The sequence below is a fragment of the Erinaceus europaeus genome, chromosome 20 (genome assembly GCF_950295315.1).
Source record: "Erinaceus europaeus chromosome 20, mEriEur2.1, whole genome shotgun sequence".
Taxonomy (NCBI): domain Eukaryota; kingdom Metazoa; phylum Chordata; class Mammalia; order Eulipotyphla; family Erinaceidae; genus Erinaceus; species Erinaceus europaeus.
Window position 1 is genome coordinate 5,330,591 of NC_080181.1, and position 144,179 is coordinate 5,474,769.

Genomic DNA, 144,179 nt, shown 5'->3' on the forward strand with positions numbered 1-144,179 from the left:
CTCGGTTTGTTTTCCCATCATTTAAGTAAAATATCAGCATTTCTAAATAAGCATTCAGTTTTCTCCATAGACTACATTCAGTAGCATAATCAACCTTTTCAGAGTCCTAATATATATCTTCAGAACTATAGAATCAAGCTTTCCTAACTAAAATAAAATTTCTAAAATACCTAGCATAGAATGATATGTATGATTAGTATGAATAGCTTCTCCACAAATAAAAATGAATATGTTCAATAATAAGAGTGAGGCTTGAGATATATGCATCCTATTTTTCTTGGAGAAATTAAAAAAAAAAACTCCTTCAAATATTAGTCATCATCAATCCATGGAAAGAACTATAGTGCATTGAGTCTTCAGTTAAAAACTTCTAGAAGGTATACAACAAAAACAAAAGTCAATACTTACAAGTTTTCATCCCCTTGTTAATATAATAGCTCATATGAAAAACAAGGTGACCTCTAGAGAGCCTGTCATTTACAATTATATAAACTCTTTTATGACTGATCTATTACAAACCCATGCTTCTGGAATATAGACAATAGATGATGGGCCTGTGGGCAGAGACAGACATGTGAGAGGTAGGTAACAGAAACATGGGGGGTGTAGATAAGCATGAACTTACAAATATGTCTACTTTTTACGAACCACTTGTTTTTACCTTGAAAAAATCATTCACACGATATACCGCAAGAGTTATGAATCAACTTACATAAAAATAAGTAGAAATGCATGTTGAAGGAAGAAGAGTATTTACACTGTAAACATTTCTTTCAAGTACTAAGTAAACCTTATATAATATGGACATGCAAAGTGGATATTCAGACCTAGCATAGCCTCTAAGTTGAGTTTTCAATTATATCTGTTATATATATGAAGGATATATAATTACATATATATATATTATATATAGTATAATATATAATATATTATATATATTGTATATATATAATTTTTCCTTTACTGGGGAGATTATTGGCTTACAGTCAACAGTAAAATACAGTAATTTGTGTATGTGTACCATTCCTCAGTTTTCCACATAACACAAGTCCCCCACTTAGGTCCTCCTCTGCCATCATGTTCCACAGTGATGGTTATATTAGCCACATAAACTTCTAGTACTCTGACTTGTATGTTCTGCATCTTCAGTGTTATAGCCTCAAAATTTCTAATATAAAAGAACCACCATTATTGAATATAATGACCCCTAAACAGCTAAGCAGCTATTCCTGTGACACATCTTCAAATTCTCCTTTATACAGGAAGGTAAATAGCTCACCAGCAAGGGGATCTGCCTTGCTCTATGCATGTGTACTAGCTGGGCTCGAGCCACCACTCTACCACCTGGGAGTACTACAGCACTGACCTCTCTCACTCTCTCTCTCTCTTTACCTGGAACAGTGAAGTCCCAATAACATAAAAGCAAAACACATTTTCCTTTATCATGGATAATCTCTTCATTATATAAACATACTTACATCTTTCATAGCCTAAAATTAAGAAACAAAGCAAAAATTTCCTGAGTCTTGGTTCCTGTTCATGGTATTATTTCCTCTATTTCCTTTTTAGTCTGAGAAGTAGAACGAAGGGACCTCACTATAGTTGCTAGATGTGACCAGTGCGGTGACTGGTACACAATAGGCGTCTTCATATAATTAACAAAGCAACGTCTGAAACAGATGGCCTCTTCTCTGGCTGTACTTAATCACCACCTACTGCTTAAATACATACATCTTTATCTTTATCTGAGTGAAACTTCCGGAGTTTCTCCAAAGAGGTATTTTGGAATGGTTGGAAGTTCTGGCTCTGGGACAGACTGAATTTGAATCTTCATTCCACCTCTCTCTTGTTCTAGAACTTGGACAGCCAAGTTCAAACTGTAATGGTGTCTTACTGTACTTGACCACTTCCTTTAGAGAGTGGACACTGTGTGTGGACCCTGTGGCTCCTGTCTATTCAGTGCTTAGACCACAGGGACTTGCTGTTAGGTGCCGTCATCATCCTTCAGCTTCATTTGTAATGCAACACTGAGGTTGCTAACACTATTCCTGGCATTTAGCATCAAAATTCAGAGTAGATGAGTGTAGGGAAGAATCTTCGAATTCTCCTTCATAAGGAAAGACAAGACATCTCACTTGGGGAAGATGCCCACTTTGCCATTCACACAACCAAGTCTGAGCTTCTAGTAAATCATGTGGAAGTACTACAGGACTGGAGGAAGCTTCAGTATTGTGGCGTCCCTCCTGTTGTCTCTATCGGAAGGGAAAAAATAAAGTCATCCAGTTATGATGACAGCCCATATGTGGCAGAGAGAGAGTGCACATGAATATCTCTGTAGTCCTGAATTTCAGGCTTAAAGTCTTATCAAATTAAAATAAAAATATGGAGGCCAACAGATGCCTCACCTTGTAGTAGAACCGTACACAAGGGCATGGGTTCAAGCCCTGGGCCAGCACATGAGAGCAGCTGCAAGGGAGGTAGGGCAGCACTGAAGTTGTCTTGCCTTCTCTTTTTTTTTTCTCTCTCTCCCTATTTAGCTCTCTTTATCTAGAAGGAAGAAAGAAAAAAGGCCACCAGGTGAACTGGAGTCATGCAGACCCTGAGCCCCTACTATAATCCTGATAGAGAAACAATAAAACATAAATTGAAATGGCCGATCTTCAGCAATTTTAAGTAGACCAGACATTGAAATTTTTTTTTTTTGCAGCTTGCCTACAGATAAAAATCAGGAAATTTTTATTTGAGCTAGGAAATACTTCAGCAGAACATGGAAAAAACAGCCTCAGTCAAGATGAAAGACTGCCTCCCATGACTCACAGGCTATGACAGATCCATATGACGTAAGTTCTGTAGACATGCTTTGCAATCATGAAGTGGTTAGAATCAGTTTTGTTTTTAAATAGAACATCACTCATAATTTCTAAGACCATGTTAATGAATTGGAACCTCATATGTAAAGATGTGTGTGCGTGCGCGCGCGTGCGTGTGTGTGTGTGTGTGTGTGTGTGTGTACGCTCACCCTAGCCCCTGAGGCCTTTCATATGTGTTTGCCTATATGCATATGTGTATACACATATGTAATCCTTTTTGTTGTTATTGTTTTATTGGGAGGGTAATGGTAGACAGACTGTTGTTGGCACATGGGTACAATTTTTCATCTTGCCATGATAGGTGTCTACAAAACACTGTCACCCCCAGCGTAGGTCCTTTTCCAACCTCATGTACCAGGGCCTAAATGCACCCTTCCCCTCTCTCTCTCTCTCTGTCTCTGTCTCTCTCTCTCTCTCCTTGTCCTTCCCTGACACCCCAGAGGCCTTTGCTTTGGTGCAATACCCCAAACTTGTCCAAGTTTCTCCTTTCTGTTCTTGTTTCATAATCTTTGTCCATGAGTGAGATTATCTTATATTCATCCTTCTCTTTCTGACTTATCCAAGTTAACATGATTCCTTCAAGTTCCTCTGCCCCTCTGTAATTTATTCTATCATCCAGAAATCTGAATCTCGAGCTCAAACTTTCTATTAGAGTTCTGCTCTAATGTCCCTTCCTCAGAGATCTTCCCCGAGTATCCTCTAAAATAGAACTGCTATTTGTGTCTACCCCTCAGCACTGCTCACTGCTCTTCACAGCTCTAGAGGGGAAGAGAAACAAATACAGGTTTTGTGAGTACAGGAACTTTTAAGTTTTGTACCCCCACTATATCTCTAGCACCTACATAGCATTTGGCATATAAAAGTGCTCACTATATATTTTCTTGGTAAAGAATTGCTTTATGGTTGTTGAAATGTAAGAGAATTAAACATTATATTAAATCCAGATGTCTCCTCTCACAGAACATGGAGATTTTAATGTAATATTCTTTTTATTGCTTTAATCATACTTTCCTGTTTAGAAATAGTTTATAAGTGATTCAAACTATCTTCCAAATACCCACATTTAAAGTGTTTTATAAGAATCTAGCACAATACAACTTAAATAAGATGGAAATCTTAATATTTTGAAGTCATAGTTAAGAAAAAATGGAGCATGTGATTTTTAAAAGTTGTCATATTGTGTTTGCAATTTCCTCTTGGTTTTCTTTTTTATTATTTTTTAAATCTTTATTTGCTGGATAGAGACAGTCAGAAATTTAGAGGGAAAGGCGTGATAGAGAGGGAGAGAGAGAGACACCTACAGCACTGCTTCACCACTTGTGAAGCTTTTCCCCTGCAGGTGGGGGCCAGGGACTCAAACCTGGGTCCTTGTGCACTACATGTAACATGTGTGCTCAACCAGGTGTGCCACTACCTGGCCCTTTCTCTTGGTTTTCATTGTGAAGCAACATCTGAATGAAAATGACCATATGAACAAGCAACTGAGAAACCAGCTGATGCTTAATGTTTATATGCCACTCAGCCAAGCAATAAAGTGCTAAGAAATTACAAGTTGCCAATGTAATCCAGTAGCAAAAGCTACAGTTTGAGGAAGACTAAACAGGGTTGAATGCTTCTAACAACAGCCTCAGTCTTCTCACTTTTATTGCACTTTGTGCTGCCCTGTTTTGCTTACTGTGTCATCAACCCTGAGAGAGGAGGACTTGTGATGATAGCAGTGGGAATAAAATCAAAAGCAACACCCACAGCAGGCCAGTACAAGGTTTGCCAGGGTAGGTCCATGTGAACATGGTAACTTTTTTTCCAGAATTACCCATTAGTACTCTGGCAGGTCCTGAGACAGTCTTATGCTGTCTATGTTTTAAATCAAAACTACTTGTTGCTTCACTTTGAAATCTGCCACTGCAGGACTTCCAGACTTGAGCCATTGCAGTCAGCTTTGCCAAAAACTGTTTAACATACCTTCAAACAGAAAAGTTTACTATTTGAACTCACAAAATGAGCAAATTGAATGGTAGGTAAGTGGCTTTTTATTTGGTTTGTACATACTGCTTCAAACCTGGGAGTTTTCCCACCACAAACAAAACTGTGACCTTCTACAGTCACATTGTTACACTTTCACAGTGGGCTCCACGGAGAGACTCCAGCCTATTTTCATGTCTTCATGGGCATGCCATTATGGCACAGATCCAGCTCAGCCTTCCATAATTCTTGCAGCAGTGAGTGTCAGATGACCTCTTCTGACATGTCATCCATCTCCTGAGACATGGGTTGAATCTGGACTCCTTCCCAGACCGGCTGCGCAGTGATGGTCCAGTGGCAGAGCCTGACAGCAAGGCAGCCACCGTGAGGAGCCTTAAGGGCCATGCAAGAAGGGATTTGGCCCGAACTGCAGCCTGGCAGGAGGGAGAGGACTCAAGAGAGGACATGTCCACTCCACTGAGGGATTTTAGAGCTAGAGAATAGTGATGCTCCGGAAAGAATGACAGCTGGGGCCTCTGAACAGGATTCTGTGGTTAACAAACTCTGCCCGGAATTAGCCCCACAGTGGCATTCGCCTGCACCTGGGATTTGACACCTTGCTGTCTTTCCTCCTCGCAATAACCTCCAGGAAAGAGCCTGGGGAGTGGGGGTAAGCGGCAGGCTAGGAGAGCCACTCTGCCACCCGCAGGCCCAGCTGGTCTCCTAGGCGCCTGGTCCCACCCCCCGCCTCCGATTGGTCATCGTGATCACGCCCCGCCCACATACCCGGCCCTCCTCCCGAAGCCCCGCCTCTCGCGGGGCGCCCTGGTTTCCGTCGCGAAGGACGCGGCGTCGGTTGGTTGCCAAGATGGCGGCGGCGTCCGCGGGCTCGCTGCCACCGCCTGAATCCTTGCTGAGCGAGGTCGCCGCCGCCGCCGCCCCTGCTGTCGCTAGCGCCGTTGCGCGGGACCCGAAGCAGTCGCGGCCAAGCCCGCGGCGCCAGTGACGCGGGACCCGAGGGACGGCGTGCGGGGAGGGGCCGAGGCGGCGGCCATGCGGGAGGCGGCGCGGAGGTGAAGGATGCTGGCCGGGAAGCCCGGGGCCCGCAGCGCGGCCGCCGAACTGGCCGCCGAACTGGCCGCCGAGCCCTCGGACGCCCGCGACAGGGCCCTGCTCGCCCCTCTACTGAGTCGCGGGCCCGCGTACCTGTATCCTCCCGGCGGGGCGGGGCGGGGCGGGGCGCGGGGCCTCCCCGGGTCGCCGCCGTCACCTGCCTGCAGCTGCGGTGGCCGCGGCTCCTGCTCCCCGCGTGGGCCCGGCCACCGTGCTGCCATCTGAAGCCGTCAGCTTCTTGCTTCACTGACCGCGAGTCTGAAAACACCTCCGCCTTCTGCGCTGTGAGGACAGGGGTCCCCGCCTGCTCTCAGCGCTGCGGCCGCGTGCACGGAGCCGTGGACAGCGTCTTGCTCCCGCACAGGGGCGGCTTTGCGGGCGGCCGGGACGCGGGGTCGCTGGCTGCCCGCACCCCCCCCCCCCCGGCATTGCTGGGCCGTGCGCTCGCTCGCCGGGCCACCTCGGGCTTCTCCCCAGGCGTCGTCCAGTCGGTTGTGCTGTCGTAGCGGACGGGTTTTGCTTTCATTCCTTCAGAGGTCAGAAGACCTGGCAAGCCACGATGGGGCTGCGGAATGACACCCGTTCTTGCCTTTCCAATTTAATTCCGTTTCTTGTCCTTTTTGTCTCCTGCCTCTAGGATGTTGCAGTTTTAACGGCAAGTCAATAATTTTAAGTTCCTGATGTTGGACAGATATTGCCGTACAGGCATAAGATTTTGAAACTTACATAAGTGCATTTCTAGAACCTATACCTATGATTTTTTATACATATGAATTTACATAACCCTTTTAGAAACCAGTTCGTGTATTAGACAGTAGAACCTTGTGTGTGTGTGTGTGTGTGCGCGCGCGCGCGCCTTTTATCCTGATATATCTACCAGGAGTCTTCTCTAAGGAATCATTTAGCAAGTTTTTATTAAGTCGTTACTATATTTTTAAGCGTAGAGGCATTGGTTATGTACTCATGAAGGTGCCAAGAAATCCAGTGGGGGTAGAAGAGGGCTTATAGGAAAAGAACTACTTTAGAGGGCCTAAAAGGAAGATGAGAGCGATTGTGTTAACAGAGTTGTGTGCTTTGTTAACCTTATTTTTATTATTATTATTCCCTTTTGTCTTTTTTATTGTTATTTGATGTTGTCATTGTTGGCTAGGACAGAGAGAAATAGAGAGAGGAGGGGAAGACAGAGAGGGGGAGAGAAAGACAGACACCTGCAGACCTGCTTCACCACTTGTGAAACGACTCCCCTGCAGGTGGGGAGCCGGGGCTCGAACCGGGGTCCTTACTCTGGTACTTTCGCTTTGCACCAAGTGTTAAAAGTATCTTAATGAAGCTGAAATTGGGTTCATGTAGGGACATGTTGGAAAAGGCAATAGACAAAACAGACCAGATCTTAAGATACTTTGTATATTAGACATTTGGACATTACCATGAAGCTGCTAAGATTGAGAAATCCAGTCATGTTTGCATTTAGCTAGTTTTGTTAAACTTCCTTAGGAATCAAAAGCTAGTTGGCTCTTTCTCTGAGTTCGTGATCTGAAAGTAATGTTTCTCAGCTAAATAAGTTACATCTTCAGTTTTGACATGTCACTTTTTTTTTTGCCTCCAGCGTTATTTCTGGGGCTGGGTGCCTGCACCACAAATGTTCCTGGAGGTCATTTTGTTGCCCTTGTTGTTGTTGCCATTTCTGTCGTTGTTAGATAGGACAGAGAGCAATTGAGAGAGGAGGGCAAGACGGAGAGAAAGACAGACACCTGCAGACCTGCTTCACTCCTTGTAAAGCAACCACCCTGCAGGTGGGACCCCCCTGCAAGTGGGGAGCCTGGGGCTGATTCTTGTGCTTAACACCATGTGTGCTTAACCCGCTGGGCTACTGCCTGGCCCCCCACAATTTTTTTTTTTGTAAATCAGAACACTGATCAGCTCTTGTTTAAAGTGATGCAGGGGACTGAACCTGGGACTTGGGAGCCTGGGGCATGAGAGTCTCTTTTCATAACCACTATGCTATCTACCCACCCGTCAGAATTCTTCTTATATGTAAAAATTTGCTGGTCACATACTAGCACTAATGTGTGCACGTTTGAGTTGTTTATAAGAAATCATTACATCATTAGTAAGAGGCTGTAATTTTATCAAACAATAGTGACGATCATCCACTAAAGACATAAATCATCCTTAACTTTAATATATTAGAGATATGAAAATCCACCTAGAGAAAAATTTAGAAGAAGAACGCCAAATATTACTGCAGCAACAGAAAGTCTCTCGAAATCGAGCACGTAAATATTTCGTGGAGTCAAACAGGAGGAGAAAGTAAGTATTTTTTTGTTTGTTTGTTTAGCACTCAGTTCGTAGCCCCATCGATGAGCTTCCCTCCGCCCTGCAAAATAAGTATAATTTTTTCAGAAACATAGAAATTCAGAGTCATTATAAGTTAATGATCTCTCTACTTTGCAACACTTTATGAGCCTAAGGCATGGCAGTGCTTTATAAAACACTGATCAAGGATTGTGTGTAAATTTTGTTTCTCTGTCTAATTTATAGTGGTATATTTTTCTGGTCCCATGGACTATGACCATAGTACTCTTTTTCTGTAGCACCTATTACAATGTCAAGACCTTAAAATAATTGAAATGTGTTGTCCTATCTTCTAGTACCATTTAAGATAAATTAAGATTATCTATTAGTATTTAGTCTCTAATGTAATGTAATTTGATTTTAATTTATTATTTACTTCCATTCATGATGCCTTCTTTTATTTAATCAGATGTGGAGGAAATTATCAGTGATAGATATGTGAATTAAATTTTTTTATAGGGAGTTGGGCGGTAACGCAGTGGGTTAAGCGCACCTGGCACAAAGCACAAGCCCCCGGCTCCCTACCTGCAGGGGAGTCTCTTCACAATCGGTGAAGCAGGTCTGCAGGTGTCTTTCTTTCTCTCCCCATCTCTCTTCCCCTCCTCTCTCCATTTCTCTCTGTCCTATCCAGCAACGACGACATCAATAAAACAACAAGGGCAACGAAAGGGAATAAATATATTTTAAGTAATAATAATAAATAACTTTTATAAATGGTTCCCACCTTTAAAAATTTTTTTCTAGGGGGCCAGGAGGGGTGGCACACTTGGTTAAACGCACATAGTACCAGGTACAAGGAGCAGCGCAAGAATCCTCATTAGAGCCCCTGCCTCCCCACCTGCAAGAGAAGCTTTATAAGTGGTGAAGCAGGTCTGCAGGTCTGTTTTTCTCTCCCTCTATCTTCCCTTCCCTTCTCAATTTCTCTCTATCCTATCAAATGAAAAAAAAATTTATACTGTAAACGAAGTAGAAATATAAAAACCGCTTAATGTTTAATATTTTTCAGGATTTATTACATGGACTAGATTTTTTTAGACAGAGAATTATGCCGCTGTTGTTTTTGCTATCTTGTTTATATTTCTATAATAAGTGAATAGCAAAAACTCCCTAGAGTTTATTAGCTACATCATTGGGCATATGTTAAAAATCCCGCTTAGGGAATATGAAATTGTTGACTCATAATTTTTCTGGCCTTTTATTTCTGTTTAGATTTTCTCTTTGAGCATATTTTTAATTTTTATTTATTTTGTTTTATTTGCCACCAGGGTTGGGACACCCTGCCTACTTGATTTCACCATTCCTAGTGGTCTCTTTTTCCTCTTTTCTTTTTGTAGATACAGAGCAAAAGAGAAGGAGAGATACCACACATTACCCCATAGCTTTTCCTCCTTCGCCTCCTTTTCCTTCTCCTTTTTGTCCTTCTCTTCTTTCTCTCTCTTTTTTAAAATTGATTTATCTCTCTTTTAAAATCTTTATTTACTAGGTAGAGACAGCCAGAACTCAAGAGGGTAGTGGACGATGGAAAGGAAAGAAGAAAGTGAGATGCCTGCAGCACTGCTTTACCACTCACAAAGCTTTCCCCCTGCAAGTGGGGACCTGGGGCTCAAACCCAGGTCTTTGCACATTGTAACATATATGCTCAGATATGCTGCCATCTGACCCCTAGATTAACTGTTTAATTTATTGGTGTTACTGAAATTATTTAATGAAACTTATTTTTGTTTTGCATTTCTGTGTTTCTGTTCTCCTGCCTGTTGGCTCTCAAAGCACAAGGACAGGCCTAAGGATCCCAGTTTGAGCCCCTGGCTCCCCACCGCCAGAGGAGGGGGGGGTCACTTCACAGGCAGTGAAGCAGGTCTGCAGGTGTCTTTCTCTCCCCTCTCTGCTTTCCCTCCTCCCTCGATTTCTCTCTGTCCTATCCAACAACAACAGCAGTGACAACAGTAATAATGACAACAACAAGGGCAACAAAAATGGAAAAAGATAACCTCCAGGAGCAGTGGATTTGTAGTGTAGGCACTGAGCCCAGCAATAACCCTGGAGACAGGAAAAAAAAAAAAAAAAAGACTTTCATGCCTGAGGCAACAGACATTCCAGCTTCAATCCCTGACACCATCATAAGCCAGAGATCATCAGTGCTCTGGTTAAAAGGATAATAATAGCACAACAAAATTCTAGGAGGTAGAATATTTTCCAATTAAATTTTAGTATATATATTCCACAGCAAAGTCATGAACTTACTAACCTGTCTACTGAGATTCTTGCACAGAGGAGACGGCAATTTCATCACCACAAAGACTCCCACGTTGCCCTTATATAGCACATTCACTTCCCTCCTACATCCACCTTCGGAAAATCATGAATCTGCACGTTTCTGCATTTTTCTTCATTTCTAGAGTGTTGTGTGAACAGAATACTACTAAATGTAACTGCCTTTCCCCCCCACTGGGCACTGTCCTCTGGAATCCAGACTGTGTGCATCAATAGTTCATGCCTTTTTGCTGCTGAGTTTTATCCCAGAGTTTGCTTAGCTTCTCTCCCTTTGAAGGGCATCTAAGTCATTTCCAGTTTGTGCCTCCTGTGACTAGAACTGCTGTAGATATGGGTGTATAGGGTTTGTGTGAACATTAGTTTTTAAGTTAGCTGGGATGAATAGCCAGTACATTGCTGGGTCATGTGGTAGATGCATGTTTAGTGCTTTAAGAAATTGCCAAGCTGTTTATCAGAGTCACAGTAGCCACCAGCAGTGTTCCACAGCCTCACAAGTCTTGTTGCCATTGGTGCTTTTGTATTTTAAATATTTTCTTTGGTCTTAGTTTTCTTTTTTTTTCTTTTTTTTTAATATTTATTTATTTTCCCTTTTGTTGCCCTTGTTGTTTTATTGTTGTAGTTATTGTTGTTGTTATTGATGTCGTTGTGTTAGATAGAACAGAGAAATGGAGAGAGGAGGGGAAGACAGAGAGGGGGAGAGAAAGATAGACACCTGCAGACCTGCTTCACCGCCTGTGAAGCGACTCCCCTGCAGGTGGGGAGCTGAGGGCTCGAACCGGGATCCTTACTCCGGTCCTTGTGCTTTGCGCCACCTGAGCTATCACCTGACTCCCCACCATGAATTGTTTTTACACCATTGTCAAAAGTCCACTGAACACTTAAAAGTACTCAAAATGGGTCTATTGCTGGGTTCTGTGGTTCTGCTAATTTTTTTAAAGGCAGATTCATTTTCTTAATCCTTATTTTATTTTTATTATTGCATAGAGACAGAAATTGATAGGGGAGGGGGAGATAGACAGAGAAGACACCTGCAGCCCTGTTTCACCACTCATGAAGCTTTCCCCCAGCAGGTGGGGACCAGGGGCTTGAACCTGGGCCCTTACACACTGTAATGTGTGCACTTGACCATGTGCGCCACCGCCTGACCCCTGTTCTGCTAATTTAGGTATCTATTGCCTATGCATCCATTAATACTACATGAATGCAGTTTTGATTATGAAGCTATATAAAATCTAAAAGCAGGGAGTCGGGCGGTAGCGCAGCAGGTTAAGCGCACCTGGTGCAAAGCACAAGGACCAGCGTAAGGATCCCGGTTCGAGCCGCGGCTCCCCACCTGCAGGGGAGTCACTTCATAGGCGGTGAAGCAGGTCTACAGGTGTCTATCCTTCTCTCCCCCTCTCTGTCTTCCCCTCCTCTCTCCATTTCTCTCTGTCCTGTCCAAAAACAATGACATCAATAGCCATGATAATGATAACCACAACAATGATAAAAACAACCAGGGCAACAAAAGGGAAAAAATGGCCTCCAGGAGCAGTGGATTCATGGTGTAGGCACCGAGACCCAGCAATAACCCTGGGGGCAAAAAGAAATAATAAAATAAAATAAAAATCTACAAGCAATATAAACTGCTTTCTTCTACTTTATTCTTCTTTTTCTGTTAACTACTTTGCTTTTGCATATTAAATTTAGAATAATCTTGGTTATATCTGCAGAAAGTGCTGTGAGATTTTTATAGGAACTGAATGATAACTATATTGACCTCTGTTATATGTTGAGTCTCCCACTGGACTTACTGAGTTTTTAATTTCAGTTGTAAAATTCCTATTGTTTATTTTGTATATCTTCTATTTAATTTTATTTTTATTATTTTTAAAGGTCATTTATTTATTTCTATGACAGAGATCAAAGCAGTACTTAGCTCTGCCTTTTATTTTTTTTTTTTTTGCTTCCAGGGTTATTGCTTGGACAATTATTACAATCCACTGCTCCTGGAGGCTATTTTTTTCCCCTTTTGTTGCCCTTGTTTTATCATTGTTGTGGTTATTATTATTGTTGTTGTTGTTGTTGGATAGGATATAGAGAAATGGAGAGAGTAGGAGAAGGTAGAGATTGGGAGAGAAAGACAGACACCTGCAGACCTGCTTCACTGCTGGTGAAGCGGCCCCTCTGCAGGTGGGGAGCCAGAGGCTCAAACTGGGATCCTTAAGCCTGTCCTTGTGCTCCACACCATATGCTCTTAACCCGCTGTGCTCCCACCCATCCCCCAGCTCTGCCTTTTATAGACGCTAGCATTGAGTTTGGGCCCTCTGGAGCCTCAGGCATGCAGATCCACTGCGCTATCTTCACAGCTCCAGTGTTGTTACTGACTTTTTTCTGTTTCTTTATTTATTTCATATGAGATAAAAGTTTTGCATGAGGAAAGGAAAAGACAGAGAGAGAAGCCAGAGTATCACTCCTTTAGATGCAGTGCTAGAGATCTAACCTAGAGCTTCAGGTGTGAAAGTCTTGAGCTCTGCAGCTGAACAGCTTCTCTAGCCACATAGTCTCTGAATCTGTGTGCCTTTCATTTGCAAACATGCTCACAAGCTCATTAAAGCTTTCTTTTTCTTTTTCTTTTTCTTTTTCTTTTTCTTTTTCTTTTTCTTTTTCTTTTTTCTTTACCATAGCTACTTTAATATCTTTGTCCGTTCTGACATCCCCTCATTGTTGGGCATCTGTGCATTGTCTTATTTTTAATATTAAAGTGTAATATATATATATATATTTTTTCTTTTCCACCAGGGTTATCGCTGGGGTTCAGGCCTCAGTGCAGCATTAGGAATTCACAGCTCCCGATGACCATTTTTTTTCTTTCTATTTTATTAGACAAAACAACTAGAAATTGAGAGGGGAGGAAGAGAGAGAGAGACTTGGTTCCCTGCTTGTATAGCTTCACCCCTGCAGATGAGTAATGGGGGCTAGAATTATACTTGTTGATCTGTGTACTCAACCAAGCACACCACAGCCCAGCCCCATTTTTTTTTAATTCAGTTTGAGATCTTCCTAGTTTTTGAAATGACACGTGATTTTTCTACTGACACAGACTTTTCATATTTATAAGGTTGTGATTTAACCTTTTGGCTTTACAAACTCTCTGGCCTGGCCATAAGAGGCAGGAGATAACGCTGCCTTATTACTGACAGATGGAGGTGGAAGTTTAGGTTTACCACCCAGCCTCTTGGCACCAACTTGGAGAAGGAGCTTCCTATTACAGCAGGATAGTAATAGACGTTCCAGGCCCTCACCCACAACCAGAGAGAAAGAGAGAAAGGACTTTACTCTGGATTATAGCAACTATTATCAGGGGAAGGAAAGAATAGATCATTATCTTTTAAAAATTTTTTTATTTATAAAATGGGAATATTGACAATACTATAGAATAAGAGGGGTACATTTCCATGCAGTGCCCATCCCAAAGCCCCATATCCAATCCCCTTCCTCGATAGCTTCCCTATTCTTTATCCCTCTGGGAGTATGGATCCAGGATCCTTATGGGGTACAGAAGGTGGAAGGTCTGACCTCAGTAATTGCTTCTCCTATGAATATGGGCATTGGCAGGTTGATCCATATTCCCAGCCTGTCTCCCAGCATGTGTCTTGGAACCCCGCCTCCCCAGATCCCTGCCCCACTAGGGAAAGAGAGAGATCATTATCTTTACAACTCCAGACTCTCCGGGTCACGGGGCCTATCTAAGCTTTACTATCCTGGAATCCCACCTTATACAAACATTTTTAACTTGGCTGTAAACACCTATAATCAGAGGATCTGAATTGTACAGAAACATGAATTATTTGTAGAGAATTGTCTTCCAAATTCAACTTTGCCTTTTATTTTTTTTTAATTTTTTTAAATATTTATTTCCTTTTGTTGCCCTTGTTGTTTTATTGTTGTAGTGATTGATGTCTTTGTTGTAGGATAGGACAGAGAGAAGTGGAGAGGTGGGGGAAGACAGAGAAGGGGAGAAAGATAGACACATGCAGACCTGCTTCACCACTTGTGAAGTGACCCCCCTACAGATGGGGAGCCAGGGGCTCGAACAGGGATCCTTATGCCGGTCCTTGCACTTTGCACCACATGCGCTACCGCCCGACTCCCTCAACTTTGCCTTTTAAATTGAATGCTTAGTCCATTTACATTTAATAATTATTGAAACTGATTTAGGTCTACCATTTAACTGTTTTCTTATTCTATGATTTGCTCTGTCTTTTCTTCCTCTGCTTTCCTTTCAGTTAGTAAAAACACTTTTTAATTTCACTTTTTTATTAATTTCTCTAGAGTTTATAGTATTCAGTCTTAACCAGTTAGAATTTTTTGTTGTGTATCATTATTTTTTTTTTCTTTGCCTCAATGGTTATTGCTGGGGCTTTGGTGCCGGGACTATGAATCAGCTGCTCCTGGAGGCTATTTTTTCCATTTTTTATTAGGTAGGACAGAGAGAAATGGAGAGAGGAGGGGAAGACAGAGGGGGAGAGAAAGACAGACACCTGCAGACCTGCTTCACCACCTGTGAAGCAACTCCCCTCAGACAGGGAGCCGGGGGCTCGAACTGTGTGGCTTAACCCAGTGCACTACTGTCCAGCCCCCCTCCCTTTTTTAAATTGGAGAATTAATGCTTACAGTAGATACAGCTGTTGGTAAATGTATAAAATTTCTCGGTTTTCTGTGGTCCAGGAGGTGGCACAATGGATATAAAGTGTTGGACTCTCAGGCATGAGGTCCTGAGTTCAATCCACGGTAGCACATTTACCAGAGTGATATCTGGTTCTTTCTCTCTCATAAATAAATAAATAAATAAATAAATATTAAAATATGTATATTTTTAAAATTCTCAGTTTTGTGCAGAACACTCTCACCTTCAACCTAGGTCCTTCTCAACCACCATGAACCAGGACCTGAAAGCTCCCCGCCTACCACCCCACCACAATCCTTTACTTGGTGCAATACACCTACCCAGCCTAAGGTCTTCTTTGTGTTTCCCCAACCATGTCTTCAGTGTGGTGGAACTGTGCTCCAACCTGGGTTGTGCACATGGCAAAGCAGTGCACTATCCACAAGAGCTATTTGACCAGTCCTATACAATGAATATTTTGTAAGGAGTTTTCAGTCATTCCTTATCCATTGGAATATTTTCATGGTCGCCTTGACAATACCAGTAAAAAGGTGATTATTGATTCTGATTATTTTGTTTTGCAATATCAAACACAAATAACGGCCTTGTTGCTTTGTGTTTGTTAAGGTGCATAACTGTTGAACATCTATTTTTTTTTTTTATTTAAGAAAGGATTAATTAACAAAACCATAGGGTAGATGGGGTACAATTCCACACAATTCCCACCACCCAATCTCCATATCCCACCCCCTCCCCTGATAGCTTTCCCATTCTCTATCCCTCTGGGAGCATGGACCCAGGGTCATTGTGGGTTGCAGAAGGTAGAAGGTCTGGCTTCTGTAATTGCTTCCCCGCTGAACATGGGCGTTGACTGGTCGGTCCATACTCCCAGTCTGCCTCTCTCTTTCCCTAGTAGGGTGGGGCTCTGGGGAAGCAGAGCTCCAGGACACATTGGTGGGGTCCCCTTCAGTCTAGGGAAGCCTGGCCGGCATCCTGATGACATCTGGAACCTGGTGACTGAAAAGAGAGTTAACATACGAAGCCAAACAAATTGTTGAGCAATCATGGACCCAAAGCTTGGAATAGAGGAGAGGAAGTGTTAGGGGGATACTCACTGCAAACTCTACTTCACTTCTGCTTTCAGGCATATATTTTGCAGTAGTTTACGGATACGTGTGAACATAAGCTCTCTCTCACAGAAACTGGTGTATATCTAGGTTATGGGACTTTGTCAGAAAGTGAACCACCTGAGATGAAATTAGAGTGTACTATGAAAGGAAAGGTCTCACCCGAGTAATGAAGTTGAAGGGTTGTCATTCCACACGTGAAGTCTCTGGACACAGTCTGAAGTGAAGCATGTTGAGGTGGCAATCGTGTTGGTGAACATCTATTTTTAAAGACTTTGATACGGATTGCATTAAATCTGTATATTGCTCTGGGAAGGATGGCCATTTTTGCAATATTAATTCTTCCTTTCTGAGAGTATGGGATATCTTCCCTTTTTTTTTTTTTTCCTGCTTGCCATTTATTTGTGCCTGCTTTTGTTTCCTTTAATAAACACATAATGAGAGTTCTTTTCCACAATCCACTTGCATTCTAAGGTGACTACTTGAAAATATCCCTACCAGAGACCATCTTTTTACCTTTTGTGTTATCTAACATGTAATTAAATTGTATAAACATACATAGCCATTTTTCACAGAGGGGAAAAGTGATTATTTGAAACAGTTTAAGCTAGTGATCAAAAGTGCCTAGGAACAATCAGAAATAACTAAAAAAGAAATTAAAAAAAACAGGGATGGTCAAGAGTATAGATAGATGTTTATTTCCAGTCTTCCACATTATCAAGGTAAGTGGAAAAATGAATATTTGTATAAGTTGTGTAGGTTTTTTTTTTTTTTTCACACGATAACCAATGTTTAAGTACTTGGTCTAAGAAAAGAGAAAATATATAGTATGTTCCTATCCACCCCATAACCTGGAAGGCTGTTATTTTCCTTCAGTGAGTTTGTTCTTTGTATTACAAAATTTAGTGTAATAGTTTAGAAAATATTTTTTCCACAGCATGGCTTGGCTTATGAGAATACGTGTGTAGACTTCTTAGAAATTAGAGAGAGCAGCATTTAAAAACTTTTCTTAGTTACATGATAGTAATATTCTGAAATTACCACTTAAAAAAAAAAGTTAATCTATGAGAGAAGTACCTTTTTCATTAAAAAAATTTTTTGACTCATAAATAAGTAAGCTTTTGAAACATGAAGCCACCTATTTTGAAACTACTATTTTGAAACTTTTCTGCAGTGAGATTTTTAGAATTTATTTTATTTTAGAATTTATTTTATAGAATTTATTGTACTATATAATTTGTGTTTTAAATATAGAGCTTTTGAAGAGAAACTAAAAGAACAAGAAGAAAGAGAACAGAAAATCAGAGAACAAATACTTCAACAAAGAAAACAGAAGTTTGAAGAAGTTACTGAAAAATTCCAGCGTGCCCATATCCCCCTGTCACAGCGGAGGAGAGCAGGTGCCTTAATCGCTAGAACGTTAGGAGAGCAAAAATTAAAGTTAGGATCACACCTGACCTGGCTACACAGTGACAGTGGGATGATGAATTTAGTAGACCGGGGTCTGGCGGTAGTGCAGCGGCTTGAATGCACACGGCGTGAAGCGCAAGGACTGGTGTAAGGATCCCGGTTCAAGCCCCCAGCTCCCCACCTGCAGGGAGGCCACTTCCCAAGCGGTGAAGCAGGTCTGCAGGTGTCTGTCTCTCCCCCTCTGTCTCCCCTCTTCTCTCCTTTTCCCTCTGTCATTAAGACATCAATAACAACAATAATAATAACCACAATAATGATCAAACAACAAGGCAACAAAGGGGGGGATAACCTCCAGGAGCGGTGGATTCATGGTGCCCCGGCAGTAATCCTGGAGGGAAAAAAATAAAAATAAATAAATTTAGTATACCATTAATTTTGACATTTTACTCAGTTTTTTTTAATTTACATTTGTTAAAACAGCAAAATGAAGTTAATACTAGGAATCAAAACCAGGCCCTCATAGCTGCCATACTTGCACATGGTGCTATCTGAACCACCGCCAGCCACTATTTTTTTTTTTAACAAAGTGGGAGAGAGCAATCAAGAGGAACAGAAAGAGGATAGGGAGACAAAATGAGGGACACCTGTTGCACTGTTCCTCCACTTGGGAGGCTTGCCCCCTGCAGGTAGGGACTGAAGGCTTGAGCTGGGCCTTGTACATGGTAACAAGTGCTCTCCGCCAGGTAAGGCACCACCCTGCCTCATGAATCATTTATTTTTATTTTACATGCACATATGAGAGAGAACCCAAAACACAAAAAATAAATATCTTAAAAAAAGAAACATTAAGAAACAAAAATTCATTAAGAAAAAAAAAAGTATATATATTTGTTATGAAGTTACTAACAAAATTAGGTGTATGGGCTTCTAAAACCTAAACTTCACTAGCAACTAGTAATTCTTTTTCTGTTGAAGATCTTCCAGATAAGTCCACAGACAATTTCACATTGTTTTTCTTTTCCTTTTCTAAAAAATATTTATTTATTAGGTAGAGACAGAAATTGAGAGGGGAAGAGATAGAGAGGGAAAGAGACTGAGAAACACCTGAAGCCCTGCTTCACCACTTGTGAAGCTTTCCTCCTTCAGGTGGGGACCAGGGGCTTGAACCTGAGTCCCTCCACACTGTAGTGTGTGTACATAACCAGGTGTGCCACCACATGACCCCGATTATTGTTGTTTTTTACAGTTGCATAGCATATTGTATGCCTTTTTTTCCCCCCAAGACTCTTGATTTTTTTTTAACCTAAATGTTTGGGTAGTTATCACCCTCTTAGGGGCAAATAATACTCAACAGTGGTTACTTCTTTCAGGTATTTTTTAAATATTTATTTATTCCCTTTTGTTGCCCTTGTTTTATTGCTGTAGTTATTATTGTTGTTGTTACTGTTGTCGTCGTTGTTATATAGGTCAGAGAGAAATGGAGAGAGGAGGGGAGATAGAGAGGGGGAGAGAAAGATAGACACCTGCAGACCTGCTTCACCGCCTGTGAAGCGACTCCCCTGCAGGTGGAGAGCCAGGGGCTCGAACCGGGATCCTTATGCCTGTTCTTGCGCTTCATGCCATTTGCACTTAACCCACTGCACTACAGCCTGACTCTCTTCTTTCAGGTATTTAATACAACATACAACTACCTTCTTTTTTGCCTTCTTATATTTCTTGGTTACTTTTTTTTTTCCTGCCTTAATTGACAGCTACTTCTCAAAACTCACATAGTTTTTCACTGTTCTACCTATACAGGAAATGCTAATGTAAATTAAGGTGTTTTTTTTTTTACCTTGTCTGTGCACCACTATTTATCAACTACATGTCTACTATTAGTGACTCTTTAAAAAATGCTAATTTATTTGTGTACAAGAGAGAGCACAGAATACCACTCCAGCATGTACTTTGAAGCTATCGCTCTAGCCACTACTCCACCTTCAAGACTGCTTATTAATTCTTCATACACACAGTAATTTTTATTTTATAGCTTGGTCCCTTTGAGTTTCAGAAAATATTTCTGCTTGACTTTCTACTTCGTTGAATCAACAGAAGCCCAAGATCAAAACAAAAATAAGAATCTAATAGTTGATTGTTTCACATAGCTAGATATTCACTAACAAAGCAGGCCCAAACATTTTATGTTTACAGAAAGCTTTACAAAGTTTCAGCGCTCTGTTCTGTTAGATGCTCAGACTGCATTTTGTGTAAAGGGTCTACAGGCAAACATAACCACATTCCAAAGACAGAATTCTGTGAGATCGGGCAGTCAGAAATGACCTTCTGTTAATTGCTGAACAACACTGATCAAGCCTCAGATGTCATCCTTTGGATCCTATTTCTTATAATCTGTTCATGCAATGGAAGAGAGTGATTAAAATCTGCTCAGAAGGCATCAGAAAGATAGCTTATCACACCAGGGCCTGTGCTGTGCTGTGTGTACTGTCCAGGTTTGCGCCCTAGCACCACATAGGACATGCTACAGTACCAGGGGAAACTCCAGTTCTGTGGTGTTTTCCTCTTTTTGTCTCTTCCTATGAAAACTTGACCTGGAAGCAGTGAAATTACTCATGAATGAGGCCCAAGGTTGACTAAAATAATAATAATGGTAATAGTAGTAGTATATATTTATACATGTGTAGAGAGATCCCCCCCACCCTGGACAAATACAGTCCACTTATCTTGAATCTCTGAAATTCAGATAAAGAAAAAATTATTTTTAACATTGATCAAACTGTTCAACAACCTACTCACCGAAAAAAGAAAAAAAAAACATTTTGGACATGAGCATGCTAATTAGAAAATGGCTGTCAAATGTAAAATATTAATTCCCCAATAAAAAAGAAAGTCGGTCACCATCTAAAGCTTGCAGTATCTCTGTCAAGAAGATTGGTTCTTTACCATACTGTCCAGTAACCCATATCTGCCTTCCTCACAGAACTGCATTGTGCCACCACTCCTTTTTCTGTGGAACAGACTATGTCTGTAAATCAAGTTTAGATGACTTTTTTTTAAAGATTTTTTTATTTACGAAAAAGACAGGAGGAGAGAGAGAGAGAGAGAAAGAACCAAACATCACTCTGGTACATGTACTACCAGAGATCGAACTCAGGACCTCATGCTTGAGAGTCCAATGCTTTATCCACTGCGCCACCTCCCAGACCACAAGTTTAGATAACTTGATACATACTAATACATGAATTTCGCTTAAATAGTCTAACATAAATGCAAATATTTTAATGGCCTAGAAGTCTGATGATAAATTTTTTAAGACTGATTTTATATTAGGTGGGAAGCTTCACCCAGGACAGAGAAGTCAAGTCAGGCCACCACTCTGATACATGTTGCCAGAGCTCAGAGCCTCAGCCTCGGGCTTAAGTCCTGTGCTGTCCAGCTGAGCTCCTTTCCCCCAGCCTCAATGGAACAGGTTCTTGAACAGAGAAAGAATGGGAGACTGTTTGGAGGCATCAATGGAGAGCTAGAAGACCACCTACCCCAACTTCAGGCATTTTTGGTTGGTTGGTTGGTTGGTTTGTTTTTATACTTTATGATGAGGACAAAATAATGGCTTCTCTTGAGAGAACTGCTAAGGAAGTGATATCCTTAAAATATAATTGTGTTTGAATTCAAACAAAAAGGTGTAAAAATATTTAGATAAGCAGGAGTAGTAGGGAATGTTCATTGTAAACGGTACATTAAGCACAGAGAAAGATGAGTGTGCGTATGACATAGGGCGCTGGATAGGCTACTCATCTTCTCCTGTGCCTCATTTTCTTCAGTTGCAAAGTGCAGATTCAAATAGCATCCGCCTCATAGGCTGCAGTGAGTATTACATTAATTCTTATCAAGTGCTAAAAATAAATTCTATAATATGTGTTCTGTCTGAAATTTATGTGAGACAGTGTTAACTTCATTTCATAAAGCAGTAGGCATTCAATGTTAGCTGGCATTTTTGTTATTTTCCCCTTTTTCTCATAAGAATAGTTCTAACTTTGTGAAGCTATGAGATAAATATAGAGAAGTTTTTGAGCCAAGGTGAAGAGCATGGATATTTCTTTTTATTTTTTTCTTATCTCCAGGCTGTCACTGGGGGCTTCATGCCTGCACAATTCCATCCCTCCCAGTGAACTTCTGGTGTTTTTCCCCTTTTAGATAGAGTGTGAAAGGCAGAAAGAAGATGGGGCAGGGAGAAAGACACAACCACATTATTCTACCACTTATGAAGGTTCCCCTTCCTGTGAGGCTCCCATGTAGTGACTGAGGTCTTGAACCCCGTTCCTCAAACATGGTAAAGTATGTGCTCTACCCTGTAAGCCACCTCTTAGTCCCTAAGCCTGGATGTAAAGTTATTATTTTTTATTTTATTTATTTGATAGAGACAGCCAGAAGTTGAGAGGGGAGGGGGACATAAAGAGGGACGAGAGACAGAAAGACACCTGCAGACCTGCTTCACCACTTGTGAAGCTTTCCCCCTCCAGGTGGGGACTGGAGGCTTGAATCTGGGTCCTTGCACATTGTAACGTGCACTCAGATACATGCACCACAACCTAGCCCCCTACAGTTAAATTTTTCAAGATAAGTATTCTTAAGTACTTTGTGATTAGCATGTCAAGGTAACAGATTGATTCTTTTTTTTAATGGTTTGTTCATCATATAAATATATATATATGTTTTTTCCCTTTTGTGGCCCTTGTTGTTTTTCGTTGTTGTTGTTGTTGTTGTTATTGATGTCATCATTGTCAGATAGGACAGAGAGAAATAGAGAGGAGGGGAAAACAGTGGGTGAGAGAAAGACACCTGCAGACCTGCTTCACCGATTGTGAAGTACCTGCCCCCCCGCAGGTGGGGAGCCAGGGGCTTGAACCAGTATCCTTCCACCGGTCCTTGCGCTTTGTGCCACCTGCACTTAACTAACCACTTTGCTACTGCCCGACTCCCAGATTGATTCTTTTTGGGGATTTGATCACCCAAGTTTGAAATATTGAGACGGAGGTTGTTTAGTACATAAAATTTTGGACTCTTAAATAGGAGCTCCTGGAAGTCGGGCTGTAGCGCAGCGGGTTAAGCGCAGGTGGCGCTAAGCACAAGGACCGGCATAAGGATCCCAGTTCGAACCCCGGCTCCCCACCTGCAGGGGAGTCGCTTCACAGGCGGTGAAGCAGGTCTGCAGGTGTCTATCTTTCTCTCCTCCTCTCTGTCTTCCCCTCCTCTCTCCATTTCTCTCTGTCCTATCCAACAACGACAACAACAATAATAACTACAACAATAAAACAACAAGGGCAACAAAAGGGAATAAATAAATTAAATTAAATTTAAAAAAAAATAGGAGCTCCTGAGTCATTCTCCCCTCTTTCACTAGCAAATTAATCTTTAATCATAAATAAATAAATTTAGAATATCTACAGTGGTATAAATATATATATTTAATATTTTTATTAGTGATTTACAAAATTACAGAATAATAGAGGTACCATTCCTCACTGTTCCCACAACCAGAGTTCTATATCCCCATTCCCTCCACTGAAACTCAGTGTTTCTCCCAAGGTCACAAATAGGGGTGTGTGTGTGTGTGTGTCCCATTTTTTTCTCTATGGCCCTGCCCTCTCTTCCATTTTAAGTCACAGCTATACCTATTACTACTTTCCAATGTCTTTCCTTTTTTCCTCTCTGGGTCCTGATGGAATTGGGTTTCAGAGGCCTCTAGCCATCTTCCCCTAACATTTCTCCCCCTCTGGGGACCAAAATTCTTTTTGTAATCAGACTTCTGTAATTGCTTCTCCACTGGACGTGGACATTGGCAGGCCGATCCATACTCCCAGCCTGTTTCTGTCTTTCCCTAGTGAGACAGAGCACTTGAGAAGTGAGGTTCAGGACACATTGGTGAGGTTGTCCACCTATGGATTTCAGGATGGAATTATGCATAGCAGCATTTGCAATTTGGTGTCTAAGAGGCAGTAAGTTATGAGGCAGGACAAGATGCTTAATAAATAGGAACCAGAAGGTAGGAATAGAGCAGGTGAGAATCAGGATTTTAGAGTGGTAAGAAGCTAGGATGCCAAGGCTGGGTAGTGGCACACCTGGTTGAGTGCACAGATTACAGTGGTCAAGGACCAAGATTTGAGCTGCAGGTGTCTCTCTGTCTCTCTCTTTCTCTATCACCCCTGCCCCTTCGATTTTCTGTCTCTATCCAATAAATAAATAAAGATAATAAAAATGAAAAAAAAAAAGCTAGGAAGTCTTTTTAGGTGTGTTTCTTGGAGCCCATGATTTTAGTGATTTTTGCCTGAGCTTAATAGTTTACATGGAGGTGGACTAAAATATTAATGTTAACATTTTATCATCAATCAATTAAAAAAAAAAAAATATATATATATATATGTGAAAACACCATTGAGACAGAAGTGATTCTGTACTATTTGACCTTTCTTTTTTTTTTTTTACCTTTCTTTATATCCCCTTAGTTTTCCAAAAACCAATTCCCCCATTAGAAGAGGCTCTCAAACAAATTCAGGAATCCAGCTTAAAGTCAGAAGTAAACCTTCTCTCTTCCCACAGACCCACAGTAAACTGGAGGTAAGTGATTTATGATGATCCTGTGTAATATAATAATGCATACATTGTATTTGTGCAGCTTTCCAGTTACTATGTTTGTAGACCTTTTCACCTGTTACTCCTCACCTTTAAGAATTCACTATTTTTTTTACATATTGTGTTTTAGATCAGTTGATAATAGAATAGTATGCAGATTGCTTCCAGTATAAAACAAAATTCTAAAATGTTGCTTTTATCAAGAAAATGATGTTTGGGAGTTGGGGGGTAGTGCAACGGCTTAAGCGCACGTGCCACAAAGCACAAGGACTGGAGTAAGGATCCCGGTTCGAACCCCCAGCTCGAGCCCCCGGCTCCCCACCTGCAGGGGAGTCGCTTCACAGGCAGTGAAGCAGGTCTGCAGGTGTCTGTCTTTCTCTCCCCCTCTCTGTCTTCCCCTCCTCTCTCCATCTCTCTCTGTCCTATCCAACAACAACAACATCAATAATAACTACTACAACAACAATGAAAAACAACAAGAGCAACAAAAAAGGGAAAATAAATAAATTTTTTTTTTCCTCCTCCAGGGTTATTGCTGGGCTCGGTGCCTGCACCATGAATCCACTGCTCCTGGAGGCCATTTTCCCCCCTTTTGTTGCCCTTGTTGTAGCTTCGTTGTGGTTATTATTATTGCCCTTGTTGATTCAATTCGTTGTTAGATAGGACAGAGAGAAATGGAGAGAGGAGGGGAAGACAGAGAAGGGGAGAGAAAGATAGACACCTGCAGACCTGCTTCACCGCCTGTGAAGCGACTCCCCTGCAGGTGGGGAGCCGGGGGCTCGAACCGGGATCCTTACGCCGGTCCCTGCGCTTTGCGCCACATGCGCTTAACCCACTGCGCCACCGCCCGACCCCCTAAATAAATTTTTAAAAAATAATGTTTATGTTGAATATTTTTATATGGACAATCATGAAATTGATTTTAAAATACTAACAGTGGATTTTATTCTTTATTGAGATTAAAAACTTTTGTTTGCAGTCATGTAAATCTATATAAAAGGAGTAGCTATATAATGGAAATAGAGTTGACCAGTGAGCTTGCAGAATGTTTAGGCAAAAAAATTCCATGTTTGAGGTTCCCAGGTTGCAGGGCCAGACCTTGACACCAACACAAAAAAGAGGTGAACAGAGCTCTGGTTAAAAAAAAAAAAAGGAAGGAAGGAAGGAAAGGAAAAAAGGAAAGAAAAGAAGAGAAAAGAAAATAAGAAGAAATGTGATTTTCCAATGAAAATCTTTTCTGGCTCTCTTGGAAAAGCTAGGTAGTCTCCTGGTTCTTCTCCAGATTCACTTGAATATATCATCTATAAACAGTATGATGGATCCATCAAAGGACACACTGACGTCTGCATTCATCATTTACTTCACCTGCATGACTACTGAAGCCACTCCCTGCACAGTACTAGCCCAGGCATTGGAAATACGATACAGAGAAGTGTAGCACAGTAAAAGACAGATCCGCATGGGCAAAGTAAACGAGAGTAATGGTACAGAAGTACAGAATAATACATAAGGACTGACTAATAATATTAAATATTTATTTACATAGAGGCACTTACAATTTGAGAGTAATTTATGTTTTTTATTTTTTTTTTTTTTTAGATTTTATTTTTTGATTCATGAGAAATGATAGGAGCGAGAGAAAGAACCAGACATCACTCTGGTACATGTACTGCTGGGGACTGAACTTAGGACCTCATGCTTGAGAGTCTAATGCCTTATCCACTGTGCCATCTCCCGGACTACGAGTAATTTATGTTTTAACATGACATATTTAGAATTGGTGGCTAGTAGATCTCTTAGAACTATTAGCTGATATCTCTGTTAGCTAGTGACTATTAACTAAGAGTTGAGAACAGTTAAATTCATCTTTTCAGGTTTTGTAATAGTCCAGAAAAAAAAACCTTATGGTATAGAAAGCAACTTTTATTCTCACTACCGGGGTTATTGCTAAAGGTTCTGTGACTACATGATCCCACCAATCCTGTCAGACTATTCTTTTTTTTTTTTTTAAAGATAGAAAGTGAGGAAAAAAAAGACACAGAGAAGGAGAAATATTGCAACAGTGCTCCAATGATCATAGCCACCACCCCATGCAGGTGCTCTCATATGGGTAAAATATATGGTAAAATATATGTTCCACCAGGCTTGGCCCTGGAATAGAAGACTCATGTACAGCACTTTGAGGAAAATCAGCTAATTGTGGGCCTGGTACGTAGAATTTTTCTAAGCTAAGAGATGAGCATGTGCAGAGTGATCAGCAATACAGGAAGTCCTGTGTTAGAGTTTGGGTGAATTGGGACCCAGTGCTAGCATGCCTGTTAGGCCACACACATTGCCATGCTAGGAAAGGAAGCTTCATGAGCAGTGGAGCAGTGCTGCAGGTGTCTTTCTTCTTCTCTTCCTCTCCTCCTTTCTTCTCAGTTTTGCTCTGTCTCTATCCAGAATGAATTAAATATATTTTTTTAAATAAAAAAGGAAAAATAAAGAAAAAAGAAGTAGCCACTGGGAAGCTGGTAAAATCATGCAGGCAGGCACTGAGCTCCGGTAATAACTCTGGTGGCTAAACCAAAGAATATGGATGAATCGTAGAATACAAAATACCGATAACTTGGCTAGATAGACTCTAGGCAAATAATGACCTGTAAATTGGCAAGCCTGGTAAAGTGGTACTTTAGTTCATGAAGATGACTTCTTAACTTTGGAGATAGAATGAGCATGATTTGGCAGCCATTTAAGAACTGGAAAGATAACTCTGAAGATCAGTCTGGTCAGTAAATGGGTGATAGAACCATTTATCAAGATTAGGACTATTAAGGAAGAATAGGGATGGAGGGGGGGGAATACTGGGAAGGACAGTAAGTTGTGCATTTATTTGCGACATTATGGGATAGTGTCAAGTCTTACTTCTCATGCTTGGGCCAGGAACAAGATAAGAGTGTTAGACAGATAAAGCTAAGGCTATAGTTCAGTACCCACATGTGGTTGCCCTGGCTGTCTTCAGCCAAGCAAACTTCCTTGACAGTATTCCATACTCAGCTTCTGTTAGGGGACAGAAAGCAGTACATGCCAACGGGAGACATTCTTTTATAGGAAGAATCCTCATGACAGCCCACAGTACAGTCACAGACTGGTCTTTGCTCTTCCTCTCTTCCTCTCTTCCCACAAGAGACTGTGTAGCAGTCGGAAATTGGGATCACAATGGGTGGGCGTAGAGCCACCCTGGGGCAAAAACCTCATCTTCTGCTAATGATTTCTGTAAATAGCTTGCTGGTCCCTGCAGGACACATGGCCAGTTTCAAGAGTTGTCACATTCACAGTCATCCAAAGCTTTCTACCAGATGTCTGTAATTTATTTATTCACTCCTTTTAGTCCAGATGTGGTCCATCAGTGGTGAGCTTGTTTTATCATAAGTACTGTGCTAGTAACATTGTTCATATCCTACCAATGATTCTGGAGAAGAGACTTGAAAATCAGCCCATGTATTACAGCAGAGCAAAGGACTTTTAAGGGAGAAGCAGACAGGAGGGACTAGAGAAACTGTTGGAGACCTAGAGCAGGATGCTGGAAAAAGAATCAAGTTGGTAGTGGGAGTGGTATGTGGGCATCTATTACAGAGACATAAGAAACCGTATCTGTGTGTCAGCAGTTATCCCACAAAGCATTACCCCCACCCCAAAATGAAATTTAAAAAAAGATAGTCCAAGGTTAAATTGGTCAACAGAATGGATCTTAATAACTTTTTATTCACACAGATACAGTAAGATCACGCAGACTATATTAATAAAATTGCAAAGAGACTATGGATAGAATAAGCAAAGAAGGTTATATAACTCAAGAAATCCAACATACAATGGTCAAACAAGAAAAAAAAAAAAAATCAGGGCACAAGGCGCACATTACCATGCACTGAAACCCAGTTTCAAAGCCTCTGTCCCCAATGCAGAGGGACAGGTGTCGTGAGTAGTCTATCAGTACTGCAGGTGCCTCCTTCTCTATCTCTTTCCCTCTTCCCCCTTTCCATTCCCTCCTCTTTCAAAAAAAAATAAATAAATAAAAGGAGAGGGTGGGAGAGAGAGTGGGAGAGAAAGGAAGTGCTTATAGAAGACTTAGGGAAAAAGCAAGAACTGGAAACCAGGAAAGCATGATATAGAAGAACCAAGAGAATTAAAGTCAAGAAAGACTTTATCGTTTTGTCCCATCATTTTATAGATTTATTGCTAACAAAAGCTGGCGTTAAAGAGGTGAAAACCCAAGAGCAGTGGGCTGTGGTGCAAATGGAAGTTAATGGTGAGAGCATATGATTTTAGAGTAGTTACAGAAACTATAAAGAGAAGATGACAACTATAGGAGATTTTGATATAGAATTTTTTTGAGGTAGTGTTGAATAGTGACATAATAGTGCTTTCAGTGTGCATTATTGAAACAGTGTTTGAGCACACTATCTTTTTTAAATATTTATTTATTCCCTTTTGTCGCCCTTGTTTTATTGTTTTATTATTGTTGTTATTGATGATGTTGTTGGATACGACAGAGAGAAATGGAGAGAGGAGTGGGAGAGAAAGATAAGATACCTGCAGACCTGCTTCACTGCCTGTGAAGTGACTCCCCTGCAGGTGGGGAGCTGGGGGCTGGAACCAGGATCCTTACTCCAGTCCTTGCACTTTGCGCCATATGCGCTTAACCCGCTGTGCTACCTGACTCCCCTGTACACACTATCTTAAGTTTACCCGTGAAATTCCAGTTCTGTCTTTCAGTATACAGTTGTCTGAAAGAATTAGATAGGTTAAATTTAGGAGCAGCAGAGTAGCTCACTTGGAGAGTGTGTTGCTTTACCATGCGTGATGCTCCCAGGCTCAAGCTTGGCTCCCACTACCTTGAAGGAAGCTTCAGTGCTATGGTCTCTTTCACTTTCTCTCTAATTCTCTATTAAAAAAAAAAATCAGGGAGTCCAGCGGTAGCACAACAGGTTAAGCACAAGGTGCAAAGCGCAGGGACCAGCGTAAGGATCCCAGTTTGAGCCCCGGCTCCCCACCTGCAGGGGAGTCGCTTCACAAGCAGTGAAGCAGGTCTGCAGGTGTCTGTCTTTCTCTCCCCCCACCCGTCTTCCTCCCTCTTCTCTCCATTTCTCTCTGTCCTATCCAACAACAACCACAACAACAATAAAAAATCAATTTAGATTAATATGCCAAACTATGTATGTTTATTGTTATCTTCTGAGTTATCAGATATCCCCAGCTTATAAAACTCTTTTTTACTGTGAATGAAAGAATAGATTTCTGTTTAATAGTATACAATTCCTTTTAGTCTTATAAGAATTAAAGTGTCAGAACATTTTTTTACTTCCCTGTCAGTAAGCAAACAGTTATCAGAATACCAAGTCTGTGACAGAACCACTAAATAACATGAATAATAGTTGTTGTATGGGGAATTATTTCATTATAAATTATATACATAGATTTCATGTTATTAGTGTAACATACTATTACTGTGGTTTCATGACATCTGTGTTATATACAAAAGTTATTTGAAAAATATGGAGTGATTTACCAACAAAACCTTAAATTTCTCTCCATAGATAACTATTAAATATTGAAAGTACTTCATAAAATATGAAATGCTATACAAATGTAAGGTCATAGAATATTAAGGATCAGTTGTTAGATTAATAGAATTATTTACACATAGTATTATCCAATTAAGCTACAAATATTGGTAAGTAATTATCTTATTAAAAATACATTTTCTGCTAAGCATATAACCAAGATGTATTGAATGAAGCACTGTCAAGAAATAGGGAGCCTCCAAAGAAGTGGAGATATATCAGTACTCGTAAAAAATTGTTCTGCGTCTGGGGAGATGGCTTGGTGGTGGAGTACACACCTCACTTTCATGAGTCCCTGGGTTCAATCCCCAGCACCATATTTAAAGTTATTCTCATGGAAAATACTAGTGGCAAAACTACCTGGAGATGGTAGTAATGCATTAATTTCAAGAGAGCACTCAGAATGTCAGTCTCAAGAAAAAGCACAGATGATGTGCATGTGAAAATAGAAGCTACTTTAGGTAATAAAGAGCTAGAAGAGTACTAGTAATGACTAACATTAACAATAACCAACTTTCCATCACAGCCAAATTCTTCTCACAGAGATAATATACTTGACTCTTCTGGTAGATGTAAGGTAAACTAAGTTATATCTTCTACCATGTTACATTTTTGTGATTTAAATTTTTTAGATATCTATCTCCAATATCCATGTATTTGTGGTGAGACAATGGTTCTCAACTACATGCTGCCTGCCCTGTGAAATCTGGCCAGAGCTGGGCAGTGGTTTAATTCACCCCTTTGCCCTTCATAGAAATGTTAAACCATACTGTTGTCTAGCCTGCATTCGTCATCTCTATGACTGTCAGACTTCTGAGATGTGAAGAAATGAGAAAATAGGAACCTGCATGCATAAGCTATACACATTTTCCAGCCCATGTGAAGGGACACTGGTTGACCAGAAGATGCATGTGTCTTAGAGACAAGAAAAAAAAAAAATCATATAAGCCATAAGCCTAAAAACAGTCCAGTAAACCAAAAAAAAAAAAAAAAAAAAAAAAAACTTAATGAGGCTGTCTCTCTACCTGCCTATCCAAATGCTTTTCCCCTTGTGCAGATCCATTCCTGCTTGTCGAGCTGTCTCTACACCTGATCCTTACTCACCTCATCAGCTGCCTCCTTCACGGGTCCCATTGATACCCCACCATTCCCAGATTCTTCCTAGCTATCCAACTCTCTCTCCCTCTTGCCAGCCTTATATCCTTCCTGGCCGTCTGTCTGCCCCCTCTACTCGTCCAAAGATTCTTCTACCAGCTCCATTACTGTCCAGCCCAGTCAAATATCTGCCTCATCCACCAACCCCAGTTATTGCCAACGCTTCTGGCAGTTTCCCTCGCTTCCCAACCCCAATTCTTTCTGGCCCACCTGGCCATATACCACACCCACCTCAGAGTTCTCCAGTCATCCCTGAGCCTGATTCACAGAGCAAGTTATTTTACAAAACTTTCAAGCCCAGATATTTTCTTCCAACACAGCGTTCTACCCCTACCGCTGTGACACCAGCCCTTGTTCGCCGCTCCCTTCCAGCTCGGCTGGTTAGGTCCCCAAGCCCTGTGAAAGCTTTCCCGGCTTTGAAGCCTTCCTGCATATCTAGTCATCCCCCTCATCAGCCAGACCCCTTTCCTCCTTGTATTGCTCCATTGCCTGAACATTTCACTAGCTTGCACCCCTTTCAGCCAGTTCAGCAATCTGTTCCACAAAAAAACACATTGTCAAATCTGTCCCAGGCCTTTATGGACTGTGTGCCTGGCTCTGAGCCCTCCTATCCTCTTCCCTGTCATTCCCCACCCTCGTCTTTGTCTTCAACACCTTCTTCTACACCCTCTTCTTCACCTCCCGTACGGTTTTCTTCCTCTTCATCCAGTCTTTCTTCCCCACCACCTTCCTCTTCTGCAGTTCCCTCAGCACTTCCATCCATCCCTCTTTTTTCCTCTCCATTACACCCATCTCCCTCACCATGTTTCCCGCTGACTTTTTTAGATTTTCCTTCTCCAGTTCCTCCTGTTTCTTCTTCCTTTATGATTTCTTCTTCCTTTCCCCCTGTGTTACACTCCCCCTCTCTTTCTACTTCTCCACCTCCTCTTATCCCTATCCATCCCTTCAGTCCTCCTCACTGGGGGAAGAAAGTAGAGAAGAGAAGAGAAGAGAAGCAAGTGGAATAGAGAAGAAAAAGTTGAGAGACGACATCATTAAAGGTAAATAAGTCAAGTTTACTAGATATTTTGTAGATTTATCAATACTTTGGGAAGGGTGATTGACGGGGAAGGAATTTATAAGAACAGGAGAGCTTGAAGGACAAGAAAGAAAAAATGTAACTCAGTGTTAAGGATTTGTGTTACATACCTTCTTGCTCTCCTGATATCCCTGTAGTCACAAAAGAATAGTCAGAATCTAATACTCACTGACCTTAACTAGTCCAGTTTGTCCAAATAAAGATATATATGGGTATTGGAGATAGGTATATGTTACATGTGGCTACGTGTCACCTTCCAAAACATTTTTATTTTCATTGATTGGATAATCAAATTCAAAGGAATTGGGGGAAATATCCTTAGAATTCATACTACTGGCCTAGTACAGTAGCAGTCAGTAATTTGATTCATCTAGCACTATGCCACCATTGTCAGAATCTTCTTGGTTTGTTGCCTTTCATTGTGTACATGTAATGTAATGAAAAATGATGTGAATTTGCAGAAGATGGAGAATTGTAATAGAAGATGGTGTCTTCCACTGATAGTTTTTGGTGGCACTTTACACACTAAAAGTGGACTCCACATAAAGGTATGCCTTCCGTGGCATGAAAACCATGCAAATATTTGTGCTATAACTGAAAAAAAAAAAATGTGCATACTCTCCTCCATGGAGCAAAAGCCAAATCTGCAAACCTAAGAAACTAGGATGGAAATTCCTACTTGCCCTGACAAGCAGTTTTTTATGCTTTCTATCTGCTTGAGTCTTCACCTCCATGAGGGGTATAGGAATACTTAGCAACCATGGCATTAACTCAGTTATGCAGTTTGTTCTTATCCAGATAGAAATTCTTTTAAACAATTGAGGATTAATTCTTCACTTATACAGGAGCTCCTTATATATCCGTCCTAGCCTGTAGAGAAATAGGACTTAATAGTCAAAGTCATGAATGACTGAATGAATGCAGAGTGACACTATAATACCTCTATTTTTATGAATTCCCATTCTAATGTATTTATATATTTCTCCAATATCCTTATATGTGATTATCTGGACACACACGCGCTAAAAGTATGCATCATTTGTTTGTTTATAGAAAGAAGTTAACTACTGAAATGCACTAAGTCTTCTTTATGTGTGATTCACAGAGCTATAGATAACGCCTTGGCTTTATCATTGTCAAAAAGCAATCAAAATCATCAGAAATATTTCTTGTCCAAAATGGGTTATGGTAAAGAAATAAAGGAAAACAGCAGCACAAGCTTGGCTACCAACAAAGATGCATTCCAGCTTAAACTGGAGGAAACTCAGAAACTCCTGGAGGATCAACATCTAAGCAGTTTGCAAGTATGAAACTATCGAGATCTTCATATCTCAGAATAATTGTTCCATTTTTGTAGTATTCTCTACTAAGAAGCTATGTCCTTTTAGTCAAGGTAGTGAAAGAGAATGTAAATGAATTCATGAAAATTCATCACAGATACTTGAGAAATGTATATATGTGAATATATATTTAATTTTTCCACACTTTTGTTTTTCTCTTGGCTTCCTCATTTTTTTAATATTTGTTTATTTATTATTGGATAGAGATGGAGATAAATTGAGAGGGAAGGGAGAGATAGAGAGGGAACAAAATAGAGCGACACCTGCAGCCCTGCTTCACCACTTGTGAAGCTTTCCCCCTGCAGGTGGGGACCAGGGGTTTGAACCTGGGTCCTTGTGCAGAGTATGTGTGCAGTTAACCAGGTGCACCACTGCCTGGACCCTCCACATTACTCTTTTTTCTCATTTCTCTTTTATTTAGACAATAGGTTTTAGAATTTGGGGTTGTTTTTTTTTCTTTCATTGGCGAAATTAATGGTTTAGAGTAAACAGGAAATACAGTTGTTGACACGTGTAAAAATTTCTCAGTTCTCTGCAAAAAACTGCTAACCCCCCCCCCCCCACACACACACACACACACTTAGGTCCTTCTCAGCCACTGTGCTCCAGGACCTCAAAGCCACCTCCCCCACAGATTCCTTTACTTTGGTGCAATTCACCAAACCCAGTCCAAGTTCTGCTTTGTACTTCCACTTCTGTTCTTATTTCTCAACTTCTGTCTGTGAGTGAGATCATCCCATATTCATCCTTCTCTTCTCTTCTGGTTTATCTCACTTAACATGATTCCTTCAAACTCCATCCAAAATGAGGTGATTTTTTTTTATGAGTATGAAAGCCATTTCAAGCTACAGTAATTTAGGTGTCATTGTAAGAGTGTGGAATATAACCAAAGGGACAGTAATAATGAAGTAATGACGTATCTGCACATTAGGTTTTTAGTGACACTGTAGTTCAATTAGCTAGAGACTTGCTTCTGTTCTCTTTCTGGTAGGACCTTTATGCTGTTATATTCTCACAAAGAGTATGACTATCAGCTAATTTCCCAGAGATGTTTATATTTCATAATTAATTACATACCTTGTGAAATTCTTAGTAGATTGATTAAATTTACAACCTTGGCCTGATTCATCCAAGTGCTAACCAACAGTGGCAAAACTAAAAAAGCAAAGCAGGAGAGTTCTTCAGACCAGGATAAGATGTCTACCTCCCTAAACAGCTGTAACAATAGAGAATTTTAACCAATAGCCAGTACAAGATAGGATAAAATGGGAAGTATATGAAGTAAACCCTGTCATGACATGAGCTTTTTGCCTGGATATATTTTCAAACAAGCCAGAAGAAAACCCACAGGCAACTTAATTGCCTATCAGAAAAAGTAACTCCTAACAAATGCTGATATGCATCTACACAGCATAATGTTCACAGTGCCCCCACCCCAATTATCAGGAAACTAACATGAGGTTGCAGAGCTTCGAGGAGACTTTATCAAGTCTAGTGAGGATTTCTGGAAAAAAGAACCACTTGTTTCAGAATTCACTGTTTCAGAAGTCTGTGTATTACAAAACCATCAAGAAACTCCATGGTCTGAATGAGTGGCAATAAAAACTTTTTCTAAGCTGTAACCATTGCTAATTGAATTGAACAGTAACTTTAGATGCATATTTTTTTTTCAATTTCTTTATTGGGGAATTAATGTTTTACATTCGACAGTAAATACAATAGTTTGTACATGCATAACATTTCCCAGTTTTCCATATAATAATACAACCCCCACTAGGTCCTCTGTCATCCTTGGATCTGTAATCTCCACACCCACCCACCCCAGAGTCTTTTACTTTGGTGCAATACACCAATTCCAGTTCAGGTTCTACTTGTGTTTTCTTTTCTGTAGATGGCAGATTTTTGATAAACATTCTTTAGTATAGTCTTTGTTAGCTCTTTTTCACTCAGAGACTGTCCCAGGGATATAGAATATTTATATCCCTACACTATTTAGTCATCTCACTCTCTTCTAGCATACCAGGGGAAATTAATCCCAATAACAGTAGTATGCTTAATCATGAGTTTTGGGATTTTAAATGTCTATAAGATATAATTCGATTTTCTTTTCTTTTTTTTTCCAGAAATTTTGTGATGAAGTTAAGCAGATAACCAATTCTGAAACCCTTTCAAGTGTAGACAGTCTTGAAGCTGGGGAACATGAACAGGTATATTTAACACTTAATCAGGCAACTTCTACACCAATCCTGGAGAGTTCTTTTTCCCTCAACTCAAAAAATCTGCAATCAACTAATGTAAACTGCTTTGATGAAGATAAGTTGTCAGCATATAAAACTCAGCATATAAGTAATTGGCTTATACATTTAGATGAATCAAATACTCAAACTGGCATTCCTTCCTCGAATAATTTAAGTAAACTTAGTGTTCTTCCTTTGCATGAATATTGTAATAGTAAGGAACAAGATTCATCTGCTCCAATTATGGAAAGATCTACAAATACTACTGAGAATTCGGTGAGCTTCACATACAGTCCACCTGTACTTGTAGAAGGAGACACAAATAAAAAGGCCTTCAAAACTGGCACCATGAGGACAACTGACTCCTCTTCTGGAACATTCCAAAAGGAGAGACCATTAGTTACTGAGAGCCCAGCATTTAAGTTCAGTAAAGCCTGGACCACTCCAAATTCTATAACCCAGAAACTGGCTACATTTTCAGACCAAGAGAAGCCATCTTCACTTGCTCATGAAAATAGAGCTACTTCATTTACTACTCCATGTGTAGCTGTGGCAACACCGTTAGCTTTCCCATCAAATGCACAGTCAGCCAGGCCTTTTCCAAAGAACAGTAGGTACATAAAAGGAGCTCACCCAGTACAGTGTTGTGGAAAGTTAGGAGAATCAAAAGATCTTAAGGATGAAAAGATACAATATCTGAATTGTAGTGATCAGGAGTTGTCTTTGTTTTCAGATAATGGTCAAGCTGCCTATATACCTCACAATTCTGATTTAAAAGATAAAAAGCAGAAAACAGCTGAAATATTCACAGCATCTAATGTAATTTCTGATTGTGATGTAGTCGGTCAGCACAAGAAAATGAAACATAATATTCATGAGAGAAATAGTGTGAGGTTTCTTAAAAGTATTTTAAAGAAAGAATCTAAATATGAGCATGATTGTTTTACAGCACTAGTTATAAGCCAAGGCTTTAAGCTAGGAAATAAAAAAGCAGCAACTATTAGAGATAGTATTGAATTAACAAAAGAAAGAGGGAAAGGTACAGAAATACCAAAGACTGTTAAAAAACTGAGATGGTTTGATGAAACTGGAGAAAGAGAAAATAATGCTGCAGATAATGAATCACTGAAGACTAGAATAGAAGCATCTCAACAGGGCTCTCAGCCATTTTCTATTCCAGCCAGAAGTGACACTATCAGCAGCACACTTAATGTGCCTGCGTGTGCTGTCTCTTCTGAGAGGGAGACACTCAGGGATGAATGTGCCTCTGAAAATGTCTCTGCTTTAGGAGGATGTGGAACAGACCATGTGCCTTTGAACTGTTTCATGCCTTCAGGTTATAACTCTGCTAAACAAGCCTGGTCAGCCTCAAAGAAAGAGGAAGTTAAATCCCCTTTACATAAAGGTGATTCTAAAACTCAAAAAACTAATCCACAAAGAGCCAGAGCAAAAATAATTAGATCAAGATCTGCTAAAGTCCCATCAGGCCATATATATACAAACAGAAAAGGCACTGTTATTCGACCACAGTCTGCAAGCAAAGTCAACACCTTTTTACAAGCTCAGGGTAAACTAATTGTACCTCACCCTCCTCTTAAATCTCCACTGAATATTAGGAATGGTAAAAATACTCAAGTGTCTCAGTGTCAGTCAGCAATGCCTGAACATTTTCAAAACATTATTACACATAACTGTTTTAATTCAAAACATGTGCTTCCAAGAGAACATAAATTGGATCAGTGGAGTCAAGAAAATAATCTTCCATCCTCCAGTGTTCATGCTAACTTAATCACTGTGATACCCTCTCTATCATATTATTCTCCTGAGTGCCAAACCTTAGCAAAAACAGATCACTCCAGTGACACCCAAATGGTTGATCAAGATGGAACATCACATTACACTCAAAGATGTTCAAATTATGAAGAAAGGAATGACTCTGTGACTTATGGAACTACTAACGAAGCCGATGCCTTGTGGAAAAGACAGCCTAACACCCTAGGTCAGAATGAGAAGTCTGCTGGTAAGAATGAATTTATATATTTTATAGATAAAGTGTGCAACTTAAGATTGTGGGGAATTTTCTTAATGAAGTATGTCACTGTGCACCTTATAGATATGGTGTATTAATATATGAATAAATTATCTCCCTTAATATTGTAAATGTGTCTCTGTGATAGCTGGAGCTATAAGAGAATGAACTAACTGTTGCTTAACTAAAATGGGAAACTTTTTGTCCATTCCATTTTTTTTTACCATGACTTTTTTGTTTGGAAAGGAGACAAAAGAGAAAATAGACTCGAATTCTTTTTTAAAAACATCAAACTATAATTTACAAAATATATATATATTCTACTTATGAAGATGATACAAAGTGCACATATGTCAATGATGTGTATACACTCAGAATGTAGTTGCCTAAAACAAGAAATCAAGCACTATTAGTACTGAAAGTGTCCTTCATTAACCACGTTAATAAACATCCAGCATCTTCCACCAATGTTAACTATTCTTAACTTCATATTAATGGAATAAAACATGTATCTTTATGACTGACTTCTTTTGCATATATTATGGTGTGTGATTAACTTACTTTATTTTTCTTTACAATGGTATTTCATTGGGTGAAAAATACAGTTTTACTTTATACAAACATAGTACTAAAGGACATTTGAGATATTTCAGCTTCTGACTATGAAGCTGCTATGAATTCTCTTTGCCAAGACTTAGTAACATGTCTTTTATTTTGATCACTCTGGTGTGTGTGGTTGTAGCTGATTTTTTTGAAGACTTTATTTATTTATTCATGAGAATTGTTAGGAGAAAGAGAAAGAACCAGACATCATTCTGGTACATGTGTTGCCAGGGAATGAACTCAGGACCTTATGCTTGAGAGTCCAATGCTTTATCTGCTGTGTCACCACAGCTGATTATTTTAATAAGAATTTTTCTGAGGACTGATGAGACAGAGAGATTTTCAGATGCTTATTAGCTATGTAACAATCATCCTTTATGAAAACTGTTCAGTTATACACCTAAAATGCAACATATACATCTGTTTCCACAGGGCTAACAATTGAAAAGTGTCATTCAAAACTCTATAATTTTGCATTATAACAACACTGTGGGGATATATATACATATATATATATTAATAATAAACATAAACTCTGTATCCCATCCCCTACCCTGATAGCTTTCCTATTCTTTAGTCCTCTGGGAGTATGGACCCAGGGTCATTGTGGGATGCAGAAGGTGGAAGGTCTGGCTTCTGTAATTGCTTCCCCGCTGAACATGGACGTTGACAGGTGGATCCATACTCCCAGCCTGCCTCTCTTTTTCCCTAGTGGTTAAGGGCTCTGGGGGAATCGGAGCTCCAGGACACACTGGTGGGGTTGTCTGTCCAGGGAAGTCTGGTCGGCATTATGATAGCATCTGGAACCTGGTGGCTGAAAAGAGAGTTAACATACAAAGCCAAACAAATTGTTGACCAATCATGGACCTAAGGGCTGAAATAGTGCAGTTGAAGAGTTGAGGGGTCCTCTATTTTGTAGATAGCTAGTAGGCATATTTTAGTTATATTCCAAAGGGCCTGTGGCTATACTAGTTTGTTTTTTTTTTTTCCCCTGAGCCTGAAATATGATATGCATGTAGATCCAAGTTATTGTCTGGGAAGATGATGTCATGGCTGGAAAAAGGACAAGAAAGCTGGATCAGGGAAGAGAGAAGCTCCCTAATATGGGAAAGGGGTATAAGTATTGTCGACTACAAACCCCATCAATTTGATGTGACCTGGGGCCCACAATCAGCTTAGGAGCCTATGTTACCTCTGCATCCCTGTAGCTCTGAGCTCACATTCTGTGGTCATGAGTAGAAACATTCCAAGCTGTCTCAATGTCGACCCATCTTCCTCAGGTGTAGCATAGAGTATGTTGTCCATCATCCCTTCGGAGGATGGGACATTCTCTACCATTGTTGATCCAAGTTGAGGGCAAGGTCCTTTGGGGGCCCACAAAGGGGTCTGTTGTGTTGTTCCTGATAGAGATGACTGATAATAATGGAGAGAGGGATTTATTTGAGGTTTAGGCCCATCATGTCTGTTTGGGAATCTCAGGACTCCCCGATTAGGGCCCCAGCTGATGGGGTGGCCTGATAATGACTAAAGTGTCATCATTAAAGTATGCCAGTCTCTTGCCCTTATTCAACTTTTGCAGTTCTTGCTTTGATAAGGTTAGCTTTGGAGTGAGTGAGAGAACTGTAATAGGAAGTAGGTGAGGTGGGTATCTAAGTCTAAGTAGACACTATTTCATTATGAACTTTATACTGACTCACTGCAGACTATTGTGCACTTTGCTTTCAGGTATATATTTTGCCCTAATTTATGGATACATGTGAACATATGCTCTATCTTACTGGTCTATATCTAGGTTTTGGGATTTTATTAGGAAGTGAACCTCCTGGAATGGAATTAGAGAATACTATGAAAGGAAAGGTCTCACCTGAGTAATGAGAGTGAAGGGTTGATATTCCATGCCTGACGTCTCTGGACACAGTCTGAAGTGAAGCATGCTGAGGTGGTACTCCTTGCGTTGATTATGTTGGGATCGGCGGATGCATTATCATTTAAGCATGCAGGAAAGTGAGCCCCACCCTAGAGGTTCCAGGACTAGGGGATATAGACTCTATAGAGGAAGCGAGAGGTTCCTGCTGTCTTAGAGTTTAAGAAAACAATAGATAGTTATTGCTATAATCACATTATTTGGTGATTGGGTTAACTTTGAAATATCCCTTTGTTAGGATTTGCTGTATCATACACAACATCACCATAATTTATGTCCTTTGACATTACTTGTATATAGCTGTGCCACTGGTTGCTTCTGCCCTCCCTGGTCTAAACTTTTAAGAGAGTCAACATAGCAAAGACTCAGCCTATGTATTAAAAAGACTCAGTCTGTGCTTTAAAAAGTTTGAGACATCAGTTTTTCCCCTCTCATATTAAATAGTGATTTATATGACTACAAATTAATAGGAGTGTACGTAAACACCATTCCCACCATCAAAAGACTGTGTCCCATCCCATTTGCCCCCTCCATTCACGCCCCCCCTCCCCGCCCTGTGAAGCTAAACATCCACCCTCACCCTCAACCCAGGGCTTTACTTTGGTGCCCTACTCCAAACAATGTGTTTTAGTTTTGCCTAGCTTTGTGACACATAGGTGAAATTCATTTCACCTGTTTTCTGATATTACTTTTTCCAGCCAAGTTTTTTGATGTATTGTTAATGATTTATTCATCAGTTTTCCATACTAGTTGTTTTATCGTATTCCATTATATGCACATATAAAAAAAAATTCAACCATTGAATATTTGGGTTGCTTTTGCTTCTTGCTTTCATGAGCAGTGTTCCTTAGTTATCCATATACTGAAGCACGCATTGCTCGCTCATGGGTTATGTGTGTTTTCAACTTTACTCGATAATGTGCTTCTGCAATGATTTTGAAAGTCCCCTTTACTATATGCTTCTCAGCACTGCCAGCCTTGTGATGCTTTCAGTCTGATGAGTGAGCTCTGTCTAACTGCAGCAATTTGCATTGCCCTGATTACTGTGAGTTGAATTTTTTTTTTAATGTATGTTTGTAGATGGTTTGCATTTTCTCTTCTATGAAATTTCTACTCTGGGCCTTTTGCTTCTTTTGTTGTTTGTTTTTAGATTTGAGTATTGTTGCTGTTGATAGGAGTTTTTATACTCTAGGATTCTGAGTCAGTAATATGAGTTGCAGTTTTCTCTGCCAGTTTGTGATTTGTAGCTCCACCCTCCTGATGGATAAATTTTATTTTAATGTGATTTTTTTCTTTACAGATTATTTGCACATATTTAGTCTGTTTTTAACAGCTCATGGAAGAGAAGTATTATCTTGACAATTGTTCTTAAAAAGAAAAAATCTAAACCAAAGAAAATTATTACAAAGTTGATGTAACTTGTCAGTAATAACAAAATCTTTAGATGTCTAGCTTAATTTGGGGGGGGCTGTACATTTTAAGTTGGAAGCAAACTTTAGTTACCTCCAGAACTCTAAAATAAGGGGTTAATCGTGATGATAAGAGTGTCTAGGTATTTTGAAGCTTAAATATGTGAAATTAAAGAGAAAATTGAATTAAACAATAGCATAGAAATTATAGAAATGTCTTCAGCATATCATTAGAAAACATTTGAGCTAAGCCACCATCAGTGCTTTGAATGTATGTTACACAAAACTGAAAGTCTAAACAAAGAACAGTAAAGAACAAGAGTAAGTATTCCATGAACTGAAGGAGCATGAAAGTGTGAGTAGACTTATAGACAATCTAGAAGGGAAAGCTTGAATTCATCAGTCAAGTAGCCAAGGAAATTTAAAGCTCTTCATTAAAGGTAAGGTAGAGGCCTTACAAGATGTGGTAGAATACAACTGTAGGCATAGAAAACAATAATGAAACTTTACTGTTACCCAAATAATCTTAATAAAAACCAAAACATTTAGCATACTCTCATTGGTGCCACTAAACATAATACAATGGGTTTTTTTGTTTGTTTGTTTTTATCAGAGCACTGATCAACTCTGGCTTATGATGGTGTGGGGGATTGAACGTGGGACTTCAGATCCTCAGGCACAAGAGTCTCTTTGCATAATCATTATGCTATCTACCCCCACAATATTTTGTTGTTGTTTTTTAACTCTAGGTTATGACTTGTTAGTGGATCATGAGTTTTTTTTTAATATTTATTTTATTTATTTATTCCCTTTTGTTGCCCTTGTTGTTTTATTGTTGTAGTATTATTGTTGTTGTCGTTGTTGGATAGGACAGAGAGAAATGGAGAGAGGAGGGGAAGACAGAGAGGAGGAGAGAAAGATAGACACCTGCAGACCTGCTTCACCGCCTGTGAAGCGACTCCCCTGCAGGTGGGGAGCCGGGGTTCGAACCGGGATCCTTATGCGGTCCTTGTGCTTTGCACCACCTGCGCTTAACCCACGCTACAGCCCGACTCCCAGATCATGAGTTTTTTAAAAAATGTTTTTACTGGGAGGATTAAGTTTACAGTAGATACAGTTGTTGATAACATGTAAAATTTCTCAATTTCCTGCAAAACACTCTCACCCCCATCCTAGGTCCTCCTCCACCATCATGTACCACAACCTAAAAGCCCCACCACCAACCCCAGTCCTTTACTTTGGTGCAATACACCAACCCTTAGCCCACATTCTACTTTGTGTTTCCTCTTCCTGTTCTTATTTCTCAGCTTTTGTCCATGAATGAGATTATCCTATATTCATCCTTCTCTTTCTGGCTTATTTCACTTAATATGACTCCTTCAAACTCCATCCAGAATGAAGTGAAGAAGGTCTATTCATCATTCATTTTTTTTCCTTCATTATTATTTGATAGAGACAGCCAGATATTGAGAGGGAAGAGAGAGATAGAGAGGAAGAGAGACAGAGAGATCCCTGCAGACTTACTTCAACACTCATATAGCTTTCCCCCTGCAGGTGTGGACTGTGGGCTTGAACCCAGGTCCTTGTGCATTATATATTGTGCTGCTGTGAACATAGATAGGTATACACAGATCTTTTGGGATGGGTGTGTTTGGTTCCTTATGACGTATTCCCAGGAGAGAAATTGTTGACTTATATGGTAGGTCTGTTTCTAGCCTGAGAGTTCTTCAGACTGCTCTCCACAGGGGTTGGACCATGAAATGTTTTAAATTATTTTTCTCACCAGCGTTATTACTGGGGCTTGGTATCTACATATTTACATGTGATAATAAGCTAATATATCAAGGTATAACATGCATTTAGGTTGAGGTTTATTACATTTTTTTTTCAGTAACTTAAAGAAGTTCTGTTGTTTTACAAATATGTACTGCCAGTGCTACAGTATGGCAAAGAATTGAGAGTAATGAAACCAGGAAGTATGAATTCAGCCTTTTTTCTCCTGGTATTTGAAATATTAATGTTGTCTCATGCATGATTTTGCAAGAATGTGTCTTAGTCATACAAAAGCTTAGAAAATGAATATATATGCCATATCTGCTGCCCTTACCTTCAGTAAGCACCACGGGTACAGTAGAAGCCCTACACATCTGGGCATCTTTCCCCATTTTGTGAGGACTCATCCGGATACTGTTAGATATCCATAAATCCATCTCCCAGGCCGAACACGGAAGCCAGTTCATTACAGGAGTGAATGAGCACTAATGCTGACCCCTCCACTCAGTCTCTGCTCTTCCTCTGACACAGCTTTGTTCATGTGTGCAGAATGTGACCATGCACGTCGCAAGCAGAAAAGGCTGCCAGTTAGTCATGCTTTGCCATGAGGAAGCTTTATCTCTAGCTCATAGAAATCAATTCTAATATGCCCATTCCTTCACAGCACTGCATATCTCCTGGTTTTCTTTATATATATAATTTTATTTACTCCCTTTTGTTGCCCTTGTTTTTTATTGTTGTAGTTATTGTTATTGTTGTTATTGATGTTGTTGTTAGATAGGACAGAGAGAAGTGGAGAGAGGAGGGGAAGACAGAGAGGGGGAGAGGAAGATAGACACCTTGCAGACCTGCTTTATCGCTTGTGACGTGACTCCCCTGCAGGTGGGGAGCCAGGGGCTGGAACCGGGATCCTTACCCCAGTCCTTGTGCTTTGCGCCACCTGCGTTTAACCCGCACTACCACCCGACTCCCATCTCCTGGTTTTCTAACTCTAAAATACAAACCCCTCAGGGGAAGATTCTGTTATATCCATTACTGTAACTGAGCCACAGAGAACAGAGGTAAGAGAAACTATATGGAAGTTTAAAAGTTAAAATTTATGGAAGCTATATGGAAGTTTAAAGGAATAAAACTTAAAAAGAGTTTTTTGGGCAGGGATATGAATTCAAGGATAGCATAATGGTTATGCAAAGAGACTGTCATGCTTGAGGCTCCAAAGTCCCAGGTTCAATCCCCCGCGCCACCATAAGCCAGAGCTGGTCAGTGCTCTGGTGTTTCTCTCTCTCTCTCTCTCTCCATCTCTCTCAAGATTAAATAAAATATTTTTAAAAAAAAAAAGTTTTCTGAGATACTTGAAGTTAACTGTAATCTTGTGGTATCTACTCATTTTGTGTAAATATTGACATTGTAATGGCATTTGTTTAAGATTCTACTGTTACAAGAAGAAAACGAATTATTGAAAATAAGCAGAGAAGTCTTTTAGAGAAGAAAAGGCAAAACCCTGGGGCTCTAGGACAGAAACACAGTGAGCAAATGATGGTAAGTGCAGTGTTAGTAAAAGTTTCTACAAAGTAGCAGACAACATCTTGGGGAGCAATGTCCTTGACACACCTGTGCTTTTGATGTGAGCTGCGCTCGATAGAAATATAACAAAGCCACTTTGAAGCTTCCCAGAAATTTTTATATTTGGATCTTGTTTTACTTATTTGCAACATTCTAATTAGTATTAAGAAATTGCAGTTAGGAGTCGGGGGGTAGCACAGTGGGTTAAGGGCACATGGTGCAAAGCAAAAGGGCTGGCTTAAGGATCCTGGTTAGAGCTCCCGGCTTCCCACCTGCAGGGGAGTCGCTTCACTGGCAGTGAAGCAGGTCTGCAGGTGTCTGTCTTTCTCTACCCCTCTCTGTCTTCCCCTCCTCTCTCCATTTCTCTCTGTCCTATCCAACAATGACAACAGCAATAACAACAATAATAAACAACAAGGGCAACAAAAGGGAAAATAATTAAAAATTAAAAAAAAAAAAAAGAAATGCAGTTAAGGGGCCAGGCAGTATTACACCCACTAGAGCATGCATGTTAGAATACACAAGGATCCAGGTTCGAGCCCCCATCCTAGTCTACAGAGAATACACTTCACAGTGGTGAAGCACTGTTGTAGTATCTCTCTCTATCCCAGTCTCCCCCTTTCTCCTCAATTTCTTTCTGTCTCTGTCATATATGTTTGGGGAATAAAGCAAGTTAGCCACACCTGTTATTTAAATATACATTAAAGTAGCTGGGGACTGGGCAGTGGCACACCCCCTTGAGTGCACGTGTTACCATATTCAAGGACCTGGGTTCAAGCCCTCTGTCTCAACCTGCAGGGGAGAAGCTTCAAAAGCAGTGAAGCAAGGCTGCAGTTGTCTCTTCTCTCTCCTCTCCCAATTTCTCTTTGTCCTATCCAATAAAAGAAGGGAAGAAGGGGAAGAAAACAGTCAACTGGAGCAGTGAATGTGGCATTCATAACCCCAGTGACAAAAAAAAAAAAAATGACATAAAGAGGAACCAGGTGTGCCAGGGACCAGCGTAAGGATCCTGGTTCGAGCCCCCAGCTCCCCACCTGCAGGGGGGTCTCTTCACAAGTGGTGAGGCAAGTCTGTAGGTGTCTGTCTTTCCCCCTCTCCATCTTCTTGTCCTCTTGATTTCTCTCTGTTCTATCCAACAACAATGACAGAAATAATAACAGCGATAAACAACAAGGGCAACAAAAGGGGAAAAGTGGCCTCCAGGAGCAGTGGATTCGTAGTGCATGCACCAAGCCCCAGCAATAACCCTGGAGGCAAAAAAAGTTTTAAGAATCAATATATAGGAACCTGGATGATGGTGCAACACATTGCCATGTTCTTGCCCCCACTCCCCACCTGCAGAGGGGGTGCTTCACAAGCAGTAAAGCAGGTCTACAGCTGCCTCTCTCTCCCTTTCTATCTTTCCTTTGCCTTTCACTCGCTCTCTGTCTTATCTAATAAAATAGAAATAATGAAAAAAAGGTCCAGGTGGTGGTGTTAAGTGCACATAGTATTATGTGCAAGGACCCAGGTTGGAGCCCCCATACCCCACCTGCATCAGGGACACTTTACAAGTAGTGAAACAGGTATGCAGGTATCTTAACTTTCTCCCTCTCTGTCTTCGCCGCCCATCTTAATTTCTCTGTCCTGTTCAATAAAATAGAAAGAGGAGGAAGAGAAATGGCTGTGAGGAGTGGTGGATTCAGAATGCAGGCACTGAGCCCCAGTGATAACCTTAGTAGCAATAAAAAACAACGAAAAGAAAAAAAAAGATGAAAAATGGCTGCCGGGTTATTGCATCAAAGCAAAAAGCTCTAGGGAAGGAGAGGGAGAGGGGGTGAAAGAGAAGTGTGGGACCCTGGTACATAATGAAATGGTACTCATATCAATGGCTACACTGTAAAGCAGTAACCTCTTCAATAAAAAAAAGGAAGGAAGGAAGGAGAGATTGGGGGCGTGGGGAGATGGTTGCTGGCAGCAGTGGATTGGTAGTGCTAGCAGTGAGCCTCAGCAATAACCTGGTTGGCAATTTTTAAAAATCAGTATATAAATCATCAATAAATGTGGAATCATTCTGATTTTATTTTCTGTTTACAGAATTTTGGACAAAGCATCCGGCCAAGCTCAGGTAGGCCAAAACAAAGTACGTGGGTAACTTCTGATACTGAAGAATGTCTGCTTTAAGCATTTTCCTCTGACCTTTGTTCCCAGTGACTTTTGTATACTCTGTACTAATTTCCCCAAATGTTTTCTCAAATGTTACTAGTTAAGGCAACATTGAGGTCTGGATTCTCCTCATCCTATACATTCAAACGTTGCCACTTTGAATAATTCTGATACAAAATATCAATAATATATCGCTCCTCATCAAATGTTTTCCCACCGTATCAATATGTTTTCACTAAATTTCTAGAATTAAAATTGCAGTTCCTGGCACCAATTCAATATTTGTTAAATGAAACTATATACTAAATGAATACTTATCAAAGGAAATAAGTGTTATAGGATCACCTCTAACATCTGCTTGTATGTCAAGCAAAAAAGATATTGATTAGTTTTGATTTGTACATCTCTTACTAATATGTTTATTTGTTTTATCTGTATGCTTATTTGGGGTCACATTCTCTTTTCCCTGGAGATACTGGAGATTATGTTTCTGATTTCTGAAGATCTTTACATATCAAGTGTCTTAATCACTTCATTACTTCCATTTCTCCACTTATTTCTACTTTTACACATAAGACTGAATTTTTATTTTTATTTTCTCTTTTATCCATTTGGCTGTTTCCTAGACAGTTGGTTATGTTCAGCTAATCATCTAATTTTACAGTCTTCTTAAATTCCTTTTCTCTTAATCTTTTACTTATAACTTAGCCTAATAGCTTTTATAAAGGCAATGCACTTTATCTACTTTTTTGTACTACCAATGAGTAACAAAAGCACAATACAAAAGACGATCTAGACTTTTTTTCCCCTTTAATTCAAGTAAAGAATTATTATCACATTATTTCTATCATTCTGAATATTGCTTAATTTGCAGCAGGAAAATAGATGCAAAGAACTAGATAAGTCAAATGCAAACTAACAGAAGTCATACTGGGTTTCTATTTGTGAACTCAATAGATATTTGTCAATTAAGTATAGAGAAGGACTACTCCCAAACCCCCCCCAAAAAAAAAAAAGACAAAGAAGGATGAAAGAATTAATGTAAAGTTTCTGTAGTTTCAGAGAGTACTTCTGAATTTCTGATGGCTGAAGACCTAGTGAAAGGTTCAGTGGCTGAGGAGGAAATTCTGACTGTCATAAAGAGCAAGCAGCTACAGAAACCAAATCTGGCTTCAAATAAGACACAGCAAGTGAACATCTGTTCACTGTCAGCCGAAGAGGAGAAGATTCTACAGTCCCTTAATCGTCTCAACGAGAGGCTATACCGTAAGTTTGGGGGAAAAAAACAAAAAACTAATACAAGTGTTTATATTTTGTACTTTCAATTTTAATTTAAATATTGGAAATGAGATTATAATTAAAAAAAAACATTTAAATAGACCACACAGTTTGAGTATATCATATTTATGACATATATGATGGTGCTTATTTCTATTACAGTCTTAACTGTATTTGGAAAATATATGACTAGATTTTCATTATAATAATATAACAAACTATGGAGCCGGGTGGTGGTGCACCTGGTTGAGTGCACATGTTCCAATGCTCAAGGGCCCAGGTTCGAGCCCCCGGTCCCCACCTGCAGGGGGAAAGCTGCGCAAGTGGTGAAGCAGTGCTGCAGGTGTCTCTCTGTCTCTCTCCCTAGCACCCCCTTCCCTCTTGATTTTTGGCTGTCTCTATCCAGTAAATAAATATTTAAAAATTAATATATATATAAAACAAACTATATCTCTGTATTGACCATTTATTGATAACAGTGATGAATTCTGGATTACATACTTAAAAAATATATGAAAGATAGCAATGATCTGGTAAAACAAATACTTTTAAAACCAACAACTGAATAAAGAAAAGAACCGCAGGGAGTCAGGCAGTAGCGCAGTGGTTAAGTGCACATGGCGCAAAGCGCAAGGATTCCGGTTCGAGCCCCCAGCTCCCCACCTACAGGGGAGTCGCTTCACAAGTGGTGAAGTAGGTCTGCAGATGTGTCTCTTTCTCTCCCCCTCTCTGTCTTCCCCTTCTCTCTCCATTTCTCTCTATCTAACAACGACAACGTAAGTAGCAACAATAATAACTATAATAACAATAAAAAACAACAAGGGCAACAAAAGGGAAAATAAATAAATATATATATAAAAAAGAAATGAACCACAAAAGATCAGTGCTAGAGTGAGCTTTTGTCCTGAAGATATTTACCACAGAGTAAAATTGTTTTTGTGGTCTCAAAAAAAAAAAAAAAGAGAAGAGACAAAGCTCAGGACCCACTCAACAGAAGTATTGCCAGAAGATCCCCCCACCGTAAAGCTGACAGCCCAGTGAGCTGCCCCCTGTATGGACACACAGAGAGAAGGGAGAGAAGGCTGAATAGCTTACTCCCCCTATTCTGTTCAATATACAGGCTTGATTTTGTTAATATCAGACACCTCTTAAAATCTAAATAACCTACTTCAACAGATGCAAATTTGTCTGAGAGGGTGAATTTGAACAGAAATTTAATATATATCTAAGAATGAATGCAGTAAAGTGTTTCAAAGAGAAACCATTAGAATTACAGTACCTTGAAGAGTACATAAGTTGGGAGCGATGTTAAAGTATAGCAGGATTGGGGGCCTGGTGGTAGCGCAGCGGGTTAAGTGCACATGGACAGGCATAAGTATCTAGGTTCCAGCCCCCGGCTCCCCTCCTGCAGGGAGGTCGGCTTCACAGGCAGTGAAGCAGGTCTGCAGGTGTCTTATCTTTCTCTCCTCTCTGTCTTCCCCTCTTCTCTTAGTTTCTATCTGTCCTATCAAACAACAGCAACAACAACAAGAAGAATAACAACAGGGCAACAAAATGAGAAAAGAGCCTCCAGTGGACTCATAATGCAGTCACCAAGCCCCAGCAGTAACCCTGGAGGCAAAAACAAAAAGTATAGCAGGATTATTGAATTGAATTGGTAAGGATTTTAGCACAAGTAATATATATTCACTTTTTTTAATGTTTCATTTATTTTATTTTTGAGAGAGATGCAGAGAGAGAGACAGAGAGAGTAACACCAGAGCACTGCTCATCTGTGGCTTATGGTGGTGCGGGGGATTGAACCTGGGATTTAGGAGCCTCAGGGATGAGAGTCTGTTTGCATAACCATTATGCTAGCTCCCCTGCCCCTTTTTTAAAGCTTTCTTTTATATTTATGTATTAACTTTAGATGTTATTAAATGAAGTGTATTTGTGGATATTACTAGGTTAACAAATATAGGACTAGAAATAGTATGCAGTTTCCAAGCTGTTAGAGAATTGGCATACCAAATAAATAAAAATCAGTCTGGAAAAAGGCAAGGGAAATAAACATAGAAGAGGTAGGACCAACAGAATTACTATAAGGCAGAATATGCAAAGTATTTAATACTACATCTGAAAGATAGAAGTTGGGCCATAGAGACAGCTCACCAGCTAGGGTGCATGTTTCGCCATGCTTGCTGCCCCAGTTCAAATGCTGGCATCATGTGAGCCATACTGTGTACATCAGCGCCCCTGTGTTTCTCCACTGTCCCCCTCCCCCATCTCAGAATGAAAGAAGTGGCCCTGGAGTGGTAGGAAAAGTATAGTCTGATGCTCTGGCTCTGGCTCTGGCCATGCAATGATATTACTACACTAAGAGCAACAACAATCATATCAGCTATATTACATTTTTAGAGAAATGTTTGTAACACAACTATATTGCATGATAAATATTCATATTAACTATATTCCATTTACAACACAACTTTATTCCATTTAAACATTTGTAGAGATAGTATGCTGCTTTGCTATACGTGTGACCCAGGTGCAAGCCTGGCCCATACATACCACAATAAAGGGAGCTTTGGTGGCGTGGCCTCTTTCAGGGTCTGTCTCTCTATTTCTCCTTGCCTCTAGCATACACACACACACACACACAAAATACATATATATATATATGTATATATGCTATACATATATATGTATATATATATATATGCTGTACATAAAAAAGACTGAAAATGTAAACCAGTTTAATGAGCATATCACTAGAATCTCAGTGTGAGAAATTGGAGCCTTTCTCACTTGGAAAAGAAGCTTGCTGATCTCATGAAGAGTTGGATTTAAGCATGGACTTTCTTACTTAGAGTGAAAAAGCATTCCTACATCACACCGACAGGGTTATGAGGAATTTCTGGTTTCTCTTTATATAAACTGCTTATTCCATATTGGTATAATTGGGCCTCAAATAGCTTTTGTTTTTTTCCAGAGCACTGCTCAGCTCTGACTTTTGATGAGGTAGGAGATTGACCAAATAGAAAGAATTTTTAAAAAGTCAACTTGTTCTTCTATCAGATGTCATATATAAATTCAGTTGCATGATGATTAAAAATTAAATGTGAAAAAGCCATAAATTTTTAAAGGTAATATAAAAATTCTCTTATTTATATTACTATTGCTATTGCCACCAGGGTTATCATTGCATGAGGAATCCACCACTTCCCAATTGTCCTTTTTTTTCCCCAGTATTTATTTTTTATTCATTCATTCATTCATTCATTTCATTTGATAGGACAGATAGAAATAGAGAGGAGAAGGGGAGAGAGAGACCTGCAGTACTGCTTTGCCATTTGTGAAGCTTCCCTCCTGCAAGTGGGGTCCAGGAACTTGAGCTGGGTCCTTGCACATATTAATGTGTGTGCTCTACACTAAAAGTTTAGGGGAAATCTAACTTGAGGGTAAGGAAGTGTTTTATAGTATTTATTTATTTATTCATGAGAAAGATAGGTGGAGAGAAAGAACCAGCCATCACTCTGGTACATGTGCTGCCAGGGACTGAACTCAGGACCTCAAGCTTGAGAGTCCAACACTTTATCTCTGTGCCACCTCCTGGACCACAGGAAGTATTCAAGTAGACCACAAAAAACATACTCCATAGAAGAGGAAAAAAATAACTTTGAGTATATTAAAATTGCAAAAGTCTTTACTAGAGAGGCCACAAAATGAGAGCTAATATAATACACATACTAAAGCATTCTATTCAAAATATATTAATCTACTTAAAAAATATAAATCAGTAAGAGAAAAAGGAAACTCACTATAACAATGGGGAGGCAAGTCTTGGACAGAAAGTTCACAGCAAAGTGAATGCAGATGACGATAAATGCGTGTAGATTTTTTTTTTAGCTTCATCGGTAGCATGGCACTAACTGGAAGACAATGAGCAGTGGACCGTACGCTTTCCAGTAGGCATGAACTTGAAGCCTAGTAATGCAGGGATTGGTAAGATGGGCAGCAGTAGGGACAGTCAGTCTTCACTGCTGCTGGGAGTGTAAACTGGTGCAGCCATTTCAGGAAATGAGCAGGAAAGTGTGCTGATCCCAGCAACTTCACTAGTTTACTGTAGGAAAAGTATTCGTGTGTGCAGTGGGGACAGGGGTGTACAAGTACACAGAAATCATTATTCTTTGTGTCTTTTTATCGTTTTTAATAATTTTATGGGGGGAGTTAATGGTTTACAGTACAGTTGTTGATTTCTCACCTCCCCATAATAGGTGTCTGCGAAGCACTCTCATTTCACCATCACTATTATTTATAAAAGCAAAATAATAATAATAATAGTAACAATAATAATGCCTAAGCATGGCAAAGTTAAGTGACAGTAACATTCAGCAAGGAAAAATTAACAGACCATAACTTCATACCATTTTAATAGATTAAATAATGTATCATTTTGAACAAATTAAGGCATCACAGGGGATTAAAGACAATGCAGTTCAATTTATGTGGAGTTCAAAACCAGATAAAACTAAACATTGTTTGGAGACTAATGTGTTAAAATGACAGAGTGGTCAGAAAGGTTTGCGTGTGTCAGGTAGGAGGTGGGTGGTGTTTAAGCATGCATCTTAGATGCATGAGACCGTGGTATTGATGCCTGCCATCACACACCACATATGCTGGCCAAAATTGCTCTCCCCCCACCACCACCACCATAAATAAATCTTTAACAAATAGATAACATTACAAAGAAACAGAGTCACTATGGTGAGTTCCTCCATGTGCAAGGGAAGGCATTCCAACCTACAGGGCAGTGTGGCGGTGAGGTAGGGTGTTCTAGGAATCTTCTATAGTACTGGTACCACTCAGATGTGTTAGACAGGCACTCACTTTGTTATTATTAATTAAAATATACACGTTTCTGTGTTTATTTTATATTGCATTAATTGAAAAATCAAAATTTTAAAGTAGTATGTTAATAGGAGACAGAGCAATTCAACCTCAAAAGCAATACATAATTAAAATTATAACTTGAATATGTGAAAAAATGTGCAGATGAAAGACAGGTGTTTTTTTTTTCCTATTTGATTTGCCCCTCTCCCCCAAAATCAACTGCTACATAGAAAACATTTTACCTGATCTTTGACCCAGACAGTCCTTATCATATGGACAAAAGTTCAAAAATGGAAGAGGAATTTTGCCAAAATTGGAAAATGCTGCCCCTCCCCAACTCCCCACCTGCGGGGGGGGTCTTCACAAGCAGTGAAGCAAGTTTTGCAGGTGTCTCTCTCTTTCCCTCTACATCTCCCCCTCCTCTTGCAATTTCTCTCTATCCTACCAAATAAAGAAACATTAAAAAGGAAAAAAATGGCCAGTAGGAGGGAGCAGTGGATTCATCATGTAGGCACTGAGCTCTAGAGAGAAACCTGGCAGCAATGCAAAATATAAAAGACAGAGGGGGAGAGAAAGACACCTGCAGACCTTCTTCACCGCTTGTGAAATGACTCCCCTGCAGGTGGGGAGCCGGGGGCTCGAACTGGAATCCTTACGCCGGTCCTTGCGCTTTGTGCCACGTGCACTTAACCCGCTGCGCTACTGCCCGACTCCCTACTTTTATTTTTTAAAAAAGAGAAAAAGGCAAAGAAAAACCAACATTTAAATAAAATTGTTCTAAACTATAAGGTATTTCTCGTTAGTTTTATGACTCTATACAAATATGTTTTATTTTATATGAGATAAAGAATTTCATATGAATGTGAGAGAGAGAAGCCAGAGCACCACTTGGTACATGTGGCCCCAGGGGTAGAATCAGGGCCCTCTCTCAGGCTGAAGCCCTCCACTCCACCAGCCGAGCCATTTCCCCTAACAACATCATTTTAATGTAACTGTTGTAATCTAAAGTACCATTTTCTTTTTATTTTTTTTAATTATTTTGTTTATTCTAATGAAAGAGAGTGAGAGACTGGAGCACTGGCCATCTCTGCCTTATTATGGTGCCGGGTACTGAACCTGGGACCTCTAAACTTGAGACATAGAAATCTGGTGAGCTGCTCTCCTGTTATCTCCTCAGCCCCTGATTTCTAGTTTCTGACCTAATGTACTTGTAAGGACTATGTCTGGATTCATAGCAGCCTTCTAATCAATTTCTAATATGTTGACTCATTAAAAATTAACTTTTTTCTTTTCTTTCAGTTTTGTTGGGTAGGACAGAGAGAAATTGAGAAGGGAAGGGGAGATAAGAGGGAGAAGGACTGGTACCTGCAAACTTGCTTCACCACTCATAAAACTCCCCCTTTGCAGGTGGGGAGCAGAGCTTGGAATCCAGGGCCTTGCACATGGCAATGTGTGCACTTAACTGGGTTTGCTACTTCCCAGCCCCTGAATTAAAGTATTTTAAAAATATGTGTTCGGGACCAGGCGGTGGCACACCTGGCTAAGCACTCAATTACAGTACGCAATGACTCAGGTTCGGCCCCCGGCTCCCCACCTGCAGAGGAGTTGCTTCACAAGAGGTGAAGCAGGTCTGCAAGTGTCCGTCTTTCTCTCCTCCTCTCTCCATTTCTCTCTGCCCTATCCAATAGCAATGACATCAATAATAACTATAACAATAAAACAACAAGGACAACAAAACAAAAAGGGAATAAATAAATATTTTTTAAAATAAAATAAAAAAATATGTGTTCATCTTACCAGAGAGAGGAAGATCAGCACACTATCTGCTCTGGCTTACGTGGTGTAGGGGATCTGAGGCCTGTGTGTACAAGGCCTGCATTTTGCCTTCTGAGCCATCACCCTGGCTGCAGCATTTAATATTCTATTTGTTGGGAGTTCTTTCTCAGTATACGTAACTAAACTTTTTATCCCATGATGTAATTGTTGCAGATGTACAAGAAACCATTTGCAAAAATCCATCCATCAAAAATACCTTGCAAATAATACCACTTACGGTAAGTACTTAAAGAAATTTTTTCTTGTTTCAGGAAACTTTGTGATTATGTGTATGAATCCTATACTGATGATGATAGTTTGGGGTTTTTTTTTTTTATTTGATTGCTTGTTTGTTTGCTTTTGAGGTTGGTATTCATAGTGTCTCTTCCCCAACCAATTTCAAAATTCAAAATTATTTTGTCAGAAGTAATCAAATATCCTTACATTTTAAAAATTTCTAACAATTTCATATGAAGAGTATTTTATCAATCCTAAAATCAAAAACATATTAATTCACTTCAAGTAAATTTAGATATGTTGGCAAATTGGAAATTGATTAAAAATTAACAATTATGGGAGTTGGGCTGTAGCGCAGCAGGTTAAGCACAAGGACCGGCATAAGGATCCCGGTTCGAGCCCCCGGCTCCCCACCTGCAGGGGAGTCGCTTCACAGGCGGTGAAGCAGGTCTGCAGGTGTCTGTCTTTCTCTCCCCCTCTCTGTCTTCCCCTCCTCTCTCCATTTATCTCTGTCCTATCCAACAACAACTACAAGGGCAAAAAAGGGGAATAAATAAATAAATATTAAAAAAAAATAACAGTTGTAAAATCCCATATTGGATGTCACAGCACCACATGGGAAATACTATTGCAATGGAAGAAGCTTATTTAGTTTGTGTTGTTTTTATTTTATTTATTTTTCCTTGACAGTAGATTCTGGTAAAGTGTGTGTGTGTGTGTGTGTGTGTGTGTGTGTGTGTGTGTGTGATTTATACATGCAAAACAGTCACTGCCCTTGGAAAATTTTAGTACAACAAAAAGACACACATATAGGGAGTATGACCGATGAGTTAAAAACAAAGTAAGAACACATAGTCTGAGGAAATCACAGAGGGAAGAAATTCTGATCTGGCTGGAGGTGGTGAGAGACATTCAGGTGCCTAAGAATCTAGTTCCTGATTCTAGGTATAGTGTTGTGAGTTTTAAACACAACCTTCAACAATGTCATTGACTCTTATTATAATTTTTCATGACAACTTTTTACATACTAGTTTGGTTTTTCAGTCAATTTTTCATGTCTGCCAAAACAGCAATTTAAGTACTTTTTAGTGATATTTTTCTGTGTCTACACAGTGATAATTTCTGTCATTTATAACATTTATCATTCTTGTTTTACTTCATACCCATAGTGACCAAGATCACTATTGTATACTCTTCAACTCAACTTGAAAACAGTGTACTAACCTCAGAAAACCTACAGCTCATAGCACATGAGTAGTGAACTTTACTGCTTGGTAGAGAAGGCTAGCCAGGAGGGGTTGAGCTCCTGGTACAATGTGCAAGGACCCAAGTTCAAGCCCTCGCTTCCCACCTGCAGGGGCAAAGCTTTGTGAGTGGTGAAGCAGGACTTCAAGTGCCTCTCTGTCTTTCTGTCTCCCTCTCAATTTCTGGCTGTCTCTATCCAATAAATAAATAAATGAATAAAGATAGCGAAAAAAAAAAAAAGAGAGAGAGAGAGGAGAGAGAGAGCGAAGGCTAACCAGGAAATGCCTATGCTGTGCACGTTGGTGCAGTCTCATACTGCTGGACGATCTGACCTCTGAGCAAAAGTGAATGGTGTGTATGAAGGTCCACTTGGTAGGCTTGCAGTTGTTTTCATATTAGTGGGAGCCGAGAGGTATCTCATGGGGCAAGCCCTGTTCCTTACCAGGTACCTGACTCAGGGTTGAGCCCTGGCATAACATGGGAACAGTGTTTCCAGACACCTTATTTGAACTTCACTAACATAAGTCAGAAAGTTTCCATTTACTTTCATGGAAGATAGTTTAAAATCCCAGAATTATTAACTGCCTGTTTGAACAACTAGTATGGAAATCATACTGATCCTCTTCCTTACCACAACTGCCATACTTTGTAGCAAGGGAAGTGGCTTAGCTTAGCAGGTGGAGCACAGGACTTGCATGCATGAGGCCTCTGGTTTAACTCCCAGCACTGCATATGCCAAACCAGTTACCCACACTCTTTCTCATAAAACAAATCTTTTCTTGTCTTTACAAAATCAATTTAATTAATTTGAATAATTACCCTACTAATTTTTAGTCAGCATATGTTGTTAATCTATCAGTAGGTAGTAGCTCCAAGTGCCTCCTATAGAAAACAGACTTACTAAATTTTGGTTACTTACATAACAGATTATGATAAAAAGCACATTTAACCAATAGCAACGAGTGATGATGAGTGTGGTACTTTTTATATAAAGTGGTAGTATGTTGAGATTGATGTTTCAGTAACATTTGAGAACTTGAAGTATGTATTTAGTACTATTAAAATATGCCATCTCTGAGGAAATCTATCTGCTAAATTCTATGAATACTACAGTAAGAATTTTCTGAACTTATATTACAGAACAGGCAACCAAGGGCCGGTCTATCTCCTGGTGTTGGATCCAGATTGCAGAGAAAATACTGATGAAGTGTAACAGTAACTATTAAAGGGCATCACTATTTTTGAAAAATCTGTAAATATAGCATATATTTGCATATTTTTAATAACGTAAAACACTATAGAATAAAGGTAGTAACATGGGTAATGGAGATAAATTCACTTGTTTTTGTTTATGCTATCAGATACTTTATTATGTATTTTCTTGATAAATACATTTTTATGAGTGGAAATATTTCATTGTTTTTAATGAGCATGCTACTGCAAATAAATTGTATTAAAAAATAAAACAGAATATTTTGTTATTCAAATTATGTATTAACTATAGTTGTGAATCTTTGTTTTTCTGAAATTCCTAATAAATTCTATTAAATTTTTGTACAGTAATACACAAAATTTATGATTTTGTAATTTTTGTAATCTTCAGCTTTAAGACTTTTAAGGACATTTATATTTTGAAGATGCTACCAAAGGTCTTGTTCTCTGTTCTGCATTTTCAGACATTCAAGTCACCACTTTACCCTGTGCTCAGAGAAGCACAGCCAAACTCACAGGGAACTGACTGGAAACAGGAAGCTGCACCCCCACTGCACTGCTTGAGTTGCCTGGCCAGGATGTTCTAATAGGAATATCTACTGGGAAAGCCATATTTACATTAGAAGGTTGCTTTCTAAACCAAAAGTTGTGGATTATTAAAATGTATTTAATGCATTCTTTTATTTTCTTTCATCTAGTTCTACTTCATGCTTTCATCAGTTCTCAACCAATCTGTTTTGGGCTGAACTTCTCACTTCCGATATTTCTGACATGTGAGTACAAGGAGCAGAATGAAGTTCTGTCGTATAAAGATCCCATTTTAAAAGATTTCAGTTTTCCCTTCAGCTACTGGAGACACTTCATTCCTAAACCTGACCTATAAGAGCCCTCATCTTCTGTGGCTTCCCTCTTTTTCAGCACTGACTGCCTTCTCCCACCATGCCACTTATTCTGACATCAGATACAACCTGCTACGCCAGGCCTCTGCCTGAGTGTATACAGCCTCCTCGGTGTGGAAGATACACCATTTCACTCTGCTTAGACCTATTTTGCCTGAGGAACTTGACTCATTCATCTAGATTTTGCTCAGGTTGAGTATTTCCTTATTTTTCCTAGTAGCCCTCTCTACTTCCTCCTTTATATAAATGATACTCCTTATACCTCAAAAAATAATTATGTGTGTGTATATATATATATATATATATATCTTCTTGTAGATCAAAGCTCATGAAAGGTAGAAGTTATTCATTCATTCCAGTACCCTTAGGAACTCAAATAGGTACACAATCTATAAAGGTAAAACGTTCAATTATTTACTTTATGAAATCATGTATTGTTATATGTATTAAGGATACTATAGAATAAAACACTATTCCCATCATGGAACTAAAATTGTAGTGGTAAATGCAAATGTTAGGACATGAGAATATGCTATCAGACCATTGGCAAGTCTAGTGAATGGAAGCCAGAACATGGTAAGGTGACAGGCTGTGATGGAAGTACTTATTTTAGTTTGATAGGACACAGAGAGGGAAGGGGGAGAGAGAGAGAGAGAAAGAGAGAGAGAGCTGCTAAGGAAAGAATGGTTAGCCTGACTCGTAGGCAGCTGTAAACAAGGCTAGACTAGTAAGAATGTGGCTAAAGAAGGGGTCTCAAAAAGATATGGAAGCACCCTAAATACCCACTGAAAGATGAGTAGTAGATGAAAAAGTTTTGGGGCCATACACTCAATGGAATTAGGGCAATTAAAAAAGGCATCCTTTCCTTTGCAGCAAAAATGGATGGAACTAGAAGTAATTGTACTTAGTAAAGTAAGTAAGGAAATAAAAGGCAATGCAGGGGTTTTATCATCTGTGGCCTACAGAGAGTAGAAACACATGAACTTACAAAAAAAAAAATGTAGCCAATCTGTCTCTTAAGGCCTTGGGAGAACATTAATGGTTATTCTTGGAGTTATGGGGGAATAGAACTTAAGTGTTGTGAGATGTGGAACTATACCTATATTATCTTATGATCTTTTAAATCACTTAAATAACTAATAATATATATGAAAAGAAAATGAGGGAGTCAGGCAGTAGCGCAGCGGGTTAAGCACACATGGCGCAAAGCGTGATGACCGGCGTAAGGATCCCAGTTCGAGCCCCCGGCTCCCCACCTACAGGGGAGTCGCTTCACAGGCGGTGAAGCAGGTCTGCAGGTGTCTGTCTTTCTCTCCTCCTCTGTCTTCCCCTCCTCTCTCCATTTCTCTCTGTCCCATCCAATAACAATGACATCAATAACTACAACAATAAAAAATGGGGGGCAACAAAAGGGAAAATAAATAAATATCAGAAAAGAAAATGAGGGGCCAGGTGGTAGTGCGCCTGGTTGAGCGCACATGTTACAATGTACAAGGACCCAGGATTGAGCCCCCTGCCCCACCTACAGCAGGGGGCAGGTGGTTGGGGAGCTTTGTGAGTGGTGAAGCAGTGTTGCAGGTGTCTCTCTGTCTCCTTCTCTATCAGTCCCGTATCTCCAAACTCAGTCACCTAACTCAAGTTGGACATGCTAAGATCGACCCAGTCTGGAAAAGAGAAATTTCCCATGAGTGGTCATCCCACTTCCGGTTATCTTGTCCATCTCCAAAACTCTCTCCCTTTACACTGTCTGAACTGGAAGACGCTTTGAAGAGGGTTAAACCGGGAACAGCTGCTGGCTATGATAACATCACCCCAGAACTCATTCTTAACCTGGGTCCCGCGGCAAAGAAGTGGCTCACTTCATTCCTGTCCCACATCTTGGAATCTGAGTCTATGCCCAAAGTTTGGCGTCGTGCGAAGATTATAGCGGTTTTGAAACCAAAGAAAGACCCAACACTGGCCGCCAGCTATAGACCAATTTCTCTCCTCTCCGTGTGTTACAAACTCCTTGAGAGGCTGCTTCTGTCACGTATTTCTCCTCTTACAGAGAAATTCCTATCACCCGCCCAAGCTGGTTTCCGCCCAGGAAGATCTACCTGCGAACAAGCCCTGGCCCTCTCAACTTACATTGAAAATGGATTCCAGAAGAATTTAAAGACAGGTGCTGTCTTTGTTGATCTCACAGCAGCCTATGACACACACGGTCTGGCACCGTGGTCTCCTAGTCAAGATCTCAAGATGCCTGCCTCCATGGGTGGCCAACACTATATCGTTTCTTCTCCAAAACAGAAGATTCCGGGTGCATCTGGGTGACAAGTCTAGCAGATGGAGACTTGTCTCAAGTGGCCTCCCCCAGGGCTCTGTTCTGGCTCCTACGCTATTTAATATTTACATCAATGACCTCCCAGAAACTTCTTCACGGAAGTTCATCTACGCCGATGACATCTGCTGTGCAACTCAGGCATCCAAGTTCGACATCCTCGAGGAAACACTCACAAAAGACACTCACGAAAGACATGTCTCTGATATCTGATTACTGTAAAAAATGGCGACTAATCCCTAGCACTGCAAAAACGGTATCATCTGTTTTCCATCTACACCATGCCTCGGCCTCGCGTGAGCTTAATGTGCAGCTTGGCGGTACGAGAATCCGGCATGAAGCCCAGCCAGTCTATCTTGGCGTTACTCTCGATTGCACTCTGTCATTTCACGAACATCTCGTAAAAACTGCAGCAAAGGTGGGTGCGAGGAATAACATCATTGCAAGACTGGCCAGCTCCTCATGGGGCACAAGCGCTTCCACACTACGATCATCATCTCTGGCATTATGCTATTCCACTGCAGAATACTGTGCCCCAGTATGGTTCTGTAGCCCCCATGTCTACTTGGTCGATTCCAAATTATATTCCTCCATGAGGATAATTTCTAGAACCATCCGTTCCACCCCGGTTCCATGGCTGCCAGTTCTTAGCAACATCGCCCCGCCAGATATTCGTCGGGATGCGGCATCATCTAAGTTCATTTCCCACGTCTACGCTCAACCGGACCTGCCAATATACGCAGATATCTTCGCCCACCCTGTCCAACGCTTGACATCTCGTCACCCAATCTGGTCCCCTATGCCTACACTGAACTTCTCTGTTCCAGACTCTTGGAAACAGAGTTGGCAGTCAGCTGAGGTAAAGAACAAACACCTCATCACAGACCCCTGCAAGCGTCAACCCGGCTTTGACCTAGCACGTTATGATCGGGCCCTCCTCAATCGCTATCGAACAGGCCATGGCCGGTGCGCCGCTATGTTCCATCGCTGGGGAGCCAGAGACGACCCGAACTGCCCCTGCGGCTACAGACAGACTATGACCCACATAGTCAACGACTGCCACCTCTCCAGATTTCAAAGGAGGTCTCGAAACTTTACATCAGGCTCAACCTGACGCTGTTGACTGGCTACGAAAGAAGGGCAAACGCTAGAAGAAGAAGAAGCCCCTTTCAAGTTCTGGCTGTCTATTCAGTAAATAAATAATGATAATTTAAAATATTAAGTAAACACATAAATAGGACCAAGAATGAGATCATGGAAGGTCTCTAGGCTATAGGAAGGGTTTGGGGTTTCAATCTAGAGTGATTCTCTTTGCAGGGTTTAGAGCAAGAGAAGGACATGAAATTTTTTTTTTTTTTGCCTCCAGGTTTGCCACTGGGGCTTGGTGCCAGCACTACAAATCCACTGCTCCTGGCAACATTTTATTTTCCATTTTACTGGATAGGACAGAGAGAAATGGAGAGGGGAGAGGAAGACAGAGCGGGGGAGAGAGAGATACCTGCAGACCTGCTTCACCGCTTCTGAGGTGACCGCCTTGCAGGTGGGGAGCCGCAGGCTCGAACCGGGATCTTTGAGTGGTTCTTTTCACTTCATACTATGTGCACTTAACCAAGTGAACCACCTCCTGGCCCCAGATATGAAGTTTTTAGAAGGCCTGTTACTGTGTCTGGAGAATAAAAGCTACACTTAAGGGAGGGAAGTGGCAAGCAGAATGCAGATCTCTTGCCATAACAGTAACCTAAGTGAGTGTTTATAGCTAGGGTCAGCTTAATAATGGTGGTAGCAACAGAGCGTTCAGATACAGAATGTGTTTTGAAATGCTTGTTTCTAATGGATTGGGTATAAAGTATAGGAGGAAGGGAAAACAGTTCAAAGTGGTCTTGTATCTAGGTTTGGAGCTGTGTCTACAGAGGAAGGGACAAGGCCTCCTGCTTCCCTTCTTCCAAGCCAGATGCAGACCTAAGGTGTGTCACTGTAAGCTACAGGCAGACCTGACTCTTTATATATAATGTGTGTGTATGTATATGTATATATACATTTTATATATATATATACCCTTTTGTTGCTCTTGTTTTATTGTTGTAGTTATTGTTGTTGTTGTTGGATAGGACAGAGAGAAATGGAGAGAGAGGAGGGGAAGACAGAGAGAGAGAGAGAAAGATACCTGCAGACCTGCTTCACCGCCTGTGAAGCGACTCCCCTGCAGGTGGGGAGCCAGGGGCTCAAACCAGAGTCCTTAAGCCAGTCCTTGTGCTTTGTGCCATGTGCGCTTAACCCACTGGGCTGCCGCCCGACTCCCGGCCTGACTCTTAAGTAGGGATGTTACAGAAACCTGGCTCCCTGACAATATTCCAGGCAGAGGATTTCTATGTAAGCATGAAAAAAAAGTCAGTCTCATCTAAGCCACTGTCTAAACAGCCTATCTTAAATCCTAGCTAATTCATTAAAGTGCAGGATGCTAAATAGCTGTAACCATTCTTAAAAAGCAGAAGAACCTTGACTCAAATTTTGGTTCAGATATGGAGACTGAGGAGCACACACACTCCAGAAAGGTTTGAGATACCTGTATTTGTGGGGAGAGCACGTCAGCCTTCCCCAGCAAGTATAATAGCTTGAGAACGTAAGTGAGAACAAGGAAAAGAGACTTGTTGGAGGGACTGGAGGGAGGATGGTCTGACTGAGGCATGGGTGAGAGTGCCTTCACACAGGTTTGACTTTCCTGGTTCAAGTCTCCTCTTGGAACCAAAGGGGAAAGCACTCAGGCTATCAACTTGCTCAGATGTAGAGCAGAGTAAAGGGTGAGGCACAAAAGATGTCAGCAATGAATGTCACAAAATGAATTAAGATTCTGTTCTTGAAAGGATTTGTTTATTGCATGAGAGAGAGAGAGAGAAGCCAGAACATCACACTGGCACATGGGAATCAAACAGGGAGCCCCAGACGTGTTAGTCAGTGCTCTACCCATCCCCTGGATTCCGATTCTTGTTTTTTGGTGTTTTTTTTAAGTATTTATTTTATTTATTTATTCCCTTTTGTTGCCCTTGTTGTTTTATTGTTGTAGTTATTACTGTTGTTGTCATTGTTGGATAGGACAGAGAGAAATGGAGAGAGGAGGAGGAGAGAAAAATAGACACCTGCAGACCTGCTTCACCGCCTGTGAAGCGACTCCCCTGCAGGGAGCCGGGGTTCGAACCAGGATCCTTATGCTGATCCTTGTGCTTTGCGCCACCTGCGCTTAACCCACTGCGCTACAGCCCGACTCCCCCGATTCTTGTTTTATACAACACCAGTATATGATCAACAGGCCTGGAGAGAGCTTACCAGTCTTGTGTTATCGTGTGTGCAATCCAAGTTTAAGCCCCGGCACCATGTGAGAGTACTATGATACTGGGGACAACTCTAGAGCTGTGTTCTTTCTCTCTGCCCCACCTTGTCCCCCCTCAGCCTTTTTGTGTCTATTTGAATAAAACACTTGGCCCAGAAACGATGAAATGGTGTGTGTGGAGACTCTTCCTCTGCAAAATAATGATGATGATGATGATAGTGGTGGTGATCCAAAAGAGAAAAAAGATGTTTATGGAGCCAGGTTGTTGTGTGGGTACTGGGGATGGAGGTGAAGTCTCTAGTGCAAGGCAGAGTTAGCCTGACAGAATAGCACTGTGGGTGGATGGCAGATCTGTAGGGACAGAAGCACAGAGATTTGGAGAGACGGCAGTAGAAATATGAAGACATTCTCCCTGGCACCTTTCGTGCTGTTAAATGAGGAACCGACTCATCAGTTGAGTAAGGAGAGTACAGAGGGTCAGAGGGCATGAGACGAGAGAGATATGCAAACGTCATCTCACAGCACTTAAGAAAGAACTGTCATAGAGACACTTGAGGTTTTGCTCATAAACTTAAAAGTTGGCTGTCCACCATAGCTGCCTTTATGGTGTCCCCTGCCAGTTCATTGGAGTAATGGTTGAATTTCACAGGGTCATGTTTTTACCAAGTGATTTTTACCACGCCTGGCTTCCCCCGAAAGCAGCCTGAGACTTACAGACTATTCTTACAGTGACAAGGAGGCAAGCAGGAGGCAGGGAAAGTGGAGAAGCCAGCGTGAGGATAAGATCATGTTTGTAGTCTTTTGCTGTTTTGTTTGTTTGTAGTCTTCATAACCACTGAAGTATATGTTTGGTCTGGGGGCAGGGGACTGAGTTGCCAGGGTATACTGGGTGAACTGTCTTAAGTGGATATTGAAAGTACCAGAAGTGATAACAATCAGGCTCAGATCATCAGATTTCCTGCAAGCTTTGACTTGCCTACCCACCCTTTCTTTACACAGCTGGATGCTTCACACAGCGAGGAGATAAACTCTCTAGTCCTTACTGGCACTCCTCACTGGTGCCAGAGAGATTCTGACCCCCTGTCCCATGTGTGTTAGTCCTCCAAGTCTCTCCTCCCATAGATTCAATTTCCCAGAGCCTCCTGTATTTGGCAATCTGTTATTCCTGTAATAAATTCCTTAGTTCCCTAATTCTTTGCTTCCTGACGAGTACAGTCTGATGGAGGAGACACAGTGGTGAGCAGGCACTTGTAAACCAGCATCAAAAGTGCTAACTTCACCAGCTGTAGCAACACCTGGAAGGTGAAGGACATACTGGCATCACAAGTGGCTCCAGACTCAGCCAGATGAAGACTGTTTAAGACAAAGAATGGAGTTAGGTTCTTCCAGGCCTGGAGGAGCCAAGAGCCAAGGTGAAGCTGGAGAGGGAAGTTGCACATCTAACCTCTCATCAGTAGTTTCACAGGAATTTTCACAGGTTCACCCCAGAATTTCCTTTCACTTGTACAACACTGCATAGATGGCCTGGTGTGTCAAGCCCAACATCAGTGACACCTGAAGAGCACTCACTCTCCCAAGTGGAAGAAGACCTCCAGCTACCTGCCCTTAGTTCCCACGGCATCTAGAGTGGCTGCAGAGGTAAGAACTCTGTGTGGCAGATGTTGAGGAGACTTTGAGCCTCCCACAGAGGGACGCATTACTTCATCTTCACCCAGGTTCTTAAGGTCACATGCCTTCATTTGCTCACAGCATATGACTTATTAAAATGAAAAAAAAAAAAAAACCTGTATTGCTGCCTTGGGGGTAGAAGAAAGGTAATTGAAAGAAAGAGTTCGTATTTCAAGAAATGATCTGATTTTGCAATAAAGACCTTTATCCTGTAATAATAGCTGACATTTACTGAAAGCTTGTGCTATGCCAAGTCTTGTGCAAAGCTCTTTGTAGGGTCTCATCTATACCACCTGGCAGTTGGATGAGGCAGGTACTATTGTTGTATCCACACTTCACACGAGGAAGCTGAGGTGTGATGAAGTTGGACAACATGCCTGCATCAATGTGATTCATAGGAAATATATCTGGTCATCAGATGCCAGAATATATTTTTCATGCATATTTGTTCTTCATCTATAGATCCTGCCTCAGACTTCCCAAAAGCCTTGGAATTTCCTAATACTGGCAACTGCTAATAGTGTCTCTTGGTGCATTAGCACACATGTGTAATGTTATGTTCTATCTTGTTATGTTTGGGGAAATGCCAGAGGAATGGGGCATTATGAATGAATCACTAGGGGGGCCTGGCAGGAGCGTACTTGGTTAAGCACACAAGTTATAAGCCCAAGGACCTAGGTTGAAATCCCCAGTCCCCCTACCTGTAGAGGGAAAGTCACAAGCAATGAAAACACTGCTACAGGTCTCTCTTGCTCTCGCTCTCCCCTTTGCCCGCCCTCCCTCTCTATTTTCCCTTTCCCCCTTGATTTCTGTCTGTAATTTTATGATTTTTATTTAAAAATGGAGAAAATAGGGCGTTCAGCCCTGACTTTGAGTGTGTATGTGTGAGAGAAAGAGACAGACAGAGAGACAGAGAGAAAGAGAGAGGCCAAGCTTGAGTTCAGTCACCAATAACCAGTGAAGGAATCATGCCTATGCAATGAAGCCTCCATAAAAGCCCCAGAATGAGGTATTTGCGAGAGCTTCTGGGTTTGGAAACTGGGTGTTTCCATGTGCCAACCTGTAGGACCCCAGGCCCCATGAGAGTAGAAGTTTCTTCTTTCAAAGTCTTACCAAGTGTTTCCTTTTTATCTGGTTGTTGATTTGAGTTCTTTGTAATCATTCAGTGGCCTAGTGAGTAAACTGATGTCCTGAGCCCTGTGGGTAGCTTGAGCAAATTATCCAAATGTGATGAGAGTCTCTGGAAGCTCTAGTTATAACCTGGACTTATGGCTGGCATCTGAGTGAAGGTGACCCTGTGGGATCATGCTCTGAGCCTATAGAGTCTGATGCTGTCTCCAGGTGGATCACATCACAAGTGAGTTGAATTCTCAGACACCGTGATGGTGATGGGAGAGTTGCTTTTTTGATGTACTGAAGCCCCCACACACTCACATTTGAATTGGATCCAGGAATCCAAACACCCCAGCAGGAAATATTTTTCCTTTATTTTATTTATTTATTTATGAGAGCTATAGAAGGAAAGAGAGACAGAACCAGAAATCACTCTGGTACATGCACTGCTGGGGATCTAACTCAGGACCTTATGCTTGAGAGTCCAATGCTTTATTCACTGCACCACCTCCCAGACCACACAGGGCATATTTTCAAAAAAGAAATATCCCACTTACATTCCCAACACATGAAGAAAGAGGCAACTAGGAACTAAACCAAAGCATCATTGACTTTAGCCCACCCTTTGCCCCTGTAATGCACAACCAGGTGTCTTTTACAGAGCAGAACTGTCTGAATGATTATTTATTTGATCACATCTACAAGATTCAAAGCAAGTTAAAGTATTATCTTTTTCAGGTATATCTAAAGTGAATATAAAATAGAACTGCTTTGTAAAGATTTATTTATTTGGGGGCTGTGTAGTGGTGTACCTGGTTGAGCACACACATTATTACCATGTATAAGTTCCTGAGTTCAAGACCCCACCTCAGGGTAGAAACTTTGTATTGCAGGTATATGTCCTTCTGTCTCCATCTCTGTCATCTCCTCCTCTCTCAATTTGTCTGTCCAATAAATAATAAATTTTTAAGGTTTTTTTTTTTGCCTGCACTATAAGTCCACTACTCCTAAAGGCTACTTTTTTTTCCTTTTTGTTGCCCTTGCTGTTTTATCATTTTTGTGGTTATTATTATCATTGTTATTGATGTCGTTAGATAGGACAGAGAGAAATGGAGAGAGGAGGGGAAGACAGAGGGGGAGAAAAAGACAGACATCTGCAGACCTGCTTCACTGCTTGTGAAGTGACCCCCTGCAGGTGGGGAGCCGAGGCCTCAAACCAGGATCCTTGCGCCTAGCGCCATGTCTGCTTAACCCGCTGTGCTACCGCCTGACCCCCTAACATTTATTTCTTCATGAAAGTGAGGAAGACAGAGGGAACAAGAGCACTGAGCTGACGCATGCATGCTAGGGATTGTACTCAAAGACCTTGTGCCTGCAAGTCCAGTGCTTTGTCTGCTGTACCACCTCAGGACTGCTGTGACAGAATTGTTTACGTCTTTATTTAATTTATGATTAATAGTGGCTTAGAGTATTGTAAGACTATGGAGTAGTTCCATAGCACACCCACCACCAAAGTTGTATGTCCCTGCCTACCCTCCCCATCATGACCACCACAGTTCTCACAGTCTCAGAGACAGTGTACTTGTTTTTGTTGTTGCTGTTTATTGCAAATTCATGTGTTCCATGTAACAACTTTTATAAACAAAAACACTTATCACTTGAATAGAGTTTCGTTTTTTTTAATTATTTATTTTCCCTTTTGTTGTCCTTGTTGTCTTATTGTTGTAATTATTATTGTTGTTAATGTCGTCGTTGTTGGATAGGACAGAGAAATGGAGAGAGGAGGGGGAGACAGAGAGGGGGAGAGAAAGACAGACACCTGCAGACCTGCTTCACCGCCTGTGAAGCGACTCCCTTGCAGGTGGGGAGCCAGGGGCTCAAACCAGGATTAGTTCCTTACACTGGTTCTTGCGCTTTGCGCCATGTGCGTTTAACCCACTGCGCTACTGCCCAATCCCCGAGTTTTGTTTTGTTTTTAGCTCAGCTTGCACCTCCTGTATGTGCAATCTCACCATCCCAGGCTGCTTTTCCAGGTAGATAGAGGGAGGGGGAGGAATATCACAGTTTCTCTAGTGCTGTAGCACCATGCATGTGGTGCCAGGGTTCGAACCTGGTACACGAGTACAGCAAGACACAGGCCCTGCCTGCTGAGCTGTCTCACCAGCTCTGGAGAATTGTGTGATTAATTACACAGTTACTCAGGGCATGCTGAAATTAGACTCCATTCTTTTAGTTTGTGTAGACCACAGGCCATATGTGCTCAGTAGCCTGTCTTCTGAGTGTTAAATTCAGGGATGGGGAGTGGAGGGGTAGGGGTCATTACCTGCTAGCCAAATGGCAAACAAAACCATTCTTTTAAGCTACTTGGTCAAGTAAACATTGCTAAAGGGATGGTAGATCAAGGTGGATACTTAATCTCAGCCATATGTTGGAGAAGAGCTAAACTTGACCCCAACAGAATGGACTGGAGAAAGCATCTACCTGCACCTTACTTGGGGAAGGCATGGCGGCAAGACTTGAGCTGTGATTAGGCTCGCCAGGCAGAAGCATGAACAATATTCCAAAAAGAGAAGAGCGAGTTCAAGGCAACCACAAAGACCTCAACATGTCTGCCTCTCAAATTCTGGGTTGGGCATTGGCAGGCTAGGAGGCTGGGAAGGGAAAGCCAGAGCATAGGAAACTGCCTAGCGTCAGCACAGCTGTCCTGCAGAATCAGAGATGTCTTCCTCCCGCATACAGACCTAACTTGGTGTATACCACATAGTTGGTGCTCAGTAACATTAACTGTCCAAAAATAGTTGAGGGTTCCATATTTTTTCCATTTTCTTTTATTGAATAGGACAAAGAGAAATTGAGAGAGATTGGGAAGACAGAAAAGAGGATGGAGTCAGGCTGTAGCACAGGGGAGTCACTTCACAGGTGGTGAAGCAGGTCTGCAGGTGTCTGTCTTTCTCTTCCCCTCTGTCTTCCGCTCCTCTCTCCATTTCTCTCTGTCCTATCCAACAATGACGACATCAATAATAACTGCAACAAAAAAGCAACAATGGCAACAAAAGGGAATAAATAAATAAATATTTTTTTAAAGGAGGAAAAATAAACACCTGCAGCCCTGCTTCACCACTTGTGAAGCGACCCCACTGCACGTGGGCAGCCAGCACTCGAACTGGAATCCTTACACAGGTCCTTGCGCTTCTTACTGTGTGTGCTTAACCACCCAGCCCCATATTGTCCAAAAATATTTGTAAGTGTTAGTAATAATCAGTTTTAAGACCAGGTCACTTTGTATGGAGCGGTCTGGGCTGAGATAAATAAACAATATACTGCCCTCTAGTGTTCTTAAAACAATGGCCTTCTCTATCAAAGTCAAGACCAGAAGGCTCTCTCTATTTTCAAACCATGCTGGCTGTTTCCATGTCATTGCTGCAGTGAAAACGGGTGGGTGGCGATGTCTACACAAGATAGTGCTTTTGTTTCCTTCAGATAAATATCCAGTGGCATTGCTGGATTGTAAGGTACTTCTGTTTTCCCATGGTGTTTTTCCAGGATTTACTTTATGATAGAGTTTTAGCACCATTCGAGCATACACACAGCTGAGGGATGCAGAAGTTCTTTGCTCTGCACTCTGGGTTCCATCTCCAGCTGCAGCAGTTCCATTTTCAGGTTTTTATTGTTTGTTGGTTGGTTGGTTTTTATTGCCACCAGGGTTATTGCTGGGGCTCAGTGCCTGCACAATGAATCCACTATTCCTGCTAGCCTCCCCCCCCATAGGACAGAGAAAAGAGGGGAAGAGAGAGAGAGAGAAGAGAGAGAGACTTGCAGTACTTGCTTCACTGCTCATGCAGGTGGGTGAAGAGGGCTTGAACCCAGGCCCTTGCTCATGATAACGTGCTTCCCAGGTGTGCCACCATCTGACCCCCCATTTTCAGTGTTTTAAAGAACTTGAAAGTTGCTCGGGCACTAACCAGACTAATTATACGGACAATTTCACAATATATACATATATCAAATCATTGGTTTGTACACATAAAGCTACTACAGTGCCAACATGCCAATTATATCTCAGGTTTTTGTTCTTGTTTTGCTTTGGTTTTGACTGGGGCTTCACTGCCTCAGGTCAAAACAAAATCTTTTTTTTTTTTCAGATAAAAGGAATAGACAGAGGGATGGGGGGGGGATACATAACACCAAAACTTCTTCTAGTCTGGTAGAGACTAGACCCTGGGTTGTGCTCATGACAAAGCAGTCACACTGTCCAGACAACATTTCAATTTTTAAGGTTCTGATTAGAGGCCAGGTAGTAGCACACCTGGTGAGCACATATTGTAACCCAGTTACAATTTATCAGTAGTATTTTTAATTTTTGTCATAATTGTGAATGGTGTCTTTTTATCTAGTAAAATATTTATCTGTTAATGACAACGATAGGAGAAGAGACAGAAAGAACCAGATATCACTCTGGTACGTGTGCTGGTGAGGTTTGAACTTGAAACCTCATGCTTGAGAGCCCAATACTTTGTCTACTGCGACACCTCCCACACCACTTTATTTATTTATTTATTTATTTATTTATTTATTATCGCTACCAGGGCTATTGCTGTAGCTCAGTGCCTGCATGATGAATCCACCACTCACAAAGGACTTTTTTTTTATATCAGACAGAAAGAAATTAAGAGGGGAGGGTGAGATAGAAAGACAAGACACCTGCAGCACTGCCTAGCCTATCATGAAGCTTCCCCCCTGCAGGTGGGGATTTGTCTTAGTAAATATTTCTATCTCTTGCTTTTTCCTGGTGTACCTTTGTGTGCAGTGTCCTTCCTACCTTGAGGCAAATGACCACTCTGGCATTTTCTGTGCCAGGGACTGAAGCTGGGGCCCACAATTGCAAGTCTTTGTAAATCTTTATCTCAACCTACAAGGCTTTAGATAATGATTCCCTGGGGGACCTGGGTGTGTCCCCAGTGAGGAGTTTCTTGGCCTGAAGGCAATGCCTACTAAGTGATTCAGTTTAGAGCTGTCAGCTGCTACCTTTCCCGGTAGCTGGTGGGAGACTACTAGTCCAAAGGGAGGGGCTCTGCAGTTTCACAACCTTGAAATGCCCTTTACAGGTTGAAGAAACTCTTTTATGTCTGCGTTGCCATGAGCTCAACACAGGTTTGAGTCCAGTCCCCAGTGCACTGGGGGAAACTTTAGTGCTATATTGTCTTTCTCTGTCTCTCTGTCTCTCTGTCTCTCTCTCTCTCTCTCTCTCTATATATATATATATATATATGTAATATATATACATACATAGGTGTGTATGTATGTAAATATATCTGATTTGTACTGAAAAAGCCTAGAGCAGTACAAACCAAGCATGTCAAAAAAGAAAAAGGGAGGGAGTGGGAAGAGGAGAAGAAATTTTCTTGTATTCTTAGTTTTATCAAATATCCCTACTCTGGTGAAAGAAAGAAAGAAAGAAAGAAAGAAAGAAAGAAAGAAAGAAAGAAAGAAAGAAAGAAAGAAAGAAAGGCAGTTGCCCAACTACATGGCATGGGCAGTCTGGGTCTGCATGGGGAGAGGGAGTAAACCCAGGGTCGCATACCACAGAGCAGCCTTCTCAGCCACTCTTTCCCCATTTAATATAGATAAGAGAGGGATGGAGAAGAATGAGGGAGACACACCATAGCTCCACTATCCATGTGGCACCCCAGGTGCCAGGGTTCAAACCTAATGTTTTTCTTCCTTTATTTTTTTGCCTCTGGGGTTATTGCTGCAGCTTAGCTCTAGTGCCTGCACTAGGAATCCACTTTTCCTAGAGGCCGTTTTTCCCATTTTTGTTGCCCTTTTTGTTGTTGTTGGATAGGACAGAAAGAAATGGAGAGAGGAGGGGAATACAGAAATGGGGAAAGAAAGATAGACACCTGCAGACCTGCTTCACTCTTATGAATCGACCCCCTGCAGGTGGGGAGCCAGGGACTAGAACCAGGATCCTAACACCAGTCCTTGTGCTTTGCGCCATATGCGCTTAATCCACCGCACTACCACCCAGCCCCGTTTATCTTTTTGTTTTTTTTTTAAGATTTTATTTATTTATGAAAAAGATCGAAGGAGAGAGGAAGAACCAGACATCACTCTGGCACATGTGCTGCCGGGGATCAAACTTGGGACCTCAAGCTTGTGAGTCTAAAGCTTTATCACTGCACCACCTCCTGGACCACATTTTTAAAAAATATTTATTTATTTCCTTTTGTTGCCCTTGTTTTCTTGTTGTAGTTATTTTTGTTGTTGTTACTGATGTCGTCGTTCTTGAATAGAACAGAGAGAAATGGAGAGAGGGGGAGAGGCAGACAGACACTTGGAGACCTGATTCACTGCTTGTGATGCAACCCTCCTGCAAGTGGGGAGCCACGGCTCGAACGGGGATCCTCACACCGGTCCTTGCGCTTTGCGCCACATGCGCTTAACCCACTGCGCTACTGCCTGACTCACCCCTGTTTTTCTTTTTTATAAATGCATTTATTGAGGGAGCCAGGTGGTGGCTCACCTGACTGTACATGTTACAATAAATACATTTAATGAAAAAATAAAAGAACCAGAGCACCACTCTGGCATATGCAATGCCAGGAATAAAACTCAAGATCTCACACTTGCAAGGCCAGTGTTCTGCTGCTGTGTAACTTCTTTATCAGATGTTTGCTTTATATATCTTTCTGCTTCACATGACAAATTCCAAGAACCTATGATGACTTTTAAGCAGTGGACTCTCCCATTGCCACTTCAGACCTTGGAGTTCCTTGGCCACCAGCTTTATAATCCTCTAACCCTCAAAAGTTTGGTGCTATCTTCTTCCCGCCCCCCTTTTTTTGCCCTTGTTGTTGTAGCCTTGTTGTGGTTATTGTTGTTGTTGATGCCGTTCGTTGTTGGATAGGACAGAGAGAGGAGGGGAAGACAGAGAGGGCGAGAGAAAGACAGACACCTGCAGACCTGCTTCATCACCTGTGAAGCGACTCCCTGCAGGTGGGGAGCTGGGGGCCTTGAACTGGGATCCTTACGCTGGTCCCTGCGCTTTGTGCCACGTGCACTTAATCTGCTGCGCTACCGCCTGACTCCCCTGTCTTCTTCTTGGTGTCTTGGTCCTTTTTTTTTTTCCCCTTTAGTCACTGTGATTCAGTACAGGTATTACAAATCTACCACTGCTGGCAACCATTTTTTTTCCTTTCCTCCCTGCAGGTGGGTATGAGAAGGTGGGTTTGAAGCCAGGTCCTTGCAGGAGTCCTTGTGATTAGGCCTATGTGGTCTTAACAGGGTGTGCCACTGCCTGGCCCCGGTCCTTATATTCTCTGCATTTCGTCCCTCTTCACTTAAACTGAGTTAAGAAGGGGCAGAAGTGAAGCATTTGTTGAGCTGTTCTCCATCCCTGTACCACTCTGAGTCTTCTGAATTGGAGATTTCTGAAGCAAAGATAAAAAAGGTAGAGTTTAATACATGTTTCTGATGCTTAGAATTACCCCTCTTCTTCATTGGTCATTTCTTTTTTGGGGGGGTGGGGGGACTAATGGTTTACAGTGCAGTTGTTGGGACATGGGTATAGCTTCTCATTCTCCATGACAGATGTCTGTAAAACACGCTGACTCCCAGAGCAGGTCCTTTTCCATCATCATGTACCAGGACCGGGAATCCCCCTCCCCCAGCCCTTTACCGTGCCCTCCTTCTCCAGCATCCTTTGCCTTGGTGCAGTACAACATGTCCATCATTTCTGACCCATCCCATGGTCTCAGCTTATTTATTTTTTGCTTTATCTTTGTTCCATTTTTTTATTTGTGATTAATAGTGGGTTACAAGATTTTTTTAATACAATTTTTATTTATAAAAGGAAACACTGACAAAACCATAGGATAAGAGGGTTACAACTCCACACAGTTCCCACCACCAGAACCCTGTATCCCATCTCTTCCCCTGATAGCTTTCCTATTCTTTATCCCTCTTGAGAGTATGGACCCAAGGTCATTGTGAGCTGCAGAAGGTGGAAGGTCTGGCTTATTTAATTGCTTCCCCACTGAACATGGGTGTTGGCAGGTTGATCCATACTCCCAGCCTTTCCCTAGTGGGGTAGGGATCTGGGGAAGTGGAGCTCTAAGTCAAGTTGGCATCACAGTAGCATCTGGAGCCTGGTGGCTGAAAGAAGAGTTAACATATAAAGCCAAATGAATTGTTGACTAATCATGAACCTAAAGGCTAGAATATTGCAGATGAAGATTTGGAAGGTCTCCATTTTATAGATAGTAGGCCTATTTTAGTTATATTCCAAAGGACCCATAACTGTACTAGTGTTTTTTGTTTTGTTTTGTTTTTTCTGCGCCTGACATCTGATATGCAGGTGGATTCAAGTTATTGTCTGGGGAGATAATGTCATGGCTGGAAAAAGGAATAGAAAGCTGGATCAGGGAAGAGAGTAGCTCCCATCGATTTGATCTGATGTGGGGCTCATATTCAGCTTAGGAGTCTATGTGACCTCTGCATCGGTCTCAGTTTATTAGTCAGACTCTTCAGGGAGCCACCTCATTAGAATTGAACATGTGATATCGTGAAACTGTGGCTTTTTCACACTGACCTTCAATAGTCACTGTAGGGAGTCGGGTGGTAGTGCATCGGGTTAAGGATCCCGGTTCCAGCCCCCCAGCTCCCCACCTGCAGGGGAGTCGCTTCACATGCGGTGAAGCAGGTCTGCAGGTGTCTTTCTCTCCCCCTCTCTGTCTTCCCTTCTTCTCTCCATCTCTCTCTGCTCTAACAATGATGACACCAATAACAACAACAATAACAACCACAACAACAATAAAAAAACAAGGACAACAAAAGGGAAAATAAATAAATAAACATTTAAAAATATATAGTCACTGTAATCTTAATCAGAACACTAAAAAATCTGCTTGTGGAACCTGAAAATCTAATCTGAAAAATGTATGTGAAAGAGAGCTGGGAAGTGGTGCACCAGGTTTTTTGTACACATAGTACAAAGTACAAGGGCCAGATCCTGGGTTGAGCCCCCGGCTCTCCACCTGCAGTGGGCGTCGCTTCAAAAGCAGTGAAGCAGGTCTACAAGTGTCTGTCTTTCTCTCTCCCTCTCTATCTTCCCCACCTCTCTCAATTTGTCTCTGTCCTATCCAACAACAATGGGAAAAAAGATGGCCACCAGGAGCAGTGGATTTGTAGTTACAATCACTGAGCCCCATCAATAACCCTGGAGGCAAAAAAAAAAAATGTATGTGAGAGAAGAAAAGAACAGTCCAGATACACCTGTGTAAAAAGAACAATTTAGAGGTACCTATGTTATCAAGTCCCAAGATTAAGACTTAATATATGCTGCTAAACATTGGTTTGGAGTACTGTCAGTTGAGGAGAAGAAAGGACTCAAATATAGACCTGTGCAAGACTTAAGAGGTGAGTCAGTGGTAAAGCACACTGGTTTGGTTTGGTTTTCATCATTGCTGGGACTTCACTGCTCCAGGCTAACTTTTTGTTTTTCCTGATAGAAAGACAAGGACAGAGAGACAAGGAGAGATAACACATAATCACAAGTTTCTTTCATTTTGGTGGGGACCAGGCTTGAATCTGGGTTGTGTTCTTGACAAAACAAACACACTATCCAAGTAAACTATAAATGGATGCAATTTTTTTTTACATGCATGAGATTGTTGGCTTAATCTTAGGTTTAAACCACATAAAAACAAGAAAGACCCAAGAATAGGAAAGCCATCAGGGGAGGGGATGGGATACGGAGTTCTGGTGGTGGGAATTGTGTGGAGTTGTACCCTCTCATCCTATGGTTTGGTCAGTGTTTCCTTTTTATAAATAAAAAATTAAAAAAAAAAAAAAAGAAGAAAGACCCTAAAAGGGAATATCATAAATCATTGCTTCAGTCCTCCTCTCTTTGATTAAAAATAATAATAGGATCAGGGAGACATCATAATGGTTATATAAGAGTCTCATGCCTGAGGTTGCTGAAGTCCCAGGTTTAAACCATGGCACCCAGCTTAAGCCAGAGTGAGCTAAAAATAAATAAATAAATAGAAGTTGAAAGAAAGTTCACCTAGCAGAGTGCACACTTTACCATGCTCAGGAACCTGGGCTCAAGCTGCCATTGCTATATGGGGCCACCAAACAAAGGGGAAGATTCCCACGTAGAGGAGTGCTACCCTGGTGTCTCTCCTCCTCTCCCCTTTCCCTCTCCTCTGTCTCTCACCCTCTAAAAAATGAAAAAAGGAAAGATGAAAAAAGGAAAGAAAATAAAGGAAAAGAAAAAAAAAAGAGCTCTCTGGAGTGGTGGGATTATGCAGGCATGGAGCCCCATCAAATCTCCAGCAGAAAAAAAAATAGCCAAAAGATAATACGTGACCCCAGATTCAGTCCCCAGTACTGCCATATGCCTGAACTGAGCAGTGTCTGATCCTTTTCTCCTAAAAATAAATATTTTAAAAAGAAATAACCCATGGTGTGTGGGAGTGTTGGGGAGGCGGGGAGAAGCCTGATTTATGACAAACAGAACAGAGGGAAAAAGAGAGCCTGGCAGCTCTCAGAGGGGCATAGCATAGCCGCTCTGATCACAAGAGACAGCCTGCGTCAGACAGTAGACGGGCCAGCGGCCTCTACTGCTGGAATTTCAGCGTGCAGCCATTCTCTACTCCCACCAGGCTGCTCCCAGTGACTGAGCAGGAGGGGTGTACTGGAAATGATGTCCTTCCCAGTGAGGGAGTGTTTGGTGTGTAGTCTGCTCCCAGGCGACTCACTGGCCTAGGCAAGACTTCTCAGAGTCACTGCTTCATTCCCCATCTCCTTTCTCAGATGCCAAGACTTTCCCAGCTGGCCCCCGCTCCCATGCCAGTGTGTGCTTCATGGTTGTTTCCTCCTCCAATTCCGTAGTGGCATCTGCTTCCCAGAGGAGTGAACTGAGTAACCAGTACTGGGAATGAGCCAAGCAAGTGGAGTATAGGGCAGAGACTGATCACAGGCCAGGAGACCCCCGTTCAGAGGAGAATGCTGTCCACAGGTCGTCTCGGGCACAATGTGGTAGCTCGCCTGCTGGATGCATGCATCATCACATACAACTCCCTGGGAAAACGGCCTGGCCAATAATGATCCAGCCTCTTAGGAAATAGGAGGGCCAGTGTCTCAAGAACAACGGCTAGTTATTGCTCAGTGACTTGCAGCCCCCCAACCCCTGAGAGATGATGAGAAAAAAACATGATGTGCAGGCAGCTAAAGGCTGTGTGCTGGGGCGGCAGGATTTCTGACAGAGGGATCTTTGTCTCCCGCAGAGGAAGAGAGGACGTCTCTGTGGAGCAACCACAGGACATAGAGTGGGCAGAGGCCTCAGAGCACTCTGAGAAGGCAGGTCAGCTTCACAAGGTCAAAGCTCTGAAACCTGGGATAGTGACTTTGGATGGATGTCCCCACGCATTTGGGCTCAGCAAAGTCCCCAGCCCTGCACCTGCTCCCGACAATATCCTGAGCTGCAGGCAGCTGTCGGTGATAGAGTGGATCAAGCAGACCACCTCTTTAACCAGACTTATCATCCTGTTGGCCACTTTAACATAGATAAAAATTTTAATTTTTTTATTATCTTTATTTATGGGATAGAGACAGACAGACACTGAAAGGGTAGAGGAGATAGAGAGGGAGAGAGAGAGAGAGAGAGAGACACCTGCAGCACTGCTTCACCACTTGCAAATGTCCCCCCTGCAGGTGGGGACCCAGGGCTTGAACTGTAACGTGCGCTCAACCAGGTGCAGCACCGCCTGGATAAAACTTAAATCGAAAGTAATCATGAAAGGGTGGGTTAGCACAGTGGTCGTGCAGGAAGACTTTTTTTAATTGCCACCGGGGTTGTCACTGCTCCTGGCGGACTTTTTCCTTTTGAAAAAGCTTTTCTTTTATTTCCTAGGACAGAAAGCAATTGAAAGAGGAGAGGGAAGTAGAGAGAGACAAAGAGACTCTTGAAGCGCTGCTTCAGCACTCTTAAAATAGGTGGGACCTGGGGGCTTGAACCTGGGTCCTTGTGCGTATGTGCGCTCACCCGGAAGTGCCACTACCTGGCCACAAAAAAAGACATTCATGCCTGAAGCTCCAGAATTGCAGATTCAGTCCCCCATAGCACCATAAACCAGAGCTGAGCAGTGCTCTAGTGTGTGTGTGTGTGTGGGGAGAAGTAATTGTGATAAATATAGGTGTGATTGCAGCAGTTGGACAACTGTGTGGAGTATGTAGCTTTCTTAGAAATCAACCAAAGGTGTCCACCATGTGAATAAGCAGGTGATTTATGAGAGGATGAAAAATGTGAATAGCATAGACATGTTTTCTTTCGGAATTAAATGATATTTTTTATTTATAAAATGGAGATATTGATAAGACCATAGAATAAGAGGGGTAAAAAGGCATGGTGTCATGCTAATATCTTTTTATTATTATTATTGGATAGAGACAGAGAAATTGATGGGAGGGGGGAAGAAACGGAAAGAGACTGAGAGACAACCCTGCTTCACCACTCATGAAGCTGTCCCCCTGCAGGTGGGGACCTGTGGCTTGAACCCAAGGCCTAGTGAACTGTAGTGTGTGTGCTCAACCAGATATGCCACCGCCCGGCCCCCCTAAGTGATATTTTAAATGAGGCCACTTCTAGGTATATATATATATATATATATCTATACAAGATATATGTGTATATATGTGCACAGTGTACAGTGATATTCATAATAGTTAAAAAGAGCTGATGACCTGGGGGTAGATAGCTTATTGGTTATGCAAAGAGACTCTCATGCCTGAGGCTCCCAAGTCAACTGCCCCCTCCCCTGCTGCCCCACAGCACCATAAGCCAAAGCTAAGCATTGCTCTAGTAAAAAAAAAAAAAAAAAAAATGATGAGTTCAAATGTCCATCTGCTAAGGAATGGGTACATAAAAAGCAGTATATATTGTTAAGTGTGATAAACCAGAAAGGGAAGGATGAGTATGAGATGATCTCATTCATGGGCAGAACATAAAAAACAAGAACAGAAAGGGGAAATACAAAGTGAAATATGGACTGGATCTGGTGTATTGCACCAAGGCAAAGGACTCTGGGGAGGAAGGGCAGAGAAAGGACTGGGGGAGGGGGCTGGGCTCCTGGTACATGTTGCTAGAAAGGGCCTAGGCTGGGGGTGAGAGTGTTCTGCAGTCACCTGTCATAGTGAGATGAGAAAGTGTACTCATGTGCCAACAACTGTGCTGGACACCATTAAACCGCCAATAAAAAGAGTGGTATATCCACATAATGGATAAACACACAACAACAATAAAAGGAAAGTCCTGAAATATGCAACAGTAGGGGTGGATCTTGAAAACCTTGTCCCAAGTGAAGAAAGCTGATTACAAAAGTGCCACATTACAGGGTTGCATTTATGTGAACTGTGCAGAATAGATAAATCCACAGAGAAAGCAAACAGCTTAGTGGATGCCAGAAGCTGGGGCTGGGGATTGGTAAGGAATGACTGCTAATGGTTATGGAATTTTTGTGGGGTTATCAAAGTTATCTAAAGTTAGGTATTAGTGGTAGCACAACTCTATGAATACATCAAAGCCCACTTAACTGCATACTATATAAGTGCAAATGTTACAGTATGTGAATTATATATCTCAATAAAACCATTGTAAAGAAAAAAAATGAAGCCACGAGGAGTTGGGCAGTAGCACTGGACCAGAGTAAGGATCCTGGTTCAAGCCCCCGGCTCCCCACCTGCAGGGAAGTCGCATCACAAGCGGTGAAGCAGGTCTGCAGGTGTCTGTCTTTCTCTCCCCCTCTCTGCCTTCCCTTCCTCTCTCCATTTCTCTCTCTCCTGTCCAACAATGACAACAATAATAACTACAACAATAAAACAACAAGGGCAACAAAAGGGAATAAATAAATATAAAAAAATGAAGCCATAAAAATTGCAAACACTTCCCCCCCCCAAAAAAAAAATGAGACGTATAGAACAGAAGAAATGTGAGGTTAATTAAATTAGAAAAGCCCAAAGAAATCAGGTGTGCATGTGTCGCAGTTAAATAGGCGAATGCTGAGTTACAGAGAGGTCGACTGGTGGGGCCACACATTGCAGTTTCCATATTAGAGTGGAGCACAGCAAGGGTGAGGTCACACTCCTTTTTATGTGTCACTTCTATAAACAAAGTATTTCATTTTACATGCCAGTTACCACAAAAAAAAAATATTCAGATAGCATGATAGGTTTCCTTTTTTTTTTGTCTTTTCTTTTTCTTTTTTTTTTTTTTTTACATTTTTAAGGGTTTATAGTTAGAATAAACATGTTCCACAGACTCTAGTTCATCAACACAGAAAAGTAGAATTGTTTTCTCCTTGGCTTGAGAAAAAAAAGAAGAAGAAATGGGTTTATTTTTAAAAAGCAAACTATTAAAACCACAGGCTCAGCAAGTAGATGCCACTTTCCTAGGAGAGTCTAGCCGATCTGCCCCAGCACTAAGTATTCTGTTGTGTGTCTCTAGGTCGCTTGCCGAATGTGTGTGTTACCTGAAATGAGCTAGGTTTTCAAGTGGCTTATTGCCAAGTGGATTGGAAAGGCAAAAATATCATCAAAGACCCTGAGATGCTATCAGAACATTACAAGAAAAGACTTGGAAAGTATGCATGGCTAGGAAGCCAAGAGGACCTTTAATCCAATGAATGTGGAGCCAAAAGTATTTTAAAGGGGAGAGAATGAAATCAGCCTCTTCCATAAAACCATCTCCTCGTTTTCCAGTTTATTTCCACGACAAACAAGCTAGAAGTTACATGGGATTTAATTGGCAAGGTTAGTTTTGAATCATTTGATCATATTTATAAGTCAAATATAAACAAAAGGTGGAGATTTCCACACAGAAACATCTGCTAAAGTATGTCTCCTGCATGGTGCTTTCACTGACATATTTTCAGTGAAATGTTTTTTTTTGTTGTTTTTTTATCTTTATTTATTTATTGGATAAACACAGTCAACAATTGAGAGGGAAGGGGGTAATAGAGGGAGAGACAGAGAGATACCTGCAGCACTCCTTCACCACTCGTGAAGCTTTCTCCCTACAGGTAGGGACCGGGGACTAGAACCTGGGTCTTTGTGCACTGTAACGTGCGCTCAACCAAATGCACCACCACCGAGCCCTGCGAAATAAGTTTTAAAATAGTTTGTGTTCCTGGAGCTCCGCGCCCTCAGCGTCCTACCCAACAGGGGAAAGAGAGAGACAGGCTGGGAGTATGAATTGACCTGTCAGTGCCCATGTTCAGCGGGGAAGCAATTGCAGAAGCCAGACCTTCCACTTTCTGCATCTCACAATGACCCTGGGTCCACACTCCCAGAGGGATAAAGAATAGGAAAGTTACCAGGCGAGGGGATGGGATACGGAGCTTTAGCGGTGGGAATTGTACCCCTCTTATCCTATGGTCTTGTCAGTGTTTCCATTTTATAAATAAGTAAAATCAAATAAAATGGTTCATGTAACTTAATCTGTCAGTTTGGGTACATACCTAAATAAACATCAGATAAAATGCAAACACTTTATTTAAAGGCTTTTAAGAAAATGACAGAAATGACCAAGGAAAGATGTTACTAAGCAGTAGAATGCATGGCTTGCATCCATGAGGCCTTGGGCTCAATCTTCAGCACCACATAAAAACAAAGGCAAATATAGAACATCATAAATAATTGATTTTAGGGAGCTGGGTGGTAGTGCAGCGCGTTAAGCTCACGTGGCACAAAGCGCAAGGACCGGGTGTAAAGATCCTGATTCGAGCCCCTGGCTCCCCACCTGCAGGGGAGTTGCTTCACAAGCAGTGAAGCAGGTCTGAAAGTGTCTATCTTTCTCTCCCCCTCTCTGTCTTCCCCTCCTCTCTCAATTTCTCTCTGTCCTATCCAACAACAACAACAACAGCAGCTATGACAATAATAACAACAACAATAAGCAGAACAACAAGGGCAATAAAATGGGAAAAATAGCCTCCGGGAGCAGTGGATTCATAGTGCAGGCACTGAGCCCCAGCAATAACCCTGAAGGCAAAAAAAAAAATTTATTTTATTTTATTTAAAATATTTTAATGAGAGACATACAAAGAGAAAGACTGGTACTGCTCACCTCTGGCTTATGGTAGTGCTGTGGATTGAACCTAGGACCTCAGAGCCTCAGGCATGAAAAGTGTTTTACATAAGCATTATGCTATCTCCCCAGCCTGTTTTTTTTAAAGATTTATATTTTAATAAGAGAGAGACTGACCCCAAACATTACTCTTTCACATGTGATGCTGGGGATCAAACTCTGGACCTCATGTCTAAGAATCCAAGGCTTTATCCACTTCCTGGGCTGCAAATAAAACAATTTTAAAACATTAAACCAAGGGATTATTTCACTATTTTGATTCCAAGAGTTATTGCTGGGGCTTGGTATGTGACACTTAAAAATGTGTGTTTTTGGGTCAGCATGATAGCTCACCTGTTAGTGTGTTACTGACTAGTGTGTCACACATATGACTCAGGTTGGAACCTGATCTCCACAGTCCTGAGGGAAGCGTTAGTGCTATGATGCCTTTTTCTCTCTCTTTGTCTTCTTCTCTCCCCCACCCCCACCCCAACCTGAAAAAAAAATCAACCCAGAGTGGTGAAAAAACAATGGTATAGGAATTGACCCTTGAAGGACTCCTGAAAGCATTCAAAATTTTGTCTTAAACTTAAGAAGCCTAGATGTGAACTAATTTCACTCCTTGTGCAGTTAACTTCTCAGTCGCATGAATTTCTGTCCTCCCCAGGGTGCAGGAACAATTGATTGCTCCCAAGACCACAGAAAACAGCAAGATCTAAAGAACCAAAAACTAAAATTTCATGAAGCCAGAATGAACAACAAATTAAATACAACAGATGCTCAAGCCACAGTCAGGAGCCAAGGAGAATGCACAAACTCAGCATCCTGTAGAGCAAAAGATCACTGAATCACAAGCAAGGTCCTAGTCTTATGCTTTCTTTTGTTTTGCTTGTAGAAACTGGTCAGGCTGTGGAGCATGGGCTGACAGCCAAATTTTAAGGTCCAGAGTTGAAACTGACTCCACTCTCTCAAATGTAGAGTGGAGTTGGTATTTTCCACGAGGGGTAGCCCTTTGGGAAGTTGAAACACATTCCAGGATATAGTTGAGGTAAAAGCATATGCACCCCCGCCCAGCAAGAGCTCATCTAAATACACATAAGTACTTGAACTAAGCTGGGCTCAAGGCAGTCAAATGCTTTTCCACTCTGTGCCTAGTTCCTACCTCAAAGGAGAAGAGTGGGGGGTGGGGGGTCAGGCTTTCAGCTGACCGGGTGAAGCAAGGAAGTGGTGGAAATGGGAAAGAAAACCATGGACAGGGAGTCGGGCGGTAGTGCAGCAGGTTAAGCACAGGTGGCACAAAGTGCAAGGACCGGTATAAGAATCCCGGATCGAGCCCCCAGCTCCCCACCTGCAGGGGAGTCGCTTCACAGGCGGTGAAGCAGGTCTGCAGGTGTCTGTCTTTCTCTCCCCCTCTCTGTCTTCCCCTCCTCTCTCCATTTCTCTGTCAACAATGACATCAATAACAACAATAATAATAACTATAGCAATAAAAAAACAAGGGCAACAAAAGAGAATAAATAAATAAAATATTTAAAAAAAAACATGGACAAGATTCACTTTGTGAGAGTTTCTTAGCATCTGTAAATACCACAGAGATGAAAGATCCAGCCTCTAGTTCTTGCTGTCTTTGTTGTTCCTATGGGAAGACAGAGCATAGACATTAGGGAAGGTGAGGAGTGTTTCCCTTAGTAACTGCTCCATCAGTCTGCTTTGTTCTTTCAGGAATTCCTGCTTGTCTATGAGAGCATTCTGTAATGATCTGTGGAAAAATGTTCGTTTTAATCACTAGCTGGAAAAATCAGTACATATTTTAAAATGTGAGCTATTATTTTGATGTTACACCATTGTCACTGTGATCAACGAGGCGCTATCAAGCTGGCTCCTGGCCAGGCTCTTCAGCAGCCTGCTGGTCCTCTAGGTGCTGCCTGCTCCTGGGGTGATCACATGGAGAGATCATGGTTTGCGTCCCAGTGTGGAGTAAGGGCAAGGCTACATCCAGAAAACATCACTAGATGGATGCCCTCTCAGAAATCAGTTCTGGCTGCCTAAGATGTGTCTTCTGGTAATTACCTTCTGAGGCCCCAAGAAACAGTTTCCCACAGGTCTAGGCTCTGGGCGTGTGTATAGGTTGGAGAACAGCAGAGCAGACAATGACATGGGATGCTCCTTAAGCTCAGTCTCCATAATGGTGGCACAGGGAGCGTGCTCAGGAGGCAGAGTGATGAAACCACCTGCGTCAGTATGGGACTGCATAGGGAATAGGCCCGCCTGGCAACAAACAACCTTGCTGTCAGCTGACCCAGGTCAGCAGATGTCTTTCACCCCTAAGCAGAGTCTGGAAATGGCCCTGGATAACTCAACTAGGGATGGGAAATTTGGATGGAGGAGAGAAGCTATAAGACATTTTATGAGAGATGTAGACAATGTTGTTTGCAGAATTCAGAGTTAAAGGAAGCATAGAGGGAGTCGGGCGGTAGCTCAGTGGGTTAAGCGCACATGGTGCAAAGCACGAGGACTGGCATAAGGATCCCGGTTCGAGCCCCCGGCTCCCCACCTGCAGGGGAGTCGCTTCACAGGCGGTGAAGCATGTCTGCAGGTGTCTATCTTTCTCTCCCCCTCTCTGTCTTCCCCTCCTCTCTCCATTTCTCTCTGTCCTATCCAACAATGATGACATCAACAATAATAACCACAACAATAAAAACAAGGGCAACAAAAAAGGAAATAAATGAATATTTTTAAAAAGGAAGCATAGAGTCTGAGGCGATAGGTAGGAAAGAGTGAGAGCCAGAGAGAAACACATGAGGAAAACTCCCCTCTGAATCCACCTCATATATATATATATTTAAATTTATCTATTATTGGATAGAGACAAACTGAGAGGGGAGGAGGTAGAGAGAGAAAGAAACAGAGAAACACCTGCAGACCTGCTTCACCAGTCATATTTTCCTCCTGCAGGTGGGAACCAAGGACTTGTTACCGCCTGGCCTCCAGCCCATATCTAATTCATGGGAACATTTTCACAAGTCACCATAGCCCTCAAAGAAAGCACCACCAGAAAAAGGTGCTTCTTAAGCTAGCAAACTTTTTATTTTTATTATTATTATTATTTTAACTTTTAAAAAAATATTTGCTTATTCCTTTTTGTTGCCCTTGTTGTTTTATTGTTGTAGTTATTATTGTTATTGATGTTGTCGTTGTTGGATAGGACAGAGAGAAATGGAGAGAGGAGGGGAAGACAGGGGGAGGGAAAGACAGACACCTGCAGACCTGCTTCACTACCTGTGAAGTGACTCCCCTGCAGGTGGGGAACCGGGGGCTGGAACCGGGACCCTTATGCTGGTCCTTGAGCTTTGCGTCATGTGCGCTTATCCTGCTGCACTACCACAAGCTCTCAAGAGAAAAGGTGCTTCTTCCAAGCAGATTTGGGTTTACTGAGCAATTGGATCGAACGTTTCAGTATAATCTAGTCAGTTCTTAAGTATGTTTATAAACAGTGGGGTTGTTAAATGGCTTTATCCAGGATATATTACTAGTGTTTTGTCAGAAGTTTCAGTCATTCAACAAACCTTTACAGAGCACACTCTATGTGCAAGTTGCTGTCTTGAGTACCAAGCACAAAGTAGTGAAAATAGATAACAAGTCTGGAGAATTTGTCACCCAGGATCTGCAGAGAGACCTGCCAGATGGAAGACCTGCTTCCCCTGCAGTCCCTGGTCTCCAGCACACAAAGGAGCCTCCTCTGGGGCCTTGACGGGATGGTGCTAGCTGGACAAAGCTTGTGCTTCTTCAGAGACACAGGACCAGTGCCCTCACAGGTAATTCCCTCGGTTGGCCTCCTCCCCTGGCAGAGTTGGTGATGTGGCAGACCAATTAGAGAAGGAAACTGGGATACTTAGCTCTATAACATTTCACGAACTGTGTTTCAACAATGTAAACCAAACCCAGGATTTCGCAATAAGAAGCATTTTTATAGAAACCAAACAAGACCAACATGAGTTGTACTCGGCCATTAGGAAGCAAAGGAACCGGTTTTCCTGACAGCCCTAAAAGGCTTTAAATTAATGCCAAAGCCAGGAGTCCTGTCACCAGAGAGACACATTCCAGCCCCTCCTGGTATAGATCTTCAGATGGCCTTAACCCTACTCCTCCCACCCCCACCCCTTTATGCTTCCCCTTCCAGAAACAAAAGGCAGTAAGGTTTAACCCTTCCCTGCACACAGGCTGGACCACAGGCTGCTGCACTGCCAAACCCAGTCAGAGTTAGCAAATGTCATGACAGTGTTCAGTCAGTGCAGGCCAGGAGATGATAGAAGAACATACGCACTTTTCCTCAAATATTTGCACCAATGCACAAAGAAACTGAGGCTTAAAGAAGGTCACATCCAAGTGGTCAGTAAGTGGCAGGGTCAAGTGCAGCTCTGCTTAGCTCTACAATTGACGTTAAGCACAGCACAACACTAACTATAAATCAAATATATAAACTGGTACTTTATTCATTTTATTTTATATGTATATATATTTCCCTTTTTATGGCCCTTGTTGTAGTTATTGTTGTTGTTGTTACTGATGTCATTGTTAGGACAGAGAGGAATGGAGAGAGGAGGGAAGACGGGGAGAGACAGACACCTGCAGACCTGCTGCACCACCTGTGAAGCAACTCCTCTGAAGGTGGGGGCTGGGGACTGAAACCAGGATCCTTAGGCGGGTCCTTTGGCTTTGTGCCACGTGCAGTTAACCCGCTGTGCTACCGCCCGACTCCCATAAACTGGTATTTTAAAATAGGCTTCTTAAATCAGTTTTTCTTTTTTATATATTTATTTATTCTCTTTTGTTGCCCTTGTTGTTTAATTGTTGTAGTTATTGTTGTTGATGTTGTCGTTGTTGGGTAGGACAGAGAGAAATGGAGAGAGAAGGGGGAGACAGAGGGGGAGAGAAAGACACCTGCAGACCTGCTTCACCGCCTGTGAAGCGACTCCCCTGCAGGTGGGGAGCTGGGAACCGGGATCCTTATACCAGTCCTTGTGCTTTGCACCACCTGTGCTTAACCCACTGCGCTAATGCCCAACTCCCTTTTTTAAAATATTTATTTATTTATTTATTTCCTTTTTGTTGCCCTTGTTTTTTTTTATTGTTGTTGTAGTTATCATTGTTGACGTCGTCGTTGTTGGATAGGACAGAGAGAAATGGAGAGAGATAGGGAAGACAGGTGGGGAGAAAGACAGACACCTACAGACCTGCTTCACTGCCTGTGAAGCGACTCTGAAGGTGGGGAAAGGCAGGGACGCTTGAACCAGGATCCTTACGCCAGTCCTTGCGCTTTGCGCCACATATGCTTAACCTGCTGAGTTACTGCCCGACTCCCCAGTTTTTCTTTTTTAAAAATAAAGACAAAGAGGGAGTCGAGTGGTAGCACAGCGGGGTAAGCGCATGTGGTGCAAAGCTCAAGGTTCCTGGTTCGAGCCCCCGGCTCCCCACCTGCAGGGGAGTCGCTTCACAGGCGGTGAAGCAGGTCTGCAGGTGTCTTTCTATCCCCCTCTCTGTCTTCCCCTCCTCTCTCCATTTCTCTCTGTCCTATTTAACAATGAGGACATTAATAACAACAATAACTACAACAACAATAAAAAGGGCAACAAAAGGGAAAATAAATTTAAAAAAATTAAAAAGAGAGAGAGGGAAAGAGGAAGAGAAAAGAGACAGATGCAGCACTGCTCCATCTCTTTTGAAAGTGGGGACCTGAGACTTAAACCCAAGTCCTCAGGCATGGCAGTGTATTTACACCACAGGGGGTGCTACCAACTCAGCCCTCTCACATGGTACTAAATTAAACATCTCTAGGCAAGTAATGGTGTGTGGCTTGATTTAATATCTACAATAGTCAGCTTGGTCAAATGGTTCATCTTTTTTCACATGTGATATATGATAGTTGATGAGTAAAGTCAGAATCATTGATTTATTTTCTCATCATTTTGGAATTTTCTTCCATGTGCCAGCCACCAGAAATCAATACTGAGCAGAATCCTAACTCTCTGATCTTGGATTTGCTAACTAGGAAGAGAAACAGACTTCGTTACAGAGGCACACAGCTCTCATATCTGAGAGGGACAAGTCCAGTGTTGCAACAGTAGAAACAGGAAAACCCTATCTATGCAGTCAGGGCAGTCCCTCCAGGAAAGCAACTTCAAATCTGAAACTAAGAGATACAGGAAGCAGATAAACCTGTGTACGGTAAAAGGGAGGCTTGTGCTCCAGGCAGAGGATACACCAATATTAAAGGCCCTGAACAAGAAAACAAGCTTGGCTCTTTCCAAAATTAGATCAATGATCTCTGAGTAGAAAACCCAGGAAGAAGACAGACTGGTAAAGAAGCCTATTGACCATCGAGATTCTAGATTTTTGCCGTAAGTGCAATGGAGGTCCACTAAGGGACTCTCTATAGGATAGTTTTAGACTTCTGTCATTTCAAGAGATTCAGTCTAGCTGGTATGTACGGAATGGATGTAAGGGGAGCAGAGGTGAAGGAGGAGAACACGTAGGAAACTTAATTTACAGTCATCCAAGGCAAAGCACAGTGGTGTTTGAGACTCAAGTAGGAATGAGAAACCTGAGGGAGGTGGGCAGAGTGTATATACATTTGGAAGATAAGACCCTAGTGCTGGATTTGCTGTGAGAGAGGATAAAAGAGGAGAGGGACAAGGTGGAGCAAGTCCCAGGTTTCCGAATTGAGCAACTGAGTAAACAGAAGTGTAGAATCTCTGGAAAATAAGTAAAAAGGGCAAATAGTGTGTACTTTCTGATGGAAGATAGTATGTTCTGACTCTCTTACAGTTCCTAAATGCACACTGTCATATTTAAAATAAAAGGTTGCTACAACATTAAAGATGACAAAAAATAAAATAAAATAAACAGCCCTGATTTATGATCAAGAAGTAAACAAGCAAAAGAAGCAGACTCCAAAACAACCCTGTGATTAACATACCTAGAGATTCAAAAATAACTCAGATGACCCTTTAAATAAAGAAACTCTGTACTAGGGGCCAGGCAGTGGCACACCTGGTTAAGCATACAGATTATACAGTGCACAGGGTCCCAGGTTCAAGCCCCTGGTCCCTGCCTGTAGGAGGAAAGCTTCACAAGTGGTGAAGGCTGCAGGTGTCTCTCTGTCTTCCTCTCCCTCTCTATCTTCCCCACTCTTCTCAATTTCTTTCTGTCTCTGCCCACTAATAAATAAAAATAAAAAAGAAACCCTGTACTGAAATGAATGGAAAAATGAAGAAACTGAATAGAATAATTAAACATGATTAAAATGAATGTTCTAGAACTGAAAAAAAAATCTGAAATTGAGAAATAATCAGAAAAAAATTAGTGAATTCAAAGTCAAATCAGAAGAGAATGGAGAAGCTAAAGCACAGGAAACAAACTGCCAGAAAGACAGAACACGGGCACGGAACACAGACGGCACGTGGTGACTGTTCTCACTGTTTGCTTTTTGCCATTAGGGCTATTGTTGGGGCTTGGTGCCTACACTGCGAATCCACTGCTCCCAGCAGCCATTTTTCCCTTTTTTTTTTTCCTTCATTTATTTATTTATTTATTTTACTTTACAGGACAGAGAGAAATTGAGAGGGGAGGGGAGATAGAGAGGGAGAGAGAAAGACACCTGCAGACCTGCTTCATTGCTTATGAAACGACAATTACAACAATTAAAAAAAGGGAATAAATAACAACAATTTAAAAAAAGAAATAATGTAAGTTGGAAGATTCAATATTATTTCCCCTGTTAATCTCCCTAATTTTTTTTTTTTTTGCTTCCAGGGTTATTGCTGGGACTCAGTGCCTATTCTACAAATCTACTGCTCCTGGAGGCTATTTTTTCTTCCCCTTTTGTTGCCCTTACTGTTTATCATTGTTGTTATTGCTGTCATTGTTGTTGGATAGGACAGAGAGAAATGGAGAGAGGAGGGGAAGACGGGGAGAGAAAGACAGACACCTGCAGACCTGCTTCACCATTTGTGAAGCAGCCCCCCTGCAAGTGGGGAGCTGGGGGCTCGAACCAGTATCCTTACTCTGGTCCTTGAGTTTTGTGCCATGTGCACTTTACTGGTTTCACTACCGCCTGGCCCCCTCCTAATTTTCTTTTTATATAGTAAATGTAATTCCATTCAAACTCCTATATTTTTTGTTTGTTTTTCTGATGGAAAATTACAATCAAAAACATGCATAGAAACAAAGAGTATAAGGGGCAGGGCTGTAGCGCATAGTGCAAAGCGCAAGGATCCCGGTTCAAGCCCTGGGCTCCTCTACAAGAGAGGTCACTTTCACCTCTCTATCTTCCTGCACCTCTTTCAATTTCTTTCTATCCTATCAAAAAAAAAAAAAAAAAAGCCACCAGGAACAGTGGATTCATGGTGCTGGCACCAAACCCCAGCAATAACCCTGGAAAAAAAAAGAAGAAAAAGTATACAGACTAGGAAATCTTGAAGAAAAAAAGATGGGCACCAAAGTCAATAGGTTAGTAAATTTTTTTTAAATATTTATTTTATTTATTTATTCCCTTTTGTTGCCCTTGTTGTTTTATTGTTGTAGTTATTGTTGTCCTTGTTGTTGGATAGGACAGAGAGAAATGGAGAGAGGAGGGGAAGACAGAGAGGGGGAGAGAAAGATAGACACCTGCAGACCTGCTTCACCGCCTGTGAAGCGACTCCCCTGCAGGTGGGGAGCCGGGGCTCAAACCGGGATCTTTATGCCGGTCCTTGTGCTTTGCGCCACCTGCGCTTAACCCGCTGTACTACAGTCCGACTCCCAATAAATCTTTTTATAAAGCTCCAATAATTAATACAATATGGTATTCCTGCTGAGAGAACCTAAAATGCAAATACAATAGAATAGTGAGCCAAGAAACAATCACCTGTTTTTGTTTGTTTTGTAAATGCAACAGTAATTCAGTGGGTTGGAAATGGTCTTATCACAATATACTAGTGAGTTTAAAACTTTATGGGGGAAAATTTAATTAAGCTTTTAATTTTATTTTGTTGTAAGAGAGAAATACAGCCAAACACTATTTTTAAAGTTTTTTTTTATATTTATTTTCCCTTTTGTTGCTTGTTTTATTGACGTAGTTACTATTGTTGTTATTGATGTCGTTGTAGTTGGATAGGACAGAGAGAAATGGAGAAGAGAGGAAGACAGAGAGGGGGAGAGCAAGATAGACACCTGCAGACCTGCTTCACCACCTGCGAAGCCACTCCCCTGCAGGTGGGGAGCCAGAGGCTCCAACCAGGATCCTCAAGTAGGTCCTTGTGCTTTGCACCACGTGCGCTTAACCCGCTGCTCTAGCACCCAACTCCCCCAAACACTATTTTTATATGCTGCTGCTTCTACCTCCCCAGCTACTGAAACAAATATTTTATATTTATGTTTTATAATTTTACCCAGAATACCACTGAGTTCTGGCTTATGGTGGTGCTGGGGACTGACTTCAAAGCCTCAGGTAAGGAAGTCTTTTTGTGTTAATTATGCTATGACCACAGCCCCAACAAGCTTTTGGTTTTGGTTTTTTTTTTTTTTTTTTTAATATTTTGAGATATCTCAAGGACATAATGTGAAAACTTTTTCATGAGTTTCTGTTGGCAAAAAAAAAGTGGCATTTAAAATAACAGATTTCATTAAAATAACAAAATTCTGAATATTAAAGCTACAAGCAAGCTATGAAAAGGAAAATCTGACTGCATAAAATACATGCTGTATTAAAACACCTTAAACATATAAGACTGATGTACCTTTCTTCTGATGTAGAAAACAGTTGAGTAGACACTATACTGAAAAAAGAAATATATATATGTATATATCCAAGCGACCAATAAGCCTACAGAAAGTTGCTCAACCACTCTAGTTACCAAAGGCATGCGACTTTAAGATAGTATGAGAAGCTAATTCATCCTTGTCAAATGCTGACATAAAAAGATTGACGACACTATGCGTTGGTACGAATATAGAGCAATCTCGTCGTGCATTGCTGGATGAGGATAAAAACTGATCTCCTCTGGAAAACGTGTAGGCAGTGTGCAGTAAAACGAGACATAGCCTATGACTGAGAAATTGCAGTCTTGAATATATTTCCAAAAAGGAGTATGTTCATAAATTCGTCAAAAGTCGTGCATAATATGTTTTCATGCTACAGAACACTGAACAATGGACATTGTGTTTTTCCCTTTCTCCTACTGACTAAGGAATAATGGGAAAAAGGAAAAGGACTTAGCAAAGACCTGGGAAACTCCCCGTCCCATTTGTGACAAAATAGAGCAATCAAACTTACACACAGAGATGGAAAAGGTTAACTGTCAATAAGAAATTAAGAGATTTGTGTCTATTACACAGCACGGTGCTAGTCTTCAAATGTAACAAAGAAGGCAGATGATAAAAGAGAAAAGTTTCCCAAGTTATCACGTAGACATTTGTCTTCCAAAGTAGATAAACCTGATAAATTCGGACTGACTTTAGGAACTGCCTGAGTCATCAAGGCTAACTGTGGGTCCAAGATGGCAGCGCAGAGCCCCGGGGGCCTGCTGCGCGGTCAGCAGCCTGGAGGTGGGGGCTGGGAGTCGCCGCGACACGCTGCCAGGGGCCCGGGTTTCCGGAACCTGGAGCGCGTGCGCGAGCCCGTCCCTCCCCCCCCCGCCTCCCCTTGGCCCTCCCCCCCCGCCGCCAGAGGCCCCGCCCCCGCCAGAGGCCCCGCCCCCCGCGTCTGGCGCCGTGTTTCCAAGGCAACTGTCCCTCAGGTCCCCGCGGGGCGCGATGGCGGCTGGGGGGTTCGGGGACGCGGGTGCCTACGACTTTAGGTTCTTGCCTCAGAAAACCTTCCCGTCTCTGAGCGCCCCGGAGACCACCAGCCGGCTCCGCCAGTGGTGAGGGGCCGGGCGGGGGGCGGGCTCCGAGGAAGCCCTGCTGTGCGCCCCTGGGCTGGGCTGCGAGGGTGTTTGCCCGGGGGAGCTGGGCCGAGGGAGGCCGGCCTGCGGGGTGGGGGCGCCCGGGGCCGGCTGTGTGCGCCCGCCGACCGCCGTGTCCCCCGCACCCCAGGTCCATGCTGGGCAGAATCCGCGCGCAGGCCTTCAGCTTTGACCAGACGTTTCAGGCCTACAGGAAGGATGAGTTCCTGCTGGTGGGTATGGGCCGAGGGCTCCCCGGGTCTCCCCCATTCCGGGTTCAGAAGCAGAGAGAAAAGCGGCCGAAACCGCAGCGCCGCCGCCGCGACTCACCGACTCACTTCCAGGCCGTGGGGCCCGGGCTCGAACCCCGAGCTATTTCCCCGGCCGGTTTTAGATTCCTGTGAACACATTGTTCCTTTGTAAAGTGTCTCTTGGAGTTTGAGACTCTTACGAGGTGTCAGCTGACAAATTGTATATATATATTTTTTGCTTTGACAAGAGCAAACATCTTTTCCTTTTCCCACTTAGCTCACCAGCATCCTGCTTTAGAAAAGTTTCCAGTTGGGAGTCGGGCTGTAGCGCAGCGGGTTAAGTGCAGGTGGCGCAAAGCACAAGGACCTACTTAAGGATCCCTGTTCGAACCCCGGCTCCCCACCTGCAGGGGAGTCGCTTCACAGGTGGTGAAGCAGGTCTGCAGGTGTCTGTCTTTCTCTCCTCCTCTCTGTCCTCCCCTTCTCTCTCCATGTCTCTCTGTCCTATCCAACAACAACAACAACAACAATAATAACTACAATAAAACAACAAGGGCAACAAAAGGGAATAAATAAAATAAATATTTTTTTTAAAAAAAGAAAGAAAAGTTTCCAGTTTTGAAAAGTCAGCCTCTCTCCAGAAAACTCAAGTCTTTTGTCAATAGGCACAACTCATTTTTTAAAAAAATACTATTATTCACTGTTACCAGCTACGTGATTTATGAAGATTAGCTCCAAATTTCTTTGGGTTTCTTTTCCCTCAAAATCACATCTACCTTGTGCAAACAAGCGGTGGCAACTATTCAAAATAAGGAATTCCAAAACAAAATGTAAGCAAAAGCAGCTAAGTATTTAGCTGCCTGAGGTTTAACTACTTTTGAAAAGGGCAGAGATTCACTTGAAAGTACAAGTTCTGCCTTCAGTAAAATCCAATTGCTTTAGCAGCCAGTGAGGTGAGAGTCAGCCATGGAGCTCAAGGCTGCAGGCGGGAGATCCAAAGTGCATCCCTACTACCACATATGCCACAGTGATGATCTGATTTCCTCATTAAATACACAGACGCCTTACTTTTACAAAGTTTTTTTTTATTTAAAATGTTAGTTTGAATGTTGGCCTGCCACTTCTCTCCCCCCACCACCTGACTTCAGTATGTGGTGAATGTAGCAAGCACTTCCTCAGGGCCTGCCGTGTGCTAGGAATTTCCTCACTTGCTGGGAAAATGAGGAACAAGACAGACAAGAGCCTGCCTTTCAGGAATCTTCCAGGACCCTGGCAATACTTCAGAATAAATAAAGAAAAGGAAAAAAAAGATCAGGTCACATAGTGCTAAGTGCAGTGAAGAAGAAAGGGAGAAGCATTATGATTTTCATGGAAAATGGAGCCCAGGGCCTCAGACATGCAAAACCTGTGCTCTGCTGCAGAGTTACGTCGCTGGCCCCTGTTAGACCTGAATACGCCAAATCATCAACCGTGTGTATGCATCCCCTCCCCACAGCGACTAGCTAAGTGCCACGACCTGGGAGGCTTAGAACAACAGAAATGTGTTGTCTTACAATTCTAGAGTCTACAGAGACAGAGGTCAAGGTGTGAGCATAGTGCTGCACCCTCTGAAATGTGTGAAGGAGACCCCTGCCTTCCAGCAGAAAGCCAGCACTGCTTGGGTCATGACTGCCGAGAGCTGACCTTTCTACCTCCTTACAGTCACCTTAACTGCCTCACCTACATTATCTGTAGCTTTTTTTTTTTCTTTTCATTTAACCCTTTTTTTAAAACCTTTTAAATTATTTATTTATTTATTTTGGACAGAGAAGTTGAGAGGGAAAGGTGAAATAGGGAGAGAGAAAGACACTTACAGCACTGTTTTACCACTTGTGAAGCAGGTGAGGACCAGGGGCTTGAACCAGGGTCTTTGGGCACTGTACTGTGTGTGCTCAACCACATGTGCCACCACCCACACAGCCCCTAATTTAATTTTTTTTTAATATTTTATTTTCCTTTTTTGTTGCCCTTGTTGTTTTTATCATTGTTGTGGTTATTATTATTGTTGTCATCACGTCATTGTTGTTGGATAGTACAGAGAGAAATAGAGAGAGGAGGGGAAATAGAGGAGGAGAGAAAGACAGACATCTGCAGACCTGCTTCACCAATTGTGAAGCGACCCTCCTGCAGGTGGGGAGTCAGGGGCTTGAACCGGGATCCTTAAATTGGTCCTTGAGTTTCGCGCCATGTGTACTTAACCCGCTGTGCTACAGCCCGACCCCCCCCCCTTTTTTTTTAATAGGACTGAGAGGAATTGAGAGGGAAGGTGGAGATGGAAAGGAAGAAAGACACCTGCAGCCCTGATTCACTGCTCCTGAAGTCTTTCCCCTATAGGTGGGGAGTAGGGGGTTGAACCTGGGTCCTTGTGCATGATAGCATGTGCACTCAACTGGGTGCACCTCCACCTGGTCCCTATCTATATTGTCTTTCATCTTCTTTCTACTTTGTTCTACTTCTTTCTGCTTTCTTTTTTTTTAAAGGTTATTTATTTATTTATTTTCCCTTTTGTTGCCCTTGTTGTTTTTTTTATTGCTGTTGTCATTGATGTCGGCGTTGTTGGATAGGACAGAGAGAAATGGAGAGAGGAGGAGAAGACAGAGGAGGAGAGAAAGTCAGACACCTGCAGACCTGCTTCACCGCCTGTGAAGCGACTCCCCTGCAGGTGGGGAGCCAGGGGCTCGAACTGGGATTCTTAAGCTAGTCCTTGCACTTCGTGCCACATGCGCTTAACTTCTTTCTGCTTTCTTCTTCAGCAAAGCACCAGCTTATGGTGCTCTGGCACGTGGTGGTGCTGGAGACTGAGCATGGGAGCTCTAGACATGGAAGTCTTGTATGGCCACTATTCTCCCCAGCCTTTATCTGTTTCTTCTAGAAACAGACAAGGAAACATCTGCTGTGATCCTGCTGAGAACTGTTCAAAAGATAAGGACCTCTGATTTTAACATATAGACATTTACAGTTTTAGAAACTAGACATGTAAAAAGTGCTATATGAAACAATGAAACACTTGCTAGAATGGAGAATAGATCAAGTGTCCTAAACATAGGGAAATGGGTCACCCAGTGGAGGGGCACTGATATCAGGAAATTTTTCTTATTTCTTCTCTTTTATGACACCTGCAGACCTGCTTCATGCTCATGAAGCGGCCCCCTTGCAGGTGGGGAGCCACTGGCTAGAACCAGGATCCTTATGGCAGTCCTTGCACTTTGCACCACGTGCGCTTAACCCGCTGTACTACTGTCCAGCCCCCAAATATTTTATTTCTTTATTTTTAAATATTAATTTGTTCCCTTTTGTTGCCCTTGTTGTTTTATTCTTGTACTTACTATTGTTGTCATCATTGTTGGATAGGACAGAGAGAAATGGAGAGGTGGGGAAGACAGAGGGGGAGAGAAAGACAGACACCTGCAGACCTGCTTCACCACCTGTGAAGTGACTTCCCTGCAGGTGGGGGCCGGGGGCTGGAACCAAGATCCTTTCACTGGTCCTTGCACTTTGTGCCACCTGCGCTTAACCCGCTGTGCTCCCGCCCGACTCCCCCCTTTTTTTTCTTTTTGGCTCCAGGATTATCATTGGGGCTCAGTTCCTGCACTACAAATCCACTGCTCTGGGAGGCCATTTTTTCCCCTTTTGTTGTCCTTGTTGTTTATCATTGTTGTTATTATTATTATTATTGTCACTGTTGTTAGATAGAACAGAGAGAAATCGAGAGAGAAGGGGAAGACAGGGGGAGAGAAAGATAGACACCTGCAGAACTGCTTCACTGCTTGTGAAGCGACCCCCTCCCCCCTGCAGGCGGGTAGCCGGGGGCTCGAACCTGGATACTAAATCCAGTCCTTGCGCTTTGTGCCATGTGCGCTTAACCCGTTGTGCTACCGCCCAGCCCCGAGGAAGTTTTTCATAAACTGAATCTGGAAGCAGTGAGACCAAAATGGAAACAGCTTTTCTCCATCAGAATATGGTGATATCCTGAATGAAAACTGTCACAGCAGGAAGCCTGGAAGGATATGAAGAGGAAGGATTGATGAGATCCTGAGAGTAGTTAGTACAAGAGGGATGATAAGAAGTAGGGCCAGATTTCTGATGTAACTGGCCAGAATGGCAGGTAACACCATTAAATGTGTAGAAAATGCAAGCGAATCAACAAGGTTAAAAAAGTGCACACAGGGAGTCGGGCTGTAGCGCAGCGGGTTAAGCACAGGTGGCACAAAGCACAATGACTGGCATAAGGATCCCGGTTCCAGCCCTGGCTCCCCACCTGCAGGGGCGTCACTTTACAGCCAGTGAAGCAGGTCTGCAGGTGTCTGTCTTTCTCTCCTCTTCTCTTGTCTTCCCCTCCTCTCTCCATTTCTCTCTGTTCTATCCAACAATGATGACAATAATAACTACAACAATAAAAACAGCAAGGGCAACAAAAGGGAATAAATAAATATTAAAAATAAATAAATAAACAAACATTAAAAAAATTTTTTAAAGTGCACATAGTACAAAGATCAATGACCTGGGTTCCAGCCCCCAGCTCCCCAACTGCAGGAGGTGAAACAGGTCTGCAGGTGTCTCTCTTTCTCTCTTCCTATCTCCCTTCCCCCCCTTTTCCCTCCCCCTCCCTTGTTTCACTCCCTCTCCCCTCTCAGTTTCTCTCTTTCCGATCCAATAAAAAGGAAAAGATGGCCCCTGGAGCAGTGGAGTTGTCGCGCCAGCACCGAGCCCCACCCTCTCCACGGGCCAGGGATGATGAAGAGAATCTTCCACACAGACTGCAGGGAAACACCGTAACTCACAGAGCTTCCCTGAAGGTCTGCTCTACGTTTCTGCTCACATCTCGTCATCACATTTCATGGAGATTAGCATGCACAGGCTTGTAATCAAGCATCTTTGCCTTACTACACATAGCATTAAGATTCCTTAAAACAGTGGAAGGGGCTCATTGGAACAGGATCCAGCAGTCTGCCAGAGAGATGCTACAGTTAAATACTTGCTTTTTTGTATACGTTATCTAACAGATATTTTAAATTATCTCCAAAATACTATATTTAGAAGTTTGTGGAGGAGAGAAGTTTGAGGAGGAGAGAAAGACACCTGCAGACCTGCTTCACTGCTTGTGAAGCGACTTCCCTGCAGGTGGGGAGTGGGGGGCTCACTGGTCCTTGTGCTTTGCACCACCTGCGCTTAACCCGTTGTGCTATCGCCCGACTCCCTGACCATTGACTCTTTAGTGCTGGTTACACTGAATTTCTTTTTCCTCCCTTCATTGTAGTGTCCCTCCCTTTTTCAGTCTGATAACCTTTAAACTTGCCATTTTCTCCATCTTAAAAAAAAACAAAACAGTCTTTCAACCATAAGCCAGAGCTGATCAGTGCTCTGGAAAGCAAATGAACAACAACAACAAAAAGTCCTTCTATGCTAGAGCTAGCTCACAGTGCTAAATCTTCAGAGATCTTCCTTCTATGCTAGAGCTAGCTCACAGTGCTAAATCTTCAGAAATCTTCATTTGCTGATTATTAATCTATTGGAAGCTGGAAGCTCACCATGAAAATCATCAAACTCCTAATTCAAGACTTCCCCTTCAGTGGCATGGGGTAGGAGGGTGTCAGTTAAGCATCGATCAGCTAACCCTTTAATCCAAGTATTCACCTTTCAGACGTAGACCAAAGTGTCCCTTGTGAATTACGTTTTTCATTAGATACAGTCTGCATATTGAGCACTTTATGATGCTCATGGCAGGTTACTTAATGTCTCCTCCTTTAGCCTGTCAACTCCAGAGCAGGGATTGTGTCCACTTGGTATTTAGAATTAAACAGTCAAATGTACTTTTCTTCAGTAATGGCAGCAGGAATCAGATATACAAGAGGAAATGGGGGGTTGGGCAGTAGTGCATTGGGCTGTGGTATGAAGTGCAAAGAATGGAGTAGGGATTCCACTTTGAGCCCCTGGCTCCCCACCTGCGGGGATGGGGGTCTCTTCACAAGCGGTGAAGCAGGTCTGCAGGTGTCTGTCTTTCTCTCCCCCTCTCTGTCTTCCCTTCCTCTCTACATTTTTCTCTGTCCTATCCAACAACAATAACATCAACAACAGCAACAGTAGTAATACCACAGCGATAAAACAAGGGCAACAAAAGGGGGAAAAAGTAGCCTCCAGGAGCGATGGATTCGTGGTGCAGGCACCGAGCCCCAGCAATAACACTGGAGGCAAATAATAATAATAAACAATTTAATAAAAAAGAGTAAATGGTAGATAGAGAAATGAATAGATTGTTTTTTCAAGAAGCTATGTAGGAGTGATTACTTCAAAGGAATGTTAAAGTGAGATGGCTTTGTATTGCAGAAAATTAAAAAGTAGTGAACAATTCATGGAATCAACAATCCCTCTCTACTCCAGGCTAATCCTTCCCCCAGCCCTCTCAACTTCCTTCCCACAAGCCTATAACCACCATTTTGAAGTCACTATTGTTAATGGCTTGGTATGTATTCTTCCATACTTCTCTTTATGTTCATGTAAATAAAGAGAGGGTTTAGTTTGTTTTATTATACATCACTCTTAAGCCACTCTTTTCTACTCAAAATATTTATGGTTTTCCCTCAGAGTTAATACAGCAGATGTATACTAAGTAACAGCTCTATGTCAAGGCCTGTTCTATGCCCTCGGGATATAGTGATAGTAAGGGAAGAAAAACAAGCCCCCTGTTTTTTTTTTTTCTTTTAAGATTTATTTATTTTTACGAAAGAAAAAGAGAGAAAGGAAGTCAGCCAAAACACTACTCTGGCATAATGTGGTTCTGGGAATCAAACCCAGGGCCTCACACACGAAAGCCTTACGCTTTATGTGTTGAACCACCTCACTGGTCATGGCCCTCATTCTTCTGTAGCTCCTGGCAACCTTTTTATTTTCTCCTTTTCTTTATTTTTTTTTATTTGGTGGAGACAGAGAAATTGAGGTGGAAGGAGATAGAGAGAGAGAGAGAGAGAGAGAGACACCCTCAACACCACTTCACAACTCATGAAGCTTCCCCCCTGCAGGTTGGGACCAGAAGCTTCAGCCCACATCCTTGCATATGGTAACGTGTATTCTACAAAGTGAACCAACACCTGGCCTCTCTTCTATAACTACAGATCATTCAGTGAAGATATCTTGTAACATATTCAGTCATTCTTCTCTTGATGGAAGCAGTGAGGCTGTTTGCAGGTTCTGAGGTGACAAACTGCACTCTTAAAAAGTGTCCTTATGCATAAATCTTATCTACTGTTGGTTTCATTTCTGTAGGATACACACCTCAACATGGAATTTTCTGGATCAAAAGAAATGCATGTTTTTAATATTTAAGATAATATCCAGTTACTGCCCCAAAGGCTTGTAAAGATTCACACTTTTAGAAGCACATGAGAGTGCTTGTTTTCTGATAACATTGCCAGAAGTTTCTAATCTTAAAATTTTGTCAGTATATTGAGTAAAATTGCTCTTATATTTATTTTTTATCTCTCACTGCTCTTTTTAAAAATTTAATTTACGGGAGTCAGCCGGTAGCACATCTGGTTAAGCACACGTGGCACAAAGCTCAAGGACCAGAGTAAGGATCCCGGTTCGAGCCCCCAGCTCCCCACCTGCAGGGGAGTCACTTCACAGGCGGTGAAGCAGGTCTGCAGGTGTCTATCTTTCTCTCCCCCTCTCTGTCTTCCCCTCCTCTCTCCATTTCTCTCTGTCCTATCCAACAATGACGGCATCAATAACTACAACAATAAAACAACAAGGGCAACAAAAGGGAAAATAAACAAATATTAAAAGAAATTTAATTTACTTTGGGGGGCTGGGTGGTGGTGCACCTGATTGAGCGTACATGTTCGAGCCCCTGGTCCTCACCTTCAGGAGGAAAGCTTCACGAGTGGTGAAGTGGGGCTGCAGGTGTCTCTCTGTCTTTCCCTCTTGATTTCTGACTGTCTCTATCAAATAAAGATGATTTTAAAAAGAAACATAAAATTGAATTTACTTTTTTTTAATTTTTATTTTATTTATTTTATTTATTCCCTTTTGTTGCCCTTGTTGTTTTTTATTGTTGTAGCTATTATTGTTGTTGTTGTTGTTGGATAGGACAGAGAGAAATGGAGAGAGGAGGGGAGGACAGAGAGGGGGAGAGAAAGACAGACACCTGCAGACCTGCTTCACCGCCTGTGAAGCGACTCCCCAGCAGGTGGGGAGCCGGGGCTCGAACCGGGATCCTTCTGCCGGTCCTTGTGCTTTGCGCCACCTGCGCTTAACCCGCTGCGCTACAGCCCGACTCCCCTGAATTTACTTTTTAAAAGATTTATTCACTGGGCAAGGGAAATAACATAATGGTTATGTAAAGAAACCCTCATACCTGAGATTCTCAGGTCCCAGGTTCAATCCATCTTACCACCATTAGCCAGAGCTGAAGAGTGCTCTACTAAAATAAATAAATAAGATTTGTTTGTTCACTTTACAGGAGACAGAGACCAGAGCACCACTCCAGTGTGTGTGGTGCCAAGGGTCAAATCAAGGCCTCATATGTTTAAGTCCCGTGTGCTGCCCAGGGCTGCCTCCCTGGTACCATCTCTCCCTGCGCTCCCCAGTCTGAATTGAATGATATTTTACAGGTTAATTGTTAATGTTGTTGGTAACAAAGTATCTAACTTACTCCCTTCAAATTTGCATTTTTAGGCTTTTTTCAAAGATCCAAATGTCATTTCCAATTTGAAGTTACTTTCAGATTCTCCTGGACAGTGGATTACATTAGGTAAATGAAATTTAGTTTGGTATTTTCAAATGATTATATTACTGTTATAACACATTTTGCCTCAGGAACTTTTTCATTACTAAACTACAAGTTGTGGGAGCCAGGTGGTGGCGCACATAGGTGAGCACACATGCTACAGTGCATAAGGATCTCAATTCAGGCTCCCACTCCCCACCTGCAGGGGGAATCCTGAGGGGTGTAGCAGTGCTGCAGATGTCTCTCTTTCTAGCTCTCTCTACTTCTACCCTATCAATTTCTGTTTGTGGTGCTGGGAACTGAACCTCGGAGCTCAGAGCCTCAGGCATTTGTCTTTTACATAATCATTATGCTTATCTCTGTGCAGTAAATAAAATTTTTTTTAATGTTTATTTATTCCCTTTTGTTGCCCTTGTTGTTTTATTGTTGTAGTGATTGTTGTAGTTACTATTGCTGTTATTGATGTCGTTGTTGTTAGATAGGGCAGAGGGAATTGCAGAGAGGAGGAGAAGACAGAGAGGGGGAGAGAAAGACAGACACCTGCAGACCTGCTTCTCCGCCTGTGAAGCGACTCCCCTGCAGGTGGGGAGCCGGGGGGCTCGAACCGGGATCCTTCCACTGGTCCTTGCACTTTGCACCACGTGCACTTAACCCGCTGCGCTATTGTCCGATTCCCTAAACAAAAAAATTTTAAAGTAAAAGAAAAATTTTGAATAACCCATTTGTTTGATGGCTTCAAAGTCAAATGTGACTGGTCTTGCCAGGGCTGCCCTGCAGTCGTCTCTAGTGAGCCCACTGCCACTCTCTTGATTCAGCCACAAGAGCAGCTTTCCCCTCTTAATTCATTTGGGAACGTTTACTGTGCACCTTCTATGCAAGGAACATTAAGATGAGTTAGAGCAAACTTGCACTAAAGAAACTCACTGGGGGGCTGGGTAGTGGCACATCTGGTAGAGCACACATATTACGATGTGCAAGGACCCTGGTTCCAGCCCTTAGCCCCCAGCTGTAGGAGAGAAGCTTCACAAGTGATAAGCAGGTCTACAGGTGTCTCTCTCTCCTTCTCTATCTCCCCCTTCCCTCTCAATTTCTTCCAGTTTCTATTCAATATATATATATTTTTAAATTGTAAGAGAAAAGAAAAAAAGAAGGAAGGTGGAAAGGGAAAAGAAACTCCTTGATATGTAGATAACACCTGTGTCATAATGGTCACTGCTGGTACCACAGGAACAAGAAGAGGGATGTGACCTGAACTCTGCTCAGGTGAACAGGCCTGATAAGATTCTACTGGTGCAGGCGTGCTTGGATGAAATCTCAAGGCAGAAACATAGATTGTTTTTAAATTATTTTATTTATTATTGGTAGAAACAGATATTGAGAGGGGAGGGGAGAAAGAGACAGAGAGACACTTGCAGCCCTGATTCTGAAGCTTTCTCCTTGCTGTAGGGACCAAGGGCCTGAATCTGGGTTCTTGAGAGCTTTGATGTGTATTAACCAGATGCACCACCTCCTGGCCCCTGAGACACAGATTTCTAACAGAGGAAGCAGCCACTGGGGAATACCCTATAAATATAGCGCAATAGTCCATCCTTATCTGCCAGGACCCCCATGGATGCCCGGAGTCACAGGCTACTGAAACCTATGCATACTGTGTTTTTTCCCTATAATTACTTATCTATGGTAAAATTTAATTTATAAATTTGTCGCAGTAAGAAATAAACAATATGGTAGCGCAGCAGGTTAAGTGCAAGGACCAGCGTGAAGATCCCGGTTCGAGCCCCTGGCTCCCTACCTGCAGGGGATTCGCTTCACAGGTGGTGAAGCAGGTCTTTCTCTCCCCCTCTCTGTCTTCCCCTCCTCTCTCCATTTCTTTCTTTCCTATCCAACAACAACATCAAAAACAACAATAACTACAACAATAAAAAACAAGGGTAACAAAAGGGAATAAATAAATAAATATAAAAAATTTAAAAAGAAATAAACAATAGATAAAAATAAGATGCAGAAATATACTATAATAAGATTCATAAGAATTTGACCTTATGCTTGAGGTATTTTAAGTAATATTTTCAAAACTATGGTTAAGGGGGCTGCTCCCATGTACACTGTGGAGGAAAGAATCTTAAATTTCCAAAGGAGAATTTTATATGCATAATATTTCACAGTATGTTGAAACACAGCCAGAAGTCCATAAAGAGAATTACCTAACATTTTAAAGATTTGTTTGCTTATTTCCTTTTTTGTGAGAGAGAGAAAGGACAGCTGGAGCGCCACTGCAGTGCATGTGCTGCCGGGGGTTAGTTTCAGCACCTCATGCTAGAGAACCCAGTACTTCACCCGCCTCCTGGGTCACAGGTTACCCAACATTCAAACACCTAGTAGCATTCAAACCTCTTAAGCAAATCTCAAGTCAATGGATAAATCAGAGAGTTAGTAGAAAACTAGTTTGAAAATAAAAACATGAATTAAAATTTTAGATTGAGAATGCTTTGCTATAGAACAAACCACTCTGTTTAGAATGACCACCTAGATGGTGACGTGATTTGGGCTCAAGAAAATGCAACCTGGTTTCAGATTAGATGGGGTAGTTTTGGTAAATTCTTACACAGAGTTTTCATAGACTTCCAGTAGCCTTAAATGTAAAAACAGAAAGATGAACTAACCCAGAACAAGGTTGCAAACAGTTCATGATGTTAGATGTAGTAGGTCAGATTTTGTTACTGTTGGCTGAAGGCCACTGCACAATTTACAGAGCAAAAAGCCAGTACAGTCTGACCTTCAGACTGCTTCTAAAGTTAAACGGAGCATCTGAGCAAATGCATTTACCAGTTCAGAGTCTTCAGGAAGACACACTCAGTGCCATAGATCTCAGTGTTTAGAAAGCATGCTTACAGTAATTGCACTCAGTTCATGTACATGGAATATGTAGTCTACTCCAATCCACGTATACACTTCCAAAAATAGCACAGCCTTTGATTTATCTATTTATTTATTTACTTATTTATTTATTGCCTCCAGGGTTATTTATTGCTGGAGCTCAGTGCCTGCACTACAAATCCACTGCTCCTGGAGGCCGTTTTTCCCATTTTGTTGCCCTTGTAGCACAGCCTTGTTTTTCTAATTTTTGAAAAGGATATTGAGAGAGGTGCAATCCCTGGTGCTGCATATACAAGAGTGGTCTTCTGGCTTCTCTCTCTCTCTCTTTTATTTTATTTTATTTTATTTTTTGGTTTATATTAATTTATTTATCTTTTAATGTTTTCATATATATATTTATTTTCCCTTTTGTTGTCCTTGTTGTTTTTTATTGTCTGTGTTATTGTTGTTGTTATTGATGTCTTTGTTGTTAGATAGGACAGAGAGAAATGGAGAGAGAAGGGGAAGACAGAGAGGGGGAGAGAAAGACAGACACCTACAGACCTGTTTCACTGCTTGGAAAGCAACTCCTCTGCAGGTGGGGAGCCGGGGGCTCGAACCAGGATCCTTCCGCTAGACCTTGCACTTAGCACCACCTGAGCTTAACTGGCTGAGCTACTGCCCGACTATCCCCTCTTTCTTTGCAGTATCTCACGTGAAACTCTGTCATATGAAATAAATAGAATAAATCTTAAAAAAAAAAAAAAAAAAAAAGGAATGAAGATGGCTCAGAGCTAGAGGCACCATATGTGCCAGGGTGATGCTCCTGTTCTCTAGTTCATTAAAATGAATAAATCTTTTAAATAATTTAAAAGATTTTACAAATATGAAAGGAAAGAGGTGAATTGGAGAAGGAATTGTTAAGAAGGAACCAGAACTTGAAGAGATGGAAAATTCTCTACTTATCCATATTATAAACTATGAGAACAGTTATTCTGAATAGGATTCTTTCTTTTTTTTTTTATAAAGATTTTAATTATTTATAAGAAAGATAGGAGGAGAGACAGAGAAAGAACCAGACATCACATGTGTTGCTGGGGATTGAACTCAGGACCTCATGTTTGAGCGTCCAAAGCTTAATCTGCGCCACCTCCTGGACCACTCTGAAGAGGATTTTAAGGGTGTGGCTCAGCAACCGTTTGATAAGAGATCTAGGGTACAATTCAAGGACTTAATCAGCCATTCCTCCAGAAGCCAAGAATAGAGGTGTTATTGTACCAGCCCAGAACACATTATCAGTCTAATCTAAAGAGGACAGGAAAAAATGAAGCAAGGAGCAGGCAGTGGCATGCCTAGTAAAGCAACACACATTATTGTACACAAGGACCCCAAATTCAAGCCACCCTCCCCCACCTGCAGGGGGAAGCTTCCCCACCTGCAGGCATGAAGTAGTTCTGCAGCTGTCTCTCTCTCTCTCTCTTTCCCTGTCTCCCTTTTCTCTTTCCATTTCCTTCTATCTCAGTCAACAGACACACACCTTTTTTTTCAAGAAAAGAAAGAAAAAACACATTTTAAAAAGAAAAAAGGGCACCAAGAGCAGTGGATTCACAGTGCAGGCACTGAGCCACAGTGATAACCCTGATGATAATTAAAAACAAGTGGGACAAGGGGGCCGGGTGGTGGCACACCGTGTTAAGTGCATGAAGTGTGAAGTACAGGGACCATCTCAAGGATCCTGGTTCCAGCTCCCCAGCTCTTCAGCTCCCCACCTGTAGGAATTGCTTCTCAAGTGGTAGAGCTGGTCTGCAGGTGTCTTTCTCTCTCTCTTTCTGTCTTCCTCTCCTCTCCCAATTTCTCTCTGTCCTATCCAAAAAACAAACAAACAAACAAAAACCAGCCACTAGCAGCAGTGGGTTAATAGTGCAGGCACTGAGGCCCAGCGATAACCCTGGAGACAACTGATTCATTAACAAGTAGGACAAAATAACAGAGGCTGTCAGACTCCTTAGATCCTGCAAGACCATATCACAGACATTTTGCTGCAGATCTAACTGTTCCAGAAAAGAGGAGTCCCAGGCAGGGGAGATGATGCACAAGACTCTCGTGCCTGAGGCTCTGAGGTTCCAGGTTTAGTCCATAGGAACACTGTAAGCCAGAGCTGAGCAGTACTCTGGGGAGAGAGAAAGAGAGGGAGAGAGGGAGAGGAGAGAGAGAGAGAGCGAACTCAGAGAGAATTCAGAGAGAATTCAGAGATCACTAGAGCTATCCCGTACTTTCATTTTGCTAGATATACAGCCACACTGTTTAAAGCCTTGGGGCAGAGCTACCCTGCTTCTTGGGGTCACAATCCCAGAGGTGTGACCACCTCCCCAGCGGGTGTGACAGAGCTTTGGACCAAACAGAATCATACTTTTCTTTCTTCTTTCTTCTTCTTCTTCTTCTTCTTCTTCTTCTTCTTCTTCTTCTTCTTCTTCTTCTTCTTCTTCTTCTTCTTCTTCTTCTTCTTCTTCTTCTTCCTCCTCCTCCTCCTCCTCCTCCTCCTCCTCCTTCTCCTCCTCCTCCTCCTCCTCCTTTTCTCATCCTCCTCCTCCTCCTCTTCTCCTCCTCCTCTTCTTCTCCTCCTCCTCCTCCTCCTCTTCTCCTCCTCCTCTTCTTCTCCTCCTCCTCCTACTCCTCCTCCTCTTCTCCTCCTCCTCTTCTTCTCCTCCTCCTCCTCCTCTTCTCCTCCTCCTCCTCCTCCTCTTCCTCCCCCTCCTCCTCCTTCAGCTTTTTTAAAATAGGGATGGAAGGGAGAGAAATCACAGTACTTAAGCTTCCTTCAATGTATTGAGCACCATGCTTGAGCCTGGGTTGAGCAAATAGCAGCACACAATCCAAGTGAGTTATTTTGCCAGCCCTCAAATAATTATTCTTTACACTTAAAGTTTAGTAGAGTTTGCCCTTGTTACATTTTGGACTTGCCTGGGGTCATCACCCCCACCTTCCTTCCTATTTCTTCCTTTTGGAATGGAAATATATGTCCTAGACTTGTTTCCCTATTTGTTTTGGAAGCAAATAACTAGTTTCACAGTTCCAGAGCTGGAGAAGAATTTTGCTTAAGGGTGAATTGTACCACAGGTCTGATCTATATCTGATTTAGATGATATTTAGCTAAGACTTTGTGCTTTTGATTTTAGAGTTGATGCTGGAGTGAATGAAACTATGAGTGCTTGTTGGGATAGAACTGATGCATTTTGCATGTGAGGACACATTTTGAGAGGCCAGGATACAATATTGTGAACTGAATTGGCCCCTTCAAAATTCATATGCTGGGGGCCAGGTGGTAGAGCACCTGGTTAAGTGTACACATTACAGTGTGCAGGACCAGGGTTCAAGCCCCTGGTCCCCACCTGCAGGGGGACAGCTTCATGAGTAGATGCAGGGCCACGGGTGTCTCACTGTCTCTTTCCCTTTCTATCTTCCCTTTGTCTCAATTTCTCTCTGTCTCTATCCAATAAAAAATAAGTTAATAAAGATAAAAAACCTAAAAAAAAAAAAAGAAAAATTCATATGCTGAACATCTAATTCTATATAGGATTATCTAACCCTGGTTATTTCCCAGAGGTTCTATCTGCAGATGCCTTAACATTAAGAGTTAGGGCTTCATTGTAGACATGCTTGAGGTATATATATCAGTCTTGACAAGTGCTTTCCCCATGCTTCAGACTATGTATTTTGAATGTATTCATCTACTTTTATCAGAGGATTGCTTAGCTCTGACTGTTGGTCCCTGTTGGACCATTCCCATACAAATCCCATGCACAAGTGCTGTGATGTTTGCTTCAGCCCTGAGTTTAATTATCTTTTCTCACCATCCAAACCTTTCTGCCTTCCCCAAATTACAGATAGGGTGGGTTTTTAAAAATTTTTTAATTATCTTTATTTTTTTTATTTATTGGATAGAGATAGTCAGAAATGGAGAGGGGAGAGAGAAATAGAGAGACACCTGCAGTCCTGATTCACCACTCATGAAGCTTTCCCCCCTGCAGGTGGGGACCGGGGGCTCGAACCAGGGTCCTTGTGCACTGACGCATGTACACTCAACCAGGTGCGCCACCACCCAGCCCTCAGATAGGGTGTTTTTTTTTAAAAAAATTATTGCAACTAGTTGTTCCATATTTTATTTTTCTCTCCCACACTTAGTCCTTTTTAAATTTATTTTGAGAGTCATAGAGAGACCAAAGCACTGCTCAGGTCTGGCAAAAGATGATGCTGGGGATTGAACTTGTCACTTCTGGGTCTCAAGCATACAACCCAGGGTAGATTTATGCAAATGTGTGCCACTCCAACTCAGAAACACATCCTGTGGCCATAAGAGTGGATCTACACTGCATTGCCCTTGTTCTTTGAACTTCTAATATTACTCAGATCCACTCTATCATTTTCCACGATCTTTTCATTTCAACTCCCCCCAGAGGATTTTGCTTCTGAAACAAAAGGAGCTTTTCTTAGCAGCACAACTTTTGAAATTACTGAGGCATACACAGTTCCTGGCTCCAGGCATCCTTCTTGCCCCCACACTAACCCAGCTCAGGATCAGAAGGTGAGCAGCAGGTCCTAGCAGGCAGAAGAAAGTGTGAATAATCCACAGTATTACTCTTCTCAAGTGCAAAGTACTTCTCTGACTAAAGATCCAATAGAGAGGCCAGAGAGAGGATGCACCAAAGTCTTCCTAGAAAACATCCTTTATACATGAGTGAGTGTCCACATGCATCTGTGAGTGCATAAAAGACAAGTTGAATGCTTCTTTCAGGCAAAAATAAAAGTATTTACAGTGGGAGTCGGACAGTAGCACAGTGGAAGTAGCAAAGCGTAAGGGCCAGCATAAGGATCCTGGTTCGAGCCCCCGGCTCCCCACCTGCAGGGGAGTCACTTCACAAGTGGTGAAGCAGGTCTGCAGGTGTCTCTGTTTCTTCCCCCCCTCTATCTTCCCCTCTTCTCTCCATTTCTCTCTGTCCTATCCAACAACAAAGATATCAACAACAACAATAATAATAACTACAACAACAAGGGAAAATAAAAAGGGAATAATAAATATATTTTTTTAAAACAGGTGGATGTAGGCATTTGAGGAAACATTAAAAAAAAAGTATTAAAAAAAGTATTTACTGTAATTTCTGTCTCTCTGTCACTTATTACAGCCTCTACTCTAAAATAAAAAAGTTTTCAGGGGATACAGTTAGGAAATAAGTATAGGGGAGGGAAAGAACAAGAGTTGCAGGAGGAACAGGAAAGAGTCAGGCTCTCACATTTCTCTAATTCCAAACCTGTAAAAACTTGATTGGGCTCTGGTTTAAAATTTAACTCGTCTTGGAAAATTCGGTGATTGCTTGTTTGTTGTATTACATGCCTATCAATGAGATCACAAGGGAGAATTTTGGAGATGAGAAACATTTTCAAGAAATCCTCAAGAGCTTTAGCTACATCTTTTACTTATACTGGTTACCAGTTGCTGTTTTGTTAATGTAGAGGGAAAAGCATTAAGTGTAGTGCACATCCGACGTCAAGGGAAGCAGCTCCTCTGTGTGAACAGCCATCCTGGCTTTTAATGCTAAGAACCTCCTCCTAACACACACACACACACACACGTGTCATTTTTATGTCATTTAATTTTACACTTCCTAAATCTAAGCCTGTAATTGTGAGATTTTATTAGCTTTTAGTGCTTAATAAAAATGAACTAATTGTAAAATAAGGAATCTTCCTAAAATTCCTAAACTAATATGCCATGTAAGTGTTTGAAAATGCATGTCACATCTGGTTACTGAGAGTCTCTGCACAGTGGTACTTGTTTCAGGATAATTGAGAATGCTAAATTGACATCTATCTCTCTTTTCAGGAACTGAAGTGAAAAAAATTGATGCTACAAATGTTCCTTGCACACAGCTTTCAATGTCATTTTTTAATCGATTATATGATGAAGATATAGTCCGGGACAATGGAAATATTGTTAAATGTTTAGATTCTTTCTATGATCCTTTTCTTATTTCTGATGAGTTACGAAAAGTAAGTATAGAATGTAAGTTTTTCACAGTACTATAAGGCAGAAAAGTTTACCTTGTACAGCACCAAAGCAAAAGACTCCGGGGAAGAAGAGGCTTAGGTTGTTGATGTGTCCACATGCCAGTAACCACACTGTGAATCACTAGTGTCCAGTCAAAAAAGAAAACTAACTCCTGGCCTATGTAGCTAATGCTTATTTTCCCTTTCTCACTTTTATAATCTTATATGAAATGAGTAATTGGAAGCACTACTGGGGGCCAGTGAGAAGTGCCACCTGCAACACACTTTCATACTTTATGCACCAGAGAACCCAGGTTCAAGCCTTGATATCACCATAAACCAGAGCTGGGCATTGTGCTAGTTTTTTTAAAAAAAAAAATCTTCAGGGGGGTCAGACAGTAGCGTAGCAGGTTAAGCGCATATGTAAGGATCCCAGTTCGAGCCCCGGGCTCCCCATCCTCTCTGTCTTTCCCTCCTCTGTCCATTTCTCTCTGTCCTATCCAACAACAATGACATCAATAACAACAACAAGGGCAACAAAAATGGCCTCCAGGAGCAGTGGATCCGCAGTGCCGGAACCAAGCCCCAGCAATAACCCTGGAGGCAAAAAAATTTTTTAAATTAAATAAATTAAAAAAAAAATAAAAATCTTCAGTAAGGACTGACAAGCTAGGTTGCCTGAACAGTGAGTCTGCTTTGTTATGCACGTGCCCCAGGTCTTTCACAAACCAGGCCCCGCTGCACTAGAAGCCTTTATAACTCCCCCCCCCTCCCCCTTCCTGTCTGAAAAAGTCAGCTGAGTGTTGAAGCCCCAGTGACAATCACACACACACACACACACACACACACACAAATCTATGGAGTATAAGTGTGTGTGTGTGTGTGTGTGTGTGTGTGTGTGTTGCCAGTGAGCTCTAGCCCAGGGTGAAAAGAATGTTCTTATCTCATTGTTGAGATCAAAAACCCCATTTGATTAACTAAATTACTTTTTGCTTTAGTGAGAAATGCACTGAACTTGGAATCAGAAGGCATGCGTTATTTACCTAAGTCCTGATTTACTATTTGCAAGATAATAACCTTAGGTAAATCATTTCCATATCTTGAGCCTCAAGATCTTATCTGTATAGCATGGGGATTAAATTGCCCATTCTGCTTTTCTTACTGAAATCATTGAGAAAGTGAATTAAGAAAGCTTTTAAATATATATTTCAAAAAGTCTCAAATGCTGTTGAAATGAATTGTATCATGATTATTTTAATTATTGAGAAAGTAGTTATAAAATTACTATAATTTGGGTTTTGATGTAGACATAGCTCAAAACCAGACTCTATCACTTAATAACTTCACCTCTCTACATCTTACTTTCTTGATCTTTAAAATAGGAATAATCTAAGAAGTGAGTGAGGGAATGCATTTTAAATACCTAGCAGAATTCCTGGCATTTAATAAGCTTCTGACAATATTATTAGAAAACAACTACAGTTTATTGTTGTTGTTACTGTTATTATTCTACAGTTATAAAAAGAAAGGAGATGGACCATTCTAGTACAACACAAATCCAGACAGGAACAAGCTAGAGAAGCAACGAGACCCTGGCTGGACACAAGAGTCCTATCTCTAAGAGACCTGGAGGCATCCAGCCAGTCTATACCTTGATTTCCAGAAGGACAAGGCTTTAAACAGTGTTTAGTTTGGCAAGAAAATGGAATTAACTAATTGGGAATAATCAAATTCATACAATAAAATGAAACTATAGTAGTTAGTTTGCTGTTAAGGGTATGAATGCATATGATACGATATAATACAAAACTGTATAGTATGGATCGATTAGTAATTCCTACTTCTTTTCACTCAGCACTGGAAATGAACACTCACAGAGTGTCTGAGCTAGTCTGAGTTTCCCCCTACTTTTGAGCACCGCTAATGTCCGCTCTGCTTTCTGTCACTGAGCTGTGATCCCTGATAGCACACTGAGCTCTTTGTTTTAAAGGAGGATTTGCTTCCCACCAAACACTCTGCAGCACTGTCTGCAGCTGCTTGTCTTATTTATTGCCAGACCTCGCACCCCTGTGCTGGCAGTGCTGTAACCCGTCTTTTTCTGGTAGTTGTCAGCATGTTTTGCTCTTGTGTCCTTTACCACTTTGTGACAACAAGGAGGATTTTTTAACCTTGGTTCCCCCCCACTCCCACTGTGCAGCAATAGGCTGCACACTGAAGGAGGTGAATGCCTGACACTGGCCTCCTCCCTCACTGCTTGGGGGCCTTCTGCCTCAGGCTGCTGGGCCAGGCTCCCTGGCTGAACAGACCTGTGTACAAATGGAGACAGAGAGGAGTCATAGTCACAGTTTAACATTCAGTCCAAACATTTTTCTAGTTATTGTAATTTAAATGGGAGTGCTCATGGAAGGAATGTGTTAACTTCATTTCTAAGGACTGTTGTCACCCTTGTATTAAGCCAGACCTTTAGGTAACTGAGAACCTGGCCATCTAACACATCGGTTCTCCCCACCAGGCTTATTACTGAGTCTTGGTGCCTGCATGACTCCACCATAGCCAGTGATTTTTTTTTTGAGAGAGAGAGAGCCAGACAGTTGCTGCACTGCTCCACTACTTAAAAGACTTACGTCCCTGTGGGGGACACAGAACTTGAAACTGGGTTCTTGTGCATGCTAATGTGTCCTCTCTACTAGGCAAGCCACAGCCTGGCCCCTCTAGCACATCGTTTCTTTTTTCTTTTTTAAATATTTAATATTTTTATTAGTCATTTAATATATATTAACTGGTAAAATTGTAAGATAACAGAGACATATAATTCCACACTGTTCCCACCACCAGAGTTATGTTCCCTTCCCCCAAGGTCACAGATATGTGTTGACTGTTATCTCTGTAACTATCAATATTCATATATATTTACTCATTTTTATTTCCTATGGTCTTGTCCTCTCTCTCTCTCATTTGCCTCCAAGGTTATTGCTAGGGCTGGTTGCTTGCGCTACGAATCCACTGCTTTTGTGGCCAGTTGTTGTTTTTGTTGTTGTTGTTTGTTTTTTGTTGTTGTTGTTTTTTTGGATAGGACAGAGAGAAATTGAGAGATGGGGAAGATAGGGAGAGAGAAAGATACCTGCAGACCTGCTTCACTACTTGTGAAGCGACCCCCTGCAGGTGGGAAGCTTACGCCAACCCCCATCACATGATTTTTTAACAGAGAGAGTGGGAGGTGGGCAAGTGTTGTTGGCACACCCCAGGAATGGCCACTGAAGTGCTTCCTCTGCATATGTCAGTAGCTTTGACTTCCATCAAATGACAACAGGTGAACTGCTGATGGACAACACCATCAAGTTTACCATGTTTTAAAATGTCTCACTTTGAAAAATGCCTCGAATATAATGGCTCTGTGATGAATTTCATTTGAGATGGAGGTAAAGGAAAGGTTAACTTGAGCCTATTTCCTTAACTAAGTGCATGTGTGACACTAGACTGCTGGCGCTGTAGACGCGGCTCATATTTCCTCCTCTAACTAACTGTATGGTAGTATTAAGTGCCATACTTTTATAGTAGCTTTCATAGTTTTTCTTCACCTAGAGGTGTTTTGTTTTTGTCTTACTTTTTCTGACAGTGGAGTTATTGCTGGGTCTCGGTATTAACACCTCGGCACCATTCCCAGTGGTATTATCTTGGTAGAATGTCAAACAAAGAGAGATAGAGAGGAAGAGATAGATACCTGCAGCACCACTTCTCTGCTCCTGAAGCTTCTCCTTTGCAGGTGGAAACCGGGGCAGTGAGCCCGGGTCCTTATGCGTGGTGACATGTATTCTCTACCAGCTGTACCGCCTAGCCCCCACTTAGAGTTCCTTATGTTTATTTTCTCTTCCCATTTTATTTATTAAGCATAGTTTATCTCTTTATCATTTTAATTATATTGTATCTATTTTATTAGATATTCCATAGATTTAGGATAGGTGGGGTATAAACAATTCATATCCATCACAGCCAACAAATTAGCCAGTTGTCCGTAAGGATATGTGAGAATCTTCCCTATCAGACCTAGTCAAACTTTTCTGAAAGAGGTAACAAGGTCTCAAGAGCCCAAGTCATTGCAGATGACTGACCTGAGTGACCTCTTTGGGGCAGAGCAGGACAAGGAAGCGTGATGATGAGTTTCCCGGATTGATGTCAGCGGAATAGCTGTGGAAGGGAGGGAAATGGCAACCATGCAGCTCCAGAAGGCTCGGGAAGCGGTCATTGTGTCTAGCCTCTGGATAGAAGCAAAAGCTAGTGCCCTTCTGGGGTGGAGAAGTTTTCTCTGTTCTTTCATGCACACATTGTTTATACGGAACACTTACTGCGACTAAACACTAAGGTTGAGGACCAGGCTGTGTCGCACCTGGTTGAGCACTCTGTTACCATGCACAAGGACCCAGGCGGGGGGAGCTCTGCAAGGGGGAAGCCTATCTGCAGGAATCTCTCTCTCTCTCTCTCTCTCTCTCTCTCTCCTTTATTGCTCTCTCCCCTCTCAATTTCATTTCACTACCCTATCAAATAAAAATAGAAAGAAATAAAAGGAAAAAATGACTACCAGGGGCAGTGGATACATAGTGCAGTTATCAAGCCCCAGAAACAACACTAGTGGGGGAAAAAAAACCCAAGATTAAGGTTGCAGTAAAACAATTACTAGAGATAAGCACTAGAGCAAAGGAATAAAACAGTAGAAGGAAAAACAGATAGTTTCTATCATTGGCCACCTAATGATAAAATGGAAGGAAGGAGGGAGTTGGGCAGTAGCCAGCGGGTTAAGCACATGTGTCGCAAGGATCCCGGTTCAAGCCCCGGCTCCCCACCTGCAGGGGGGTCGCTTCACAGGCAGTGAAGCAGGTCTGCAGGTGTCTATCTTTCTCTCCCCCTCTCTGTCTCCCCCTCCTCTCTCCATTTCTCTCTGTCCTATCCAACAATGACAACATCAACAACAATGACAACTACAACAATAAACAAAAGGGAAAAATAAATATAAAAAAACATTAAAATAGAAGGAAGAAAGGAAACCTAGTGAAAGTCCCACAGAGCACTTCGGTGACTTCAAAATTGGTCCTTAAAATGCATAAATTGAAAGTTGTGACAGAAATTAGAACCTTGAATTCTATTATACTCAGATGTTTGTGTGTGTGTGTGTGTGTTTTTTTTACCATCTTTCACAGGTTTTGCTAGAGGAAGACTCAGAAAAATATGAAATATTCAGCCAACCAGATAGAGAAGAATTCCTGTTTTGTCTTTTTAAACATCTTTGCCTTGGTGGTGCTCTTTGTCAGTATGAGGATGTACTTACTCCATATCTAGAAACCACAAAGCTTATCTATAAGGATCTAGTGAGGTAAAGTGATGCTTAGTTATCGAATGGAAATTTGGTTAATAGAATATTTGTTGGGCTGTGCTGGGGACTGGTCATAGTGTTAAAACCAAAGTGTCTAAAAGAAATCTACCACTTTGATTCACTTCTCACAGCCTCTTTCAGGCTGGATTTCTCTACCTCGGCCCTTTTCCTTTCCCTCTGTCCTTTTGCTGTCATTCAGACCTGTAACCTACTCAGTCCCCTCATAATAAGCATTACTTCCCAGATCTCCTTTTACCTCAGTCTTCTTTTTAAAGTCTCCAGTGAGCATAAGCTCCTTTGGAATGTTTAAATTTGCTTGACTAGTAGCAGAAGAAGCATTATGTCTGTTCTGAAGAGGTGGAGGAATCTTCACCTAGGTGAAATTTACCTTTACAAATTAATCCCAAGTTGTATAGTCTTCTTTCCTTTTTGAAGATCAAATGATGAAAACTTTACAAATTTTATTCATAACATATATGCATATATATTAAATATGTTTATTTATTAACTTAAGAGAGAAGGGCAGAGAGAACCAGAGTAACATTCTGGTACATGCAATGCCAGTGCTCAAACTCAGGACCTCATTTTTGAAAAATATTTTTTGTTTGTTTTATTTCATCAGGGAGAAATATCAAAAGATAGAGAGGTAGAGGCCAGAGCATGGCTCACCGATAGGGTTAGGGATTGAACATGGTGATTTGAAGCCTCAGGTATGAAAGGTTTTTTATTTATTTGTTTTGTTTTGCCATTAAGTTGTCTTCTGCACCAGAGTTCTAGCCACTATGTTACCTCCCATACTTCTAGTTAAACTGAAGTACACATTATCTGGTTGAATTTTTTAAAAACATTTACTCTTTAAAAAAAAAAACTTACTTGTTAGAGATAGGCAGAAATTGAGACAGAAGTGGGAAATAGAGAGAGAGAGAGAAACAGAGAGATAGCTGGAGCCCTGCTTCACCACTTGTGAAGCTTTTCCCCTACAGGTGTGGACCCGGGGCTTGAACCTGGGTCCTTGTGCATTGTGATATGTGCGCTCAACCACCTGGCCCTTGGTTAGATTTTTGAATGATGAAGGCATGGGCTCATTTTTATAGGCAAAGGGGATAAAACAAGAGAAAGCAAAGAGTCCCAGAGTTTCATTGTAACATTTAGACAAACAACAGAAGCAATTTCCCATTGACATCTATTTTTTGCTTTTATTTTTATTGCCACCATAGTTGTTGCAGGGGCATAATGCCTGCATTATGAATCGACCACTTCTGACACCCACTTTTCCTTTTTTTTTTTAAGATTTTTAAAATATTTATTTATTTATTCTCTTTTGTTGCCCTTGTTGTTTTATTGTTGTAGTTACTATTGCTGTTGTTATTGATGTCGTTATTGTTGGATAGGACAGAGAGAAATGGAGAGAGGAGGGGAAGACAGAGAGAGGGGAAGAGAAAGACAGACACCTGCAGACCTGCTTCACCGCTTGTGAAGCGACTCCCCTGCAGGTGGGGAGCCGGGGGCTCGAACTGGGATCCTTATGCCAGTCTTTGAGCTTTGCGACACCTGCGCTTAACCCACTGCGCTACCGCTGGACTCCTTTCCTTTTTTTTTTTTTTTAATTTCCCTTCTATTTAATTGGATAGGACAGAGAAATTGAGAGAGGAGGGGGAGATAGAGAAGGAGAGAAAAAGGGAGTTGGGCAGTAGCACAGTGAGTTAAGCGCACTTGGCTCAAAATGCAAGGACTGGCTTACAGATCCTGGTTCGAGCTCCCGGCTCCCCACTTGCAGGAGAGTCGCTTCATAAGCGGTAAAGCAAGTCTGCAGGTGTCTATCTTCCTCTCCCCCCTCTGTCTCCCTTCCTCTCTTGATTTCTTTCTGTCCTGACAACAGCAATGACAACAATACTAATAAAAACAATAGCAAGGGTAACAACAAGGGCAACAAAATGGGGTAAATGGAGGAGTGGATCTCCAGGAGCGGTGGATTCGTAGTGCAGGCATCCAGCCCCAGCAGTAACCATGGAGGCAAAAAATAAATAAATAAAAAGAAAGAAAGAAAGAAGAAGAAGAAGGAGAGAGAAAGATAGACACCTGCAGACCTGCTTTACCACTTGTGAAGTGCCCCCTGCAGGTGGGGAGCCGGGCTCAAACCCAGGTCCTGGTGCATGGTAATAATGTGTGTTTAACGGGTACTTAAACTCCTCCCCACTATCCTCTTGTTTGTCTACACCTCAATTAAATTCATACCATGTGTCATGTAACCTACACAACAAACTGCATGATTTATTTTATTTTATTTATCTCAGTTTTAAAAAAGATGCTATTTATTTCATATGACAGAGAGAAAGAAGCCAGAGCACCGTTCTGGTACATGCAATGCTGGGAACAGAATCAGCGGCATCAGCCATGAAAGTCCTGTGCTTTACCAGTTCAGGTATTTCTATAGCCTGATGTGGATCAAAAAAAAAAAAAAAAAATCTGGGGCCAGCTGGTAGCACAGCGGATTAAGTACATATGGCGCAAAGAGCAAGGACCAGAGTAAGGATCCTGGTTCCAGTCCTCAACTCTCTACCTGCAGGGGGTTTGTTTTACAAGTGGTGAAGCAGGGGTTGATAGCATAATGGTTATGCAAATAGACTCTCAAGCCTGAGGCTCCGTCAAGTCCCAGGTTCAATCCCCCACACCACCATAAGCCAGAGCTGAGCAGTGCTCTGGTAAAAAACAAAACAAACAAACAAAAAAACAAGTGGTGAAGCAGGTCTGCAGGTGTCTGTCTTTTTCTCACCCTCTCTGTCTCCCCCCTCTTTTGATTTCTCTTTGTCCGATCCAACAACAACAACAACAGCAATGGCAACAATAAAAATAACAACAGGAAGGACAACAAAATCGGAAAAATGGCCTCCAGGAGCAGTGGTTTCATAGTGCAGGCACTGAGGCCCAGCAATAACCTTGGAGGCAAAAAAAAAACAAAACAAAACTATAATCTGTTGTTAATGAAAAAATCTTTGCCACTATGCAAAGATTTTTGAAAGAAATATGTTAGACACTGGGTTATAGAAAAAGTGTATATATACACCTATATTAAACATAGCCCATATTTATTATTTGAAGTTTACAAAAGCTTATAAAGCTGCTTCTATCACTCCCTGTAAATGCATCTATATTTATGGTAGACACGCACATGCATACACACCACTGCCACATCATCCGCCACATGAAGCTGTAGAATTCCCCACTAGTTATGCTATGAAACATATCTGAAAGAGAACTAACTTTAGAACCTGAATGTTTAAGAAATTACTGTTTGTTTGTTTCGCACCAACATTCCTCTCTCTGGAGTCTTCTAAAAATGTAGGGGAAAAGTATGACTTGGCAGCTTCCTCCTGTAAATCTGTCTGCTCCATGTGGAGAGTATTTCCCACCTCCCTGTTCCCCTTTCTCTCTAACCTTCACCCACTGTTTTGTTAATAAATCTTTTCCACTTGGGGTGGGGGAAGAAAAAAAGAATGAGGGAGAGAAAGAAGGGAGGGGCAAAGGAAGGAATGAAAGGAGGGAGGGAGAGAGAAGGGAGTATGACTCAGACTAATGTTCACTTATACAATAAATAGCCAAAATTCATAACATCTTACAGAAAGATTAGGACTCAGTGTTCACGGAGTTGCTTAGTCAGCAACCAATTGACCTGTACCCTGCTCTAAGAGACTGCAGGAGAAGGACATCAGACAGTCCTTGTTATTCAAGATATTATATACTAACAAATTAATTGCTAGCAAAGCAACTGTGTAAGATCTTCTTTATACCTTATTACATATGAGAGAGTTCACACAAGGCAGAGGAGAGACGAGAGAAGCCAGAGCACCACTGTGAGACGTGTTGAGGATGGAACCTGGAACCTCGGGTTTGAAAGTCCAAGGTTCTACCAGCCAAGCCATTTCCCCAGCCGCTGTTTAAGATCTTCTATAACTGTTATATATAAACAAATAATCCATTATTTATAGGCAGATGTTCACAGGATTTTGTTTTATGTTGTTTGTTTTTTCAACCAGAGTACTGCTCAGCTCTGACTGATGGTGGTGCCAGGCATTGAATTTGGGACCTTTGGATAGGGGAGGTTGAGCACGCTATAACCCAAAAAGGGGTCTTATATCATGCCCAGTTTTCATATGAGAAAGTTGAGATTCAGGGGCCAGGTGGTGAAACACCTGGTTAAGCGTTCACATTACAGTGCATAGGTTCAAGTCCCTGGTCCCCACATGCAGGGGGAAAGCGTCACAAGTGGTGAAGCAGGGCTGCAGGTATCTCCCTCTTCCCTCTCTCCCCCTCTCCTCTCAGTTTCTCTCTGTCTATATACAATAATAAATAAATAAAAATAGGGGCTCAGACAGTGGCGCCCCAGGTTAAGCACACACAGTATGAAGCGCAAGGACTGGCGCAAGGATCCAGGTTTGAGCCCTGGCAACCTACCTGCAGGGAAGCAGTGAAGCAGGTCTGCAGGTGTCTGTCTTTCTCTCCCTCTCTCTGTATTCCCCTCCTCTCTCAATTTCTCTCTGTCTTATCTAACAACAATAACAGCAACAACAACAACAATGGAAAAAATGGCCCCAGGAGCAGTGGATTCATAGTATAGGCACTGAGCCCCAGGAATAACCCTGGGGCAAAATAAATAAATAAGTTTAAGAAGAAAAAAAGAAAGTTGAGATTCAGAAAGATTAATCTTGCCCAAAATGAATGAACAAATCAGTAGCAGAATTGGCATTTCTGTTTAGGTGCATTTACTTGTTTTTTATTTGTTTGCCACCAGGGTTATTGCTGGAGCTTTTTGCCTACACAACTCTCCACCATTCTCAGAAGCCATTTAAAGAAAACAAATTTTTTAAAGAATTTATTTATTTATTTATTTATTCATGAGAAAGACAGGCAGAGAGAGAGAAAGAACCAGAAATCACTCTGGTGCATGTGCTGCCAGGGATTGAACTCAGGACCACATGGTTGTGAATCCAATGCTTTAAAATTTTTAAAAAATATTTATTTATTTGTATTTATTCCCTTTTGTTGCCCTTGTTTTTTTTTATTGTTGTAGTTATTGTTGTTGTTGTTGTTGTTGATGTCGTTGTATAGGACAGAGAGAAATAGAGAGAGGAGGGGAAGACAGAGAGGGGGAGAGAAAGATAGACACCTGCAGACCTGCTTCACTGCCTATGAAGCGACTCCCCTGCAGGCGGGGAGCCGGGGGCTCGAACTGGGATCCTTACTCTCTTCCTTATGCTTTGTACCATGTGTGCTTAATCCGCTGTGCTACTGCCCGACTCCCCTGAATCCAATGCTTTATCGCGCCACCTCCCAGACCACTAAAAATTATTTTATTTATTAATTTATTATATAGAGAAAGAGGAATTAACAGGGAAGGGAAAGATAGAGAGGGAAAAAGGGGGGTCGGGCAGTGGTACACCAGGTTAAACACACATAGTATGAAGCACAAGGACCCGCTCAAGGATCCAGGTCCAAGCCCCAGGCTGCCCATCAGCAGGGAGGCCACTTCACAAGTGGGAAAGCAGGGCTACTGTCTTTCTGTCTCTCACCTTCTCTATCTTCCCTTCTCCTCTCAATTTCTTTCTGTCTTATCCAAAAGAAAAAAAATCAAAAACATGGAAAAAGACACCTGCAGCCCTGCTTCACCACTTGTGAAGCTTTCCCCCTACAGGTGGGGACCAGGAGGCTGGAACCCAGGGCCTTGGATGTAGTAACACATACATTTAACTCTGTGCACCACGACTCAATCTCCGCAGCAGCCATTTTTTATTTTATTTTATTTAAATTTATATTTATTTTCCCTGTTGTTGCCCTTGTCTTTTTTTTAATATTTATTTATTCCCTTTTGTTGCCCTTGTTGTTTTATTGTAGTTATTATTGTTGTTGTCATTGTTGGATAGGACAGAGAGAAATGGAGAGAGGAGGGGAAGACAAAGAAGGGGAGAGAAAGATAGACACCTGCAGACCTGCTTCACCGCTTGTGAAGCGACTCCCCCTGAAGATGGGGAGCTGGGGGCTTGAACCAGGATCCTTTTGCCAGTCCTTGCACTTTGCACCACGTTCGTTTAAACCGTTGCGCTACCGCCTGACTACTGCCCTTATTTTTTTTCCCTTTTTTCTTTATTTCCTTTTTTTTGCCCTTGTTGTTTTGTTGTTGTAGTTATTATTGATGTTGTTGTTGTTAGATAGGACAAAGAGAGAAATAGAGAGAGGAAGGGAAGACAGAGAGGGAGAGAGGAAGGGAAGACAGAGAGGGAGAGAGAAAGATAGACACCTGCAGAACTGCTTCACCGCCTGTGAAGTGACTCCCCTGCAGGTGGGGAGCCAGGGGCTTGAACTGGGATCCTTATGCCTGTCCTTTCGCTTAGCGCCACCTGCACTTTTTTTTTAATTTATAAAAAGGAAACATTTTTTATTGTTGTTGTAGTTAATGTCATCGTTGTTAGATAGAACAGAGAGAAATGGAGAGAGGAGGGGAAGACAGAGAGGGGGAGGGAAAGATAGACACCTGCAGACCTGCTTCACCACCTGTGAAGCGACTCCCCTGCAGGTGGGAAGCCAGAGGCTCGAACCGGGATCCTTCTGCGGGTCCTTGCGTTTTACGCCACATCTACTTTTTCAATCACTATCTCCACCCTGGAAGCCATCATCATCTGAATCTCAGATCAATTTCACACCTTCTAAGTGTGAAATTTGGTGTTCTGCTGTTTCAGTTCAAAACCTTACCCCATCCTTTGCAAATCACACTAAATACTAGTAGAGACTAGTTTTGGGCCTTGATATAGCTAAGTAGATCTGCAAAAGACTTTCGTGCCTGAGATTCCGAAGTTCCCACCTTCAGCCCCAGCACCGCCATAAGCCAGAGCTAAGCCATGCTCTGGCAACTAGTCTTTTGTATATGTTATGCCAGTGCTTGTTCTATTTCAAATGCACTCTTTTTTTCTCCTCTATTACAGTGTTCGAAAAATTCCTCAAACCAAGAAAATACAAATTACCTCTTCTGTCTTTAAAGTTACAGCATATGTAAGTGTTCAGGGGAAATTTATAATCAACCAGTCTAATGACTTCTTATTAAGGTTCTAACAGTCAGAAATAGCAAGTAGGATGATGTTATGCCTTGGAGAAGGATGAAATTTAGTTTTCTGTTAAAATTGAAAGTTGATCAAATATGCTTTCATTTGGAAAATGGGATGAACTACACCCCCTTTCCTATCTCTTGTCTGTCTTTGGTAATTGTCCTTATAGGTAGAGCTAAGTCTGCCTCAGCGTTCAGTCTCCACTATGTCAAGTAATAAACTATATGATGAGTAAGGATGGCATAAATACCTCTGTTCTGTATTATAGAATTTAATACTTAAATTTTATGTTATACAAAAATTGACACATATAAAGCATTTTCTAAGTATTTTTTTGTTAAATCACGTCACAAAGATTTATTGCCTTTCTACAGTGACTATTAACTCTGCTACTGTGATGGGCTACAGTGATAAATAAAAGAAACAACCCTTATCTTCATAATAATTGACTGTGATCTAAAAAGCGAAGATAGAAGAAAATGGCAAAATAGAGATGTTTTCTTTTAAAAAATATTTGTATTTATGTATTTGGATGGAGACTGGGAGAAATTGAAAGGGAAAGGGAAGGTAGAGGTAGAGAGAGCTAGACCCCTACAGCTTGAACCTATATCCTTGTGTGTGGTAATGTGTGTGCTCAACCAGGTACACTACCATCTGGCCCTGAAATGGTTTCATTTCATAAATGTTAATATTAGTATTTTAAATGCATTTTTTTTAAAGATGGCGGTTTCCTTTGGACTTTTTTTTTTTTTTTTTTTTTAACCAGAGCACTGCTTAGCTCTAGCTTATGGTTGTGCAGGGTATTCAACCTGGGACTCTGTAGCCTCAGGCACAAGAGTCTCTTTGCATAACCATTATGCTGTCTACCCTCTGCCCTAAAGATTTTTTTTTTAAACAAGATTATGCATGCTTACATAGTGTGGATATATTGCTGGCATGGTAAACTCTGCTATCATTACATGTTTTAAAATATTACTTAACTGTCAGTTGTTTTGTCTGAGATTTTATATATGTTGTGAGACCTTTTAATAGACCTTTAGATATATATGCTTTAGTTAAATAAGTTGCTTATTACTTACATGCAGTCACAGACTGAATAACAGAAATTAATCTTTTTCAGGATTCTGTTGGTGTGTGCTACCCTTCCACAAAGAGTCATACACAGACGTTTTCTTACTTTATTGTGGATCCTATCAGACGTCATGTTCATGTTTTGTACCACTGCTATGGTGTGGGGGACATGTCTTAATAGTGTTTTTGCAGGTTGTTCATATTTACTGTTACCTGTTTTTTTTTTTTGTTTTTTTTTTATATTACTACTGATTTAGATCTTCATATCTACATTTATTTTGCAAGTTAACTCAAGTAAAATGTTAACATTCATAGAACAGAGGATATCAGACACCAATATGGCTTACTTTAAATGAATTTAGAACACTAAATTCAAGAGTCAAATTCTAAGTGGGCAGATAGCATAATGGTTATAAAAAAGACATTCATGCCTGAGGTTCTAAATTCTCAGGGTCAGTGCCGCACTCTACCTTAAGCCAGAGCACAGTAGTGTTCTAAGAAAAAGAAAAAAAAAGTCAGAATTAAATCCTGTCCTAAACATACTCTATACCAGTACAGTTGTATTTTTATAGAAAGCTACAGAGAACTAAAAATCTAATTCATATTACACTAAGATTCAAGTGAGTCCCTATCCCCATTTTTCCATGTATTTTAGTTTATAAGCTAATTCATTCTGGATTAATATTGTAACAGAAAGCTAAACATCTCTATCAGTGTTTAATATGAGTTTTTAAAGTTGATTTTCATTTAATTACCATTCTTCATTGCATAAAGATTTACACCTCTATATAAAAGAACTGTAGAAAAACAGTTCTTTGCTTCATTTGTTCCACTTAAAGCCCACAATAAAAAATAATGTTCTGAACATAATTGTAAATGGTTATCACATAATACACTAAAAGCAAGACTGTAGCTGCTTCTTAGCAAAGAAAGAGCTCAATGTCCACAGAGTTGTCCAAATGCTGTTATGTTGGCAAAAGAGTAAAAAAAACAAAGCAAAACAGGTTTTCTCAGTACTGCCCCTTTATTAGATTCATAGGATGAACTTAAAGCTTTTCTAAGGGAAAAAGCAGTGGACATAAATCCCAGAGGCAATGAAGAGTCTACCAGGAATGTTGGGACTGAAGAGTGGTAAGTTGGGAATATCTTGTTTCTGTTTTGTAGGGATAAGGATAAAAATGATTGTATTTGAACCTGCAGATATATCTGGAAGGCAGCTAGCCATTTAGAGATAGAACTCGGAGAGCCTGTCTTACTCCTAGTACCTACCTACCACAGTGCCTTGGCACAATAAATATCTACTGGATGAATGCTTTCAAGATATGTTCATAATATCTCTCCATGGCTTTAAAAGTCATATGACTGATGTTTCTCCCTCTCTCCGTTCAGCACCACCTGAGACCAGGCCTCACCGCGGTGCGGCCATCACATTAAAGTCTCATCTCGGAAAAAAAAAAAAAAAAAAAAAAAAAAGTCATATGAGGGAGTCGGGCGGTAGCGCAGCGGGTTAAGCGTGCTTGGTTCCAGCCCTCGGCTGGCTGCCCACCTGCATGGGAGTCGCTTCACAGGCGGTGAAGCAGTTCTGTAGGTGTCTTGTCTTTCTCTCCCCCTCTCTGTCTTCCCCTCCTCTCTCCATTTCTCTCTGTCCTATCCAACGACGACATCAACAACAACAATAATAACCACAACAATAAAACAACAAGGGCAACAAAAGGGAATACATAAATAAATATTTTTTAAAAAAGTCATGTGGAACATAAAACCAAGAACTAAAATGTTCACCCGCCACCATCAGCCTTGCTGCTCCCCTGAGGAGTCCCAACAACCTGCGGATTGATTGTGTTAGTTTGATAGTGTGAGTGGAGCTTTTAAGATTGATTTCTTAGTGTCTTTCAGGTATGCAATCCAATATCATTATAGTTCCCATGTTACATATTACACCACATAACTTTTTTGGTGTCTGTTTTTATTTGTTATTCTTAATTTTTTTTTTTTTTCGTTTTTGGCCATGACTTTTTTTTTTTTTTTAACTGGAAGCTTGCTCCTTTTGACCCCCTTCAGCCATCTTACCTAACGTCCCTCTCCACTCCTGGCAACCAACAGTGTTTTCTTTGCAGCCCTGAGCTGGAGGCTGGTGGGTGGTGGCATTTGCTTCCTTTTTTGTATATTCCACATAGAAATGAGATCATATGCTATTTATATTTCTCTGACTTATTTCACTTAGCATGATACTTTCAACTTCCATCCATGTTCTCAGAAATGCCGAGATTTCCTTTTTTTTTTTTTTTTTTTCCCTCCAGGGTTATTGCTGGGCTCGGTGCTTGCACCATGAATCCACCGCTCCTGGAGGCCATTTTTTCCCCCTTTTGTTGCCCTTGTTGTTGTAACCTCGTTGTGGTTATTATTATTGCCATTGTTGATGTCGTTCGTGTTCATTGTTGGATAGGACAGAGAGAAATGGAGAGAGGAGGGGAAGACAGAGAGGGAGAGAGAAAGACAGACACCTGCAGACCTGCTTCACCGCCTGTGAAGCGACTCCCCTGCAGGTGGGGAGCTGGAGGCTTGAACCAGGGTCCTGGTCGGTCCTTGCACTGCGCCACATGCGCTCAACTCACTGCGCCACCGCCCAACCCCCTTGCTTTTGTTTTATGGCTGAATAACATTCCATTGTACATATGCATCACTTTCTTTCTCCATTTATCGAGGGATAGACAGTAAATTTTAAATTGTTTCTAACTCTTAGTTATTGTAAATAATTCTGCAGTGAAGATTAGAATTCATGTTGATGTATCTTGTCAAATTTGTGTTTTCAATTTATTAGGATAAATATCTGGAAGTAAGGAGTCGGGTGGTAGCGTAGCGGGTTAAGCGCAGGTGTTGCAAAACGCAAAGATGGGCAGAAGGATCCCGGTTCAAGCCACTGGCTCCCCATCTGCAGGGGAGTCACTTCACAAGTGGTGAAGCAGGTCTGCAGGTGTCTATCTTTCTTTCCCCCTCTATGTTTTCCCCTCTTCTCTATGATATCCAACAACAACAACATCAATAATAACTATAACAATAAACTAACAAGGGCAACAAAAGAGAATAAATGTTTTTTAAAATCTTAAAAAAAAAATCTGGAAGTAGAATTGTTGGATCATATATAGTTGTGTTTTTTTAAGAACCTCTGTACTGTTTTCATAATGACTATATATATGCAGATACACGCATATATGTGTATGTATGTCTTGTATATACTATACATGCTATGTATGTTTACTTCTGTGTCTATATCTGTTGCCAAACTCATAACTTAAGTGTTGTTTTCTTTTGGATCAGAATTGCTCTTCTACATATTGTATCATTAAAACTGACTAAATAGAATAAGAGGGGATGAGAACACATAAGCTTTCTTCTTTCTTTGTGCCCCTGGAGATTCAGAGGTCCTGGGCTTGGTATTTCTGTGACAGCATTTTGCACACGTAGGGCTATTTGCTCAACTATTTGTAATGATTTCTTTAACGTCTGTTGAAATCAGGAACTGTATATTCCCAAGGCTGAGAGCCATGCCTGACACTCAGTGTCTGTTCTCTGACTGAGTCTACTTGACGGAGGGAAGCCGGTCCTGAAAGTGAACAGAGGTGTGCAGAGTGAGATGGTGGGGCCAGGTGAGTGACGCAGGAGTGCAGTCGTTGTCCTGGCTGTTCTCACACCCCCCTGGAGAGCTCTTGAGTGCTATTACAACCTAAACTTAGTTGTATTATGTGGGCTGAGCTCTATAGCCAGGAAGCTGCTTTGAAAGAGCAAGTGATCAACCAAGAGTATAGGGACTTTCTAGACTGAGACATGGTCATGGTGACAGGTGACAGCAAAATGGTTTCCTGGAACTGGAGAGAATTCTTCAGAAGTTCTGATGGCTCCTTCAGGAAAAGAAACTCAGAACTGTAATGTGGGCATCAGAAAGAGGGATTTAGGCTGAAGACTGGAGAACTTAACAATTTAGGTCATATGAGGAAAAAGTAAATGCAGAGGCACACAGGCACAAGGTGATTTGGAGGGGCTTGATGCATGTGCATCACTGGAACTGAAGGAATCTGTCCTGGATTGCTGGGCACCAACACAGGAAAGACAGAATAATGGGATCCACACACTGGGGCTGTGGGTGCAAGTCTAGGAAATTTAAACCTCCTAAGTATGTGTTATATTGCAGTCATTAAAGGCTTTTGAGCAGGGAAATAGTCTCATGAAAGTGATTTTCTGTACAAACGAGTCTGGCAGTGATGGATTAGGGTGAAGAAAGTCCAAAGATCAAATAGAAGATTATAGTAGTTTTCAAAGCATAGCATTAACTGGTCCAAGTAAGTATCAATGGAAATGTCTCTGGGAAGCATAAAGTATGAAACCATGGAATGCTCATTAGAAAAGAATTAAATATGGCTCCAACCAAGACCAGCTACTGAGTGAATTATGAAGTATCTGGTATTTGAGGTACTAAAGATGAGGAAGTGGGAACTGTGGTAGGAAGCTGTGGTCTGAGAGGGGAAATCCCTCATCTGGCATGCCATTTTTGTCTCTACCTACCCTCGGCCAACCTTAGTCCTTACAACACTGAAGACCTATGTCGGACATTTCTAAAAACTGACCAGAGACTTCCTAGGGAAACTGTTGATCCTAAAGGTTTCTCAGCCTGCCATTAATCTTCAGCATGTAGTAAGAACTAGTAGTTTTTATTTGTGAGGACATAAAGTCAATCTTTCACAAGTGTCTGTTAGTTCCTGACTATATGCTGAAGACCTTTGAGGCAGATGTAGCAGAGACCAAGACAGACACATTTTTCACTGCTACAGCTTATATTTTGATAGCTATGTCAGAAGGTCAGTACAATGAAATACAAATACCCAGTTACTTAAGAAGAAACTAAGTTTTTTATTAATTAATTCCCTTTTGTTGCCCTTGTTGTTTTATTGTTGTAGTTACTGATGTCGTTGTTGTTGGATATGACAGAGAGAAATCTAATAATAACCACAACGATAAAAAAAACAAACAACCAGGGCAACAAAAGGGGGGAAAAAAAAGGACAGAGAGAAATGGAGAGAGGAGAAGACAGAGAGGGAGAGGGAGAGAGAAAGATAGACACCTGGAGACCTGCTTCACAGACTATAAAGCGACTCCCCTGCAGGTGGGGAGCCAGGGGCTTGAACCAGGATCCTTACACTGGTCCTTGCGCTTTGTGCCACTTGCGCTTAACCCACTGTGCTACCGCCGGACTCCCAAACTTAAAGTTTTTATTTATATTTATTTATTTATTTATTTATTTATTCCCTTTTGTTGCCCTTGCTGTTTTTTTGTTGTTGTAGTTATTATTGTTGTCATTGTTGGATAGGACAGAGAGAAATGGAGGGGGGCGGACAGAGAGGGGGAGAGGAAGACAGACACCTGCAGACCTGCTTCACCACCTGTGAAGCGACTCCACTGCAGGTGGGGAGCTGGGGGCTTGAACCGGGATCCTTACGTTGGTCCTTGTGCTTTGCCAAAACTTAAAGGTTTATTAGGGACACAACACACTCAAAAAGTCTTTTTTAAATTTGATGCATATGAAATGGCGTTTATTATTTTAATTATTTTTTTAAGTGGTAGAGTATTATTTTGTCTATTTCCTTGAAAATAAAATGAATATTGACTTCAATGGCACCTTCCAGGATTAGAAGTCACTAAGACTATACTTTCTGGGATCGCTTCTATACTTCATTTCTAGAAGTCACTGTTCTGTTCTGTTCTCTACTTAAAAGAAGAAAAAGGAAGAATAGGTAAGAACAAAAGAAATAATAAAAGGGAAGCATACTGTCAGTGACAGTAAGAACTGTACTAATTAGCACTAAGCGCTGTCCTTAGTGCCACCATTAACTGTGTCCAGCTGGCAGACTCTAGCCTCAGCTCCACCTGATAGCCTCACATTAGCCTGCAATCGCCTGACTTGGCACTTGGGTGAAAGTGCATTGGCAAAGGCAGACCAGACTGGGTTGAAGTAAGATTAAAACTTAACCTTTCCATTTTTTTTCTTTTTCTTCTTTCTTTCTCTGAAGAGAAAAATAAGCCATTGGACTTTAGCAAACACTAAAAGACTTTATATTAAACTTCTTACTTTTTGAGTAACTAGGATGATATGTCCAAGAAATAGTAAGATGGAAAATACTTATTACAGTATAAATTGACTTTTACTTAAAGTTTTAATACTTATTTATTACTAGCCCATTGGAATATCATATCTGTATGATTACATTGCTAGTGCTGGACTTTTAATTTTATCATATGTATTATTGTTTACTATTAATTTTTATTAGATTACTACTCAGCTTTGGCTAGTGGTGGCAAAGGGAATTGAACCTGGGACTTTGGAGTCCTTAGACATGAAAGTCATTTTACAGAGCTACTCTGCTATCTTCCCCCCTTTTTTTTTTCCTTTTTAGTTTTGGAGAGGGGGAGGAGAGATGCTACAGCACTGGTCTGGTGTCCATGGAACTTCATGTGGTGCCATGCATGGTGCTGGGGGCTCACAGCTGTAGCCCTGAGGATGGTAAAGTACATGCTTTGCCAGGTGAGGCATGTTCAGTCTTGAAGTTAACTTTGATTCAAACAATTTTATTTATTGACTTTTTTTTATTTATTCCCTTTTGTTGCCCTTGTTTTTTTTTTTTATTGTTGTAGTTATTATTGTTGTTGTCGTCGTTGTTGGATAGGACAGAGAGAAACGGAGAGAGGAGGGGAAGACAGAGAAAGATAGACACCTGCAGACCTGCTTCACCGCCTGTGAAGCGACTCCCCTGCAGGTGGGGAGCCGGGGTTCGAACCGGGATCCTTATGCCGGTCCTTGTGCTTATGCTGGTCCTTGTGCTGGGAATCAAAGTTGGGAACTCATGTTTCAGAGTCTAACATTTTATCTCCTGTGCTACCTACCTCCTGGGCCCCAAACAAATTTCTCATCAGCTGCCAGTCATTCATTATTCTCTTAACACCTGTAGAAGAAAAACAGCAACACTATACTGCTTTAAAATAATAGATACACATTATATTTATATATGCACGTATATGTTAGACATGTCACTGCAGTTCTGAGGGGACCAAGAGAGATCAGAGTAAGTAATGACCCATAATGAAAGATTATACATAATCATGTGTAATACTGGTAAGCCACCTCCTCGACCCAGTTTTTTCCCATCCCAATTGTTATTCTATATTTAAAGAGAGAGAGAAAGAGGAAGACAGAGAGAAGGAGAAGGAGAAAGAAGGAGCTGGATAGGGTGGGAAAGAGACCAAAGCACTGTTTCACCATCTACGTATGGGATCTCCTTGATTCTGCTATCCATGGCATCCCATGTGGTGCCAGGGGTCAAACTCAGGGCTTCATTAAAAGTAAGGTCTGTGCTTAACTCACTGAGCCACCCTTTGACCACATTCCATGACCCCGAAGAAGGGAATTGAAGCCCATTTTAAAAGAAACCACAATGATGACTGGCTTAGGGGAGGGGAGGAATGATTGCTTAGCAGAGAGAATGTGTCATGCTATGGTGTGTGTGTGATTATAAACTCTGTAAATCAGCAGGTACACTTAGAAAAGTAGATCATTATTCTAGTGATTTCTATGTGTACGGACATAGCAGTGAACAAAACACAAAACCTCTGTTTCCAAAAACTTCCATAAAATAGGGTAAAATGCATAAACCAATTCTAAATTATGATTTTTTATGGGAAATATATAGTGGTTAGTTTGACCCATGGCACCACATGGAAATATAAAGCTTAAGCATGTGAATATTCTCAGAGAAAACAGTGTGCTCTGAGGATCCTGAGATGAGAATGATGTTAGTGTGCTTTAGGAACTGATAGTCATTGGCGATGGACCATAAGGGGACAAGAAGGATGGCTTGAGCTGAAGTTGGGTAAAAGTTGTTTGCAGTTTATAAGCCAAGGCATAGGAATTTTCAACTTAGTGGTAGTACAATGAAAAACCACATAAGACTTTAAGCAAGGGAGTGATTTATATTTTCAAAAAAATCAAAAGAACATTCTAGTAGGTCCAGGAGATAGCTTATCCAGAATAGTGCACACTTAACCATGTGTAAAGGACTTGGGTTCGAGCCCACTACACCATATGGGAGCACTATGCATGGCATAGTGGTGCTGTGGTATCTCCTTCTCTTTGACTCTGAAAAAAAAAAGCCTGTGAGTGTGGTGGAAACCAGCCTCCATCCCCACCCCCCAAAAAAGAGCACTATGGCTATTGTATGGCCAGTTAAGTTGAGATGATATTGGGTAATTGTCACGATGGTCCAGTGAGAAATCAAGGTAGCTTGAGCAAAGGTAGTTTCGGTAGAGGCACCACCAAATTTGTATGCTGAAGTCCTAAATGTTTGTGTTTTGAATGTGATTGTATTTATTTGGAGATAAGGACTTTGAAGCATCAATTAAGATAAAATGAATGATGGGACATAATCCAATATGACTTGAATTCTTACAAGAGGAAGTTGGGGATGTAATGATGCTGAGGGCAAACTCTGTGAAGAGCTCAGAGGATGGCCTTCCACAAATCAAGGAAAGAGGCCTCAGAGGAAACCCACCCTGCTGACACTGGACTGCCTGCCTCCACGACTGTGGGAAATACAATCACGCTGTTTAAGCTGCACAGTCTGTGAAACTTCATTATGGCAATCCCAGCAAACTGATGTATGGAGGGAAGTAGATGTATTCCAGATGTTTCTTTGGACCCGGAGTCAACATTAGTTGCTGATGAATTGAACTGGAGTTAAAAACAAGGACAACTCAGGCTCCTGGTCTTAGGACTTTTGAACACAAATATTTATTTTTAATATTAGACTAAACTTAAAATACCTAACAAGCAGGAATCTTAGAAAGTGAAAGGACAGATATTGACGGAAGGCCTTGAAATCTAGAAAGACAGATGTGAATCAAATGAAACCAAGTTGCATACATGGAACTAAAAGTATCATGGAAAAAAGTAAGTCATCATGATGAAACTTATTTTACTTGTTATGTGTGATATACAGTAAGAATCCAATACAGTATTTTTGGGGGGTGGAGGAACAAAGGTAAAAATGGGACTTGAAGGAAATGAGTATAAAATAATAGATTGATGGGAGCAACAGAGGCCGGATGTAGCCTGGGAGACCAGCCAGGAATTGGCTGCAGGAACTGAGGTGTGAGCTGAAAAGTGTTTGATGTTTCTGGGAAGGTCAAAGGGGCTGGAAGCATTTCAGTAAACACACACACACACACACACACACACACACACACACACACACACACACTAAACCACCTGCCATCTTAAGGCAGCAATCCCATCTAAGGTGGGTTTCTTAAAATCCTCTGGCACTGCCATTTATTTTTATTTTTTCCTATTTTATTTGAAAGGACAGAGAGAAGTTGAGATGGGGTGGGGGGGGAGAGTGAGTGAGAAAGATAGATATCCACAGACCTGTTTTACTGCTGGCAAAGCATCCACCCTGCAAGCAGGGAGCAGGGGCTAGAACCTGGTCCTTGTGCATGGTGATATTTGAGCTCAAGTGGGTGTGCCACCATCCAGCCCCCTGTACAAAAGCTTAATAACAGCTTGTAGATATTGGTAGATTCAGGAATTGCTCATATTTTGCTTATGTAAAAAGGTAATAGGGGGGCCAGGTGGTAGCACAGCGGATTAAGCGCACATGGCGCAAAGCGCAAGGACCTGCTTAAAGGTCCCGGTTCGAGCCCCTGGCTTCCCACTTTCAGGAGAGTTGCTTCATAAGCGGTGAAGCAGGTCTGCAGGTGCCTATCTTTCTCTCTACCTCTCTGCTCTTGATTTTTTTCTGTCCTACCCAACAACAACAGCAATAACAACAACAATGATAAATAACAAGGGCAACAAAAGGGGGGAGCCTACAGGAGCAGTGGATTTATGGTGCCAAGCACCAGTGATAATGCTAGAAACAAACAAAAAAAAAGGTAATAGGTAGTATAGTGGTGGTATAACTGGGCAAGGAAATGGAGCTTTTGGCTATGCCACTAAGGAGCTGTATGTATGGTTTTAATAAGTTATTTAGCTCAGGGCTGCCCAGTAGAACGTTCTGTATCTGTGCTGTCTAAATGTCTGAGTGCAAGCCATATGTATAGTTGTCAATCACTTGAAACATGATTAGGGTGGAGGATAGGTAGCATAATGGATATGCAAACAGACTTTCATGTCTGAGGCCCCAAAGTCCCACGTTCAGTCCCTAGCCCCATCATAAGCCAGAGCTGAACAGCACTTTTGTTAAAAAAAGACTCATGTGGACAAGGAACTGAACTTTAATATAGCATCTATCTATCTATCTATCTACATATATCTCACAAATTTTAACCAGTTGTATATAAGTAAATGATGTTTTGGCTTCTATGTAGTATAAATTGTGACATTAACAACTAGAGAAGTACATGGGGTACTTGGAGAGGCTGCAAAAAATGATTAAAGAGTTGAAAAACAAGACACAGAGTAAAGGTTAAGGATTTGGGATTTTCTAGAAAAAAGATTGAATAATTATATTCAAATATATGAAGGGATGTGAGGCAGAGATGGTATCCAGATGTTCTCCATTTATTAGAAAGCAAGAAACTTTGGTTAGAGAGGAAATAAGTTAGATGTTAAGAGAGGTACTTCAAGAGAGTTTCATATATTAAATTTTCAAAAGAAATTTGGGTTTTAATTTAGTGGTTTTCAAAACATTTCTGTGCCGCATGTCATATTGAAGACATACATATGTCAAAACAATACTGACATGAGGGTCAGGTGGTAGCGCAGCGAGTAAAGCACACACGGTGCGAAGCACAAGAACTGGAGTAAGGATCTCCGTTGGAGCCCCGCCTCCCCACCTGCAGGGGGGTCGCTTCACAAGCAGTGAAGCAGGTCTGCAGGTGTCTGTCTTTCTCTCCCCCTCTGCCTTCACCTCCTCTCATCATTTCTGTCCTATCCAACAACAACAATATCAATAACCACAACAACGATAAAACAATAAGGGCAACAAAAGGAAAAAAAAAGCTTCCAGGAGCAGTGGATTCGTGGTGCAGTTACTGAGCCCCGGCAATAACCCTGGAGGCAAAAACAAAAAATACTGACAATGTTAAAAACTAAACAAATTGGAATCACTCTTTAACCTTATGTTTGGTTTCCTTCCCTATTGCTTATCTTTTTATTTCCTTTTTGTTTCCCTTGTTTTTTTAATTGTTGTTGATATCGTCGTTGTTGGATAGGACAGAGAGAAATGGAGAGAGGAGGGGAAGACAGAGAGGGGGAGAGAAAGACAGACACCTGCAGACCTGCTTCACCGGTTGTAAAGCGACTCCCCTGCAGGTGGGGAGCCGGGGCTCGAACCAGGATCCTTGGGCCGGTCCTTGTGCTTTGCGCCACCTGCGCTTAACCCGCTGCGATAACGCCTGGCTCCCTACTTATCTTTTTATATGTGATAAATCATCAATTTTTAAGTAAGAGCATTACTTTAAAAAAAAAAATGGAAACACTGACAAAATCATAGGATAGGATGGGTACAATTTCACACAATTCCCACCACCAGAACTCCGGATCCCATTCCTTCTCCTGATAAGTTTTTTTTTTTTTTTTTGCCTCCAGGGTTATTGCTGGGGCTCAGTGCCTGCACCACGAATCCACTGCTCCTGGAGGCCATTTTTTCCCTTTTTCTTACCCTGGTTGTTTTTATCGTTGTTGTGGTTATTATTATCGTTGCCATTGATGTCGTTGTTGTTGGATAGGACAGAGAAATGGAGAGAGGATGGGAAGACCAAGAGGGGGAGAAAAAGACAGACAGCTGCAGACCTGCTTCACCACCTGTGAAGTGACTCCCCTGCAGGTGGGGAACCAGGGGCTCCAATTGGGATCTTTATGCTGGTCCTTGCGTTTTGCGCCACGTGCTCTTAACGGGCTGCACAACCACCCAACCTCCAGCTTTCCTGTTCTTTAACCCTCTGGGAGCAAGGACCCAGGGTCATTATGGGATGCAGAGAGCATTACTCCCCCCCCCTTTGTTGCCCTTGTTTATCGTTTTTGTTACTATAGTTGTTGTTATTGTTGTCCTTGTTGGACAGCACAGAGAAAAATCGAGAGGTTAGGAAGAGAGATGGGGAGAGAAAGACAGACACCTGCAGACCTGCTTCACCGCTTGTGAAGAGACCCCCCCTGCAGGTGAGGAGGTGGGGGGGGGCTGCAATTGGAATGCTTGCTCTGGTCCTTGTGCTTTGCACCATGTGCGCTTAACCTGTTGTGCTACTGCCAGGCAGGCCCTGGTGATGAATTTACTTTTTTAAAAAGATTCTTTGCAATATGAATGTGTTACCAATTAGATTCCTTTAGTTATGAACTAGATATGTATGGTACACTAGGTATAGACATATCTGGAATAAGTGTGAGATTAAAAGATCCTTATCTAAACCATAAAGGCACTGAGATGTGTAGTGCTAACAGTAAGTGGTGGCATCCTGGCCTTCACATGCCTCACGATCACCTTGAGCAGCTTATTAGAACCCTGATTACTTTTTCACCTGAGTCAGTTGATCTGGATTATAACTCTAGTGGATATTTAGCGATGTTGATGCTGCTAGTTTGGCGACAAAACCTTGAGAACTGCTGCTAGAACCTCATATTTTCAGAAGACACTTTTCCATTTGTTGTTGTCATCTAGTATACTAAGTAATGAGATCTATCAATAGTAGCCTTTTTTGCTTGAAGCCTAGTTCTGGTAAGCACAGCTAACTTGATTGTTAGTACTGTGCATAGCACTGAGGAAGCTCTTATGGTTTCCACTGGATTCCTCACTCTGTTCTGTCTTCAGCTTGAAGAGCTGCATACACCACTGGCAGTCCTTCACACTGGCTCTTAGAGTGAACTTTAATTTCTCCCATATGGATAACTCTAGCTAGATTTCACAGGAAAAAATAAATCTGATTCGAAATGGTCTTTTACTGTAATATATATATATGGTCATGACTTTTCCTTTAAAATAAAGAAGACTCTCATGGTGGTTGGAGCATCCATTTCATGGATGATGGAATGGTGCTGAGGTTTCTCACATCTTTCTCTTTATATCACCGCCCTGTCTTCCTAACAACAAAAAGACTAGAAGGAAAAAAAAGGGGGGCGGGCTAAGAAGCCATTCACAGGTACAGCACATATCTGAGGCTCTGAATTAACTGACACCATGTTAAAAAACAAACAAACAAAACCTGAAAACAGAAATGGTTCAGGGGTGGAGCATCTTCCTCCCGTGCATGAGGATCTGGTTTTGATCCCTGGCACCACTTGAGAGCACCACGGGTCCAGAGTAGGGATAGGACTCCCTGGATTATGGAGCAGTGCTGTGTTTTGTCTTTGCACACAGGAGTTGGGCTGGATAAGCAAGTCTGTGGTTATGTGCAGGTGTGAAACTCTGGGATCCTGGGTTTTTGTTTTTTAAACTGGGTCGGATGGAAGTGAGTGTGAGGGGGAGTTGAGTTCAAGGACGCTTGGACAAGTGGGTGGATCAGGATGCCATTAGCTGAGATGGTGAATCAGAAGGAGGATGTGGCCTGCACAGGTGTGTGTTCGGTTGTAGGCGGAGGAGGGTAGGGGTAAAGAGTTCAGTTTTGGTTGTGTTGAGTCAAAGGGCAAGTGAACAAAAGGCAGGGAAGTGAAGAACTGGCATGTGGACTATCTACAAAAATGGGCCCATGAAGGGAAGGGTTTGTGGGATGTCAGCTTGCCGCTGGAGGTTCAGGGGAAGGATTGCTGCCATCCCTGGCCTGGATCCCTCCACGCTTTTGGAAACGATGGCTGCTATGAACAGGGGTGGTGAATTCACGAGCAAAGTGGCAAGCTTCGAGTAGCCATAACATCTGGCCGAGAAGCTGACTGCTTATAGACTGTGCACATAGAAGGGCCTCTGTAGTCTCCCGGGGGACAGTCTTTCTGGTTGTCTGCAAGTAGCTGGTACCAGCCGGCCTTCCCAGGGGCTGAAGGAGGGCTGGCCACTTCCTCCTCGCAGCCCCCAGCATGGTTAAGTATGTTGGAATGCCGAGAGTTGCAAAACCACGCCGTGTTTCCTATGTTTACCACTTGGCAAATGAATTCTTTTAGCACAGTGACTGTGACGCAGTGTGATCATCTTGTTCACTAGGTAATTGCAGAATTCACTAGTATTCATTGATAATGCACTAAAGATATAGCCTTGTCTCGTAACAGGACAGAGTTTATAGTTGTGCAACTGTATCCTGGTACAACCTCAGTTGGAAAAACGTTTGCAGTCCGGGAAGTGGTTCAGTGGGGCAGACGCTGGACTTGCATGATGTGAAGCGTCAGGCTTTGTGCCAGACACTGTGCCACAGCAAATGCTGCAGTATCTCATTAAAAAAAAAATTAAAAAAAACAACAACTTTGATGGAAGTCTTAACGAATGTAGGTCCACGGCACCCGGAAGGCGTTAAGTGTTGGAGTGCAAAAGGCAGAAGACCGGACCAACTCAGTTTAATGGATCCAGCTCCTTGGTGCGATGGGGCAACCGAACTGAAGTTGTGCAGAGGATTCTGAGGTCAGAGCAACGAGTTACACGGTTTCTCAACGGCCTTGGGAGAGAAGTGGAAGCAGGAGGGAGAGCTGGGGAGGAGGGGTAGGGAGGGCAGGTGAATGCGAGTGAGCAGCAAGCAACTGTGCGTGAGGAAGGCGGCTCCGCAGCCGGCCGGCCGGAAGTTGACAGTCGCCCCCGAGAGGCGGCAGAGGCGGCGGCACCGGGCAGCGGGCGGGCGAGCCCCCCACCCCCACCCCCGGCGCGGCGGAAACGGCGGCCCGACGCTCACGGCCGCGTGCGGGGCGCGTTTCCCGCCTTTTCCGCGACGCGGGTCCGTGTCCAGAGGGCCTGGGGAGGGGGCGGCGGGGTCTCCCGGCCGGGGAGGCGGGGCTGGGGCTCGCACGCCCGCGGGGTGCAGGAGGGAGGCCGCAGTCGGGAGCTTTTCCTGTTTGGTCCTCGTTAGGCGTCTGTGCGTCCCGTCCCGTCCGGCACGACCGGAGGGCGGCGCCCGGGCTCCCCTCAGGGGGCTGCCGCGGAGTCGGCGACGGGGCACCGGGCGGGGGTGCGGGGCCCGGTGGCCCGAGGGAAGCACTACTTTTATTATTACTACTTTTTTCTGGTGTGTTTTTAGTGACCGTGTTGCAAGCTTTTGTCTCCTCCGAAGTCACTGAAAGCCGCAGATCTGACAAGTTTCAAGTCTCGGAGCCGCGAACCCCAGCCGCCGCGCCTCCCTCGCAAGCGCCTTCTGCGGAGTGAAAAAAAAAAAAAGCGGGGGAGACCAAGTGGCCGCGACCGGGCGGCGCGGCGTGCGGGGTCGGCGGCGTCGGCTGCCCCGGGTCCGGCGCTCGGGGCCCCGCGGGCGGGGGCGGGGCGGTCACGTGCGGGGCGGGGCGCGCGCAGGAATGTAGGAACTCGCGGCGAAAGTGAGCGCGGCGGCGGCGGCGGCGGCGGGCGGGCGGGCGCGCGGAGGCAGGAAGGGCCGCGAGGGGGCGGGGCCGGCGGGCCGCGCGGGCGGGCGCTTCTCGCAACTTTAGTTTTGGCGTCGGAGGCGAGTTTCTGCCTCAGTCGTGCGCCGCCGCCGCCGGGGCAAAGAAAGGGAGGAAGGAAGGAACCCGCAAAGGAAGCCGAGCGGCGCGGGGGAGGGAAGGGCGCGCGGCGGGCGTCCGGGGAGCGCGGCCACACAAGTTCGCGGGCGCCTCGCAGCCGGGCCGCGCCGGGCCGGGCCGGGTCGGGCCGGGGGCGCCGCGCGGGCGGGGGGTGCGGGCCGCGGCTCAGCCCCCCGGCCCTCGAGAGCCACCGCGCCGCCGCCGTCCGCGCGGCCAGGCCCCGCCATGGACCCCGGGCCGCCTCCCGCCGCCCAGGGTCCGGGGCAGCCGCCGGCGCAGCCCCCGCCCGGCCAGGGCCCCCCGGCCGGCCCGGCGCAGCCCGCGCCCCCCGGAGCCTCGGCGGCGCCCCCGGCGCCCCCCGCCGGCCACCAGATCGTGCACGTCCGGGGGGACTCGGAGACCGACCTGGAGGCGCTGTTCAACGCCGTCATGAACCCCAAGACGGCCAACGTGCCGCAGACCGTGCCCATGCGGCTGCGCAAGCTGCCCGACTCCTTCTTCAAGCCGCCGGAGCCCAAGTCCCACTCCCGCCAGGTGAGCGGCCGGGGAGCGGGCGAGTGCGGGGCCGAGATTGCGGCCGCCGGGCTGCGGTGCGCTGCGGGCGGGCGGGGTGCGGCCCCCGGGTCCCGGAAGGGGGTCGCACAAAGCCCGCGCCCCGCCCCGCCCCGCCCTGCCCTCCGCGCGGGGGCTCCTCGGTCTCGGGGGCGGGGCGAACCCCCGGGCCCCCCCGCCCCCTCCCGGCCGGGCTCCCGCGCTCCGGCCGGCCCGCGACCCGCCGTCTGAGTCAGCGAGGCCCGGCGCTGAGCGGCTGCGGGAAGCGGTGACTCAGGCGGGGACCGCGGCCTCTCTGCTCCCGCGGGCCGGGCCCCCCCCCCTCCCCGCGCCCGGGCGGAGCTCGGCCTCCCCGCGGAGCATCCCGACAGGTCCTGGCGGGGCTTCCTGCGTGCGGGGCGGGGCGGGGCGAGGCGGGGGCGGGGGCTCTGTTCTCCTAACTTTTTTTTTTTCTTTTAAAGAGCTTGCTTCGGCTGCACTGGAGCTCGGGAACTTTGCCCGAGAGTTCATTGGTTTTCCAAATCCCGGGATGTAGTTGGTCCACGCGGGCTGAAACCCGAGTGAGAAGGGGGGCGCCCCCTCCCCGCAGGCCGGCGGAATCCGCTGCGGCCGCCACCCCGGGGCCTCGGGACTCGGCGGCGGGCGACTTGCCGACCGTAGCGGGGAGGGGGCGGCGCTGCGCAGACCCGGTGCCCCCCGCCCCGCCCGGCCCCTGAGCCGGGCTCCCCGCGCTCCGCTCGGCGGGGCTGCCTGCTGCCCCGCGTCTGCAAGGGGAATCCACTTGGGACGTGGAATCGCCCATTTTGTGCCATATCTGCCAGAAAGCATATTCCGGCAGCCAAGGGAGTGATCCCGCAAGTGTGTACAGCCAGCACTTTGCTGTTGAGGCTCTACCGGCGCTTTCTTTTCAGTGGGGGTTTCAAAGCAAGTGTTGTGCATTTGTAAGATTGGCTTTGCTTGAGCGAATGGCTGTCCTATTCAGATTTTTTGTTTTTGTTTTTTCCTGATTAGAGACCCAGAAGTCGTGTACACAGTTTGACTTTAAGGCATAAATGCCTCTGCTGATTGCTTCCAGTCTCCTTGTCTCTACAGATCTAGGGAATTCTTTTTGATGATCAAACCCTGATTTTAATCAAGAGATTTAAATAATCATAGCGAATTATAAGTCATATGAGAGAGGGCTATAAAATCTAGTCCACAAACGGAGATACTTAGGTGTGTATATATCACACAAATACGTGTACTTCCATTTTTCGCATCTTGAAAGCAGTTTCACAAAACGACAATAACAGAAAAAATACGGTTCATAGATTTAAGACACTTGTTCAGTGTTACACTAGCCATCTTGGGATGAAAGTTAGAATTGAAGAATCTGACTGGGCATTTTTATTGTTACATAGTTGTGGTATGTAAGTTCTTAATTATGATATAACTAAACGCTCGACATTCTTTATCATCTAGGTACAATTAACTCATAAGATACTTGAAAAGATTTTTGCATACTCCTGTATCTTTTGCAGTGAGTAAAAGTTTTGTGACTTGTGAGTTCTTTATTGGTGGCTTTTGTCCATTCTTAGGGGAAAAAAAAAGACAACCATCATGGGTTCGGGTCTTAGAAAAAAACCATTTAGCTACTTAAAACCTAGTTTAAAAAATAGTGGCTATTCTGTTTCAAGGGTTGTAGTTATACATGAAGCACTATAGATTTTGAAAAAAAAAACCTGCATTGCTTTGACCTTTTAGAGATTAGTTTTTAATATTGACTATTTGTTAATTTAGGACTGCTTCGCTCATGTCTAGAGAAATAGGGAATTAAGGAGAAATTCATTCAAATGGTCTTGAATACATTTGCCAGTGTTTGTAAAAGTACAGGTTAAAGTTACATAAACCCTTAAAAAATACCCATTTGCGAACCTGTCTTGCAAACTTGTCTTTCCTCTCTGTCAAGCATTACTTGTTGAAACTTGTAACTTGTACTTAGATGTTCGGTTGCAGGGAAGTTCTGCCTAGGAAATTTGAAGGGATTCTCTCTTAAACCCATTGTAAAGAGATTCTCACTTTAATATCCCTGCTAGGCCAGTACTGATGCAGGCACTGCAGGAGCTCTGACTCCACAGCACGTTCGAGCTCATTCCTCCCCAGCTTCCCTGCAGCTGGGCGCCGTGTCTCCTGGGACCCTGACCCCTACTGGAGTTGTCTCTGGCCCAGCAGCTGCAAGCCCTGCCCAGCACCTCCGCCAGTCTTCTTTTGAGATT

General features: G+C 42.2%; 3 protein-coding genes and 1 long non-coding RNA gene across 17 annotated transcripts in view; all 4 read left to right on the forward strand.

The window, feature by feature from the left end:
• The first annotated feature begins 5,704 nt into the window (after positions 1 to 5,704).
• Positions 5,705 to 58,160, forward strand: CEP126 (centrosomal protein 126). 2 transcript variants are annotated; one of them, XM_060179723.1, is made up of 11 exons: positions 5,705 to 6,040; positions 8,136 to 8,255; positions 17,601 to 17,746; positions 24,257 to 24,368; positions 33,325 to 33,523; positions 35,683 to 37,816; positions 44,961 to 45,073; positions 47,174 to 47,204; positions 48,299 to 48,508; positions 55,382 to 55,446; positions 57,830 to 58,160. In XM_060179723.1, exons 1-11 carry the CDS (start codon positions 5,913 to 5,915, stop codon positions 57,890 to 57,892), a joined length of 3,321 nt encoding a protein of 1,106 aa, XP_060035706.1. In that variant the 5' UTR covers positions 5,705 to 5,912; the 3' UTR covers positions 57,893 to 58,160. The 2 variants fall into 2 exon arrangements, with proteins under 2 accessions (XP_060035706.1, XP_060035707.1); XM_060179724.1 differs by lacking the exons at positions 5,705 to 6,040; positions 8,136 to 8,255; positions 17,601 to 17,746; positions 24,257 to 24,368 and adding an exon at positions 30,993 to 32,181.
• A 5,587-nt stretch (positions 58,161 to 63,747) lies between these two features.
• Positions 63,748 to 84,628, forward strand: LOC132534897 (uncharacterized). The gene is made up of 3 exons (XR_009546660.1): positions 63,748 to 66,083; positions 81,733 to 82,037; positions 84,017 to 84,628. It is a non-coding gene; the product is annotated as an uncharacterized LOC132534897 (long non-coding RNA).
• Positions 84,629 to 94,098: 9,470 nt separating this feature from the next.
• On the forward strand, positions 94,099 to 126,581 carry CFAP300 (cilia and flagella associated protein 300). 2 transcript variants are annotated; one of them, XM_007520723.3, is made up of 7 exons: positions 94,099 to 94,250; positions 94,423 to 94,504; positions 103,232 to 103,307; positions 112,018 to 112,184; positions 117,374 to 117,546; positions 124,521 to 124,587; positions 125,761 to 126,581. In XM_007520723.3, exons 1-7 carry the CDS (start codon positions 94,141 to 94,143, stop codon positions 125,887 to 125,889), a joined length of 804 nt encoding a protein of 267 aa, XP_007520785.1. In that variant the 5' UTR covers positions 94,099 to 94,140; the 3' UTR covers positions 125,890 to 126,581. The 2 variants fall into 2 exon arrangements, with proteins under 2 accessions (XP_007520785.1, XP_060035703.1); XM_060179720.1 differs by lacking the exon at positions 94,099 to 94,250 and adding an exon at positions 101,578 to 101,751.
• A 14,767-nt stretch (positions 126,582 to 141,348) lies between these two features.
• YAP1 (Yes1 associated transcriptional regulator) overlaps positions 141,349 to 144,179 on the forward strand; it is a 110,853-nt gene continuing 108,022 nt past the window's right edge. For 4 of the 12 annotated variants that reach the window (XM_060179732.1, XM_060179736.1, XM_060179740.1 and 1 more), the window contains exons 1-2: positions 141,349 to 141,906; positions 144,000 to 144,179. The exon at positions 144,000 to 144,179 is cut by the window's right edge and continues 71 nt beyond it. In XM_060179732.1, coding sequence (XP_060035715.1) covers positions 141,598 to 141,906; positions 144,000 to 144,179 — 489 coding nt within the window. In that variant the 5' untranslated portion in view covers positions 141,349 to 141,597. The remainder of the gene's footprint in view (positions 141,907 to 143,999) is intronic. The other 8 variants (XM_060179734.1, XM_060179733.1, XM_060179741.1 and 5 more) reach the window with 3 other exon arrangements.

Bases quoted from the DNA above. Each gene is read 5' to 3' on its own strand.
- CEP126 (XM_060179723.1), top strand. From the start codon at position 5,913: ATGCTGGCCGGGAAGCCCGGGGCCCGCAGCGCGGCCGCCGAACTGGCC. The intron at 37,817-44,960 runs GTAAGAATGAAT...CATTTGTTTAAG, and splicing joins TCAGAATGAGAAGTCTGCTG to ATTCTACTGTTACAAGAAGA. The intron at 48,509-55,381 runs GTAAGTTTGGGG...TAATTGTTGCAG, and splicing joins TCTCAACGAGAGGCTATACC to ATGTACAAGAAACCATTTGC.
- CFAP300 (XM_007520723.3), top strand. From the start codon at position 94,141: ATGGCGGCTGGGGGGTTCGGGGACGCGGGTGCCTACGACTTTAGGTTC. The intron at 94,251-94,422 runs GTGAGGGGCCGG...CCCGCACCCCAG, and splicing joins ACCAGCCGGCTCCGCCAGTG to GTCCATGCTGGGCAGAATCC. The intron at 94,505-103,231 runs GTGGGTATGGGC...TTGCATTTTTAG, and splicing joins GGAAGGATGAGTTCCTGCTG to GCTTTTTTCAAAGATCCAAA.